The following is a 143,211-nucleotide window of genomic DNA, read 5'->3' on the forward strand; positions in this document are numbered from 1 at the left end:
ATCCGGATAGGCACACTCAAAATAGTGTAAAAGGCAGCTGGCACAAGTCCAACGAAGTAAGGTATTAGGTTTCATAAGGGATCAATACTATTTGACTGAGGTAAGACAAGCAGCATTAACAGGCGTAATCAATATTGGCTATGAGATTCTTATCACACTGAGGTAGTTCTCTTTGGGCGTGCACAGCCAATTGATCAAAGGGTATAAAAGTATTTGCCGTACAGGATCGCTTTGTTACAATATTCCTTCACTTCAGCTTGCCAAGAGACTAGCTTGGTTATAGACAATCTTTTCAACGTTTTAACGACGCACATCAGTGTGCATTCAGGCTATGGCTAAGGCCGCTGTGTTGCTTAAGGAACTTTATGTGCCAAAAAACCAGCAGGTTTCTTGACAGATAAAACAATATATTTGGTATCATATGGTCGTACAGCTCTTGGTATGTAAGCTTCCAAAAGTATTGGAATAGGACTTTTGGTGTTTGGTTTTGCGCAAAAATACTTTGTTGGGCACATATCAACCCTCATATCTCAACAGCACACTAGATTCCTGAGAAAGACGGTCTCTTTTCATGGCTTTCATTAAGCAAAAACTGACACACACACACGCACGCACACACACACACACACACACACACACACACACACACACACACACACACACACACACACACACACACACACACACACACACACACACACACACACACACACACAGGAAAGAGTGCAAGATATCATACAATAAAGCTTTGGCTTTGTGGGAGCTTGGTGTTTGTATGGCCCCCTATAGGTGAGCAGAAGCAGTGCGGTCCGATAAGGCGGTATGGGTCTTGCGGCTGGTATGAGTGGCTTGTTGACAGTTAAGCAGTGTCCAAACCAGGCACACAGGATGGGTCTTGCTCAATATTGACCGGACATTGGCTTGTCGTTCCTCCTACCTGTAAGGCAGAGATTAAGTAAGGAAGTAGAACCAATAATGAATATATGGTTATATGGTAAACATTAAAACAGGTGTGTATGTTGTGAAGGAAACACGTCTGGTTATACCTGATTAATTTCTTACACTATTAAGATACATTACAATACGGCAGCCTAATTTACAACCACACTCATCAAATCAAATAGCACGTGACAAATTAAGCTCTCTCTTATAGGGTTCACATTCTTTAAAGTTGCTAAACAAAGAACAATACATTTTGAAACTGTACCTTAGAACCTTGTCCACTTCTCAGTTGAGATGTGCCATCTTTGGGGGTTACATTATGACCATTATGCTCCCTTGGGACGGACCAGCCTTCATGGGTCTCTTTTCTGCAGAACAGGCTGTGAACCATGGTTAGGTTGTTATGAGTCATCCTACACAACAGCATTTAAAAGTGTCTTGAAGCACTGTGTGAATAACAGGCTTGGAAAGTTATGTTCCCCTAAACGTATATAAGGAATTATATCATTGTATCCATACTTTTTGGGGGATTTGGTAACATTTTCCAATAAGGATACAATAATTAACCATTATTTAACAATAGTTAATGCAGTAATAAGCGGTGACTAACAATTAAATAACAGTAAATTAACAGTTAACCTATGGTCTAGAAATAATTTACTAATGATGTTCATGTTGACATATGGTGTTCATGTTAAAATTGTTACATTACATGAATCAATAGGGGTTTACCCTAACCCCTATTAAATCATTTATAGATGAATACCGTAGTTAACACCATTAATAAAGGACCATAATTTACTATTCGGTAATTTTTAGTTAATTATTGCTATAATGTTAACACAACTTTAATCATTGTTATAATGTTAACACGTGTTAATTATTGTACCCCCATTGTGAAGTATCCCCAGGGGGTTCTCACCTTCGCCGGTATCCAAACATGAGGAAGAGGACACAGAAGATGATGCAGGCCACGGCGATGTGGATGCCCACGATGACGCCGCTCATGGTCCCCTCGCCATCCCTGCACTGACAGGCCAGCTCCCCTCCTGTGGCAGAGGACACAAGGCCCGCAGCGTCAGCCACGGGACACAAACACATCCGAACCCCTGGATGACCTGGATGTCTGGGGACTGAAAGCCTGTGACACACGGCCCTGCTGTGACACTGTTGAGGTCATCAGACAGAGCGTTCCCGTGACTACAAGATGAGAACAAGGTGAATAAGAGGAACACATCTGCCCAAAACAATCACATCAGATCACAACGATGCAACCAATCTGTGAGCAAGCGATGAATGGCAGGGGTTGACGTAATTCATATTCAGGTAGAAGTTACCAGTGCTATGCACGCTCTCTTCTGCCAGCGACACGAGCCTGTTGGAGGAGGCGCTCTCCCCGTTGCCGTTGTAAGCCACGAGTCTCACCTCGTACACGGACCCCGCCTCTAAAAGAGCCAAACAGAGTGGGGGTCAGTTATACATGTTGTTGAACCTCTGAGTTCATCAGTGTTGGGAGATTCCAGGTTAAGAAAGTGTTGCAATGCCATGGAGTGAGTTCACTGAGCCAGCTGATCCCACTCATTGTCCCTCTTAGCGTTACTATTTACAGAATACTCGTAGAGTCCATTTAGCTCTCATATCCCAAACGGTCAAACTTATTTCAGTAATTATTCTATTTATTTTTGCAATGTATCTTTGTCAATATTACCAATGCAGATTAGTTATACTGTGAACCCACACACACACGCACGCACGCACGCACGCACACACACACACACACACACACACACACACATACGCACACACACACGCACACACACACGCACACACACACGCACACGCACACGCACACACGCACGCACACACGAACACGCACGCACCCAACTGCAGGCTTACCGAGGAATGAGATGGTGTGGGTATTGATGTGGAACGGCAGCTGGATTGGCCCCCCAAAACCTTCATGTGGAATCCTGCGGTAGGAAAGCCGGAAGCCCTCTGCCTGACCGGCCCTACTGGGAAGCTCCCAGTGGACCTGAACGGCACTGGAGTTGACCACCTTGGTGAAGAAGTTGGGTGGGGTGGGCACTAGAAATGTGACAAAGCATGTGACAAATTAGAATTTCTAATGGAAACAATAAGGGAAGAATAATAAACAGGGAAACCGTAGGTAGTATCTGGATAAAGCATACAACAATAAAACACAATTCTATTGCATTCATTTTCCACTTCCAAAATCGGCCAATAGTTGGAGAAACCCAAAATGGGTTTCTCAAAATATTGGCCGGAGAAAGGCACCATAGAGCAGGGACTGTTGGGCCACACTCCAGACGGAGCTATATCATATTATTAACTGTTTATACGCACACTGTATGTTTGTTGATAGGTTGACAAATACTATTTGACCTGTTACACCACTGAAGTGGTCGTCAACCAATCACATTGCTCACAATCACTGATTGAAAACCGACACCCACATTATGTTTCATCTTCATAAATGTTCAGTTAAATTGAAGTTGGTTATATATTCAGGGTTATCTACGTAAGGATGAAAATCCTAGTGTGTGCTCCTTACCGCCCCCTAGTGTGGTGGCCACCACTGCTCCAGAGTGCTGGCTCTCCCCCAGAGGGGAGTAGGACTTCAGGGAGATGGAGTAGGTGGTGGAAGGCTCTAGCTTGGTGAAGTCGTGTTGGTAGATGGTCTTGCTGATGGCTTCCTGTAGCTCCTGACTCTCCGTCTCTAATAACATCAGCAGGAGATCAATGTTTAATGCAAATGGCTTTTAGCATTTTGCATTCACCATAATGAAAACTGAAGATATGCGTAGCATGTCATTTGAAGTCCTTCTGCTCGAAGCAAGAATTTAACACAAACTCACCGCCCATCTTACGAATCTGCAGCACATAGCCAATGATGGTGTCGGTGACTTCTGCTGTGGGCTGGCTCCAGGTGATGTGAAGAGCCACGTTGGACACGGCACTCGCCCGGAGACCCTGGGGGGAGACAGGGAGGTCCTGCACGCGGGCCACAGCCAGCCGCGCACTGGCCTGGTTGGTGCCCGCACTGTTCTCTGCGATGCACTGATAGATGGCCTCGTCCTCGAACGTGATGCGAGTCACAGCCAGGGTGCTGGAGGAGAGAAGAACGCGGACGACTTAACAACGATCCGTCCAAACATTTCGAGGCGTAACACATCCCTGCAGCCCTACAATCCACTTCCATTGACTCTCAACCAATACTCAGATAACAGAAGATGACTACTTTGAGATCAAAAGGTTGAGAAACCTGGAGAACCATCGCAAATGCAAAAAGTACAACATTTAATGGTTGCTTTGTTTGTGCTTAACTTATATAGCAGATCATTAATAACAGAATTATGAAGGTTTTTCAAACGATTGAATGAGTTTCTCTGCAGTAAACATACAAAACATTGTTTACATTTTGCTTCAACATCAACCATAGAAAAATGACTTCTGTGTGTTGCCTACCTGTTGTTGTTGGTGAGTTTGAGATTATCTCCAGCGAAGAGCACCTTGCCATTCTTCAGCCATATGATGTGGGGTTCTGGGACGCCTTGAGCCACGCAGGTGAACACAGCACTGCCCCCTACTGGCTTGGAAATGGACTGCGGCCACTGCAGGAACTCAGGGGGGGCTGGGGAGACGAACACAGAGTACCAGCCAACAGAGGGGATGCATTAGTACACAATGTGATCAGGCAGACTGGTTTATCAAAAGCAACTTGCAGTGCATTCAGAAACATGTTGTTTAGAGGCGGTGATGATGCATATTGCACAAGGACACATGTTAGGCTGCAGAGATTTTAATCTTTAATCTTCTTTACATTGTATAAATTTCTTCACCTCACATGGACAGCTCAAATAGACAAGGAATTATAAATAATGAAATAAACCACACCCATTTCATCATGAAGAAAGTTATAAGATTGACACAATCGTATAACTATATTCATGATGAAATGGGTGGATACTAAATCAGAGTATCCAGTTAATACAAATATTTCACATTTCAAAGAGCTATTATTCTCATTCTAATAAACCTCTCACCAACTGTTCAACAATGTTTCCCAGAAAATAAAACCAAACTAATCTTATTAGAGACATAAGAGCTGAAACAGCAAGTTGGTGTGTTCTGTCGCTATGGCAATATTCTGAAGGACACAATCACATTCCTGCTGCGCTAATTCACAGTTTAACATAAAAATAGATCATATAACTACAAACAATCAATATTAATTATATTTAATGTTAGTGTGTACCAGACATAGCTGCAACCATTATTTCAACAGCTTTCCAGCGAGACCAGCCAACTGAGAACTTAAACAATGTGCTCTTCTCTCCCTTATTTGAAAGAATATTCATACTGGCTTGAGCCAAGTCTTTGTCTTGCACATTGTGAAAGGACAGCGTTACGTGTGATTCTGATCTGTCCTCTCTACTCAGTTTAGGTGGAAAATGGCCATATACCATTAACCATAGTTAAAGATATTGGTGTGTCCTTGTAGTTTCTACCTCAGTTGGAAACCAAGTTTTTTATATTCATTCATGAGTTTTTCCTTATCTTTTTTATCATCATAAAATACCATAGATGAATCCCTGCTTGAGGTCTTTGCATTCACATTATGTGATTCCTGAAGTGTTTTTCTCTCTTTACGTCCCCTTTGTGTGGAGGGTCCCCTGTGAGGGGGGGTCTCCCCTCGGCCATCATTCATCTCTCCAATCAAATCTGCCTCCACAGGGTTTCCTCCTTCAGCCCTCCCCCTCCCCCACGTCGGACCGTTCCCAACCCCTTTTCCCTTCTCATTGAATGACCGTTTCCATGGAGACTCCTCCTCCAAAGGCCCAGGTCAATGTCAGAGGTCAGGGGTCAGGGGTCAGCGGGGTCACTGCTTAACCCCAGAAACCTGCCCCACACTTAACATTGAACATCTTGCTCCCCCCCCCCCCCCCCCCCCCCTCGTCCCTCCTCACTGCCCCGCCGGGTCCTGCTGCCCGTCCCCCTGCCCACCCTGACCCTTTGTCTGGCCCTCTTTGTCTCCCCTCCATCAGCCCAGTGGACCGCGGAGAGACAAAGCCTGGTGACAGGTCACGTTCTGGCTGCCCTAGAGCCCATTCCGGAGGAACATGAATAAGCAAGTTCACACGCTCACCCACATCCACACTCACACACACAAACCCACATTTGGATATATATAATATATCATGTTATAAAGCATGTTTACTGAAATAACATTTCAGAGACTTCATGCAACACTGACCTTATCTGGAGAAAAATGCATCAGCACACACACACACAGACACACAGACACACACACACACACACACACACACACACACACACACACACACACACACACACACACACACACACACACACACACAAACACCCATTTTTTTATATATATATATATATATATATATATATATATATATATAACATGTTAAAAAACATGTTGACTGAAATAACATTTCAGAGACTACATGAACAGCTGACCTTATCAGAGCACAAAGAAAGCCGTTCACTAACCACCTTTGGGGAAGATCAATAAATTAATGAATATATTAGAGATCAGTTGCAGAACCCCCCCCCTGTAAGGAGGATTGTCAATCCACTTGTGAAAGACAGATAGGGAGAGCGTATCGATTGTTCTGAAACAGTCTCACACAATATCAGGGACGGATGGACGGATGAATGAATGGATGGATGGATGTAGAGATGAGAGGAGGGAACATAAAGGCCTGGGAGTTGGATAGACATCACATGAACGAGCTTCATGTGGTGTTAATTCTCATTTAAGGTTATTCACTCATTATATCTGTTGACATAAATAACAAGCAGGCCTTTGTGTGCAAACATTCTGTCATCTTCTTCCAAATGACCACATGAATTGCGATTTTAATTGCCCAATTTCAATAAGGAATGAATGAAAATTAGGTGTTCATTCAGCTGTTTGCATCAATGTTTTAATAAAAAAACTCAAATGTAAAACGAAGTCAGTGATATGGAACAAAACGCTTTTGTCCCATGTCAATTATCACAATATAGATGAAGGGATCTCATTCTACCTGTTTGTGTGAATGTAGTGAGCTCATAGAGGCCTTCCAACATGCTTGTGATGATCTAACTCAGGGATCTACAGTATATTATATTGTTTTGGTGATGCCTCTTCTGTTCATTAACATCATTTTTAATCATGATGGCGATTTCGCCATCAGAAAATTCAATGAAAAGTTTGGGGTGATTGTACTGAAAAATTTCCCCCACACACACAGACACACACACACACACACAGACACACACACACACACACACACACACACACACACACACACACACACACACACACACACACACACACACACACACACACACACACACACACACACACACACACACATACATACACACACATACATACACATATGCAATAGTATTGATACCTCATTATCAAGCAAGCAGCTGAGAGGAGGGGAGCATTTGCATTTGCGTGTTTCAGGAGGCAAACCCCCATATCCTCCTCCATCAATATCTCTTTACAAATTTACAAATTTGAGTGTGCAGCTGCAAACTATATCATGAATGGCATTAGTTTCCTCACCCTGGACATGACCATTAAATGAAATTATTTATTAGAATTAGAATAGAATTTCGTTTTTGATATTTTTTTTGACAGCCAATCGAATAAGTCCAAAGGCTGCTCTATAAATAAAGAACAGTCACAAAGGTAAATAGATTGCATTCCTGTATCGCTTGCATCCACAACGTTTTCACAAATTTTAGACAATGAGCAGCATCGCCATGCGCTCGCCTATGATCGGCGGAATCAGTGATAGACAGGTCTAAGTTACCTCTCTTGACAGACAGGTTTGAGTTACCTCTCTAGATACTCAGCTCTACGTTACCTCTCTAGAAACACAGCTCTATGTTACCTCTCTAGAAACACAAATCTACGTTACCTCTCTAGAAACACAGCTCTACGTTACCTCGCTAGAAACACAGCTCTACGTTACCTCTCTAGAAACACAGCTCTACGTTACCTTGCACCACCAGCCTGCCGAGCGCCGTCCTCCTCATGCGGGTGCCGGGCCGGTTGGCGGCACACACGTACACCCCGGAGTGCTGCAGGGACACGTCTGAGATCATCAGGTTCCCCGTCCCCAGCACCTGGATGCCCTCCACGCCGATGGAGCGCCCGTCTGTAGGGGGGGGGGGGGGGGGGGGGGAGGACCAGGGAGAGGAACGCAGGAGATCAATTGTTTTGTTTTAACGAGCACAGAGAACGCGTCACGTAGGCTACATAGTACATCATCCTGTCACATCGTTGTCTGTTCACTCAGAGTGTTTAATAAGGTCTGATGCTGCATGAACATAAAGTGTTGACTTTTATCAGACTTTACTTAACATTTCTTTTTTTTTACATTTTGAATTTTAATATTACAAACATTTAAAATCATATTTTAAGTTATTCATTTTTTCGCTCATTGACTACAAGCTCTTTTATAAATATATATTTTAAACGATGGTACCATTTTGAAGTCAAAATACTCAGACCATTAACTTAAGGAAGTGATACAAGACATGTCATTAGCGGCAACTATTAAAAACTAAATCTAATTTCACTGACGACATTGGAATGTTGCAGAATATTACTTTCCCACTACCCCAACAGGAGCTTCTATGTGTGAAATGCAGAAACCAAAGGGTCCTCCTGTACCTAGCCTGCTCCAGGAGACGATGGGTCTGGGATTGCCAGTAGCAATGCACTCCAGGATAGCGGTCTGGTGGACGGTGATGGTGAGATTCTGAGGTCCAGACAAGATGAATGGTTCCCTGTAAATCCTGGATGCACCACCTAGGGAGAGACAGAGAAGTGTGAATAAAAGGGTCTCTGATCGTCTCCACTCCTGGAACACTGAAACCATAATCTCTGGACGGTTCGTTCTGCTGACATTCTGGATGCAGCCTATTTCTTGACACTCTCTATACCATCAATTAATGAACATCGACAATTGATCTGAGAACATTTTGTATTGAATGGAAGGTTAGAATTGAATTAGTATGGAATTATACTGCATTGTAATGCCGCCGTAAGTACATTGAAGATATCTATCTTGCATTCATGAGTTTGCATTGATGATTCTGAGCGTAGTCCACCGAGTGTGCCTAGTTCAGCGACACCCGGTGACTTTTCTGATATGCAGATGATGGTGTAATACAAACGTATGAGTCACAATCATAAACCAAGCGATAAACCATCAGGAAACACGCACATAGGGCAGGGTACACCTTAAGTTCAGTGTAAGGCCTACTGCTTACCCTGGTAGGCACACAACATTACATTCGGTTGTGATCATTTCCGACATGGATTCCAGCAGATAACCCAAAGTCTGCCTACCTGTAACATTGAGCACAGCCTCGTGGCTGAAGCGCGTGTTGGCGATGTTGGAGGCCACACAGCGATAGACACCCGCGTCCTCCGTGGTCACCCCGGTCACCTGCAGAATCCCCATCGGCAGCAGAGTGTACCTGGGAGCCAACGATAGGATTCATCGTCATTTCATCCTTTACTAACGGTGTTTGTTTTTGTTACAGTATTCATTGATACATTATCTGATAGGGTTAGCGTTAAAGGGTTAACCCCCACCCTAACCCACTACTCCTAACCATATCCCCAATGCTAATGCGTAATACTGCATTAATTAATGTTGATTAATGCTTGATTAATGGTTATGGCTAATTGCTGTTGAGGAACCAAGCCTAATATTTTTTCTCTTGTAATCATGTACAATTATATGTAACAAATGTAATTCTGATTCTGATTCTGATTCTAACTGGGAATCAGAATGTATGTCGCGTCGCATTGCCTTTCGTGGAGCCGTAATGAACGCTTCCACTCCAATCACTGCTACACTGGGCCACTGACGCGTCCCTCTATGAATAAATTGTGTGTTTTCGAAGAAAATACACATGTGTGTGTGTCAATAATTGAGTTAAACGAGCCTAGACTTTGTTCATACAAGGAACATTTAAAGATAGACGCCATTTGAAGGACAATCAGTGCTGTCATTGGAGCTTCAACTGAGTTTGGCTGGACGGACAGATGTTACCTTTTCTCTGAAGTGCTGAGCTGAACATGGTTCCTCTCCCAGGTGATGTTGGCCTCTGGGATACTCTGGATCTGACACTGGAACCGGGCGACCCCCCCCTCGTCCACTGCCATGGACTCGGGATGGGTGTGGAACTTGGGAAGGGCTGAGAAAGATGTTGGCAGTCGATATGTTAGCAATTATCAGAACAAGTTCATTTCAAAGAAATTCCAAAACCAATTCGGGCATCAGGCGGTCGAATCTTAATGAGTGTGAAGACAGTGCTGGAAAATCTGTGAGTTAATCTGAACCATCGTTCAGTATATAGATATACAGAACATGCTGTTTGAGAGAAAGATGAAACTACGTGCTTCTAGTTGTATAGTTGTATTCTTCATCTTTAGAAACATCGAATAGATCATAGCTCTATACCTATTTGAATTACCGAATAATATTGCTGTGTGTATCGTACGGTTCCGCAATATAAATGAAAAACAACAACTGATAAACATGTTCATGTTAAAGTAACCAGGAGCAGCAGCACATTATAAACTGCAGTAACCACCTCAGTGCATTGGGTCTGGTGCATAAAGCAGGTACACTTACAGGCCAGCTGGACCCGGGCCTTGCGGCTGACCAGCATGCCGTAGCGGTTCCGGGCTGCGCAGTCGTACTCGCCCACATCCCCGTCGCTCCGCTCCCGTCTCTTCTGGAAGCTCTGGATGAGCAGCGTTCCGTTGGCCAGGACTTGAACCCGCTGGCTGGCTTCTACCGGGGCCCCGTTCCGCCGCCACGTGATCACGATGGGGCCCTCGCCCTGGACCTGGCAGTCCAGCAGGAGCATCTTGTCTCTGACCGCGTTGACGTCGCTGGGCTCCCGCAGGAAGGAGAGCTCCGTGGCGCTGCCTCCACCTGAGGGAGAGAGAGCAAAGGGACTGAGTACACTGGAGAGAGAGAGGGCAAAGGGACTGAGTACACTGGAGAGAGAGAGAGGGCAAAGGGACTGAGTACACTGGAGAGAGAGAGGGCAAAGGGACTGAGTACACTGGAGAGAGAGAGAGGGCAAAGGGACTGAGTACACTGGAGAGAGAGAGGGCAAAGGGACTGAGTACACTGGGGAGAGAGAGGGCAAAGGGACTGAGTGCACTGGAGAGAGAGAGGGCAAAGGGACTGAGTGCACTGGAGAGTGAGAGGGCAAAGAGACTGAGTACACTGGAGAGAGAGAGGGCAAAGGGACTGAGTACACTGGAGAGAGAGAGGGCAAAGGGACTGAGTACACTGGAGAGAGAGAGGGCAAAGGGACTGAGTACACTGGAGAGAGAGAGGGCAAAGGGACTGAGTACACTGGAGAGAGAGAGAGGGCAAAGGGACTGAGTACACTGGAGAGAGAGAGGGCAAAGGGACTGAGTACACTGGAGAGAGAGAGGGCAAAGGGACTGAGTACACTGGAGAGAGAGAGAGAGGGCAAAGGGACTGAGTACACAGGAGAGAGAGAGGGCAAAGGGACTGAGTACACTGGAGAGAGAGGAGGTGTTACGGTTTGGTGGAAGCATCGTTAGATGCTAGCAAAAAGCTAAAACAGGATCATTTTGAATATTTGCTTTGAATACCATGCTATGCCGATGCTGTGTCATTTGTAATCTCTCAGCAAATTCAGCAGATGGTGGTAAAGTAGCTTAAAAAGTAAGTGAAAATAACCTACTTTTAATTATTGTACAGTGTACCTTAATTGATGCCATCATTTGAACAATATGGTCAATTATCAGGAATCACCATACAGCTGGTAAAACTCAATCAGGTTCATATGATTATAGCCAACCAGGAGACATTGAAATCAGGTACCCCTTGGAATGGCAGATATAGTCCTTGCTTGGCAACTATCTCGCTGCACGTAACAAAATTCAGGAGGAAATAGAAAGATGGATTTGAATTCTTTGCTTTAGTCTAAGCCAACAATTGAATACATTAACATGATTATGTTGCCCAGACTAATATATCTATTTCTGTTTATATCTTTATTATAACTATGATTATTATTTCGCACCACAGATGACTTAAGACATGCAGGTTTAACCATTTGGATAATGCTCAATGGAATAATAATTAATTAAAGAAGAAATACATCCCATTCCCCAACAGGTAATCATAGCTGATAATAACTTATAAAGTCGCACAAATTCTACAACCCCTGGGTGAAATGTACTCTTAAATATGTTAAATTATTATAAAAGAATATCAACTAGAGGTAGATATTGTGCTCTAAAATGGTGCATTTGACTCCAGATTGTCCACCTAATAAAATGGATTCTAGAAGGACTGGACAGTTGAAGGAATAACACTTCTATGCAATTTAAGAAAGATGGAATACTGCTCAGCTTTGAGCAGTGTTTTAATTGGTATCTGCAGATGCAGCATTATGTTAAAATGATGACACAACTGTAAAAGGATAATTACATCTGAAGAGCTCAACTTTAAATACATGGTTGGTGAAGATAGCAGCATCATTTGAACAATTTGCGTCGCATTGGAGAAACTGGGTTTACTCTTTAACGATGAAGTCTCCTATAGACTTGATTTTCACAAATACTGTTATAATACATAGTTGACTAAAATTATATTTGTAATTTATTTTTTTTACTCTTCTGAAACGTAAGATTTTGATGCTTGGGAAATTTTAAGAAATGATTTATATTCTAAAAGCGCTTATTATATTCCCCAACAATAGTAATATTGTTTTCTACAGGACTAGATGTAAATACCATACATTTAAAAAAGTGCACGAGTAAGCTAGTGAGGTCTTCCTGGAAGAGGAGAGTCAGAGGAATCCTCTCTTATTCGTGTGAATCTACTCATTTGTACTTATGACTGTTGATTACCATCTGGTACGCTGACATTACTGACAACAAGGAAAAACTTTAAAGTTTCTTGGCACATCCAAGGGAAAATGAACAACAAATGTTAAAATACAACTAGATTTGACTTGACCACGGACCGAATTGACATCTGGCTGGATTTCAAAATATTCAACAACCCAAAGGATCCTTGGTGCTTCATACACACGGGGTCATATCCTGACACCCTCTATGGAGCCTGCCGTGAAGGATGACAATAGTGTTGGTGCTCTGCTTCCCAGCACCCTGCCCCCAGCAGCGCTACAATGCCCCCCCCCCCCCTCTGAAGAGAGCCATATGCCCTCTCCTTTGCATACGCTTAGCTCCACTTCTTTCAGTCCTATCTCTGAGGTGACTTTCCCATGCCACTGGCGGGCTCTATGCTTAGTTAATCCCTGTTGACATTGACCTCAGTGACACACGCTGGACCTGCTATTATATTGAGGGGTGACGATCACGCGAATGGGGGTTCCCCCCTTCTGATCCGCTGAACCGGCGACTGCGTCTCCGTAACACTAGGGCGGGTAGATAGTGACCTTGATGGTGAAGTTCCCAAGGTTCAACATCAGCGTGTCCAGCTGCTCTCTTGTCTTCTGCTCTTTGGGCTATTTCACATGTGGGCAAGTGTGTATGTGTGTGTGCAAACAGGGAATCCAATTTCACAAGAGATATAATTATTTCCTGTGCGAGCTGGAAGAACTCCCCATGTGGCTGCAGTTTGGTGGGTTTTTCAGCACACAATCTAACAAACATTCTTATTTCAATTTGTAGAAGAAAGATGGTAAATATATGGTCACTTTGAGGCTGTATTATAATATTATGAATCTTCAGCTATTCCCATTTAATTTTTTTTAATCTGCTCTATGTTATTAATATTTTATTTATATGTCTGCGTTGTAATGAATGAGATTCACCCGCCCCTACACAGATACAGCAAGCAGGGATCGCTAGTCTATTGCTGGTCACTCTGTTCCAGTTATATAATCCCACACCTGCCCCCAGTGTTTTACCTTGGGGAGGTGTTAATCCAATTCAGTGGTAACATATATTGGTAATATAAATCTGTAACTTTTAAGGAAAGGTGACTCATGAGGGGCGTGATGTTTGGAGCCATGAGCCCCATCCAGCCTTCTTTCCCTCAGACAATGGATAAGCAGGGCTGGTTCAACATGGTGTTGGCCTACAGAAGCACGCCCTATGGTCCCCACTGTCCAGAATAAGACATGTGTTATCTCATTGGTACCTCTGTCAGCACCTGTGATGCGGGCCCCTAAAACTAATTTTGCTTAGTTGGTCTAGGCCAGTCCATAACAGGGCAATATCATACCATGAACCCATACGTAAGTAATGGTAAGTAAAGTGATACCATAAGTAATGGTATCACTTAAATCCACATTAGTTGGGAACCTGATTGCGATATGGATATGATAGAGCTATCCATGCTGTGGAGAACATAGGTCCAGCTGAAGTGGACATAGGCCCACTATGGATTAAGCCATCCGGGGTTACTATTTGTGTGTGTGTGTGTGTGTGTGTGTGTGTGTGTGTGTGTGTGTGTGTGTGTGTGTGTGTGTGTGTGTGTGTGTGTGTGTGTGTGTGTGTGTGTTTGTGTATGTGTGTATATGTGTGTGTGAGTGTGTGTGTTTGTGCGTATGTATATGTGTGCGTGTTTGTGTGTGTGTTTCTGTATGTATGTATGGATGTGTGTTTCTGTGTGTGTGTGTGTGTTTCTGTGTGTATGTGTGCATGTATACGTGTGTGAGAGACACTGAGAGGGGAAACCAACGAACATGGAAAAAGCCACGGCTTGAAAGAAGGGGGGCTGGGATGCTCTCCCTGGAGAGCCCACATCCACCCACCCACCACACACACACACACACACACACACACACGCACGCACGCACGCACGCACACACACACACACACACACACACACACACACACACACACACAGACACACACACACACACACACACACACACACACACACACACACACACACACACACACACACACACACACACACACACACACACACAGGGTGTGAGGGTCGGGTCACCGAAAAGACGGGTGCAGCAAACATTAACGTTCACCACCCGGGTCTCAATGTGTAGCCACATTGGGGGGGGGGGGGGGGGGGGGTTGGCAATAAGGAATATGGAGATGAGGGTGTGAGGGTCAGGTCACAGACAGAGAGGGGGTACTGCGGACACTATTGACCTGATAGCTTGATCCCTATCCACTGCCAGCTGTGGCAAATACAATGGTGAGGCTGAGATTGTTCCCTCAAAAACACACATCACATCTCAGCCACAAGTTCCCCTTAAAAAGTTCATCCTACAAGCCCTTAACTATGAACTGATTGCTCTGTTTCCTTGACCATATGGAGAAGTCTATCATGTCTCCTTCTCTTCTTATATCCTTAAGCTATTCATCCTTTGACGCAAAGTAGTCCTGCTATTTCCAGAAATCTCCTGAATTATAATAACTAATAGAGATAGCCCTCAGGACTAAAAAATCCCTTTTATTTCCATTAGACATTAAGCCTAGTCTATTTGTTGGGCCTATTCAACCATCTGAATAAAACCCCTCGTGAAACACGTAGTATACCTTAATCAAACTAATCATTCATGCTTATAGTTAATTCGTTAAATTACAATGAATTAAAATCTATTTTTCTCAGTCAAATCTGACAGTTCAATGAATGTGTAGACCTAGACCTTATTAAGTTAAGTAGTTATTAAGTAGCTATTATATAAATAGATAATACTATAATAAGGTTATTATGAGCCGGTTCACTTTTGCCAACAGGCCTATCCTCTGATGAATCAACTTCGCAAAGATGAATGTTCACAGTGTTATTTCTAGGCAACAGATTCGATTATTTCAAACTACTTAAAATCATACTTACACAAGCAGAATATGGCAAAGGAGAGAAGTGCAATTCTTAGTATCATTTTGGACGTCCAAAAATCCTTTTCGTCTTAGGTGTGAAACTTTGTCCCCCAGGTCCAGCAAGCTATTGAAAACAGGCTATATAAATAAGATATATTATTTATAGATTCCTCTTGTTTGAGTTGTTAACAATCCTCTGCTTCGGCAATGCTCGATGCTGGATCTTCATTTAAACGTTGTTATTCGTGATAGTGTCCAGCACGAGTCCGGTAACCTTCAATCTTGACGCCATTTAGTTGTACGATGTCTCACGAGGGATGATGACCGCCTGGGGAGCGCTTGTTAACTGTTCACACTCCTGTCGCCAAGACGATCCGCCCGGTCAGTGCGAGGGTGTGGTCACCGACGCTTAGCTCGGACATTGGCAGCAGGTCTCTTCCGATCAACCAACCACAACCAGGCGGGGAGGGGCGGTGTGGCTTCAATGCCAGATTGGTGTATTGAATTTGCAAATGAACTGTATTTAAATCTCTGATGGCTATCGTATTGGCAATTCTTCTCTCCAAATCTGCCTTGTCAGATAGGCCTATCAGTCACAATATTGCATAGCGGACACAAATATTTTAAACAGCACACTTGAGATAATTTGGATCTTCTGACCCATCTCAGTATATCGTGTCTTCTTGATGATGACAGGCTTTCATCATAGGCTATAGCCTATATGACTCAAACTCTCCAAACTCTATGAACTCTATAGTTCAAATCTGTTCGAATGTTCATATTTCATATTTGTTGGAGTCAAATATTATTGATTTAATATAATGGAATAATAGGATTTAAAAAATGTTATTAAAGAAGCTCAAAATATTCATATTTCAATGTTACATTTATATTATCCGAATAAGACAAGTGTAGTTAAAATAAGTAGTGCATTCATTATTATCAAATGGGGGATTGAAACGTTTGCTTCATTTTCAGAGAGGTGACGTGATCGTGTGATCAGATGTTTACACCTGGTCACCTGCACATTCCCTGATGAAAACACATTAACAGCATATGTCGTTTCTCCACACACTTGTTCACCTTGGGGCCATGCCCTCAGTAAACCTTCAAAACGTATTGAAAGCACTATATAATATACAACAAAGTGATAGCTTTAGAGATTTTATTTTTGACTGCTGTTGCCCATCAATGAAAGGACCAATGATTCAGTAAAGTATACCAGTGACTCAGTTTCCTTGTTGAAATGAGAAAGTAATTATATTTGACATCATACTTCCTAGTAATTTTAATGTGATATGATGAAGGAATGTTGTTTATGAAAACAAATCAAATTCCTTTTAAAGATATCACTCACCATGCATACTATTGCCATTCTTCCATGCCATTCTTCCATATGATATCAAATCACGCTATTTCATCTGCAAAGTATGGCTAGGATCACACAATATAGATGGATCAAAAAAACTCACAAGAATACCCTATCCCATCTGCAATAACACCACTCATGCAATCCACTGATCTCATGGTTATTGAGAGGTACAAACATCAAGAGGTAGACACATCCTAAGATGCTCTGCTCTTTAGGAAAGGACACGAGAAAAGAAGGAACAGTTTTCAGTTTTTGAAGTAAGAATACATTCAATATAAATGTGATCATTGGTGACATAATGCACACACAGACACACACAGACACACACACACACACACACACACACACACACACACACACACACACATACACACACACACCCCCACGCACACTGGGAAGCATGCAGACATAGATAGATGTCTTTGCCAGCCTTGACAAATTCAATCCCAGCATGCCAGGTCTAGAATACTGGTTGCGTTTGCTAAGGTAGCTAGCCAGAGGCGCCTCTATGTTTTAACACTGGTCACAGCAGTGACTGCAAACTGGACCTTAATACTACACCTACAGAGCAATGTGGTGCTGCTCCATACTGTCTCGAGGTGAAAGCCTGCAGGCGAAGGCAGTCGCAAATCTGCAAAAAATCTCATTACTATTTCGTCAACTTCCTCTTCCTCAGAGTGGTGACCGACCTCCCTCTGATATTGAAAAATCGGAAAAGCTCAAAATAGGATTCATAAATATCATATCCATGTATACTAAAGCTCACTTGGTCCAGGATCTAATCGATGAAAATAAGAAAGATACCCTGGGCCAATGTGAAACCTATTCTGTTGAGTTGTTGGGGATTTCAACATTTGGGTGAATAACTTGTCTAATTACAGATACGTTTGGCTTCAAATAGCTTGCCCAGCACCTCACAATGGTGGCAACATGTTGGATTTAGTCTTGAGCCGTGCAATTTGAATGTTTGACCTCATGTCTTAGCTTTATCTGACCGCTTTCTGCTCACTTCTCAGGTAGTGGTATCCCGCTCCCCCCGACGACAACCACAGCGGCCATCATATCCCCCCTGCCACTATCACAGCCATGGCAGGTGAGTTAGCCCTGTCTCTCGCTCCTCTTTGTCTTTCTCTCCACGGACATTCTCACTGATGACCTCAACACGGCCTCAGCTGCATGTGCCGTTGACGGCGCTGCTGCTCCTCTGATACTTGAAAAGCGAAGCAGGGAAGACCCGCGCCATGGTTCACTGAAGACACTTGCAGTGAAGACAAGTCTATCAATGCTTCAATCCTCAGCTGAAACACCTACTTCTCCAGTGTCATTTATTTAAACCAAAAAAAAAACTTGAACGTTTCTCTTCGATGCTGTAAAAAGTCTGAGGATGAATAACATCAGAATGTGGGCTCCTCCCCCTCGGCCTGCAACTTCATGGAATTCTCTGAGAACAAAATGAAATTAATTTGAACGAAACGTGTGCTTCCTCTCTACTCTACATCTTGAACATCCTGCAGCAGAGGCAGCACGTGAACCCTCTGAAACAACCTTCCTGCAGTTCACTATAATCTTCCTTGATGAACTGTCAAAACTAACACAGGCATCGAATCCCAAGACCAGTGTGCTGGATCCTCTCCATACCAAACTTCTGAAAAAAAGAAATTCTCTTCCCATAAACAATTGGATAAATATATTCATTTATGTGTAAATTAGAAGACTACAGAAATAACCCGGCCATAAACAATTAAGATAAATATATAACTAATTTGAGTTCATTTATTTATGCATTTATTTATTCCTTTCCCTTGCAAGTTTGAGAAAGGTTGAGCGGCAGTAAACAATGTCGCCGTAATGACCACATCTCCAAACCACCAGCGGCGCTGTTTTGGCCTTGAAAAACCAATATCTTGATCCCTAGCCAACGACAGCTGTGGCAAACAGAATGGTGAACTGTAGATAGTCCACTCAAAACAACACACAACTAAGTACCGAGGCTAGTACTCCTTATCTATTCATTGTTTTCTCCAGGTTTCCTTAACCAATATGGAGAAGCATTGCAATCGACTAATCGCATTGTGGATATGTATCCTTCTAAGCCAAATTGGCCTACTATATCCTGAATCCCCTTAAATAATAATAAATTATAATATAATAGAGATATCCCTCTGAACAAAAATGGAAGGCCCTTCATTGCCATATGCTTGGATATTACTGACTCTATGGTATTTGTTCATGCACGGTAGGCTATCGCCTATTTGTTGTTGTAGAAAATTAGTCTACCATCTGAATGAAAAAATCTATGGGATATATAGCAGACATAAAAACATCAAACTAAACATTCAAGCCTTTACAAAGTTAAGTCCATTGAATAACGATACAATGAAAATGCCTTAATGTTTTAAAATCCACTCCTTCACTGAATTGTGTACACTTATCTTAACCACTAACTATAATATCTATTATATCGATATTATCAAAAAGTCTGCCGGTGGATGTCTGTGAGTCAAGGGTCTTCACATTGTGGCAATGACAAAGACTAAATTGTCATTGTGGCGTAAGGGCCCATGGACATATTATAAGGGCCCCGTCTCCAGGGCACTGGGGGCGCTGTTTCGGCCTTGGAGACGTTCTGCGTTTTCCACGTCAGCCTAGACAGGGGATGTAGCATTGTACGCATGCGTCGGTTTAGTTCTTCTCAGATTTGACTGAAAGGTAGAGCCTTCGTGAACGGTATGTATATCTAAGAGTGGGGTTGAATATAATGTATTAGTCTGTGGTTGAAATGTTAGCAATGTTCGGCATTGGGTCGAAACAACGAGCAGGAATTTGCGTGGAAGGTTGTTGTGTATTATCTATTTTGGATTAGAATATGAGCAGTCAGTGTAGGCCAGTCTTGTACACGTAAGCGTAGTGACCAAGCTTGAGTGTGATATGGATCAGAAACAAAAACAATCCTTTAATAGTCGTGCTTTTCTTTAAGATGTATTCAGTTTGGAAGTCACGCTGCATTTTATTAAAAGTAAAACTTCAGACCAACTGGTTGACTTTAGTCACTTGGTACGTACCGGTATGTACACGTACTCCTCGGAGTTCACGGGTCTACTCAGATTGAAAAACCTTCCACATGATGGTTAATGTTAAGTGTGGTTAGAGTAAGACAAAGTGAAACTAGAATTTAGATACTTATTTTTTGTCGATTATAATGCGACTCGATTGAATCCCGTCTTTTACAAAACGTGTCATCCATATGTCCTACTACAGATGAAGACACTGTGCATCTTTGCCCTGCTGGCCGTGCTCGGCCTCGGGACCGGGGAGGAGGGAGCCCGGCTCCTGGCGTCCAAGTCGCTGCTGAACCGCTACGCTGTGGAGGGCAGAGACCTGACTCTGCAGTACAACATCTTCAACGTTGGCACAAGGTAACAGCGTTGGCAAATGGGCCGTTGTCCAGCTCCTTAGTTTAGCAATAAACAAAATATATATATTAATCTTGACTTGTAACCAATATTACATTCAGTCATTCATGAGTTGCCAATGATCATTGGCCAATATACGCCCAATACACTTGATCGGCTGATCAATTTGAAATGTAACCAGACGATTGCAGCCAAAGTATTTTAATGTCAACACAGTGAAGCAAAGGCTTTCTTGAAATCAAGACTTTTATAAAAGTGTTTTCTGCTGTTAATAATCCCAGTAAACAATGAATGCAACCAATATGCTACGTTGATGAATGATCCCAAGATGCTAATATGTTGATTAACAGTTGCATGGGCTGGAGTCGTCTAACTGAAAGCCTTTTACCTAAAATCCTAACGCAAGACCTGCAGACTTTAAAGTGATACCCTATGAGCATCCCGTATGTCTGGTTTATATGCCTACGCCACATCACAGGAGGCAAAAAGTACAAATTTCAGCATCTCCCATGCACACATGTATATTGCCGATCGCACCGTTGTCATAAACAGCCCAGACACGCACTGTAAATTAGTTCAACCATTAACACATACGATAATGAACGTGGGACGGTCCAACTCATTATTTGTTGTTCACAGCTTGGTCACCACAAACACTTCCTCCTGGTATAGGACCGAGAAAGGCCTACGGGTCCTTTCCTCCTTTTGTGCTGATTTTTTATCATAGGCAAAACTATTACATTTGATTGATTATTTAAGGAACAACACAATTTCCTTTGGCTCAACAAATTAACAAAATGTACATATATCGATGAAATTACGAACCCTTATATAATCGGCATGCAATGATACTCGAAATTCCACATTAATAAAAATGTCACCTTTTAGAAGAAATCGGTGATGCCTAAGGGCTTATAACAGCCGGATGGTTGCAGCCCTACTTTAATCTTGGTGATTTATGAATACAGATACAGGTCATTGACGTGCAGCTATGGGACATTTGGGGAGCCGACCCAGAACCTTCTGCCCAGAATAATTATTCTATCCAATAGTCCAACCACGCCGCCCTTCTCTGCGGGTGTAAAGTGAGTGTATGTTTAAAGGTTCTCCCAAGGCGTTCGCCTTGGGAGAACCTTTAAACATACACTCACTTTACATCACTCACTCCCATGTCTAGCGATCCAATATGTGTGTCATTTGACTTGGTTTGAACCAATCAGACGTCGGCTGTGTTCTAACTCCGTCCACATGTCTCACCTGTCCTGTGATTGTGTATCTCCAGTGCTGCCCTGGAGGTGGAGCTCTCCGACGACTCTTTCCCCCCTGAGGACTTCGGGATCGTCTCTGGGATGCTGAATGTCAAATGGGACCGGATTGCTCCGTATCCTTAAAATGACTCAAACGGACATCCCTACAATATTAACAGGATTTATTAGACCGTGGCGGCTAGCCAGCGTTGGCTTGTGCCTGGATTTATAGGACTCTTGTTTTAGTGGAATATCATTCATGTTTCTAGTGTTTGCCACTGCTGCTTTGTAGCGGTAACCTGATCAAAAAAATAGAATCCAGAGGTGTAATTAATTACGGTTTTATATTGACACTTGTCAGGTTATCCGTAATGCATGAAAGTTATACTTCTGGGCCTAAAAGTCAAAGTTCTAGTACATTTTATATGGTAATTAATGATTATTCCATTAAGGGTGTGTGATTAAAAATGCAGTATTTTGTTATGTGGCACATTTTACACATTGACAGTGTTGCGACCTTAACTCTTGGATCCCCAGAGCTAGCAATGTCTCTCACACGGTGGTGCTGCGCCCCTTGAAGGCTGGCTATTTCAACTTCACATCTGCAACCGTGAGCTACCTGGCCCAGGAGGGAGGACAAGTTGTGGTAAGCTCAATGTATTTGAGATGAGTTATTCTGTGGGACGGGACCTACCTCTTTGTGGGTCTATTTAGATGGAGACCATCTAACCTCTACTCATCAGGGTATCGCACCGGGTCTGGGGAAACCCCCAGGTCGGTCAATAATGTGTTCAAACAGCGTTCCTGGGATTGTATCTGAACCTTGAATAGGATTGGCTCTCAGCCAATGAGGTTCCTCATGCTTGTTTTGGTGCAGGTTCAGGTGAACTTCAGTAACCTCCCTGCTGTAGCTGCTCCGACAGAAACAAATGGGGACATTCCAGTTCAATATGTTCACTGCTTACAGTTATAGAACGTTTTCTTATTAGGTATTTGAAATTCTCTATGTCGTTAATGCAGCGAGTAGGCTTTTCCTAAGCTCTGAATAACCAAAAGGCCAAATATGCAACACAAGCACGCCTCTCCTCCGCCTCCGGTTCGGGAGCGTTGAGGGGCAACGGGTAAACAGAGAGCTCCTTCTGAGGAGAGGAGATCTTTTGGTCGATGGCAGTGGTGACGGTTAGGGGATTGTGACTGTGGATCACCACCAGTCGGACAATAATTACAAAGCCAGCACAGCCCTACTGCCAAGTTCTGGTGGGCTTCAATTAGAAAATATCAGCGGCACATTAATGAGACTGTTTGATTTTACAGCCACGTTTTCTGTGTTTGCTTTGTCATTTTGGAAGGCTGGAGAAGTTTGTGGGTAGTAGAATTGGCTTTTTGCCATGCGTGGCTGCAAAGAAAACAAGATTCACTTGTTTTCTATTTCTGTCGGGGGAAACATCTGGTATACCGATAGGAAAGATCATCAAAAGCTGATCATTGGTCAGCATGCTCTTTGGCTGTAGCCAGAACAATGCTTCTGCGATTCCTTTTTCATTATGGATATAGCGCTTGCAATGAGCTGTCACAGTCACTGCGGTATTCACGTACATTTTATACAGGCGCACAAAATCACGTTACAACATGCCGACGCAGAAAGGCAAACTGGAATTTGGGGATTTCCTATGAAAAAAAAGCTTCTCGTTTTTAAAACTAAGGGTTAAGTATATTTTTCACTGATTTGAGTACAGTCTGAAAATACAATATTAAAATCATGCATACATTAACAACGTTACGTCCACTTCTCCAAAACGAATGTTCAGAATCTGTGGGCATTTGAAACGCCTTATTGTGACGTGTTGTCTATTTTGTCTCTCCATAGACTGGCCTTGCTTAGTGACAGACACACTAACATGCAAACTTGATGGGCGATGTGAATAGAGTGTTTGAGCACAGCCCCTGCTGTGCCTCATGTTTGGGGGTTGGTCTCTAACCCCGTGTCTCCTGGCCCCCCCCCCCCCCTCTCAGGTGGGCTACACCAGCGCCCCGGGGCAGGGAGGAATCCTGGCTCAGAGGGAGTTCGACCGGCGCTTCTCCCCTCACTATGTAAGTGGTGCACTGTAAACGCGTGGTCGTCGGTGTCGCGGCTCCGTGACCCACCTGTTATCACCTAGCTCGGGGTCTGATTCCGGTGTTTGCTCTCCAGGTGGACTGGGCTGCGTTCGGCGTGATGACCCTTCCCTCCATCGGCATCCCTCTGCTCCTCTGGTACTCCAGCAAGAGGAAGTACGACTCCCCCAAGTCCAAGAAGAACTGAGCGCGCTGCAGGGTCGGGATGGGGGGTGGGGGGGTGGAGGGGGTTGGGATTGGGATACAGATCTTAAGGCTTCAATGTTTGTTTTTTTTCATTTCTAATTTACCCATATTGGGGTTAAAACAAAAAAGTGATTCAACTTTCAGAGGGCATCAGGGTTTTGACTTTATGATAGGGAAGTTGTGTATGAGCTTACAAAAGCACACGGAACAAGCACGTTTTACATCTTCACAAGTAGGAAAATGGTTCACTTTTCCTAACTGTTATTGTGGCGACCTCCCCGGAAACCCATCAACATCCAGAAGCCGGGAACCAGAAGCTATCAGGATATTGGGCTGGCCTTCACCTTTGCAATTCACATTTCAACGCTACATTGACATTAGTATACTTTTTGAACTCTGGTTATTTCTTGTACAGGATTTTCTGTGTGAAATGAAACCTCAAAAGAGAATTAAAGTTGTTTTTTTGGAAGAAAAGGTATTCGACTTGTATGTTTCTTGAACCAAACGATTGGCAGTGAGTTGGTGATGGGTACAGAGAACCACTTTTGTTTCAAGGTCAAAGGGGGATTCGGTCAAGTGGGCTTACATTTGATATGGCATAAAATAAATGCATAGAACCGTAATATAATGGCTAAGTAGTAGTAGTATAAGTAGTAGTCCTTAGTTTATTTTCATGCAGACTTGTGAATGGCATCCTGAAACCTACTTTGGTGGCGTTGTGTCCACTTTAACTTAATCAATCGAAAACCGCATTCCATTAGTTACCACATCGTGATAATTCTGTGGTAGGCGTTGAGTCATGGGTTCACAAACAGGTTTGTTCGTGGAGAACCAGTCTACGTCACTGGAGAAGTTAGATGCTGCCTATGAAGGGGAGGTTCCTTTAGAGAAGCTATTGCAGCATGTTATAAACTGGAAGGCTGTTTTCTCGGACCAAATTCTATCCGCATTCCAACTCAGACTTAACATGTGTATATTTTAAGCAACGACGAATCGACCAGGACCAGATCCGAGGTGCGTGTACTGAAGCGTGACGACTTAGTGAGTGGAAGAGGATCTGACACTATCCAGTGAGGACCGCATCACCTGCAGTCATGCATTCCGGCGAGTCGTGTTGTTGGTGAGTACGATCTCTCCCCGTGGACGGTTCTCAGCTGGGGTCACTTCAGGGCAGGCTGTTGCGTTTGCCTAATCGCATGGCATGGTGATTTTGCGGTTCTTCAGATAGCGTAAGATCTAAGATCTGGATCGTGCGCCTCCCTAATCTTGGGAAATGTTTCAACGGCGGCGACGCTTTGCAAGTCCAGACGAGTCTGGGGACTTCCTGTACCGCTCACACCTACACTTCTTTACCATGTCTACCTACTTTAGTTGTGTTCACATTACCCACTCTGGCACAACAAGGTTTAAGACTGAAGACACGTTGAGATTAGCCCTTTTTCATCAGCACTCCGTCACGTCGCAGCTGATCTCTTTCAAAACAGTCTGGCAATTCAGGATATTTGTGATATTCCCCCGATCTGCCTTGATGCCCTTAGTTTAACCTGTATGTTATCCGGGTAGGGTCCTGCCACCAAAATCCACATGAACACGATTTTTGTACTACATTTTAAACATGTATTTGTACAGTATCTCTTCCTTACGCCGCTGTTACTCATCTTAAGATAGTGTAATGACGCTGTGCGCCGCTGGGGGGCGCATCCACAGGCGCCCATGGCATTTTAGATATCGTTTACCTGAGTTTACTATCATTGTGCACGAGAATCCATTCTCTCCATTGCATCTCAAATATTTTTAATAGATCTTTGCATTTATTGACATATATTGCCACATTTTGTATGTGCTCTCTAAAGTCTTTGTCGGTATACGTGCTAAAGAGGATCGACGTACTGTCAGTGTCGTCACTTGTTGGTACATCATGTGATGTGTTTTAAACGGTCGTGTATACACAAGATGAAAACAAGCTATATTGAGAGTTCCTATAATATATTCATTGTGTAGATTGGCCTTCTGTGTCGTTTTTCTAGCAAGGAGGAGTCACCTCCTGACAATGGCTGGCCTTGCTCCTAAATATGCAAGGCAGTCATGCAAAACAGCTTTAGGGTGTTAGCTCCAATTGTTATTGTTTGTGTTTATATACACCACAGCATAGTAGCAGGAGTCACATCGAGGGACTCTTGGTAGGATCACAGATCATACATTAACTCCAGAGGAATACATACAGGGTACATGAGAGACCCATCTCCATGTGCCATGGATAAGGTCATGTATGGACAGTTTAAATAAGTTAGGGTTAGGGTGTCCTGTAGATTTTGGGCAACAGGACACACCCACTGAAAGGTGGATCAGTACACAAAACGCCCAACGTAGCTCACCACAGAGCCATTGACTTAAGGGCTTAATGGTTTCACAGTCAGCCATGCTCACAACTTTTCATCCTCTACTCTGGTTCTTTGCTTTCCCGGCCTTTCTTCTTTCTTCCTCCCCTCTTTTTTCTCTCCTTTCTAGCTCATCTGAAGGATTGTTTTCAGGAAAAGGATTATAGTTCTGCATACACCCACACACTTCAAACGTGTGTGATATGTTTAAGAACATTTTACCTATTTTAGAATGTACTTTACCTTTTTGATTTAGGACCCCATAACTAAAGGAAAGTGGATAATATTTTTTTTTCTTTCTGGTGCTGGCACACAACAACGAATGTGTCACAATGTGTAACATTTCAACTCATAGCTTAAAATAACCTGGACATATCGGGAGTCAATGCTTATCGGTAGGGATTTAAATATAAAATCACATTCTATAACTAATACATTGTGCTGGCCAGCCCATATCTTTTTTTTCCTTTTGTTTTCAATAATTTTGCCATTCCCGCTCCCTAAAGCCCTCTCTCACGCCCGCCAGCCAGCTGACCTAAGGTCGTTTGCTTTACACATTTATTTTAACTATTTCTAGCTAGGAGGGGCTCCATCTTACTTGTTGTGATTTTGAGGTTTGTTTTAAACTTTCACTTTGGGGTTTAGGATGAGGGGGTTTCATAAGTATATTGCCGGTAAAGTGAAATGAATTAAAATGAACGTGACTTGATCAACAAAAATGATGTGTGGTGTGTGCAGTTTCAGTTTCAGTCACGCAAAGATACAGCATACCGCAAACCATTGTTAAAGGTGATAGCCATGACAACCAACCTGTGTGTGAAGCTCAAACCGAACAACACCATGCAGTTCCTCTTAATATGTTCACGAAGGGGCTTCGTTGAATTCTTGCATACAAAGCCATTCATGCTTTCCTTCATTAGGTGAGGATGAGGATCTCAGTCGCTGGTTAGTGGCTCTTCAGATTATGTATTTTCAGAGGTCCTGGTTGACATTATGTTTGCTAAAAAAGTTATCAAAAGTCCCTGCCATTGGTTATATTGTATATACCTTATTGAAATAGGAGCATCTCCATAAGCATCAGGGCATAGTATAAACCCTCTAGTTTTAAAAACATCGACGTTTTCTCTCATCTGTAAATGTTAGGGAGGCAAAAATCAAATGCTGGATGTGCGTAGACAGGGATGAGCTGAATTTATGCATGGATATTTTTTGTGTGAAATCTCCACACCTTTCACTGCCAAATGTTTACTGGTCAGATTCAATTTGAATCAGCAGCGCCGGCCACGGCTTGACACTGACGTAGTACTGACATACACAGTCCCAAAACAAAAATAAAATGGAAATACATTAAAGATAGGAAGTGATTAAAAGGATGTGGCTTAGGGTCCACATGGGGTCAGACGCTGCCCTGGCTGAACACTCACTGTAGGAACCATGTGGATATGCACTCGCCAGTGCATATCCACTCGTCAGTCTAATAAGAAAGGAGTGGTTATGTCAATAGTGGCCGACTAGGAAGATGTGGACATAGTTTCTGTTACTTCACACAACCATTTCAGTGTTTCCCCCAGAAGATGTCTTAGTCAAGATGGTCAAGGAGCGGGGGGGGGGGGGGGGGGGGTCTCCGTTTCAATTCCATTCAAAAAGCCTTATGGCACGACCATTGTTGTAACAGTATTACTGATGCATTATTGATCTTTATTTTTTTACGCCTGATGGAAGTATGTTTTCTTTCCCTATTAGAGTTTTCAACTTTGTTAATGCATCATAATTAAAAAATATTAATAAATAAAAAAAAAAGTATACATATATGTATTATTTTTTTTAATATAGATTGGTCGTCAAGGTGGGTCCCTATTCTTGTTAAGACGGCCGCCTTAACAACACAGTACTGGGGGAAACACTGCATTTTAATGGTCTACTTTAGCCTTCAACAGAGCTACACCATTGATTGAGGTTTCAGCGCAGTCAAACGCAATTTTGCACATTGAGGATGGGACTTCTACTTCTACTGGGACGTCCATCGCTAGCTATTGCTAAAAAATGTCAGAGTCAATACGATGAAGTTAAATACACATCAATAGGATAGATACAGGTGTCAGGCAGGAAGGAAGATTAATAAAAGAATGAGGGTGAATACACATAATAATGCATTGAATTTATATAGCGCTTTTTCCTAGACACTCAAAGACGCTTTTACATTGAAGGGGGGGACCTCACTCACCACCACCAGTGTGTAGCACCCACTAGGGGTGATGCACGGCAGCCAATCTGCGCCAGAACGCTCACCACACACCAGCTCGAGGTGGAGGGTGAGGGAATTAAGGAGTCAGCCAATTATACAATTATACAGGGGGATGATTAGGGGGCCAGATTGAATGAGCCTGGTTGGGCCAGGACACCGGGGGAACCCCTACTCTTTGCGATAAGTGCCCTCGGATCTTTTATGACCTCAGTGAGTCAGGACCTCGGTTTTACGTCTCCTCCGAAGGACGGAACATAACATAACATAACATAACTTAACATAGATCCACTGAAAGTGGGGGACAGAGACGGGGACTGGCAGGGAGGGGCGGGAGGTCAGGGAAGAGCTGTCCTCAACTTACAGTGGGGCGGAGCCCAGGCCTGTGGCTCTCTGGGGGACATGTTGGGCTGTGAGGGAAGGGCGGCGGGCCATATGATGCTAATACCAAGCCCTCAGTGGTCTGTGAGTGGTTGGTATTGGCATCATATGGCCCTTGCCTTGCCCCACAGCTTTCATCCCAGTTGGAAGTTGGAAGAAGGCCTACTCTCATCCTTTGGAATCTGTGCGTGTTCGGAAACCTTTAGGATGCATGAAGCTCTGCCGTAACCAAGTCGATCTCGGAATGATGAGTGGATCCAAATGCCACTGATGTGTTGTTTAGCAATTTTTTTTTTTTTTTTATTTGTTTTACCAATTTAACCAATTTACAAAAGGATCAGTTGATGAAAACAAAAATTTGCAGCAGTGGTCGCCTGCCACGTTCAAAGGCAGTGAAAGATATCCACTATTGATTGAGCTATATACAGTATACATACTATATGTGTTATTTTTTTCCCAATTGGTGTAAAACATGGACCAAGGCATTGCTAAATCCAAGAATCCAAGCTCTATCCGACCATAATATGACCGTTTTTTTTACATATTTTGTGAACCTTGACATCACAATGACAATCATTTTGGGGTTACTGTCGATGTCGAAATGAAACACTCTTTATATCAGAGAAACAATGTGTCTTCTCAGTCAACACCTTTTTATTTAATTCCAAATGATAGCTTTGAAATTGATGAGTAGTCCAAATCTGGACTACTTATTTTTCATGTGCTACCTGATCGAATCAAATATGGTAGATATGGTTCTGATATCGGGAGCAAATCTTTGAGCGATGATGATACATATGGCTGTTTGACAAAAACGTGTGCAACAATGTTTAATCATGGAGCATTACCATTTCTAAGCTACTGTTGAGTTTACTCATGCAGTATAAGCGGAACCAAACCAAATGTTCACAAAGATGCTACTACAATGACCTGGCATTCATAGAACACTAAGATTAAAACTTTTAAGGAAGCTACTAAATGGTAGTGCCTCGCCGCCGCCGGTGATAAGAAGTGTCTGCAAACCAACAGTCTGTATCTTTAGCATTATCTTGCGCTATCTCTGTTATGTTTGAGAGTGCACTTGCACTATCTGTTCTTACTTGTATACGCCATAAATTCACACACATGGAAAGTCCTTCTATTTTAAACAATCTATGTGTCTAACACCCATAGCAACGCAAACAGGGCCCAAATACCAAGCCTCAGACAAATTGGACTACAATTTCTGTCGAACAATCACTTATTTGCATTTTAGAAAAAAAAAAAAGCAGGATATAGGGACTTAAATTGGCGATCTGTACGATTTTCCTTTTAATTAATGTTTGTTAAAGGTGTACTAAGACATATCTGTAAATTGCCATTTGTCTGTCTTACCCAGAATCAGACGAGACGTTTTCTTTCCATTAGCCTCTTCCATTGACTAGCAGGGAGAGTAGCCTAGCTCGTGTTCGTGTGAGGGGAATACACTGTTCATTTGATTTCCAATGTATTCCGAATACTTGCTTTTTCAAAATGAGTGCCAGTAACTACACAAGATTGTAGTTTCTCTACAAACAAAGATATTGCATCCCTATGTATATCTATAGGTTTCCATCCGCAAGGACTACCCAGCAAGAAGCAGCGGATAATATAATTTTGCCTGTGATGCAAGTAATGAAAACTGTATCACCCTTACATGAACAGGAGCTAGCGGCTACTAGCCGTCACTCTGAAGTCAATGGAAGCGGCTAACGGAAGCAAATGCTAACCAAGCAAATTCCCCTTCTGGACTCCAAATGATGAATTGTTCCCCTTTTTATCGGTTATTATAGTGCAAAAAAGTTGTTTGACAGAGAATTTGAGTCGATTTTATGGTACAACTGTAGTAGCTGTCTTGCTTCTGTTGATTTACGTATTATTCTCTCTCTTGCAGAGGTTGGATGTTAGCTGGAATTCAAGAAACCGTAGAGACTACTTCATCAACACTTATAGCAGAAAAAGTGTGAACTCAAGGTAAAACCAAGTCATCTGCATCTCCATTAGGTTGGCAAGTAAGGCGATAGACAGTATGATATTGTATTGATCTGGTTGGTTAATTACCACATTTGTCCTCCCTGTTAAAATAAAAGCTAAGATATGAGAATTATTATTATAACAAATTAACAAATATATAAGAAAATTAGTCAATTACGGAAAGGAATTGACTAATGGACCAGTTGCTTGTGGTACATTTCTGAAGTTCAAGGCAAGGCCTCTATAATTACAATTACAATTAGGGCATTTGGCAGACGCTTTTATCCAAAGCGACTTACATCGGTTAATACACACATTGACAGACCGACGGCAGAGTCAACCACATCGACACTTAGCAAGGAAGAGCTGGGGATTGAACTAGCAACCTTTCGGTTACAAGACATCTGCTCTACCTCCTGAGCTAAGCTGACCTATATGGGATAAAATGATGACCTTGTCATTCAATTTGTAGGAATTTATTTTTCATTACAAAAAAGGAGGAAGCAGAGCAGCATTCTCCTGTAGCGTGCATTTAGGATGCAGCGATTAACCGGTTTCATTATTAACCGGTTTCACTATTAACAGTGCTATGTAAACGTCATGGTTTGTAACCGTTGGAACAAGTTCTGCATTACATCCTGGGACACTCAATCTAATGCTTTAGGAAAAGCTAGATAGCCTACATTTAATCTCTGAACAGGAACATTTCCAAAATTACAGTAACAGTCTGATTTCATTTACCTTACTAGCAATATCCTTTAAAACAGCAACAGAAAGTAAGTAAGTCTAGCTAACATTGAGGATGCCGATGCACCATAAAAAAAGTGGAAGCGCAACTTCAAGAAATTGGCAAAGCAATTGCCTTTAAGTGCTACGACATAAAAACGCAAGAAAACAAGAGATGGAGATAGAGAGAGATAAGATTTATTTTCATTCACTAAGATGCAGTCTAACAAGATGAGTTTTAAGCCTGCGTGGAAGATGGGGTAGGGTAGGCATTGAGCCGTCCAGGGGTCAGCGGCGAGCTCGTCCCATCATTGTGGCTCAAGGGCCGCATGCTATGGAGATCCAGTGGAGCGTCTGCTGGGGTTCTCGCGTGTTGAGGGAGTAGCGAGCCGTGGGGCAGGCGTGCAGTTCAAACCAGCCAGAAGGGAGTTGCAGCAGCAGTCAAGGTGTGAGAGGAGCAGAGCCTGCACCGTACCCTGAGCTGCCTTCTGGGCGAGCAACATCCTCCTGATGTTGAACAGCTTGTAACTTTCGGAACGGGGGGTCGCTGTGAGGTTGGCAGCAAAGGACAGCTGGTCTTCCAGAGTTATCAATAATGATTAAGCGCTTGTGGAAGGGAGATGCCTTTCCTTGAGCAGCTCAGTGTGGTCCATATGGAGCTTTAGATATCCATAGATGTCCGCCAGACACACACAGAGATATGTGCTTCTACCTGGGTTTAAGACCATGTGAAAGACAGTTAGTTGTGTGTCATCTGCAGAGCTTCAGTAGGAGGGGCGACCTGAGGTCCGTGAGGTAGGATAGAGCACTGCAGCCAGAAGGCTGCAGTGCTCAGCTCCTGGGGTGGCCTCCCAGCAAAAATCCAGGGGAACCACAAACTACAGGTGGTGCCATAGATATATATATATAATGTAATCAGTATATAATTAAATATTAATATTAACAATTACATACTCGCACACGCGCACACACAGTCTTCATGGTCCATTTCCTGTTTTCCAGGGCTTTGGCATGCATTTCCAGATGCTCTGCATATGTCGAAAATGTTTTCTAGGACAATAAAACAATAAAACAATAGAGACTCAACTGTGTCAGTTGAGTCCCTTAACAACATGCCTTATAAGGTAATAATAATCTTTGCAATACGAAAAAGCTAACCTGATATTCTTGCTAGTTGCCAAGCAATCTCCATGCGCAATGTTTTATTTTTATTTAGTATTTATCCACATTTTTGCTGACATTCAGTCCTCCCCCTGTTAGAAATAGCTCTGCAAACTACAGAATATAGTCCAATCCGTACAGGGCCGTAGCTGTCACACAAAGTCAGAGTCAAGGGATCCATTGCACATATACCTTGCAAACAAGTGGCCCACAGGATGTAGAGTCTTGCTGGCAGAATGGTGCCACAGGTCTGTCTGGATATATGGCTGATTCTGTTCCTGAGAGCTCTCTAAAATGGAGAAAGAAGTTTAAGTGATAATTAGCTGTTGTTGCATTTTCCTCATTGCTATAGAATATTTGAGTAACATCCCTGCATTTTTTTAAATCTTATCTGGTGTCGCACCAAAAAAGGTTCCCTCTATATTGCCCTTGTTTCTTGAAAATAAATAACATTCTGTGATTATTATTATGCTAAGGAAAAACATGTATTCAATTGTGTTATGATTTGCTACAATATCTCTCAACAAGCGTTCTGTGAGGTTTGTCAGATGAGAACATCATAATCCATCGGATCAAACACAAAGAGAAGTCAGTTTAGACAAAGATGATCTTCACTGGGATTCAATATGCAGCACTTTACTCAATCCCCTGAATGATGCATTCCACACTGCTGTCATTAGGAAGTCCAACAGATAAAAAGGTGTTCTGATGCCCTGCTGAGCTTGCCAATCTCCAAGTAGATGCTAGAGGCATTTAAGACCCGCACGCACAAATGATTGTGTTACTTTGGCCAAACGGAAACACTTTAAAATGCACACCCACCTCACTCTCTCCCTCCCTAAAGAGCTTGTATGGCCCCGCCTTGCTCAATAGCACACCCTGTCCCCTCCCCGACCAGATGGCAGCCATTACTGAAATTAGGAAGCCACAGAAGTCCTTTGTTAGGGTCCATTGTAACTGAAGACAAATAGCAAATAATTTATCATAATAATTCTAAAGATATTTTACTCTTTTTTTCACCAGGTTTTTACAAGCTCTTTTCTCAAAATTTCATATTGATGGATATTTGGTCTTCTGAGATGACACAGGCCTTGAAGAGGCCCATTGGGGTGGCCCATGGGCTGGGGGAGCGAAGGGAGGGGTTTGGTGGGAGCAGGACGACAGGAGGAGGGAGATGGGACGTGGCCTTTCTTCCAGTGTTTGGGATATTTTTTTATGGTTTTCACTTTGGCAAGTATTTCTTTGGCCACAATGACCAGGCCATGTAGCATGATCAACAAAGCTTTACAATAAACCGTATCCAACATCACCACCCTGTGTCCTTTGTCTGGAAGAGCCCAATATAATTCACCCGGGCTGAGTGTGGGGATGTTGAATCCGGTTTGCTGATGATGTGATGGTGAATCCGGTCTTGATTGATTTGATTGGCCAGATGTTCTATGTTGCCATCTCGGAAAACTCTTCCTGAGTGCTTGTGGAGAGGGCCCACTGATTACTCAGTTTGCAACAGGTGTGGAGCCTTACCCAGCCCCAGAGTCCAATCAGACTCTGAAATCGAACTATGGTTGTGGAACGCCTTCCTCAACTGGGCGGCGATGATGTTGGATCGATCCCATCCAGCGCATGGCCTTATTGTTTATGTTCACTATCTGTGATGTAGAGGTTTTTAATGTGGATTTCAACAAAATAAATAAAAAATCTTTACAAGTTATAGCATTGGAGCGAGGAGTGGGTGTTTCAGGCTGTGATGCAGAACTCGATCAAAGCGGGATGTTTTGACCATGTGGCCAATATGTTAGACTTTCAAGGCCAAATTGGGTTGGCAAATACGAAGGTAACCAGTTGTCTTCAACCAGCCGTAATCTAAATGATCTCCGGAGAGTGAAGAAATGGATTAGGTATTCATTCACGGTTGTTACATTGTTAGTGTGCCACGGGTGGCGTGGGGTATGTGTATCAGAAAGCGTGATCAAATCCAATTATTTTGATGAGTAAGGAGACGTGGATTTAAGAGATCATTGCTAGGGCTGGATGTTTCTTTATTGTGGTACTCTGCAGGACATGCCTATTTACAACAGGAAAAACAATGACATGCTTTCATGAGAGCGGCATTAATGTTTGAGGGGGTCTATGCTACATCAGCTGAACAATGGTTGAGCTAAACAAACATCAAAAAACTAAAATAGGAAGGATTTTCTCCTGCCAGATGTAAAAAATGATCAATCAAATTAAAAATATATATGAAAAAATATAAATGTTGGTGTGAACACAATAAAACCTATAATTAAAGAATGCACATGTGATTTAATACATCCATAGTGTTGTGAAATAAATGAATGCATAATGCTGGTCAAACCCTCAAAGCGTGGTTATTTTTCAAACTGTTATCGTACCATCAGAATCTATAATCGTTGCATCCCTAGCATGGACCCTTGAGGTTCTTAATACACTGTGAGTGAGTGGACAGAGTGCAACCTGAGTAGGATGTTGGTGTTGGACATTATGGCAGGAAACCTGTGACTTCATTAGTGATTGCATTGGTATGCATGAGTTAGTGGCTTTACATGCTCTTTCCACTTTCACTTTGCTAGGGCGTGAAGAAAGCCTAGAGGGATCCATTGAACCACCTAAGATGTTTTGAAGGTATGGACTCACTTTACCTTTGCAAGCTAAAGCACGTAGCTCCTTGATAGTGTGGGATTTGAAATCACAGCCTTGATCGATATCAATGCTGTACAACTGAGATTTGGCCACTGGGCTGGTATTTTGATCTCTCATTTGCATGACAAATTTAGTATGTAACGCGGTCCGTGATAACCAGGATGTCTTTGTGCTGTGACTGTCCAGTCTCACAGAAAGTTCTCCAGAATTGTAGTTCCATAGGATGGTTTGGATGATTCCCAAAGCAGGGTATATGTATATGAATAAGGCTTATTGTTGATACTTATGGATCAGTACTGGATCTGCTCTGTCACTGTTCTTGACAATGGCAAGGGAATGCCTTGAAGGCTCAACCAAGCGAGCAGTGGATAGGCCTCCAGTCACTGTGTGACAGGAATCAGGATGCTTCCTTTGAGTGGTATTGACAGTTTCTACAGAAATGGAGGACTGTAGCCAGATGGGGAGATGAGGATGAATGGTTTCTAGAGCTCTCTGCTTGGAGTTAGTGTCTCATCTCTCCAGTTGGCCCTCGTGATATACCATCTGCATCTTGATTCTGTATGCCAGTTTGAAAGGTTCATAGCTGCTATCCTACATGTAATTATAAAATGTCATCTTATTGCCGTTTATAAAGGCTTTATTTAAATGGTAATGAGAAAGCAGCTCTGGTTTGTCATTTAAGGAAAAGACAAGGTATAAATAATAATAAGTAGCAATGTTTATTAGATGTCTTCACCTCTGACTCCTCAGATACCATGCTTAAAACAGAAATAAAATGATTGTTGTGGCAAAGCTGCTCTCAGAGGATCTGACACTTCCTACCTCATCAACTGTCAAAATCCAAACGTTATAAACGGCAGCAGGAGTTATTAAATCCGGATAGGATAGAAGAAAGTTTGAGAAAAGGAACCAACCTTTCAAATTCATGTCCATTTAAAATTATGAAACCAGAATAAACCCAAGCCATGCGATTCAAACATGAATAATGTCAGGTCTTCAATTTGTTACTAGACTATCACGATAGGTCAAATGAGTAGTAATAGGTCAAATGAGTAGTCTTGGACAAATCATCTAGACTCGTATGACCATCTAGATATTTAATTTTGGGTTTTGAATATAACAGTCTGATTGTGCTTTTTGAGCAATTGATTTCAAAATATGCATTGTTCAAAAATCTAAAGTCAGTCAGATTAAAAAAAACTGCCGTGCAAATTTCTGTTAATCTTTTTGTTTCATAAAGATGGTTACGGTTTTTCCTTCTATTGCTACGCTCTCTGTGCTAACTCTACATTCATATTATTGAAGTTATTGTTGCATAACTTGTTTCATGTTGTTGTTGTTTTGTTGTGTACGTACTCACATATTTCCCTTGAAGATAGGTATTTTGGATGCATCTCTTGACTTATAAAAATGCCTTCGGTTTTTATAGGTTCAAGATTGATGGGTGCTAAGTTTGGAGATCTTTAAAGTCTACCAAAGAGTCGGAACAAGCGGCGTCAGCATGGCGTTCAAACATGAGAATGTTGCAGACCTTTATGATATCGGCGTTGTTCTTGGCAGGTAACCTGAATGTTGGCGTGCATGAAAATATGTTCCTCCAACAACATTCTTTAGAAAAACGTTTCCTTATTGGGAACTATGGCTCATGGATGACCAACAAACCCTTCTATAATATTATCAAATATAAAGAAAAAGAGTAAAAAATGCTTATTTTGTCTCGTTGAACAAAAATATGCCCTTGCAACACATCAATATCAGCATCACTATTATACAGATAGTTTTTTCCCCTCATAACTTCTGAATTAACTACTTAATCATTGTGTCACACATAACAGATACTGATCTTCTCTCATGTTCCCCAAGAACGCTACAATCTGACAGTCATGGACAAACAGTCTTGTATCAATGGACACATGTGATGTGCGTACAGTAACCGTGCTGATCCACTCTGCCTGTGCCCCACACAGCGGACACTTTGGGCAGGTGCGACAGGTGACCGAGCGGTCCACAGGAGCCCAGTGGGCCGGGAAGTTCATCAAGACCCGCAAGAGCGCGGGCAGCCGGCTGGGCGTGGAGCGGAGTGCGGTGGAGCGCGAGGTGGAGCTGCTGCAGGCCCTGACGCACCCCAGCATCATGGCCCTCAAGGACGTGTTCGAGTGCCGCGCGGAGATGGTGCTCATTGTGGAGCTGTGAGTCTGTGGGATTGTACGAAATGGGGATATTTGACGAGCGCTGTTATTTTCATCCTTTTTCAACGTTATTATTACAATTTTGCTTATCAACTCTTTCATTCGATACGTAACCATAAGATTGAGGCGTCACAAGCGGCTACATTCTCACACTCTGTTATTTGAATGGGAAAAAAAGGACATGGTCAGACAAAAGGTGACGTCACCACGTCGTCTGTTGCTGTGTCTACACATCTGTCACTGCTGTCATGCATCAAAGCCTTTGAAAATATTAGATCTGTAATGAAAAACGCACGTTTGTTTTGGATCATCTGTTGTGTCCTTCAAGCAGCAGCTCCACTCTGAGGGTGCTGGAGAGAGAGCACACTGATTACAGATTACACTGATTACTTATTGCACTACACTGTATGAACTGTATTTGACATATATATGTGGGTGGCTGAAAGAAAAAGGTATATTCTAATAAACTAATATTAACAATTGCATTTAACTTTTTTTTCTGTAGTCTGCTACTGTAGTTTGTCAATGTCATGTTTAATGCTATAACTTGTTAAGTATTATGCTTCTAATCTTCTTAATGATGCTTTTTGTTAGGACGCTTTGCAGTGTATCAATGAATAGCTATGAAATAATACACATGCTTTCAGAGCAAAGTGAAGAACTCCATCACAACAATTGTCTTTGGTGGTTTAAAACCAAAAGTTTTTGTCTATCGTTGATTTTGCCACTCAGCACATTCTTTCCTTTCCTGTAAGATTCCTGTATTCTGTCATATATGATTGAAACCTAACATGTATATTATTCCATCTCTTCTGTTGTGCCTTCAGTGACACAAGGACAACACGTTTTCAATGATGGATCAATTTCTTCTATTCCATCTCTTCAGCATCAGTGGCGGGGAGCTTTTCGACTTCATCGCCGCCAAGGACAACGTGACGGAGAGCGAGGCCATTGCCTTCCTGAAGCAGATTCTGGAGGGGGTGGGCTTCATGCACAGCAAACACATCGCTCACTTTGACCTCAAGGTGAGCCAATGGAAATGTCCAGCTGGTTTTGCACGCAATGAGCTCCGAACATCGTGGTGATTCACGTTTAATTTGTTGACGTTGGTATATTCACATCCAGGTGTCTCTATTCTGAGAGGTTAGTTATTAGTGACTCAGAGAAGGGACTACCTAATATCTATTCGATTTTTCCCCCTGAAGATGTATTGTTCTGTCCACACAGCCGGAGAACATTATGCTGTCAGACAAAGATGTTGCAAACCCAACTATCAAGCTCATTGATTTTGGATTGGCCCACCAGTTCAAGCAAGGAGAGGAGTACAAGAGTATGTGTGGAACCCCACAATACATTCGTAAGTGTCAATACTGTTTTGGTGGGACTGGTATGATTGACTTTACATGTTCACTAAAAACTGCAAATAACTAGTGAACAATTAACAATTAAATCAATCATTTTCAATTTCAATCTCAAGTCAGTTTGATTCCAAATGTGGACTATGCTTTTAAAACATTGGGCGTTGAGTTTTTAGGATCAGGATCAATCAATATCACTGCTTTGTAGCCAAATACTTAACTTTCCATCTAAAATAAGTTGTTTAGGGTTTGGCTTTACTTGAACTTGAGGAAGGCTGGCACAGGCATTCAAGCCTAGTCAAGATTGTATTCTTGTAGCGAGAGGGCTGAAGAGATGGTTACGACCAGAAAGTATTCCACACATCCACACACACACCTTGCTGTGTGTGAAAAAGGCATTTTGACGTTGCAAAACAATGCCTCCTCCGTTTGGAGCAGAGTGGAACGTTAGAAAACTGTCTGGCAGACAAGTTTGGCAAACTTAGGAGTTTACTTTTCTAGTTCTTTCTCTATTTGAGTAACTGATAAAGTGGCATGGATTACTATGTTGTTGATCATATAAGACCACGTTTAAAACGAAACAAAACTGATTTTGGGTTACCTGCTTTAGGGCACAACTTGACCTCCAGAAAAAAACTCTAGAATGTAGAAATGTCAGGTAGTGCAGCTTAAACATAGTAAGAAGATTTATGTTTATCAGGTTGAATAACTGACTCGTTTGGAAATAAGTCAAGAAATTGCTTCAGAAGACATATAAATGTATCGGTCCCTTTCTAAAGCCCCTGTTGTATTCTCTTCACAGCGCCCGAGGTGATAAACTACAGTCCTCTGAGCACAGCGACGGACATGTGGTAAAATAATTATCCTACCATGTAATACTTCGGCAGTTAAGTGCATGATATCACTTCCCTAACCCTTTCTATTTCAGCAGCAGTCCTTCCACTGCCTAACAATGTTATTTGTCATTCTCAGTACATTTCTAATCATTTCTGATATCATTTTATCAAGCTCACAAAAAAAAGTGTGGGTGTGCCCAAACATATATTCTTAGTACTATTATTTTTCAGCAGTTTTGTTGCCAATAGAGCCAATATATGTTCTTTCTTTATTTCACAGTGAAGGCGAAATTGCTCATGAACATTTGTCTCTTTTCTTGTAGGAGCATTGGCGTGATTACTTACATACTGTAAGTTGTTACTTCGCGCACTAACACATTCATTCTAGTACCATTGAAGTCATACATAACGGTGAGTCAGATAGGTCATGATACGTGGTGTTGCTCTTAAATTGGTATTGTTCAACTAGCAGATTTTGTTGAGTAATTGGGAAAATGTTGAAAGTCCGCCTGCATTTCCTTTTGTAGTTGGTGTCGAGCAGCGGATATTTCTGTTCAACTCAAACTCAACCGAAATGTAGTGACTGAAGAAACTATTCAAAATAGTTTTTCTAGGCAGTTTCACACGTTCATTCATTCTTGGTTTCTCTTCTTGCTCACTAGATTAAGTGGTCTGTCACCATTTCAAGATAACACAGATGAGGAGACTCTGAAGAACATCATCGCCATGAAGTTTGAGTTTCCCGAGCACGTTTTCAGCATGACGAGTGAATCGGCCAAAGATTTCATCAAGAAACTTTTGGTAATGGATCCAATGTAAGTCACATTTACCATATGTAGAGTGGACACAACGTGAGGCTTGAAACAAACTTTTATGAGTCTGCTGTCAATGTTAAACTCACTTCAGACGTAACGGATCGTGGGCCGAGTTGCACTGATGCTGGCAAACTACAGAGGTCACCACCATGGGACTCAAACTCTGGTCCTGGTATTTTTTGGTGCTACTTGAGTTCCTTGCAACCATGTCCCACATTGATGTTGTATTTTCCCTAACCTTTGGCCATTCGTAGAACTTGACAATTAGTGCCTCAAAGTCACACATTCATACACCGATTCATACCCCAGTGAGAGAACGCATAAGGGTAAGGTGTATTGCTCAGGGACAACCTGGCACTTAGCTAGGTGGAACAAGGGAACTACCCAGCAGACTTCCAGTAGCAGAACAGCACTCCGGATTCAACAACCCCATTAATAGGGGTTACTGTTGATAGGTCTGGGCATTTTGTCATTAATTCCATTGTTCATGTCTCCGCCGGACACATTTGGGTGTTAGCGGTAACTACTGAAAACACTTTTGAAGATACCTGGTTATCAGTAAAACATCAGGATTTATTTCCAGCACCTTAGCTCCTTTAATGTGATAAAACTGTAGTAGAATAAATGTATCTTTTCACTTGTTAAATAAAATAAATAGTACAATAATCATTATAAAAGCACATTCATTCATCATTATGAAACATCATCAAAGTTCATGTGCTATCTATCATACCTAAGCCTAACCCTATCTATTGTGTAACTATGACACATTGTTTTACTTTTTTTTTGTCTTTTTCTGATGGTTCATTGCAGTGAAAGAATGACAGCTGAAGAATGTCTAATTCATCAGTGGATTAAGGTAAAAATTGACCTCATTTATTCCTATGGGGTTAAATGAATTAATACAAACAAACAAATTGTATTGAATGCATGCAGGGTTTTGGTATTGACTGCTTGATCTTTAATGTCATAACAATGTCATTTACATGTAAGCCGACATGAACCACAAACATAACTCTCTTTTCCAGCCTATGACCCGAAAGCAGATGGCTAATAGAAATCGCTCCTCGATAAACATGAAGAACTTCAAGAAGTTCAACGCCAAGAGGAAATGGAAAGTGAGTGGTATGACGTGTAGAACTATTCTCGCCAGTGCAATCATAATTAATTTCTTAACTATTAAAACATGTTGAAATATTGACCTGACCTTTAAACATTGATACTATAATGGTCAGTGTTTCTCATTACAAGCAAGAACTCCTCATAGTGATTTGTGAAATGATTGCATTCAAACATTTGTTTGCTTCCTGATAAATGTCATATCTGGCTTCAATGCTGTTTAATATCTTTTTCGCTTCCCCAGGCGCCAGTTGGTACAACATGGTGGGACCAAAGTACAACCCTCTTCTACTCTCAATAAACTCTTTGATTTTTTCTCTTTATATCACTCTCACTATTTCTCTAGATGTCGTTCAACATGGTGTGGATGTGCAACCGTTTTATGCGCTTGCAACTTCTAAGTTCAGCGGCAAATGCAGAACTGGTGAGCATTTTATGCTATTTGTAATTGATCAGATCAGATGATTAATGATCCCTTAATGGATTTTTTATCGAGGAATTATGAAGTTAATACTAATAGATTTGTATGACCATGAATACCAGAAATTGTGCGAGACCATATGTCGTTGTCTGATAGTTTTTTGTCGTAATGTTTGCAACATCAAAAAGTATTTCTGTACCTTCCGGGTCCATGCTTGTGTATCAAACTGGATAGTAGGTGTCTTATGTGGTAATGTTTTGTTGAACGCGCCATACTGAGAATGCCTTATCGCCTTTTCCACAGAGGGACTGTGAGAGTGACTCTGAAGACACAGAGAGCAAGCCAGCCTCTCTCATGCGTCGCAGGCTCAGTAGCAGTTCATAATGCTTATGAGAACCACTTGGAGTTGCCCATGTATAGCGATGGTTACACTGCAGTGAGAAAATACAGCATTTCTTCCATGTGCTCACAATGCTTTGAAAGATGCTAAATTCAACAATGAGTCAAATATTGAGTTCTGGCAACTGCTGGAACTTGTATTTTTATGGACTTTTTTTATTTCTTGGATTATGCCATTAATTGTATTAACACAGACAAACCTTGATGATGGTTGGCATAATGCAATTGTGGGTTTATAGGTATGGACGTTGAGTGGGTATGCTGCAAATAAAGGCCAGGGTTTGGAATTAGTTTGGTAACATCGTTACTCAAATGTAGTAGACTTGGAGTGTGGCCAGGGGACGATATCCACCCAGAGTTTACAAAAGCTCCCATCAGCAGAGCACAACTGAAGATAGTGAAACAGTTAACTGGGTCTGGGGTGGGCTCATCAGAAGGTTTAGTGACTGAAGAACAACAAATGTTTACAAGGTGCAAGCAAAATTATTTTACTTGAATGGGATGTGAACTGATCAATCAGCATCAATGTTCAGATAACGGTTACCTTGCTACATTTTTATATAAAATTATATAAAATGCATGATTTACTGTGACATCACCTTGCCATTTGGTCGAATAAGCAGGATAAAGTTGAGCTCCAGATGAGGAATCATATTTGTTTTATCCCAGTTTGTAATAAAAAATAAGAAAATGGTAACCAAAAAAACAATAAAAAATATATTCACCATGCACTCAACTCCGGTTTTAACTTCTAGCTTTCAGAACACAAGCTTCAGTATACTGTCCGTCCCTGACCTGTTGGCATATCGTTCGGCAAAACCAAATGCCCAACAACAATTCATATTTAGTGTCCTTTTCTACGCGTCTACCAATGGTCCTGAGTCTATTGGTGTCCCACAGGTGAGTCAAACAAAATCACCTATGCACAGGCAACCCCCAAAGAACTCAACAGGGCAGTCTGGGGATAGTATCGGCTAGTCTTTACCTCACAAATCCCCAACATACTGTCTTTCTTGAATTTGTTGTTATTGCACAAGTGCACTCCGTGCAGTGGGGAGTGTACCAAGAACAGCTCCAGTCTACCCCTAGTGCATTGGTCGAGGGCCCTGGTAGGATGATTATCCTAACATCGAGGTCTTTGGGTGTGGGAGGAAAGCCTCGTGAACACAGGGAGAACATACCAGCCCACACTGGGTACCTTCAGCATAGTCACAAACTACATGAAGATATGTTTGCCTTGCGCTACTTCTTTCCAGAGAGTCATCTCCATGCTATTTGTATAAAGTGGTGTACATTATCGGCATGCTGAAGAAGCTCTGTCTCCCTCTCTACATGGGGCGGTGGACAGGACCTACAATATTGCAAAGTGTCTGCATACTGTTGAGGCCATTTAAACGTACGGATCATTTTGGGGAAGGTTGTTGCCCTTAATGACCTGCCCAGGCTACAGAATGGGTTAAATAAAGGACTGTGGCTTTCACAATGGGGACCTGGCAGTTAGATGAAACAATGGCTCCCTCTTCATTACAAACCTTTCCTGGCCCCTAACTTCTTCTATCTTTGCCTAGAGACACCTAAAGCCGACATGCTTAAGGGATCTATCCTGATTCTGAAGCCCTACAAAATTGCTTGGGACAATGAATAGCTTGGTTGCCTTTTGGTTCTGGTTTAAAAACAGAAACAGAAAACATAAAAACCTAGTTCCTCCTACCATGTCTTTCTTCCCCTACCTTATACCCTTCCTTATATCTGACTCCGGCTTCAATAATGAGTCGGTGAACCCAAAACCTTTCGCTTTTGTTTTAAACATGGTCATTTCTGTTATATAATCGTGAACAGTTATCTATGCTATTTTTTCACTGTTATTGAAATAAATACACAATTTAGGGAAATCAAGGGTTGAATCCTTATATTTTGCCCTTCTCCCCAAAACACTAGGTGATTGTTCCACTCTGCAGAACGCAGTTGGCGTTCTGTTCGTGACGTCAGACCTTGTCCGAGGTAGTCTGACGTCACGACCGAGCGGAGGCGCGGTTTGTGTTGACGTGTGGAGCTCTGTCTGGCACGTGTGTGTAGACCTGTGGACCTCTGTCTGGGCGGTGTGTGTAGACCTGTGGAGCTCTGTCTGGGCGGTGTGTGTAGACCTGTGGAGCTCTGTCTGGGCGGTGTGTGTAGACCTGTGGAGCTCTGTCTAGGCGGTGTGTGTAGACCTGTGGAGATCCGTCTGGGCAGCGTTGGACAGCAGTGTCCTCGAGAAAGTTGGGCTTTTTTGACACCTACAGTATAACGCCATAAATGGTGTGTGTGTATGGTGAAGCTCCGTCTGCGCAGCGGTTTATGAACCAGTCCAGGTGAGGCTTAGGCTTGCTAATAGGGGTGTGGCGGATTTTCTATGCAACATCGCTCATCATAAAACAACGGTACTAAAAAAGTATCATAAAGTTGGTACGGGTCGTTACCATGGGGATAACACGCCCCGAGGGGGCCTGGGTACTCTCATGTGGGCCGTGCTGTGACGACGCTGTCATTCCAGCTGGATGTTGTGGGGCTATCCTCCAAGACCCAGGTGCATAGCTCAGGGTTCATGACTCTCAGAAACGTCCATCACATGACATCTCCCACCTCTTCTTTGGTTTTCGTGGTGATGAAGGCTAACCATGCTTTCCCAGTGAGGAGAGGGATGAGATAAAGTCCCCATTCCCTCTGTGGCCAGTGACATGCCCATGCTATTCGCTCAAGTATTGTAAAATAGTGATCAATAGTGATCAAAGCTGCAACCCGCTCCATGGCTTGATTGCTGCTCTGAATGGGTCCTTGCTGGCCAAGCAGTATCTGCTTGATCCCTCCTGAAATCCTTCTTGGGTTGCTCTGCTGCGAGGGGTCAAGGGTCATTCACTTCACCTTCCAATGGCTGTGGGTAGACACGCCCATCCTGCCAAACTTCCTGCTGAAGCTGGTTGAAATGGTGCTGTACTCTTCTCCAGGATTCTTCCTAGCGTTTCATCCCCTTTACCAGTCTGGTTTCCTGTCAGACTGCCACGCAATACATCAGCAATAGATCATGGCTCCCTCAGCCTTCTGGAGGTTGACCTACTGCTGCCCCCTGCTGGTCAGTACTGCCGCGGCGGTTTCTTTTTCTTCCTCTGGTAATTATTCATTGATTACTTTATGCAGGCCAACAGCTACTAATACTACCAATTGTGAGATCGTTTCGCCTTGTGTTGGGAATAAGAAGTATATAATGCCCCTTTGGTTAACATGTGCAACCCGAGTCCAGCCAAACCAAATCCTATATGCTCAACCACAATGATGTTGTCAATCTACATGTCCACCAATGCTCCAAACAGCTGAGTCAAACTTCTTCACCAATGCACAAGTAAGTATAAATTAATTATTAAATTGAAGAAAATGCAATTATAGAAACAATATGATATAATTTATTGCCAGAAGCAAATTTGCAGAACTATCGGGAATCACTTTCCACACAGTTCTTTAGTGAACCGAAAGCCCATTCGATGTTGGTAAGTAATTGTGAATATATAATGTGTAACCAGGATTTCTGTAAAGCGAAAATACAATTTTTGTATCGTTATTATGCAGCTGGAAGCATGGTCATGAAAGTCCTGCCCTTTCTCGCAAATAGTGCAGTTTATAAGCACTTCACTCATGTCGTTCCGTAGTAGTAGACATTATGGATATCCTACGTCAGATATAGACTTTTTTAATATTTATATAGATGCGAATAGTATAGATTTATTATCAAGTAGCTAATAGTCAGACCCTTCTGTTCTGTTTCAGTACCTCGCCGGTTTGAATATGAAAGAGCAGAAGGGCCTTGATCGAGTGTAGGGCCTATGTCTTCATCCCCATCTTAGTAACTAGTTCCATCACATCTTAGTAACTATATCACCAGTCATATATATAGGCCAGAATAACACTAATACAGACCATGAGAATAAGGAACAAATATAAAGGTTTGTATTTGTTTAGATCTGATGATAGCATTTGTATATATTTAAACCTGCCTACAAGATTCACACATGCATAAGCGTAACCACACACACACACACACACACACACACACACACACACACACACACACACACACACACACACACACACACACACACACACACACACACACACACACACACACACACACATTCTTTCACTGGAGCAGTAACCAATGGCAACGCTGCAATGACTCTGCTTTTGCAGAATAACACCATCACATAACACAAGCAAACGACAGCCTGTGGCTCATTGGTGATTCCCCTAAAATATAAGCTCATGGTAGTCCTACGATTCATATGCATGCAGCTTTTATTGTTAAGGTTTAATAGTTCGAAGTATGATGCTTAACAAAACTCAACATGTTCTCAGCTCTAAATAAATCCAAACCTTTATACTTTTTATTCTCATAGATTGCTGTGTCTTTGTTGTGTCTTCTGTCTGTATTAGTGATATTCTGATCTAGATCTATGACTGGTGATATAGAGTAAATATATACTATTTGCTTCTAGATAAATCTTTTAAAAAGTGTATGTGTGACGTGGGATGTCTAGTGTACAAATACTACATTATGTTTCAAAATGTTTTCAGACATGATTTTTCACATGTGTGGCATTGTAAAATCAAATGTAATAATGCAGCACTTTTAGAAACAACTAGCCTTTACCAAAGTGCTATTAAAGTTCACAGTTAAGATAGCAACAAACAAACAAAACCAGAAAATATTTTTGAAGATGTTCATACGTACAACAGACATATACAAGCAGATCAAACAGTGTAAAATGCTATTGAAGAGAAATGCGTTTTGAGCGGAGTTTTCAAATATGAATGGTAGTGACGGATGTGATGGAGGAGGGGATAGAGTCCAGGAGCTGCTAATCCAGAATCCCTTCAGCTTCAATCTAGACTGCGCAACAGACGTTAGTGTTTGATCAGATAATCTGAGGTATCTACAGCTGGACAGAGGGCATGAGAGCTCAGCTAGGGACAAGGCGGGCAGACCAGTCCAGGCCTCATGACACAAGAGTCCCATAACATCATTCAGGAGTTTATCACGAGACATTGAAGAGCGACCAGCACAGGGGGAAATGTGGTCTCTCTTTTTTGTGCCAGTCAATAGTAGGGATGGGTCATAATTTTCAAATTTTCGTTGTTGAATTATAAAATGTTTAATAAATTATGAGACTACCATCTTGTCTTGAAAAGTACATTCCCTTGTTTTTACAGGCGCTAGTCGGGGCGGGACCACTAAAGCATTTGCTACAGCGCAGTGGTGTGGGCTAGCTAAATGCTATTATAAAAACAGCAAAAACATGCCTTGACTTCTACATCCACCACAAGGTTCTGTTCTTATTACCAAGATCTTTTTATGTCGCTCTTTCTTTTAAACAGCACTGCCGGTTACAGTTTATTCTTCTCCACCTCCTCGATTATCCTCTTCAAGGCTAAGATATGGACTACAATGGTTTCTCTCTCCTGAAAGACATTTTGGTACCATCTCAGATGGGGGTTAATTGCCCGCTGTGGTTGCATCGTGTGGTTGTTCCTCTTTACCATCATACATTGCAGACTGATTCCGTGGTAGTTGTCCAGTTTCTCCATATTTGGTCATTAGGATATATTTTTAGATTATGTTTGGCTTGTTGCAACATCACAAAGATTTTGCAGATCTCCAGGGAGATCTAAAGATGGCTGTTCTTATACAAATCTGGTCTGGCCCTTTATGTGGCAATATTCTTGAAATGGATAAAAACTCCTCTATATTACAGTTAGCCTTGGGCCACAAGGTCTGGGTTTTCCTGCCTGGCCACGAGTAGATACCCAGGGAGTCTTGGGGGTATAGTCCTTTGTTTCAATGGCGGCTCCTCATCTGGCCACTTGGTGGTGCTAGGGAGCAGATTTATGCTAGCATTCATTGTGTTGGAGCATAACCGTTACCAAAAAGAAGACCGTCATTTTGAGCCTTTTCCCTAAGCACTTTGATGTGGGACATCGGTGGTGAGGTGTGTGTGAGAGGGACAAGCTTCTTGGACACTTACGGAGCTCCACACATCCACACACACCACGCATAGTACAATGCTACGTTGTGTGGCACATTACCATCACTCATTATAGCGCCATTACACAACAATGGTCATAGCTTGGACAGAAGTGTAGTTGGTGTAAGTCCTACCTATGACACGCCCCATCCATCTAAGTTAGCCTCATGCTGGAGGTGATGCTGGGCCTGCTTGCCTCTTCTAGAATGCTGTTGTTGGTGCGTCTGTTCCATCCTCTGGATCCTCGGTAAGGCTCTATGGGGGTGTTGTTCCAGGTTCTCTCCGGGGATGGCTGTAGATGTTCTATGTTTCAGCTCCATACAGCAAGGTGGAGAAGACAATGCTATGCCTGTGCAGGTGGAGATGGCTGGTTCAACCTGGGCACATTGATTGCTCAATGTACAACAGGTGTGCAACTTCACCCAGCCCCAGAGGCCCCAGTGTTACCCGCCAACCCACCCTCCCCCTCGATCCTGGAGCCTCCTATCCTGGGCTGCTACCCTGACTGGCGGAAGTGGCAGCGGAGCTGGCAGTTTGAAGGCTGTCTATACGGGGCTGGTGGAGGCATGACGGCTGGGCTGGGGTGGTAGCTCCTCATGGAGCCGGGTGACAGGGCCTTTCCCCGTCCCCTCCGTGGAGCCGGGGCCTTTGGCTGACAAGGTGGCTGGCAGGGGTGTGGCTCGGCCTGGCCCTCTGCGGGCCGACTCCATGGGCTCCTGGCCGCAGACGGTTGCCTGTGGCGGTTGCTGGGCTGCCTCCCCCGTCCTCCGCCGGGCTCCACCGCGCTGTAGAGGAGTAAGGGCTGGGGCTGGGAGCCGACTCTCCATCGTGTGTGTCCTCGGACTGCCCTTCTTTGTCCTTCACTCTTTGGAGAGGCCCCCCATTGGGCTCCACCGTCGCAATGATGACCATTATACACGCCACCTAGGGTGCAGCCATGCGGCCTTACTTCACCTAGCGGGCTGCCATACTGCACTAGGGGGCCGCCGACTCCACCTTGGAGGCTGCCATACTCCACTATGGGGCTGCTATACTCCCCCTAGCGGGCTGCCATACTATAGGATGGAAGGGGTTGATGTTGAAAGCCATTTTTGGAAGTGATGCATGAAGATGGTGATCCATGCTGCCAGTGTGGAGAACTGAGTGTGTGTGTTGAGGGCTACATTGATTGCATGATCGACATGATCGAACATAAACGGATGGGCTTAGCACAGGAGGTACAATGGATTGCAACAATAGCATCAATATATTAGGTTAGAAAGGAAGGATTAAGGGTTTAAGCTGTGGACATATTTTATCTTGGAGGTAGACTAATAATGTAGTAGTGTGTTAACATTACATATAAATTATACATTCTTAGTTCCTTTTATTCACGCCTGGTCTCTCAAGAGAATATATATGGTTATGTTAACTAACACGTTGGTTTAATTACCATGTTAACGGCAAAGTGCCTGATCAAATTATAGTGTTCGTTTTAATATTAGACATGAAACCTGGCTACATATTGTAGATGGGGAGACCTTTTGGAATGGAGCGAGCTCTACTCCCACTCGACTCACAGAGAGAGAGAGAGAGAGAGAGAGAGAGAGAGAGAGAGAGAGAGAGAGAGAGAGAGAGAGAGAGAGAGAGAGAGAGAGAGAGAGAGAGAGAGAGAGAGAGAGAGAGAGAGAGAGAGAGAGAGAGAGAGAGAGAGAGAGAGAGAGAGAGAGAGAGAGAGAGAGAGAGAGAGAGAGAGAGAGAGAGAGAGAGAGAGAGAGAGAGAGAGAGAGAGAGAGAGAGAGAGAGAGAGAGAGAGAGAGAGAGAGAGAGAGAGAGAGAGAGAGATATCTGAGTAGGAGGGTCAATATTCTAAGCGAACGTCCTCCCGTGGGCGCGGTGATAAATTCAACCGCTTCTCATTCACGTTATACGAATCACTGCCACCTATGTAGACGTAGCTTACTTTTATGACAGGAAATCTTAAATTGTCGGGATCCGTTTGTTCTTTTCTTTAACAAATTTGAATTCAGTGGTTTAACTACCACGGAAAGGTGTTTGGTTTATTTATAACGGAATCTGACAGTTCACCGACATGTCTAGAGTTGCTGATGTTTCCAAAATCCGGCAGGAGAGAATGAGGGAGATCAGTTTGCGGGTGAGTTGCTCTCTGATAAACCAAACATTCGGGCTTAAATGCGTGATAGTTATTATCAAGGTAGACTATTAATTGGCGAACTTCGGGGCAGGGGAGCAGGTAGGCCTGTGCGCATGTTAGGCTGCGTGCGGATGTGTCAGGGCTGCTGGAGCGCGTGTGTACAACACTCCCTTCGAGCTTATTCCTTTTTCAAACGTTTTCTTTCCATTTTGGGGCTCTGAGTCACACTGAAACTTTCCAGTGTGCGTTCGTGAGTGCGCGCGCGCGTGCGTGAGTTCGCGCGCGTATGTGCGCGCCACACACTTATTTATTTAAAGTTGTGCTTGTGCTTAGGATGTCCGTTTTATTGTGGAAGAAAGATGTATATGCATTTCTTGTCTATACTTCAGAAAAAGAACACAATACTAAAAAGTATTCAGATGGAAATGCAAAGCCAGCTGTATTTCGTGTTGCTGATAACTCTGGATTTGATCTACTGCTATGTAATATTCTGATGTGTGTGTGTGTGTGTGTGTGTGTGTGTGTGTGTGTGTGTGTGTGTGTGTGTGTGTGTGTGTGTGTGTGTGTGTGTGTGTGTGTGTGGTTGTGGTGTTTGTGTGTGTGTGTTTGTGTGTGGGTGTTTATGTGTGTGCGTGTTTTTGTGGGGTGTGTCTGGTGGTGGTGTTTGTGTGTGTGTGTGTGTGTGTGTGTGTGTGTGTGTGTGTGTGTGTGTGTGTGTGTGTGTGTGTGTGTGTGTGTGTGTGTGTGTGTGTGTGTGTGTGTGTGTGTGTGTGTGTGTGCGTGCGTGTGTGTGTGTGTGTGTGTGTGTGTGTGAATGTGGCGTGATGGTGAGGTATGTGTGTGTATGTGTACATCTTGCTATATGATCAAAATAGTCCCATGTTGCATTACATAACTTTATATATATATATATATATATATATATATATATATATATATATATATATAATATTGCCCAGCTGTCGAAACTGCAGAATATTAAACTATCCAAGCGTTGCCATAGAAATGTGTGTGGGCTGGTGTTACCTCGCAGTTGTTATATTGTCCCGAATAGAGTGGAAGATTTAGAATTCAACCTCAGAAAAGTCCTGCAGACCATCCATTCCATCTGTCCCTTTCTCCCTTCTCCCTCTGTCAGACCACAATGTATTGTCCTATTACGGTCGTTTACAATATAGTAACAGCCAAAACGTTTTGATTCACATTTTTATTTCATTCCCATTTTACATTTCACATTAAATGACTACAGCTAGCAGTGATACTTTACGCATGCATCTAGCTGTGATGCTTTACACATACATCTAGCAGTGATGCTTTACACATGCATCTAGCTGTGATGCTTTACACATACATCTAGCAGTGATGCTTTACACATGCATCTAGCTGTGATGCTTTACACATACATCTAGCAGTGATGCTTTACACATACACCTAGCGGTGTTACACATGCATCTAGCAGTGATACTTTACACATACATCTAGCAGTGATGCTTTACACATACATCTAGCAGTGATGCTTTGCACATACATCTAGCAGTGATGCTTTACACATACATCTAGCAGTGTTACACATGCATCTAGCAGTGATACTTTACACATGCATCTAGCAGTAATGCTTTACACATGCATCTAGCAGTGATGCTTTACGCATGCACATAGCTTTAATGCTTTACACATGCATCTAGCAGTAATACTTCATGCATGTATCTAGCAGTGATACTTTACACATTCATCTTGCAGCGATCATGTACACATATAGAAACTCAGTGATAATCTGGGCCAATAGCACAGGGCCTGCATACAGCCCACGTGCGTAACACCCACACTGGAGCTTGGCTGGTCACAACGTTTTTCCCCTGGTTTTTTTACTGTTGTGGAGCAGAAAGGAACATTTGATACAGCAGTTTTACTACCAACACCAAACCAACATTTCAAATGCTCCTATGCTTCATATCGATGGGACCAGGCGATGTACGTTCTCTTGTTGAGGGTAGGGTAGTGTACTTATGTATTTTGACCAGGGTATAAATATTGACCAAAGATGGCTGTACAGGGAGGATGGCTGCTGCCTGGAAGCCCTGTCTCTGGTGCAGGCCTACACATAACACCGAAAGCAGTCGTGAATGGCTTTAATGTGTGCTATTCGCCCAGTAGCCACCATGTTTAGCCAGGAATGATTTGTGTTTAAAGAGCCAATGATTACTACGGCCCACATTTCTTAGCCAGCCTAACTTCTCCTTTTATAATAGTTCATGTGATGATCACAAGACTCAGGGCCAGACGGCTGAATGGTAGCCTTCATTCCTGAAGAAAAACAGAAAAACATCTATTGTGGAAGGAGAGTCGAAATTGTTATGCACATTATCTTCTGTTGACAGGGGGTGGGTTAAGTCATTTGGAGATGTATTTTTATGATTCGCAAACTTTTTGAGTCAGATACACTATTATCTAGTCATCTATAGTCGAGGCATTTTAAACATGTTTGCTGTTGCTGATGAATTTATCAAGCCATTTCAGATTGTGCAACAGCCCATTGTGTGTACATTTGTCTGCTTGTGGTACACCCCTCCCTTTTTGTGTTGCCTTGGTAACAACTTCCTTTCCCTACTGCCGCTTTGAAAAGAGGAAGTCTTAGCTTCCTCTGCAGGATACAAACAAAGAGTCAGCTGTCAATGCTATATCATTTACTGAGTGTGTGTGGATGTGTGTGTGTATATATATATATATATATATATATATATATGAAATCATTTTAACTTTCAAAATGCCTCAATCGTTGCCATATAATTACGATTATTGATCATAGATGTGAACATTTTTTGTACCAAAAACATTATGGCTGATAAAATGTAATCTTATCTTATCTAATATATCATCTACCAGTAAGGACACGATGGGCAGGTCCGACTTGGGACCATAAGGAGGTAATGGAGCCTTATGGACTGACTACGGCTAGCTGCTGTCAGGGTCATGTCCAGAAACATTAAGCCACAGTCAGGAACAGGAGGCCCGATCCAGAAACATTAAGTCAGGAACAGGAGGCCCGATCCAGAAACATTAAGCCAAAGTCAGGAACAGGAGGCCCGATCCAGAAACATTAAGTCAGGAACAGGAGGCCCGATCCAGAAACATTAAGCCACAGTCAGGAACAGGAGGCCCGATCCAGAAACATTAAGTCAGGAACAGGAGGCCCGATCCAGAAATATTAAGCCACAGTCAGGAACAGGAGGCCCGATCCAGAAAAAGGCCAGCGTCCACGGATTCAGCATCTCAATAGACAAGACAGGGACCCAAACAACACATTGAAACACAGATGAGAGAAGGGAAACAAATGAGTTTCTGAAATATATATATTTACATTTGTGTACGTGCTACACCATGTATAGCTTAAAAGAATGATTGGGAGCCAATGATGTAAAGGAGAATGTACTTGCATTATCCAGGCTGGACAATGGACCATCAGAGTAATGTGTCCTACACTAAACAAATACATGTTTTAATAATGAGATGTTGATAGCAGTAGTTGAAAAGGCCACCCGATGCAAACGGATGACTCACTATTCCTTTGTATGTAATTAAGGGCTATACATTTTTTAATCATATGTGAATAGCTGTGTGTGTCACCTGCTATAACAATAGATCGATTCCATAATGAGACCAGAAGGATTTAAATGCATACTGGTTTCTAAAATGGCTTGGTTATTTGTCGTCTATATACCTCCTCATGCTTATCATTCCAGTGACAGAGAGCTGAAAACCTTTTGCATCCTTGTAGAATAAGGAGAAGGAGCGCATGAGGGAGCGAGAGATCGAGGCCCGCGAGCGAGAGTCCCGCTACAGCAACGGCCACCTGTTCACCTCGCTCATGGTCTCAGGCACCACCCTGTGCTCCGCCTGCAATAAAAGTATAACGGCCAAGGAGGCCCTGAGCTGCCCGAGTGAGTAACACCGGTTCCTCGTTACTGTGTGTCTTGTGCAACGCATGTTCATGTTTTACCCTGAACCATGGAATGGCATTGCGATGCACCAACTAAGCTGAGTGTCTAAAGGATGAGCTGATGTATCAGTCTGAGGTCAATCTGAAGGTGGTTTTGGATCTCCAACCTAAACCGTAGAAAAGGGATGTTGGTCAATGTGACCCAAAACGACCCATATGAGCATTTTTCTTGTCCAGCACCCCTATCTGCTGGTCGAATAAACCAGCAATACTTCAAGTTTCTGGTTTCTGCAAAAGCAAAATGGATGACATTGACTTCTACCTCGGTGAAAAATGTTAATGTAAAGATAGCTTTTGGCATTAAAAACCTGGGGTCTGTTTTATATGACTGAAGGCTGCAATGACATTTAGGATTATCAAGTTGATCGCTATATTACTACAGGAAGTTATCATCATTTATGGTGGCCTAAATTGACTTGGGAGTAAGCTAGCTCACTCTTGGCTGTACTTGACCATTAGGTTATCTGCTAATTAGATCACTTTCTGTAGGGCTACACCCCCGGTGTTGATCATTTAGGTAGTCTTCAATGCCCTCTTTCATACAAATGAGGTCTCTAGCTTTCGTCAAAAACCCTTCTGTCACTAATTGCATCTCTTTCTGTAGGGCTACGACCCCCATGCTGATAATTTTAGGAGTCTTTGAAAATCCCTTTGTCCACCTTTTACTATTGATTCCATTCATGATTAAAAAAGATGAATGTTCAAAAGAGTGCAGAGCAACAGTAAGAATAGTTTTTACTACGCTAAAACTTGTATGAAATATGTTTAGATTTTGAAATGGCTTTGTTAGCTTCTCTTTCTTGAGAAATGTTGGGAAAGATATTTCTCAAAGACACAAAAACAAAGCAAAGAAAGCTTCACGCTTGTCGTTCCTGTGTTCCTTTTTCTTTTCTTTCCAAGCATGCAACGTCACCATCCACAACCGTTGTCGAGACTCCCTGCTCAACTGTGTCAAAATGAAACAGCGGGTATGAGACAATGCAAATGATCAACCTTGAGCTCGACTGCTTCTCTTCCACCAGTAAACTCGTCTCACTTTTGACTTCATCATCTTGCTTATGTTCTATGAAAGTTAATAATCTCTGTCAACACGCAGTCTGTGTTGCATAACACTTCCTGTGATCTGTCTGTTAACACCTTGCAGCAGCAGAAGATGGTACAGACGCGAAATAACTCATCCATGCAGAACGTCAACCTACGCACTAAAAGTGAGTCCTTTTTGACACATAGCATTCACCTGCCTGACATTTAAAAGGGACGCCATATTGCCCAGTTCCTTTAAACTGTCACCATAGCCGATTCCACATCAGCGGCGACCAACTTTACGGTCATCGTATCACGCCCTGTCTCGTCGGCTCACTGTTAGTAGACATTATTACTGTCTCATGATAAGACACTGATAAAGTGGGACAGAACTACAGCAAGTTATAGATAATAAAATAGAATAATATTTTATTCTATATTAGACCAGGCGTCAGACCCCCTGACGGCCTGGTCTCGGGCCCCCGGGCAGTCAGGGGGCCCAAGATTGTCCAGGAAAGGGAAGTCTTGGGGCCCCTGCTGGAGCTACTGGCCCCGCGCCCCGACCCTGGATAAGCGGTTTGAAGATGAGGATGATGAGGAGGAAAATACAGTAGAAGCAACACGGAAAGTAACTCCCCTCTGTGTTCCTCCGCAGCCACGGTGAGGCGGGAGCGGCCCAGCTCAGCCATCTACCACTCCGACAGCATCCGCCAGTCGCTGCTGGGCTCGCGGAGGGGCCGCTCTACCCTCTCTCTGGCTAAGAGCGTGTCCAGCAACAACATCGCCGGGTGAGTCCTGCTTTGGGATCGTCTTGTCTTCTAGCTTAAGGGGGGCAGCTCAAGTGGCCCAATCTACCCCTTCCCCCTTCCCCTTCCCCTCCCCTTCCCCTTCCCCTTCCCCTCCCCTTCCCCTTCCCCTTCCCCTTCCCCTCCCCTTCCCCTTCCCCTCCCCTTCCCCTCCCCTTCCCCTTCCCCTTCCCCTTCCCCTTACCCCTTCCCCGTCCCCTTACCCCTCCCCCTTGTTTTGGAGGGGTAAGGGGTAGAAATGGGATTGGGCCTTAATGTTACTCCTCATACTGATGCTTTAAGGAAATAGAGCATAGCATAGAATCAAATAATTGTCTTGGGCACATGACGGTATCGATCTGAAGGTTGATTTCAGGCATCTCTGAATGTTGTGTGTGTATGTGTGCGCTTTGGCTGTAGGAATCTGAATGAGGACTCTCCGATGGGCTTCCGCAGGATACTGTCCCAGTCCACCGACTCGCTGAACTTCAGGAACAGGGCCGTCTCTATGGAGTCACTGAATGACGAGGGTAGGTGATAAGACCGCTGCCACCTTTACCAACGACTACACATGAGAAACCCATGAAACGGTCCAAAGAACAGACAGCGGACCCAGTGTATACTGTACCTGCGGGCCACAAACAATGGTATGTAATGCAGGGTTAGGATGCCTATCCTTCATCGGTATCCCATCAACACACAGCCAGAGGGCAGAGTCACGGTCAGTTCCCAAACCGCCACCAAGCAACGGCCATTCTAGAGGGTGGGGAGAGTGGAGCAGATCTGATTGGTCGATGTTCTGTGCATGGAGGCAATATTTCATGTTTTTCCGATTTTTTATGATTTATTTCGATTTTTAATGTGATTTGTAATATATTAAAGAAACAATCAATAAATGCAGACTTCAAAGGGATCCCTGGGGAGCTTACATGCATAAAGTATATCGCTAGTATATCGAGGAAGGCGAGATACAAGAAAGGACGTTCTCTCCAAGTCATTAACATGGGGGTACTCACACATAGCAAGGTGTGAATAGTGACTCATACAATTTTTTATTGCAATCCAATGCGCCTGGCTAGAAGTTACATCACTCAGCATTGGACGAAACCACCAACGTTTCGAAAGAAAAAACATGGTTGATCTTTTGCTATTAGTCAACCTGGCAGAAGTGCAGCTATAATATACAATATACATAGTTAAATAAAAACATAAATATACAGCAGAATACAAAAATAAATATTAACAACAGCAATGTGCAAAATGGCCATACAGTCAGGGTTTCCTGAGCTTGTCTTTTTCATATTGTCCCCGTATGTTACACCGATCCAGTGTACTGACATGGTAGGGGCCCGAACCCCTCCACGATGTCCAGGGGCCCGAACCCCTCTACGATGTCCAGGGGCCCGAACCCCTCCACGATGTCCAGGGGCCCTCGCAGTGGAAGACATGTGCTCTGCTGGTCCTCAGGACGTGGGAGTCCAGACCCACCATGATAGTTAACGGGGTTCCTGTCTGATGGCGGATCCCCAGTGATGAAGTCAAGGACATGTTGGCCCCTTCAGGGAATGGCCGATGCTTGTGGGAGACCCTGAGGGCTGTGACAAGTGTCCATACTTTGCAAAGTAGGATCCCCACGCGATGCAGGCTATAGTACATCCCAGCACAACTAAAATACACTTAGAGCGTTAAGCCTTATCTTACTGTAAATAAGTAAAAAAAAAAAAAAAAGACCTAAATATGGCTACAAAATAAGTGCTTACCCCTGTGAAACGTCCTGTTCCATTCTCAGTTGTGATGGTGTTTCTGGTTCATCGGAATCCAACACATGACTCAGTATCCGTCTCAGGCTCAAGTAGATACTGCTGACCCATGACATTTTTACAGACGATGTTTGAAGTGGCATGGGACTCATGGGCTTGAGATGTCCAACATTCATTGAGCAGTTGACCAGTCACAACAGAGTGGGCCTTCTGACCGATCAGAGAAGACTGCGCTTTTCGTAAGGCGGGCCTTAAAGAGACTTAGTGTCTCTGACAAAGTATGAAATAGTTTGCTGCAGCAATGTACAGTGGGAGAATAATAAGGTGTATTTTTAACATAACATTTTATTAAAAATCATATTGCAAAACATGACCCCTTCAATATACATCTCCGACCCGGCTGATCAACTTGGTCTTGAAAGACTGAGGGTAGGGGTTTGGTTTGATTCCCTTCCCCCGTGTTGTGTTGGATACTGCATACTTCCTCAAAGTCTTGAACAGTCACAGTTGCTATCATTTGTGTGGCCTGGCTGTCACGTAAGTGTACGGTTATCAGAGGCCAGCTAGAAGCGAAAAGAGACAACCTATTGAATCTGCTCGAAGGAGTCGAAGATAATCGATTATGTGAGATTCATATAAATTCATATATAACTCATAATAACATAATTATGAGTAAATCAAGAATTTCTTGATTTAAAAACAAGCCCTGGTTTTGCAGTGTAACACATGGTTTCCAGCGACGTGTTTCCATGACAGTACTCCTGTTCTTCAGGAGAGGCCTACTACGTGTCCATGCTGGAGGAGCTGGACATCGAGGAGCGAGACTTCGAGGCCGACTCCTGGAGCATGGCGGTGGACACCAGCTACCTGCAGGCCCACCGCAAAGACGTGATCAAGAGGCAGGATGTGATCTACGGTGAGAGCCACGCTTCCCCCTCTGCTTCTCGTCGTTTCTTTGAATGCGTGTGACGCATCCGGTGATGATTACAAATGGAGGGGAGCTCATGTCTTGGATCTCCTCAGAGCTCATCCAGACGGAGCTGCACCACATGCGCACTCTGCGCATCATGGACCACGTGTTCCGCCAGGGCATGCTGGAGGACGTGGGGCTGGACCCGGGCACCGTGCACGTCCTCTTCCCCTGCCTGGACCAGCTGCTGCTGCTGCACTCTCGCTTCCTGGCACAGCTCATCCTGCGTCGCAACTACAGCCTTCAAGCCGGCTCCACCTACAACTTCACCATCCTGCAGCTGGGCGACGTGCTGCTGGAGCAGGTGAGGGTCCAGGGGCCACGATAAGGACAAGGAGTTTGCTTCTTCAGCGGTTATGGATGGATGGATGGAAGATCTTTTGAGCTTTATTGGAGCGCTACTACGCTAAATCCAACCTCATGTGAAATGTGTGCGCGTGTTTGTGTACGTGTGTGTGTGTGTGTGTGTGTGTGTGTGTGTGTGTGTGTGTGTGTGTGTGTGTGTGTGTGTGTGTGTATTTGTGTGTGTGTGTGTGTGTGTTCGTTTGTATGTGTGTGTATACGTTTTTGTGTGGGTATATGTGTGTGTGTGTGTGTGTGTGTTTGTGGGTTTGTTTGTGTGTGTTTGTTTGTGTGTGTGGGTTTGTGTGTGTGCGTGCGTGTGAGTTTCTGTGTGTGTGTGTCTGTGTGTGTGTGTGTGTGTGTGCCTTTGTCCACCAGTTCTCAGGCCACTGTGCAGATGAGATGAGGAAGACGTATGCCGAGTTCTGCAGTCGCCACCTGAAGGCTGTCAAACTATACAAGGAGCTGCTCGCCAAAGACAAGAAGTTCCAGTACTTTATACGGGTTAGTATCGAGGCAACCATTTTGAATACATATAATTATGTTACATGTACACCAACACGTATGGGTTTCTGTCATCCTCAAGGTGTGATGTTTTAAACGATAGCTCCAGATTGCTTTAGGGATACTCTCCCCGATCATGCTGTGTTTTTCCCTCTCTTGGTTCGGTGTAGCGGGTATGTCGAGGGAACCTCTTACGTCGGCATGGTGTCCAAGAATGTATCCTGCTGGTCACCCAGAGAATCACTAAGTATCCCGTCCTCCTCCAGCGCATCCTGGACAACACTAACGGTAAGGCTGCACTCTGACGCCCGGCCAGAAAACACACACATGGTGTCCAAGAATGTAGGGTGTCCATGTATGGTGTCCATCTATGGTGTCCATGAGTGCACTCGGGTTCCCGTGTCCACCCTGTTTAGATTAACATTCATGCCAAGAATGGTATGGTGGGACTTATTTCGCATGATATAGGATGTTAAAGACAATGAAAACACGGTATGTTTTGCTTTGAAACAAACCTTTTTCCCTATTCTCTCTGATGAGTGCACAGCGATGAATTAATCAGGAGGACAAAATGAGCTTCATCATCACTTTGGATGGGGAAGCTTTGAGCAATGTTTAAAGTCCTGTCTGCCCGCTACCCTCCCCTGGCCTGCAGACAGTGAAGAAGCGTTGGTGCTGGCCCAGGCGCTCTCCTCCATCAAAGAGCTGCTCAGCTCCATTGACAACCAGGTACGCTGATTCACAAGGATTATTATCAAATGTATCAAGGTTTTTGTAAAAACATATGTTGACAAAAAGAAGAAACTAGAAAAGATATATACACCATATGTCAACATCATTGATCGTTCAGGTGGACGTGATTGAAGGTCTATTTAGAAAATCATGTCAGTGTCAGTCTGTATCCTCACTAATAACTCTTAAGGCATTGGAAAGGTGTGGAAAGGTGTACTCAATTAAAGGAAATCCCCAATCCAACCTCATCTGTCTGTGTGTGTGTGTGTGCGTGCGTGCGTGCGTGCGTGCGTGCGTGCGTGCGTGCGTGTGTGTGTGCGTGTATGAGTGACCCCAGTCCGTTAACCCGGACTGAGGTCACTGCAGACCTCTCCATCCCCTTTAGAGTTATTAGTGTGAGTGCCGACATATGATCCACACCAGTGACCCCGTTCCTCCACCCCGTGCGCCCCCAGGTGGTGGAGCTAGAGCGGACCCACAGGCTGCAGGAGATCCAGGCCAAGCTGGACCCGCGGGCCGAGGCCAAGGTCCGGGACGGGGGTGTGTTCCGGGCCAGCGAGCTGCTCCGCCGCAGGCTGGTCCACGAGGGGGCGCTGCTCTGGAAGAACCCGGGGTCCCGGCTCAAAGGTACGGACCCCCACACCTGGGGAATCAGCCAGGATGTGAAGCAGCGTCCTAAGATTTGTAAATGTCGATTAAATACGCCTAACGCTGTGTGTGTGTGTGTGTGTGTGTGTGTGTGTGTGTGTGTGTGTGTGTGTGTGTGTGTGTGTGTGTGTGTGTGTGTGTGTGTGTGTGTGTGTGTGTGTGTGTGTGTGTGTGTGTGTGTGTGTGCGTGTGTGTGTGTGCGTGCGTGTGTGTATGTTTTTTTGTGTGTGTGTGTGTGTGTGTGTGTGTGTGTGTGTGTGTGTGTGTGTGTGTGTGGAAACACAGATGTGCAGGTTCTACTAATGGCAGATGTCCTGGTTTTCCTGCAGGAGAAAGACCAGCGGTACATATTCCCAATTCTGGTAAGAAACACATCTTGATCTCTGTTGCCTTTGAACATAACGATACCAGAAAGGATCCGCAAAACTGTCGCAAGCAAACTAGAAGTAAGACCAATTTATCCATCCCTAATTAATAAGTCTCAAATCAATGACTAGTGAAGACTTTTGGGTGAAAGTAGCTCAGGAGGGAGAGCGGGTTATCTGCTAACAGAAAGGTTGCTAGTTCGATCCCCGGCTCCTCCTAGCTAGAGTGTCGAAGTGTCCCTGAGCAAAACGCCTCACCCTAACTGCTCCTGACGGGCTGGCTGTCTCCCAGCGTGGCTGACTCCGCCGTCGGTGTGTGAATGTGTGCATGAATGCTTGTAAGTCGCTTTGGATAAAAGCATCAGCAAAATCCCCTAAATGTTAAATGACAAGGGCTTGCTCACTTCTGCCTTCTTATTTTCTCTCTCGCCTCCTTTCCTTCTCCCTCTCCTTTGATTCCTGCCCCCCCCCCACTCTCTCTCTCTGGCTGTTCAGGATAAGGACAAGTCTACCGTGCTCTGCCTTCACGGGCTCATCATACGAGACATCGCCAACCAGGAGAGGGGCATGTTCCTGATCAGTGGCTCTTCCCCCGCGGAGATGTACGAGCTGCACTGCGCCTCCAGGGAAGATAAACACATCTGGAAGCGGGAGATCCACCACGCGGTCACCAAGTGGGTACATTCTCCCTCTGTGTTAGGCTTTAAGGGTTATAGGGGTCACGTTGGAGAGAGAGCAGATAAGAGTGGAAGAGCGCCACATTTTCAAAATAAAACCCAAAAACATCCCCTCGCTCTCCATTGATAACTGTTGGTTTCACACACCTTGGATTGACAGGTGGTTTCCATTCAGTGTTATTCTCACACACTATGGCGTTTCTAACCAATTACACAAAATTCCGGTCTTGCTTACGGCTAATTCAAATGCATTGCATCACCATGAAAGTCCCGAAACTAAAAAAATCAAAATAAAATCAACTTCTTTAAAAAAAACAACATGGGGATTCCAGGGGCATCTCAAAGTAGCCTAGTCCTTCTAGATAGTCATTCTGGCAAGAGAATAAACTATTTAAAAACATAACCAGACAGTTTACCACCACAAGCGAATTAACCTATCCTATCTCCAGTCATACATATGTATGACTAATATATATATATATATATATATATATATATATATATATATATATATATATATATATATATATATATATATATATATATATATATATATAAATATACATATATATATATATATATATATATATATATATATATTAGGGCTGTCAAGCGATTAAAATATTTAATCACGATTAATCGGAAAAAAAAAAAAAAACTTTTTTTTTTTTTTTTTCTTTGGCTCAAAACAAAGAAGCAGTAGCCTGACTGCTATGTTCAAATGACATTTGTTCAAAGCAGTCGTTTAATTGCACTATAGGCTCTTTTTTTGTATCGTCCTGTTTTGATCAGTGTATATGCCAATGTTGTTATCATTAAAAATCATTTGCACAAGGCAAGCCGATGCACTTCACCATGTTGATAAGAGAATTAAAATGAGAAGAATTATGGGACAAAAAAATCAAGGGATATTTAGCATAGAAAAATAATTTGTGATTAATCGCGATTAATTAGAGTTAACTATGACATTAATGCGATTAATCACGATTAAATATTTTAATCGCTTGACAGCTCTAGCTTATACTGATCAAAATATTTGTACCATCAGGATGGTACAAAAAAAAAAGCCTATAATGCAATTAAACAATGAACATCCAAAGATATGCCTTGAACATAGCAGTCAGGCTACTGCTTCTTTGTTTTGAGCCCAAAAAAAAAAAAAAAAAAAATAATAATAATTTTTAAAAAATAATTTGTGTTAATCGCGCGTTAAAAAAATTAACGCCGTTAAAATTGGTTTGCGTTAACGCCGTTAATAACGCGTTTAACTGACAGCTCTAATATATATATATATGTATGAAATAACTTGAATGGAACTTTAGATGTCTGGGGATAATAAACTGCGTATTTCTGTATATTAATGTGAAGCATTATGAAAAAATTTGCATGCGCTATAAAGCATATAAAAAAATGTGTCACGGGTTATGCACGCATTTTCCCTTACCCTCTGGCCTAAGCCTCGGATATTTCATAAATCTAGAAACGCCCCTGCTCACCACCTGGAACTTATACCTGTCTCATCTCGGATTGCTTTGCATTGTGTGCAGGCAGGCGGTGTTTCTGTCTGACTCTCGATTTCTGGTATCGATTTCTTTATCGTGTGTTTGTTGATCACTTTGAGGTGAAATGGCCTAGGCCTCATAACAATGAAGAAGACTGTCTATGAATAAGCACCCTTCCGTATGTGTTCCTTCACAGCTGCCCTTCGCGAGAGGAGTTTCCACTCATTGAGACTGAGGACAAGGCTCTTCTGAGAAGAATCAAAGGTCAGAAATCACAACCTAAAAATGTATCATACATACTGTATATGTAAAACATGTAATATATGCAATGTCTTTGATTTAACTCACAAAATACAGTTTAATTCATCTACATCCAAAGTCAAATCTTTTTAATCAAATTGGCTTTAAAGTTGCAATGGTGAATGTTGATACATCACCCCTATAAATAGGTCACCAAGATTTCTAGAAACAAGTTTGTCGTTATGCGACACACTGCCAGTAGATGGCAGGATCTCCCTATATTAACAAATGAGTGTTTGCATAACCACATGTGTCATGAAAAGGCTTTGGTACATGTTAATACGAGTCGGTGTTCCCTGTCTCCTGTCCATGTCTCTGGTTGGAACCCTCTCAGCCGACATCCAGCAGAAGGATCGGGAGGTGGTGGAGCTGCTCCAGGAGCGGGTCACCCTGTTCTCCGACCTGGCCGAGGTGACGGGGGCGTGCGAGGTCCCGCTGCCCATCAACACGCGCAACCTGTTCAGGGCCAACACGGCGCAGGCACCGCGCGCTGAGAAGCTGCTGCTGGACTCCATCGCAGAGGGTACGCAGTACGCACACAGGGACGGGGACTCCACTGCTCCAGGGGTCTGGGCCAGGGCTCCAAAACCCTTACTGGTCCAAGGACCGGCATGTTCGTGGAGAAATTGGATGACCGGTAGTCAATTGTATTCCCCTAATTCTAGAGCAAGTCTCAGGCTCCCTTCACCACTGCAAAAATATTGAATCATACAATTAAGAGAGAAACACAAGAAAAGTCACATGAGACTTAAATAAACCCTCAGAACAATTCACAAAATGTTTCCCTTTTTCTTCACTACAAAATAGTGCATGGAGTCTATGTGTTGGAGGAACTTACATGACTCATATAGCCTAAGTTATAAAATATGACATAATCATTTATTTTCGGGTCCACGACCGGCTCCGGGGGGGTTTGGGTATCGCTGGTCTAGGAGGGACACAGGCTCTTCTGTTATCTTCTGTTGTCTCACCTCTGGTGTCACATCGCCCCCTAGTGGACATGCTGAGCGAGCTGCTGCTGGGGGTGAGTCTGGACATCCCCCTCTCCTACGTGACCGACTGCCCTCACCATCACATCGGAGCCCACGTCATCAGTACGTTCATGTGATGTGCTCCCGTCTGATGACGTAAAGAATGAGATGTGGAGCAGCCTAATCCACGCCACACTTTAGTGGTTAGGAGAACAAAGGGCTCTAAGTGACTGAAGTCTTTCCCCATGTTCAGATGGTCAGGAGATGATGGCCAATGGGGAGAATGATTCCTCCGCCGTGAAGGTCGGTACATGGCTGTTCAGCTTTCTGTCCTGCAATCCTTTGCTTTCCTTTTTATTTATTTATTTGTATTTATTATGTTTACTTTTGAACTTAAAGTAATGCATTAAAGGTTTATTACATGGTGTTTTACCCGTGGCATTGAATCCTAAACTGTGCTTGAAATCCTCAATTTTAGTTGAAGCTACATTCATATTTTTTGTTTCTTTTGAAGGATCCTAAGCAGAATCGAGACAAGCCACGGAGTGAGGTAAAGTGGTCAAGGCTTTAAAGAAGTGATTTAAAGACAGACGTTGTGCAGAGAGTTATCTGGAGGGTTGAGTGTGGTGCGTTCAAAGCCTCCCCTGTTCCTCTCTTCCAGGATATCTGCCATCGGCTCATGAACCTCAGTGCCTATCTTCACGCTCTTCAGGTGGGTTCTCTGGGATCTCGGGGGGGGGGGGGGGTAACAAATCCAAGCGTGAATCGTTTTCTACAGTTTGTGGATTTTCTTTAAAAGAGAAAGAGAGAGAGATGACAGGTCTTAACTCCATCACTAAACCGTTCCCTTGCCCCTCTCCGTACCCCAGGGGGCCGTCATCAAACAAGACTCCATTCTGGAGCTGTGTCTGTGGCAGGAGGGCCCGGGGGCGGGCTCCCACGCCGGCCGGCTGTGGCGCTCCCTGTCGCGGGAGGCGGGCGCGGGGGACGGCGGGGCGGGCTCGGCCCTGGGGGAGCTGGCCCTGCTGCAGAGGCAGCACAGCCTGCTGCAGGAGGAGCTGGGCCGCCTGCGGGGGGCCGAGGGCCGGCTGAGGGACAGCGAGAAGGCCCGGGCCCAGCTGGAGAGGCAGGTCCGCGGCCTGGGGGGCCCCCAGGAGGGCCCCGGGTCCACCCAGCAGGTGGGGACGATGGATGGTTCTCCAAAGGCTGGACGATGATAGTCCATTATTGGGTTACAATGGGAATTTTTGCCCTATCAGTATGGAGTGTATACGTTTAAATAGGGTTGGGGTTGAAAAGCATTGGCTTTAGAAGTGTACAGTTTTAGCTCGTCAGCAGTATGAATGGAGACGAGGGTTTCCTGGATTTCCACTGGACCCATCCCGGCCGTTCTGGTTTGAAGTATTGAAGGCTTCCCCTGAAATTTGACATAAAACAAACATTGCGTAGTAAAAACATATGAAGTAAAATTGACGCTTGCAATTGACGCTGCTTAAAAATCACCTAATTTTTTATATAATCCTCACTCCAGCTAGTGCCCCCAGAACACTGGAGTGGGTGATATGTTCTGACTAGGATCACTCCTAAGACTGCTCCGGGAGCAGACAGTCACTGAGTCCACAGCGGTCTGGAATGAGTGCTTGAAGACCAGTTGATCCTTTCCACAGCGCTGCAGACGTTTACTGCACTGCAAGGTCCTAGTCCCAATTCCCTTATGTCAAACCCCTACTTAATAATGATCTATTAGTTATTACGACCCAACAATGTCATGAAGGTTCGTTATAGTTGACAAAGGATTAGAATCCTTCATAACCAAACAATAAAGGTAAATGTTTTACCTTAATTGTTGAGAATTTGTACTTTATGATTGAACCAACTAGTCACAAGAGCGTACAATGAACGTTTGCCAGTTTGCAACGCCAAACGTAAGTCAGCAACAGTGCTACTTGGGAGAGTATTCCAAAGCCCTTTTAGTAGATGCATTTTTAAGTGCATTTTTAGTGGCGGCTGGCCGATAGAGAACACTACGTTGCAGCCCTCTCTGGAGAAAGTGTATTTAGATTTTTCTTTTATAAATGTATAAAGAAAAAATAATTACTTATTTTAAGTATGTGTGCATATAAAATGCACAAAAACGTGTAACACATATAATATAAATCATTAGTTATGGGGGGGGGGAATTAACAATCTGGTTATTGGTATAACAGAAAAGCCTGGCCTACGACCCACGCAAACTTTGGCAAGAAATTCATAATAAGAGAGGTGAAATGTCTCAACATATTCAGGGTGCACCCACCCATTTGTTATGACATTAGATACAACCTTAAGTGTAAAACTACTCCCAATTAATTATAACCTCTATCTTACCAACAGTTGACGATGCATACATTCAAGCTAGTAAGTAAGTGACTTAAGTAAATTGAGTATTAATTAATTATTAATTTAGTATAGCACCTTTAGCAGAACATGATTTGCAGAGGGGTTCACTAAAGTGATTTTGTCTTTTAATTAGACCATAACACACTGCCTGGGACATGAGCCCAGTCAGAGGCCTTCAGCGTTGCAGTCAGGGCAGTGTGGTTGAAATGTGATGCTTCGGGGAGTTCACAGGTTCTTCCCTTCCGTGTTCCTCCCTACTTGAGACGATGGTTGTCGGGTTAGTTCTGTTAGGAATCCCCTTCCCCCCCCTGAATCCCTGATCAGATGACGAGGCCTGGTGTGCGATGCTCTTCGCCCTCGCCTTCACCACCAGCCAGCGTGGCCGCCCCTTTGAGGATGTCAGTGCATCCTGAACCCTCCTTCACGCCCTCCTTTGTCCAAACAATGTATGATGAAGCCTTCCTGGAGGGTGCGTGTGTACCAGAGCCTGTCCTCATGGTAGCCACAGACCAGCTCCCTTCCATCCTCTCCGTCCATCGGAGCATTGAGCTAAGTGATAGGACAGCCAGGGCTGCACGGTCTAGGCCTTGACTTGAGGTGCGTTCAGGATGCTGTTCAGCTCCCTTTGGACAGGCATGGGCACCCTATCTGGTCTGCAGGGCCTGGAGAGCAGCAGAAAACGGTGTTGGAGAGTGCATGGAGGTAGCTAGTGGGTGCTGGGGAGTCGCACATGATCCATCAAGACCTGGTGCTTTTGTTTGATAGATAGTTGTGGATCCCCAGTAAGATGTCATTGCCCTCTCCCTCTTACATGTGGCAAAGTAAGGGAGCTTGGGTCAGGGCACTTCTTCAGCTGTGCCCACGGGAAGCTCCATACATTCACCCGCTTGTTGTTGGGTGAGGGTACTACCAGGAACGGTTGATAATGTGGGTAAAAGAACAACAACTTAGCATAAAGTATAAAATGACCGGCTGTCTTGCGCATGCAACGCTTTTGACTGCAGATATTTCCCAGACGAGACACGTTTCATTCTTTATTAAATTCTAGAATATTCTGGAAAATAGGTTTCCTAGTCAGGGGTTTGGACACTAGAGAAATAAAACTGTGTATTTTATTATTCAGCATTGACTAGAGTTAGAATATCAACTATATTTTTGTAACATATGGGACATTAAAATAATATTTGAGTGTAACTTCTTCCTTCTATGTTGACTGAATTAGTTCCACTCGAAGCAAACCTCAAGAACGGACGAGCTGGACTCCTGCCGGGACCCCCACGGCGCATTCGACGAGCTGCAGGACTGTAGTGATGCGGAGGAGGAGGTGCTCTCCGACGACGACGAGAGGAGATCGTCTGGCCGCTCGGAGAGCCCCAGGGGTCAGAGTTCACACACACTGTTCACACACACTGTTCACACACACTGTTCACACACACTGTTCACACACACTGTCCCAGCTCACACATGGTCCATCTCATCGTTATTATTACTGAATTAATCAATCATCAATGAGGATGTACTTACACTTTTCTCACGGTAATTGTAATACTACTCTATCAGCAGTGATCGCCTGCCCCACTTTGTTTGATTAAAATGTGCTGTGGTTGAGTCTCATGGTTCTCATCTATTTGTTTGACTGCTGGCCAATGCTATGGATCAGAATGCATGAGAACCATCAGTCAAATCATAGTATGGTGTTTTACTGAATTATGCTATTTGACATACTTAATGCTCTACAAAGCACACCTGCACACTTCTTTTTCTTTGTTCTTCTTTTTCTTTGAGAACACATATACACGCACACACACACACACACACACACACACACACACACACACACACACACACACACACACACACACACACACACACACACACCACACACACACACACACACACACACACACACACACACACACACACACACACACACACACACTTGCAGAACAAGTACCTGCAGTACCATTCAATCAATGCCTTATGTAAGGCATTGATTTTTGTGGAGGAAGGCACTGGCTCTTAACAGTTGCACTGGAGACACGGCACTGTGTACCATGTCTCCTGAAGTCACATGGTACACATTGAATATTTACCCATTGTGCATTCGTGTTGCTTCGTATTCTTTCCTGGGATTCCACGCATCAAACGTCCTTCAGTCTTTCTTGATCTTTCTTTCCCTCTTTCTTTTTCTGTATCTCTCCAGAAACAATTGCGTCTTCAGGGTAGTATTATATAATCAGCTGTGTTATGCTAATAATAACAATCAGATTTGGCTGCTTTACATCCAAGCTATGAGCTACAGACACTAGAAGTGTGCTATGAATCAACAATAAATGAACAAAGATTAACGTTACACCGATGAAATACCACCAATAATAAAATGAGTTGATGTGTTTTTCAGATCTTCAGGATATTCCAGAAGAGGCTGAAATTGGTGTAGAAATTCGCTTGCCCAAAATGTCTGCCTGTTAAAAAGCCCTTCCAGACGGCTGAAATCCCCTATTCTTAATCCTGTCCTCTGCACATTAGATGGGTTCCAAAGAAACGCAGCCCTGAAGGAGCTCCTCTTCTGACTGAAGTATGAGGTTTCATGATCTGCACAGGTAGAGTTATTTGTGCAGTATTTTCTAGGTTGTGTAATGTGTATGTGTCTTCATTTTGGGTTGATACTTCCAGGCGTCTCTGGTCTGATGAGTATGTGTGGTTACAAGGGAGGAATTGCTAGTAAAGCTTTTTATGCTGTTGCTAATGCTTTGTAATTTTTTGTGCATCTAATCAATGAAAGGATGAATAAGGGGAACACTTTTGGTGCATATCTGAAACATACTTAAAGGTCCAGTGTGTAAAAGAGAGGTGGCATCTAGTGGTGAGGTTGCAGATTGTAACCAACTGAATCCCCCCCCCCCCCATCCTTCCCTTTCCAATAACTTTGGTGTCCTGTACTGGCCTGTATTGTGGAAGATGTCCTTTACTGGCCTGTATTGTGAAATGTGTCCTATACTGGCCTGTATAAGGTGTCTTTTTCTGCCCTGTATTAGGTGTCCTGTACTGGCCTGTATTGTGTAATGCGCCAGTAGTTACTACTTAAATTATGTAATTAGCTACGACTGCATCGGGTAGGCAAATGTCAGTGAAGAGGATCTTTGGTAGATGTACAACTCTTAGCAAGACATTTCTTCGGAACATGTTCTCTCTAGAGCAGTTTGTCCTTATCGGGCTGCTGTAGGACCATGGCGGTCCAACATGGCGCTCTCTTTGGAAGAGGACCTGCTCCCCACGTAGATATAAAGGGCTGAACCTAAGGTAACGACAGCACAACGTTGCTCATTTTATTGGGATTATACACTAATAAAACCATACTTAGGAATGGTGTGTTACCTATTCTGCCATGTCCTTTCAGCTAGATGCCACTAAATTCTACAGACTGGACCTTTAAGATAAACCAAATATTCTGTATGATTTTGCAACGAAAACTATAGTACTTTGCACAAACATAAACAGCTGAGTTCCGTCTTTAAGAAATAATTCGCCCAACAATGTAATATTCTAAAATCCCCTTACCTGCTCTTGAACCGTTCAAAGTATTCTACATTTAGGAAATATTATCAATTTTTTAGCACAAATGTGTGCGATTTGTAGATATCTATGATTTCCACTGACCTGAAACCCCAAACGCCCTGCGTGAGAGAGCAGTGGCCCCAGGTCCAACCCCGCGTGGCCCGGAGGCGGGCTCTAGGTCTTCTGCATTGACCAACTGAAAAGGGAAAAGGGTTTCCATTTTGATTCCCATTCCGACATCTGGAAACGTAGCTCTGTGATGTCATGGTTGAAGCCATAATTTATACACATTTATATTAGGGTGAATTATTCCTATTTTATTGAGGTCATGACATTTTACTGTTATGTATGCATCCTCAAAACGTGAATGTAAACCAATAGCGTTACAGTTTAGAAATCATCAAATCTGAAACATTGATGCCAGTAAAACGCTTAGCTCCTGACTAACTTTATTAACTGGCTGGCCTTCAAGCTCTTCTAATCACAAAGAAAGGTGTTGGTGTCGGCTGAAACCTCTTTTCTTTGTAACTAAACAATATACGTGATGCTTATCAGTGTGCAGAGTATCCTTATGTAACGATGAGGGCTCATAAGAAAACAAAATGAAAATATATTTTTTATATAAGTAGTCATGTAGAAGTTTTGCATGAATTTGCATGTTATTTAGTATATTTTAGCTCATATACATTCAAGTTGCTGAAGCTAATACTTGCGAGCTATATTTGAATTGAATAAGGATGCAGTGAGGGGACATTTTGGGGGAATCTCTTTACACATCTCCCATCGTACTTACTTTAGCTTTAATACAAATAATGGTAAAAACATTTAAAATACATTGATTGAAGAATGCTGTTTTGTTTTAGTTGAACATGTGGGAAATTAATTTAATGCCAAATGCCCAACATGTAGATTTGGAAGTATTTTTAATCAAGTATTTTAATCAAGAGGATAGGCGACTTTCCCAGACGACCAGCTCAATATTGATAGTGCAGGCTAATTCAATGTGAATATGGGTGCTGTCGATCAATAGGGATTAAATGACCACAACCGGACAAGCAATTTAAATGTGAAACATACTTTGCAATACAAGTGAGCCATTAAACACACATACTAATGAAGTGGGAGTTTCATTTATTTAAAGTTTCTGTAGATTTTCATGCAGATGTTTTAAAGACCTACGTAGTGCCTACTGCTATTGTTGCTGCTATATATGCCACATAGTTCATTCCGATAAGAAATATATTTATTGTGTTCTCTATCAAGTACAACTTTTTTGATTTATGGATGACATAATCATGCTTTCAAATGTGTGTTCTTATATAGGCTATGATATTGGACAGTTTTGTTTTGGATAAACCTAGAAACTCTAGCACAAACACAAGTTATGCTTTATATGTATATTTATATGCTCCTTTTCATTCAGTGATAGCTTATGCTGTTGCATGCTGTTACACACTGTTAAAGGATGTTACAGGCTGCTACATGCTGTTACATGGGGTTACACGCTGTTGCATGGGGTTACACGCTGTACCCTGCTACACTGAGCCAACAGCGTAGCGTTGGCCGTGGCAGGGATGGTTTTCGTGTCATCGTGGCCATAAGGAATTTAAAAAAATGTATCCAAACATTCAAAAAAAACAAATGATTAGCCGAAGCTTGAAATGATGTATAATGGGCAGCCGTAGTAGATTAGCAACAAGCTAAATGTAGGCTACTACGCAAGCACATGCCTCCCCCTCTCGCTTTGGACTGGTGACTGCATCGTGTAAACACAGAGCTCTTAATCTGATTTAAGGAGTGAGGAGATGGACGCAGACATTTGGGTTGACTGGGATGACTTCAAGTTATTTTATTCTGTTTGCGGTGCCAGCCGATCACTGCCGCTGAGGCTAGTATTAAAATGGTGGCACCTCCCTTGCTAACCCTGCAAATGTGTTAATAAAAATCATACAATTGATATTGATGCATAGTTTAATTAAGGTTTTTTTCAGTGGCGTAAATATCGACCGTACAACCGGTGCCCCCCCCCCCGCTTGGAAGTCCTGTCCAGGGGCACAAAAAAATGATTTGCACCGGCTTTGTCTGTTATATAACATAATCAAAAAGGTCTAATAATGACAGTGAACACCCGTTTTGCTCCTTTTGCCCCAGACGCGCCACTAATGATCAAAAAGCTCCGCCACGCTTAGCTTTTGTGCTCAGTGTAGCTCCGCTTCTGACAATAAAAGGGTTTCCTTCGATTATTTTCTTTTGCAATAATATACATGTTAACTAAGTGAAAAAATGTGATCACTGATGCAAAATAAAGAGTCAAATTTTGTAAAATCCCATGTATCTATCTTTGTGTCTGTGTGAGATGTGGATGTTTGCCGATAAACTTCCTTTGTTTCTTGGGAATTACAAAAACCTTGTGAGGTCATCACTACCTGGCTTGTTATGGTGCTGCATCACCAGAATCTACTAATAGTCATAATTTGCCATAATGGTTACCGCACTGAACTTGTACATCAGCGATAACTTTTGTAAAAAAAAAATTGTCAATGCTGCCGGCTGGCCAATGAGATCAGAAAAGCGCTTTTATTATGACTGCCTGGCTATACTTTGGCCACCGCTTGGCATACTTTATCACCCTGCATTATATATTTACTGTATATCTTTAATACGATCAGAGGTCAGGTTACTATTTAGGGGCAGAACTCAAAAATGAAATTCACACACGGGCACGCAAGAGACAACACAAATACACTAACACTTGGACTTACATGCTCTCTCTTATTCTAATCCTCAGGACAATGTCAGCCAAGTGATGTCTATTAATATCCCAGCGGGGGCTTAGTGGGGAGCCATAACTGCCATCGCCACCCGCCCGGCCCTCCAGGGATTGCCCTAGGTGATACTAAAGCCTCAGTCCATCACTAGGTTAGCTCAGTAATAGGCAGGGCCACTTCTGGCGGGCCAGGTGATGGAGGCTTGGTGGAGTGGTGAAAGGGGTAGGGTTACAGCGCCAGGCATTCCTCTCTCGTCATATTGTTATGTGAGCATGCCCAGTTGTCCTTCCCCTGTTGATTCAGAGGCAGGGGCCCGGCAGTCTGTTCAGAGCACACGCTACTGAACGAAACATAAGGACTTATTTGAACTCAAAATACAAGTGAAACATCAACAAAAATCAAAAAGCAATCATGAACTTGAAACAAAGAACCATCAAATCTGATGAACTCCCAGTACAATCGCTGTTCCTGACTAGAGGGATTATGGCCCCTTTCACACATTCATGTTGAAGATATTCCACCTTTGGTACGTTCCTGTGACCCTCACATTCTAAGATGGTACATTTAGAAAACCACTAAATATCCCACATCCACTTGCGTTTGGTTTTCACCTGTGACATTAAAACAGACAGTCAGACTATTAAAGCCCCAGGCAACACGCTCAATCCAAATTATAAGTACATACTTAACCATGTGATTAGGTTTGACCTCCCGGTCATCACCCACTTAAAACCCAACCCATGTCCCCGAGTTTTTCAACTATTTGACCAATCACACACTGCACACTCACTTCCTCTTCCTGTTTGAAATGAGGGACCCTTGAGCCTGACGGTATGCTTCTTGAGTAATGTGATATATACATGTGATATATATACTTGTATGTGTATATATGTATGAGATACACATACACATATTAAAAGCACAAAGTTCTTTCTTTTGGATTATGTGGAGCAAACTCAGGAAATAATGCTTGGCCTCTTAACAATAATGCGTTTCAAACAGCTCTCCCAGTAAACCTGTGGTCTATGTTGTTTATCTCTTAGTGCTGTGTGTCTCTCTGGCTCTCACCTGTTAATCGACCATTTAATAACAAGCAGTACCATTGCATTTTTTCCAAAATGCTTGATTTAGAAATTGCCAAACTTTTTTATTAATTGTTTAAGACTGCAGTCGATGTGTTGCCCTTTCCCTCATAGGGCACCTCTTTAATTTAGGCCTGATGTAATCTGAGCCCTTTATTCCTTGTGTTGGACAGAAATAGAAAGGCAGAGCATTGTTTTATAGAGCCTTTTGTCACTGTCTGCGTCTCTCTCCTCCTCTGTCATCTGCAGAACTATTTGTACCCTCACCCTATATTCGTTAATAGGTCAATTCAGACGATAAGTGATCAATAGTCTAATCTCTGCTCAATGTAATAGGGGTAAAACACAACGTGCTGATATATTGTGCCGTGTTATCCGTCTCCTTGGTGCTAGCGGGGGTTGAGGTTGTGTTGGTGTCAGCCAGCAACAGGGTATGTGTGCTGGGGCGAGGGCGGGTTAGGTTAGAGTTACAGGATTAGGAGGCTGTCGTTGATTTGGGAGGAGAGTTTATTGTGGCCAACATTGCCATGGGCGGGGTATAAGATGCATGATGGGGTGGCTGGAGCCTGGCATATAAATGCTCTTCTCCATCTTCTCCGTTCCCCTCATTGCCTCTTCTGGTGCTCCCGTGTGCTAGTGATCCACCAGACCCAACCCCCTCCATCCCCTGGACTCACAAGCCCAGTGTTAGCTTCACGTTAGCCAGCCCCAAAAGCCCCTACACTCCCGATCACCATGGAGGCCATCAAGAAGAAAATGCTTATGCTGAAGCTGGACAAGGAGAATGCACTTGACCAGGCTGAGCAGGCGGAGACGGACAAGAAGGCAGCGGAGGACAGAAGCAAACAGGTAGGGCCATAGTGCTCCAGTTCCATCCCTGAGGTTCTGACCTCCTCCCAACAGCGGCTGGTCACTGCATGCACTACATTATGTTACACCAATGTGTTGTCTGAGCAGCCATTCAACAATATTTGTACTTTGTTGAGTCTTTATTCAACATTTTGCTCTTTACTTAAGATTTTGACGTTGGGGTGAGAAACATTCATTTCATTAGCATTTAAGTGAATAAATGTATTGAGTGGAAAAAGGATTGAATGTGTAAGAATACACATGTTTAAAATGAGGTTCTTAGGATTTAACGTTATGCATTAATTAAAGAGATTTGATTGTAACAACGGATGGAGCCTGTTCAAGAATAGGTTGATACTGTCATCCATCTGAAGCAACTGTGTCCAGCTGAGTGAGGGCTGGTGGGGCGTGCGACAAGAAAACATTCTGTCAATGCGACAGCCAGTGCTAGCTGCTAGAAACTCGATCTGGTATTTATGACACCAGAGCCGGAACCGGCTAATGGCTGAGGATAGAATGATGGAGAAGCAATCTGGGGGGTGAAGGGATATAAATGGAGAGAGATGAAGGATCAAAAAGGGTATTCATATCAGTGCACATCAAGGGACAAAGACAAGTGTCTATTGGGGCTATTTATAGCCTCCCAGGCTACGACCAATTTACCAATGGAAATAATGACAGGGAATATGGTCCCAGAAAAAATAACAGGATGAAAGATTAATCGATTCTGCTGTAAGAACATCAATATATGCGTACATATATGTTTGTATATAAACCATTAATCGTTAATAATTAATTATTATTAATAATGAACCTCACTCATAAATGTTGCAGTTCTCACAAGTTCTCCTTGACATGTGTCAAACTCTCTAATTCTAACTTTGACCCTCACTCTAACCGTCGCTTGAAGCATGAAGATGAGCTGATTCAGATGCAGAAGAAGCTGAAGGGCACTGAGGATGAGCTGGACAAGTACTCCGAGGCCCTGAAGGACGCCCAGGAGAAGCTGGAGGTGGCGGACAAGAAGGCCGCTGACGTGAGTACCGATCTGGGGGCAGACGCTGAGCACAAGGTTGGGCCGGCCATGGGGCTCACATTCATCTTCTTTTTTCATTACTATTATTAAAACAACATCAAACCAAGTAGAGTGGGATCCCTACCCCGTCTCCTCTACATCATTCCCCTAGATTCTAGAGCAGACGGACAGCGCTATTGCGTGTGGAAAAAAAACAATGCTCCGCTCTCCGCTTTCCCCCCTCCCCTCTCCTCGATACCTCCCATGTTCTCCATGTACCCGACGGCAGCTGCTGGGGGATTCAGGGCTTAATGTGGTAGTGATGTCAGCCATTCCGGCCTTGACAGTTATGTTAACCATGGACCCAGGCCATTTATGGGGACAAAGTCCACTTCAGATTGCTTATGATATGCAGGGGGCTCTTTCTGCGCCTAGCCACACTTTTAATTTAATTTTAATTAGCTGCGCTGTAGGCTGAGGGTCTCGCCGTAGAAACACCTTGCATTGTTAACGTAGGCCTACTCATACGAAACTGTTTGTTGTCAAACTGGAGTGGCATTTTCAGAACCCAAATGTATTGAATTGTTGAAGGATAAACTGAGTGAATAACAAGTATGGATCCAAGTTACCCCTCTCACGCAGACACCCCTTTTGTTTCTGCTATTTATTACCTTAGACTAAACGCTCCATTTAACGATGGTTACACATCACTCATTATGTGGCCTATAATTAAGGTTTATTTTGAGGCATCTCCTTCTTGGAACATTTTCCTGTTCCTGCGTTTGATAGGTTAACTATAAATAGGGCTATGATGCCACCAAGTGGCAGACAGCTGAAAAGACATGCCAATGTCCCATTGTCCTCATTTAAATAAAGGCCTCAGAGACTTTCCGAAAGGCAATGACTCAAATTGGTCAAGGGAAATTCTCGATCTACTTTCATTATTTTAAATGGCAATGAAGTGGGTTTTAAAAGTCTAACCCAGGCCAGCCAATGCATTAGGCATATTTTAAATATTTGAAAATCCTTCATGAAACCGGACGGAGTTAACTTCTTATTCGCTATAATAAACATAAACGCATCACAGCAAAGAACATCCTCGGCTGCATATTTTTCAATATTATCAGATTTAGAAGGTGGCATATTTATTTGACCTACTGTAGTAGGTAACTTGGCATGCTTAAAACATGCACCGTCATTCCAAAACACTCCCAAACCAGCTATTGCAGTAAGTTTTAAAATGATTTTGTACAAGTTGTGGTAGGCTATAAGTTTTTAGAAAATGTTTTAGTTCAGTTCAGTAGCCTACTTGTATGTCCCGAAAGGTAAACTTGGTTTAAAGCGGTGGAAACGACACAAATAGGCCTACAACATATAAAAAGACATGAGGCAAAACAACCTAACCAAATACAACCGATAAAATAAAACACCAGTGTTCGTTAATAAAAGTCTATTCCATTTTAATTATTTAAAAAAAAATTTAGTCCACACTCTTCTTCGTGTCTTTTTATTTAGTTTTGAAGACTTATTCATTTTTGCAAAGGCATAGGCCTAGCCGTGCGATGGAGGTCGACATAGTGTTATTCTGACCCAGGGTCAGTCTGGTGTATCGCTGCACAGGGCGGAGTCTGGAGGCTGCTGGAGCGAGCAGGGACTTCACTCGTCCGCTCCTCCACAGGCTCATGTGGACGTCATCGTTCTTAGTGCAGAGAGAAGCTCTTTCTTTGGTAACACGCAGAGATGATGTCTGATAGTGTCGACGCTGTGAAGCGAAAGATCAGAGTGTTACAGCAGCAGGCTGACGAGGCGGGAGAGCGAGCAGAGTTTCTCCAGCGACAGGTGGAAGAAGATCAGACCTCCAGAGGTCAGGTAGGCCTCGTCCAGGGGGCCCGAGCGACCACCAACCCGCCAGGTTATGTTACTGTCCGAGTTGGCTACAGCTGTCCTAAGGGGTTGTTGGTCTATGTTTTTTCTGCGTTAAAAAGGCTTATCGAAACTGTTCCGAGAGCCATCCTGGAGCAGGGCTATCAAATCTGACCCAACAGAAGAATGGTCCTGCTACAGTCACAGTATTCCACTTTATTTGCATCACAGTGTGTTATAATGCGGCATTATTAGCGCAAGATACATGAGGGTCAGCGTAAGTTGACTGCCCAAATAAGGGTTCCTGGATCCACCGGCCTCAGCCTGGGGCCAAACGTCCCATTCATTCTGCCCTAGTTTGTGTTACCGTTACCAAGGCAACGGAATGCAAACAGTGTGTGAGTGGTGTGTGTGTGTGTGTGTGTGTGTGTGTGTGTGTGTGTGTGTGTGTGTGTGGGGGTCTCGTTTGACAACTTTGACCCACATAAAGATACTAGTAGATCGATTACTTCATTCATGCATTAATATTGATAGTAGTTTCTTATTCCAAAATAAACTCTGCGTCTGTGGCTGTGTGTCTGTGTGTGCATGCGTGTGTATTTGTGTGTGTGTGTCTGGATGGTATCGTGTTAACGGCCTCTTGGTTCTGCAGGCAGAGGCGGAAGTGGCCTCCCTGAACCGCCGCATCCAGCTGGTGGAGGAGGAGCTGGACCGTGCCCAGGAGAGGCTGGCCACCGCGCTGCAGAAGCTGGAGGAGGCCGAGAAGGCCGCGGACGAGAGTGAGAGGTCGGTACATAGTCCCATCGGCCTGAGGGGCATAATGAATATTCAAATTAAGCAAATAAAGGGTTAATCAAAATATATATTTTGTTTAATATCCAAATTTAAAGAATCCAATCACCAATCGCACACGTGTTGAGACTTTGGGAGATTAGTTCCATTGATTGAATATAAATAGTCATTATAAAAATGAAAAGGGGGGTCCTTTAATCAGAAGACATCAAAGTCACAGAGTTGGTAAATGGTCACCACCTGTCACAAACAAAAACGCCCGGGTACAATAGAATAGAAGCATCTTTTGTCATTGGGTTAAATACAGTCTATTTACACAACGAAATTAAGGTGCCGATCTTGTTCAGTGCTTTTTAAAATAAAAACATTAAATAGTATACAGTACGAAATATTAATAAATATATAACACCAATACACCTTTCCCCTGCCTTCCACTTAAGGCACATTTAAGTGTCCGACACCCTCCCTTCCCTCCCAGACAACAACCCTCCCGGCTCCCGCCCACATATGTCTAAATAGCACCAGGTCCAGGAAGGTAAGCCTTATGAAGATTGTCCAGAGGTAGTGGTCAGAGTACCACAGCTTTAGATCTCAGAGTACCGCAGCTTGCTATGCAGTAGGTTAGACTTGAGTTTACTTTCAACCTCCAAACTGAATTTACTCCAATTTACTCGTTACACGTAAGGAACAGTCCTCCACATTCTTCCCACTTTGAAGTCCCAGACTCTGGAACTGGTCCCAGTAGTACATGACGTGTTTGTTTTAGGGCGATGAAGGTGATTGAAAACAGGGCCCAGAAAGATGAGGAGAAGATGGAGCTGCAGGAGATCCAGCTGAAGGAAGCCAAGCACATCGCTGAGGAGGCAGATCGGAAATATGAAGAGGTGAGATAAGGCTGCGGTCGGTCTGTTAGCAGGAGGGCTCTCCACCTCTCCCTCCTCACCGTTCCACACTCCTGACATTTGGATTCTACTTGCCATTTACTCTAGTATATATATATGTATATATATATACATATATATATTTATATATATAATGCAGCATTTAAGCTGTGGATATTCTCAGGCTTATCTCAGAGGCTGAGGCTAGCTCTATTGGGTCCTGGCCCTCAAACTACAGGCTGCTGGCTCTGGTTCTTTTAGGTTAATAGCTCTAGCCGTTCAATGCTTGGAATCTAAGTTCTGATGGAAACCTCTCATGACCTCCATGCAGGTGGCTCGTAAGCTGGTCATCGTTGAGGGAGAGCTGGAGCGGACGGAAGAGAGGGCGGAGCTGGCTGAGGCGTGAGTACTCACCGTTGAAACACTTGATGAGTTTTGAATGGCAGTGGTGTATTTGCTGTGTGAGTTATCATGCTTGCTTGACACTTTTGGATAGTTTTACCAGTGACCTATCAGCATTCCACTCATGTGTGTAGGTTAGTTAAGTCTTACTCTTCAACTTTTGTTTAGTTATTTAGTTTAATTCAAACTGCCAGGAAGATCCAACCAAACAGCAATAACTGCTCCCATTTATCAGGTGGGAGTATTTCAGAAAAAAGGAAAGCTAAATAACAGTTTCCTGTAAATAACAGTTCCTGTAAATAACAGTGTTCTGTCGTGTGAGGGGGCAACCCGGTATCACACGATTTTGTGCTCATGCTCACAAATTAAATTAATCAGCGGACAGGTGGCGCATGGTCAGAGTCTACTGGCTACCTTTTTAGGATGGGATTTTATTGATAACATTATTGACATCACTATCGATCAACATTGACTACAGACATGTCCTGGTGACTTTAGGCGACCAACTGGTAACACATATTCAGACTTTGAATACCAATTATCAAAGTAATGTATTTTCCCCAGAGCAAACAGGTTTAATTCTTTGCTTTTGCCGTGTAAGCCTTTCACTGGTTGTTGCAACACATTTTGTACGTTAAATAGTTCTCACAGAGATTATTATAGATCATCATGACTGTTCATGATCCCATCCATGTTTATGGAATGTTACCGGGTAAATATTGAGAAAATCTGGTTCAAAATAATTCCTTTAAAACTATAATTTAGCATCATGTCAAAGCTTATCGGTAGTTGCCATTTTTACATTTACAGATACATTGGTACTATTATCCCGAGAGGAGATTTGTACATTCCCCTTTCCCATATCAAGGGTTGCAGCCTAACCATAAGATGCATGTCTGGTTTCCTTTGATGTGTCAACGTATGGCTGTCGCTTCCCAACCACCCCTGCCTTCCAACTCCCACCAACCACGCGCTGCTCTCTCATTCCTGCACGTTGTGGTGGTCTGTGACCGCCCGCTATCAGCCAAGCTAGGGCGCTGGAGCATGAGCAAAGGGGCTTTGACCAATCATTGGAGACCCTCCATGCCTCTGAGGACCAGGTAGACTCATTTCAGATTTACAGCAGCCAGGTCAACCGTTCTCGCTCTACGCCCATGGTTGTTGCATGCGCTTTCCTGTGCCCTCCCTCATTGCGTGTTCCAGATCTTTGCAGGTTATAGGTCTAGAACAAGCACCTGACCACAGCTCGTTAGAAAGTATGATTCTTCCAATTTTGGCTGGTGAAGCAGTAGGGTTAAAAATGGGAAATGATTGTTAGTCTCTCCATATTGCAGCTCAAGCTGTGGCTTGCTCCAGGCTCATGCTGTTGTATCGACAAAAAACACTAGAAACTAACAACCTGGGAAACTCTCCTGCACATCTTTTCTTTCTCTCTCCGACATTTCTTTTCTCATTCAAACTTTGATGTTTCGACTGATCAAATCCTTTTTGTCTGTTCCACCGGTTATCCAACTGTGTTTTCCTGCTCATGTCTCCCCTGACCGCCCTCTCTTCTGTTTCACCATCCTGTGGCCCTGCCCGGCTGGGTGCTGTCTCTTCCTCTGTCCCCCCTTGACACGTACCACCCCCTTCCTATGCTCCAGTAAATGTGCTGAACTGGAGGAGGAACTGAAAAACGTCACAAATAACCTTAAGTCTCTAGAGGCGCAGGCGGAGAAGGTAGGGCGGCAGGCTAATCCCGTGTGTTGTCAGGGTTTCTGTGTGAGAAAGAGAGTAGACGAATGATCTAGTTCAACCTTTAACGTTGGACTTGCAGTAAATATTTTTTTTTTGCAAATGACAAATAATTTTTGTCATTTAGTATATTTAAGTCTCTATACTTTTTTTTTTATAAATATACATTTATAAGAAAATAATCGATATTCGAGCTACAATAAAAGCAACACATCGATACATAAACACTATAATGATGATAATGAAATGATGATGAAACAGATATATATATAATAATTTTATATTCATCAGTTTGTATTCATTAAAAGGGCAAATATGACAAATATAATAAATATAATAAATTATTCTTAACTTTTGTAGAGGTCACACCTCTGGATATTATGAGTTAGGTAGGCTTTTGTAGTTGGCTGTTTTTAATCACTCATTGAACAAGAACTTTGGGAACAATTCCTTCTGGCGACTGCCTTTTGGATAGACCTTGAAAGGTCAACCAGTGAATTCTTACCCTGGTGGCTTTGGATTTCTGACTGCCTGCAGTAGATGTAGGGAGGCTGAGGAAAGGTTTATGTTAATCACCACATTGGTCATATTGAAATTACGTAAATCAATAATTATTTCTTTAGCTGTGCACAATTGCCAAACTAACTGTGCATTTTTGTCCCCAAAGTACTCTCAAAAAGAGGACAAATATGAGGAAGAGATCAAAATCCTGACGGACAAGCTGAAAGAGGCAAGTTTATTGGCTTCAAAAAGCCAATTGATCCTAATGCCCATTGATCACATTCTTTACATTGTGTCATGTTAGGATTGTTGTATTGTTTTACTCACAATGAAAGGATCCTAAAAACATTGGTCCCTATACAAATAAACCAACTCATTGAAATGCTGATATTGAACCTGTGCATTTTTAACTCTGCAGGCTGAAACCCGTGCAGAGTTTGCAGAAAGGTCCGTCGCAAAGCTGGAGAAGACAATCGACGATCTAGAAGGTAAACTGGTGGTGTTGTCTGTTTCTCTGAGACAACGTACTGAAAATATGTCTGTAGAATTTGTGATGAAATGTTACTCATGTAGCATCAAGCGAGATGATAGGGAAAATTAAACGCATTTTCCTTGTCATGCTTATGAAGACTTCGCGCCTTCAAAAAAATGCACATTGCATGAGAACTTCCTTCCTTTCAAATCCCTTTTATCCAAGTCTTTCTTTCTGCTCTCACCTTGTTTTTCTCCTCTGTCCGTCTGTGGATACGCCAACAGACGAGCTTTATGCACAGAAACTCAAGTACAAGGCTATCAGTGAGGAGCTGGATCACGCCCTGAATGACATGACCTCTATGTAAATATGCTCTGAGTGGTTTTCAACTAGCATGCGGTCGATTGATTTTAAATAATTCACAATTTAACCAATTTCTAAATGAGAGTTAGCGCCATTGGCCAAATGTGGTCAGTACATAACTAAATTAAGTCCTGCTTATTTCGTAATTGCGATTTAGTTTCTACACACCCTTTTTGAATTGCATGTACTAAGCTGTAAAACCTTTTGACCGACTTTCTTGTTTAGAAATGTCATTGAATCAAGGGATTGGCCAAATTAATCATGCATGAAGGTGCAACATCTACCATTTGCACGATGCAAATAAGGGACTTTTCATAAGCAATATGTGATAGTGACCTAAAAACGCTTTATGCTGGATAACATATTTCCTTTAATGCTATGTCTTAATAAGAACATCCAACATAAATACAATGAATACACTGGTTATTCTTCATTGTGTCCTATTTTCAGATAAAATGTCTTGGATTCGGCTGTACTTTCAAATTCTGGTTGCAAGACTCTTCTCCAAAGCCTTCTCTGCTGGGTCTCATCACCTTCTTCGGATACTAACTTCCTCTGTTTCCTTTTCTCTTTTCATGGTCTTTCTTTTTCTTTTCAATTTGTATACTTTAATGTACAATCTCCAATATGCCTCCTACCTATGATGCTCTTTCTGAACCCTGATTGTTTCTTCCTCTGCTCTACTTAGTATCTGTGTTTTCATCTCATTGTTCAACATTCTAAACTTTTTTTTGAATTCTCTATAAATATTGAATCCAGCTGTCTGTTTATTTTCAAATCTAATTTCACTTTATTTAGGTGTTGCTTTTCCCATTTCTAAACATTGATCTTAATTTAATGAGATTGTCAGTCCCACCATTTCCTTCCCAGTGAAGTCAGGTAATATCAGTAAATTACTAGCGAGAGTCTGTCAAGGAGTGCAATAGTCATGATGGGGGGACATAAGATGGGAAGTAAAATTAAATAACTCTTGTTTGAGTGATTTATGAAAGCTATTAAATGAGCAAAAAATATGAATCAGATAATAACAGTTCATTAATTTGTAGCAAATGTAGCTCTTGGCTAGATTGTAGCTTTTCACAACTTTAGATTTGGTAGACGTCAGTATTTCATCAGTGTATTGACGAAATTGGGGCACAATAAAAACGAGCATACCGACTTTGTTCCCTTTAAAAACGACTGGATTTAATATATTGATTAATACTTATATATATTTATTTTTGCGAATCTAATGATACTGTTGTCAAATACCTGTGAATATAACAGAACTTTATCATTAAGAAGAGGCTTTATCCAAAACTACAAGTGAGGTTGAGTACAATTCAAAGCACACAATGAAATTGTAAATGTTGCAAGAGCAAGACCCTAAAACCAATTAGCATAGTCATATTATGATGAATGGCCCTTGGTGCATCAGTACGCGTCATTTGATGAGATGCTTTTCTAAGATGGGAAGATTTACTACAAAGGCTAGGTAGCTTGTTCTACCATCAAGCTATCACACATAACAAGAGGTGTGACCTTTAAATGTAATGCAACAATGGCAATGCATTTCATTTCCCTGAGAGAAATCTTCTTGTAACAGCTTTGTAAAATGACAGTCATAGGATAAATCTCAATACTGAATCCTACAGAAAAGCATAGAGATTAAATTAGACATTTTCAGGATTAAAAATAAATTAATTTGAGGATAAAGTCAGAAATACGGTCTGGTGAAAACGTAATTTATAATTTGATGTGACAACGAAATACTCTCTGTGGCACATCGGGATCGTTTTCTTACCTTTATTTTACCGTTCAATTACTTTATTCACAGGATTCTGAGGCTTATCTTTGATACTGTATTATATTATTTTCCAGCAATACTGTACTGGGATGAGACTTCCATCCTCTTTTCCAGTCATCACGATCCTCCATGCATGCCCATGAATATCAAAACAAAAAATAACATAAAATAAGTTAGGATAAGGGTTCTCCACAGGTGCTCAGATCAAGCCAATGATTTGAATCGTCAGGGAAGGTTAAAGGTGTATGTATCAACGAAGTGAGATAAAAAAAGATATTTGAGATTGAGGGTCTTAAACCAGACTTGCTTTTCGACTTTCGAAAGCTCCTCAAAAAACATCATTCAGGTAATTGTCTCTTGCTACCCACCAAGGAGTCTGCCACACTCCATCCAGGTGGCCTTACTGGGCTCTTCTAACACCGTGAAACGGTGATGATGCTCTTTTGCAGAGTTTGGAGGATAAAAGGCTGACAGAGCAGGTGCCATGTCCCCGATCTCCCGAGTGTGTTTGGTGATGGCTGGTTTAACCTGGGCCCATGGATGGCGCAGGTGTTCAGCCTTAACCAGCCCTGGATTACCATCACTCTGATTTAGGCCCAGTCCAGCTGCTTAAACCAGCCGTCAACAACACACACTCTACAGTCATATTTCACCTGTGATTAATTAACAATTCGAAAATAATTGGGGGATGCAAACTACGCTACAAAACCGTGAGCTTAATCCAACAAAGAAAGTTCAGCTATAAGAACTTCACCGAAGGGATAATTTTCTCAATGCTTTTGAACATGTTTAAATGCATGTGGATGCATTCAAATTACTCAACTTTTTATTTTTCCCTCTCCAGACATGCTGTTGTTGGCCAGGTCTGAGCACATGGAACTGCATTGTACCCTTGACCAGACCCTGGCTGAACTCAATAACCTCTGAACATCTTGAGCAGAATAAAACACATTTCTAACTTTTCCCTTGGATTAAATTGTATTCTGGTCATAAAAACTAGTAAGATGTACACACGGCAACAATACAAATGAGAATCAATTATCTAATTGATAAAGTTTTCACGTATATTGATTTTGAAAGTGGAGGACTTCCTTTGATTATACTTTCCGTGGCTGTTCTGTTTCCTTCTATAACCCGAAAGGGCGGTTTAAAGCTGTCCCAGGATGCCATGGGTTGGGGAATAATCTATATTTGCTCAATTTTGCAGGTTTTAAAATGTGTTGTAAAAACTACAGGAAATAATTTGTACTAATTTAAGCAAAACTCAGTCAATTAAATATCTGTGTTTCGTTCTATATGCTTTTGAATTTGAAAGTTTAATCCATCTTGAATCCATCTATGTAATTCAATTACTCTAATTGAATCAGTGAATATCATAGCTGGGCGCACAGTATAAACCAGACCAATAGCAATTTATTCTATGTATAGTTTGTGTTAATCTAGCATCGAAACATGCCTGCAATATTGATGAACAAATAACGTTTCTATTTATCTTCGCGTAGTTGCAAGTCGTTTTTTTATCTGCCCTTCAGACCTTTTTTTTTTTTACAAACAGGCCGAGGTGTTTACATTAACTAATTTGGTTCAAAGTATATGAGACATTAACATTAGTTGAAGTATTTACCAACTGTAAAAAGTAAAATCTAGTATTTGGACATATGGTGTTCATGTTACTGTTCAAATTAATTTCCTAATTGAATAATGTAGAAATGAATTCCTAAGTCAACAGTAAATTATAGGACAATAAGTTAACTCTTCAAACAACTTTTATAGTAAAGTGCTACAGAGCTCTGATTATACTGCTTTAAAGTTTCATTGCGTGAAAAATCAATTTTTTGCTAGAAATTAGATCGATTTCTCAACGCAAAGAGAAAGTATGTAGATTTACTTCATGGCTTGCAGATTTGTCCCAAGACAATGCTGAAGGGCAAATTGCATGAGGAGAAGACTTATCAACTAACATTTCCAATGGCTCTGCGGGCTGCGGCATTTCGTATTGTTGTCCCGTCGTCCAGTTCAGCAGTGGATTGGACACCAAGAGGAAGGTAGGCAATGGGTCTACAGTGCTACAAGTTAACGGATGGGCAATGATAGGGGAAAGAGGCACCGTTTGGTCCGAAATGAGCCAGGAGTGGTCTAAAAATGCAATCTTTCTATACAGAGGCATGCCCAGTCAGGTATAGATATGCGTAGTGCAATTCAAACCTAATGACTAGAAGTCAGTCATTATCAAATGAAATGCAAATCAGTCTTACCATCACAGCACCTCAATAGAAAAAAAAAAAAAAAGCGTAGTACACCCTGTCAATTTCACTTATTTGAGTAACAAGGATCCCCAACTGAAAAACTACACATGGCACAATAGTATATTGGTTTTATTCAAACATACAAAAAAATCTAGACACTCAAAGTAAATGTTGAGGCAGTCACCTGGGCCGTGGACCCAGCCGTCGAAGCAGAGGATCCAGTCGTCGAGGGAGTCAACAACAATGTCCCAGTCATAGAACCAGTCGTCGAGGAAGTCGAGGCAGGGGACCCAGTCGTCGAGGCAGGGGACCCAGTCGTCGAGGGAGAGGGCTCGGGAGTCGAGGCAGAGGAGGCAGTGGTCCCAGTCGTCGAGGCAGAAGACCCAGTCGTCGAGGGAGTGGAGGCCGGGGACCCAGTCGTCGAGACCATGGACCTGGGAGTTGAGGCAGAAGACCCGGGAGTTGAGGCAGAAGACCCGGGAGTTGAGGCAGAAGACCCGGGAGTCGAGGCAGAAGACCCGGGAGTCGAGGCAGAAGACCCGGGAGTCGAGGCAGAAGACCCGGGAGTCGAGGCAGAAGACCCGGGAGTCGAGGCAGAAGACCCGGGAGTCGAGGCAGAAGACCCGGGAGTCGAGATAGTGGAGGCAGTGGTCCCAGTCGTCGAGGGCATCGAGGCAGTGGTCCCAGTCGTCGAGGGCATCGAGGCAGTGGTCCCAGTCGTCGAGGGCATCGAGGCAGTGGTCCCAGTCGTCGAGGGCATCGAGGCAGTGGTCCCAGTCGTCGAGGGCATCGAGGCAGTGGTCCCAGTCGTCGAGGGAATAGAGACGCTCGTCGTGGCAGAGGACCCGGGGATCGAGGTAGTGGAGTCAGTGGTCCCAGCTGTCGTCGAGGGAGACGTCAGTGCCATCGAGGCCGTAGACCCAGTCAGTGAGGCCGTGGACCCAGTCGTCGAGGACGTCCAGACAGTGGAGTCAGTCGTCAAGTCAGTAGAGTCAGTGGATGCAGTCATTGAGGGAGTGGAGGCAGAGGACCCAGTCGAGGGAGTGGACCCAGTCGATGAGTGGGTCAGGGCAGAGGAATCAGTAATCACGGTCATCCCCTATACCTGGAGCTGACCATCTGGGACCCCAGCCTCTGCGGAGGAACCTCCTGCGGCCCTACCATGGCCAACACCTGGGGGGAGAGCGGAGGGTGTTCAACTTCCGGCTGTCACATGCACGGAGGATGGTGGAGTGCGCCTTTGGCATCCTCGCCAACCAGTGGAGGCTCTACAGGAGGGTTTCGGCCCCATGAGTGATTGTTTCATACAATGTATATATGTAATTACATTTTTTCGTGCCAAAAACAACAAATTTCAAACTCATGTACCTAATGTCCCTTAAGGAGCTCCGTAGGCTAATTTATTGTTTATTTTTCTCATTTGTTTCAAGATTTTTTCAACGCAATCGCAGAAAAATTGTCTATGTATAACTAACAATATGAAAGCTCTTGGCCACCCGTTTCTACTTTCTTTGATTCTGATAAATTGTTACAATTCACGGATATATTTAATGCAGGTGCGCTGCTCTGTAGGCAAACCGCGACGGAAAGAAAAAATAGCTGCTTCATCTCTTCTTTTTAGAATTCTTGGCCTATGTCTTAATGTTTATTTTATCTAGCCATCTATTGTCTTGTTTATTTGTAGGCTATGTGAATGAAAGTCTGCGTCGATGCCTCAGTGTCGTGAGCGGACGTTGCCATTAAATTTGTGCTTTTTGGCACGAAAAAAATGAAATGACGTCCCAGAACACGAAGGAATAGATTAAATGACGGGACAGCGTCACATATTTCCGTGAGACTGGGTTGAAAGATCAAGGTGAAGGTGGTACGGTCAGAGACTGTCAGATGGCTGACTATACAGGGAAAAAAGGGTGGTTCTGTGAGGAATAAATCGGGCAGGTGGCACAGCGGGTCCTACCACCTCCCTCATCACATGCCTGGAAGAGATCCGGAGCTGGTTGAGCAGGAACTTCCTGAAACTCAATGGAAACAAGACCGAGGCCCTGCTCATCGGATCCAAATCCACCCTCACTAAATCACAACACACCCCAGCTCCACTCATAATTATCGATGGATTCCCAGTACCCTTCTCCTCCAAAGTCAAGAGCCTCGGTGTCATCCTGGACAACACCCTCTCATTCGCACCCCATATTCACAACATCACCCGGACTGCATTCTTCCACCTCCGCAACATCGCCAGACTCCGCCCATCACTGACCCAATCCAGCACTGAAATCCTAGTTCACTCACGCATAGACTACTGCAACGCCCTCCTCACCGGACTCCCCACCAAACTCATCAACAGACTGCAGATCATTCAGAACTCAGCCGCCCGGATCATCACCCGCAACAAATCATCTGACCACATCACCCCTGTCCTCATTCAACTTCACTGGCTCCCAGTACACTACCGTATCCAATACAAAACCCTACTCCTCACCTACAAAGCTCTCCACAACCTAGCCCCCAGTTATCTCTGTGACCTCCTCCAAGAATACACTCCCTCCCGCTCCCTCCGCTCAACCTCTGCTGGACTACTATGTATCCCCACATCACGACTCACTACAATGGGTGCCCGGTCATTCAGCTGTTCAGCACCCAGGCTCTGGAACTCCCTCCCCCCACACATAAAACAATCAGACACCATTACAACCTTCAAGTCACAACTCAAAACTCACCTGTTCAAACTCGCACACAATGTCTAACTGATCACTGTTTTGATTGTTTTTTTGTTTTCTTTTGTCTTGTTTTTGTTTTATTTATTTCTTATTGCTTATGTTTATTTATTTTTACACAATGTCTTGTTTTTTTAAATAATGTATGATGACTATATGCTCTGTAAGGTGACCTTGGGTGTCTTGAAAGGCGCCTCTAAATTAAATGTATTATTATTATTATTATTATTATTATTACTTCCTGACGGACCTCTCAGTCGGCGATCAGGGAGGGTTCGCACTGACGACAACAAAGACCACCACCATCTGAGTTTCGGAGGAGAAGGTTGTTGTCCCGGAAGCTTTCGCTGGGCAGCGGATGGAGGTGGAGCATGAAGGTGCTAGCGATGGTGCGGGGCCCAGTCAGTGGGGTCCATTTGACTGACCAACCACCGACAGTGCGGCAGCCGCCAGAAAAGAAAACTGCGGTCATGCCAGCCGACTCATTGAGATCGGCGGTCAAGCCAGCCGACCCAGTTTTTTGCCGTACCTGTATATACTAGCCATTACGGTAATAGCGTCTCAGAACTAGTTTAAAGTAAAAGCATTCGTCGGGTACATACTAAAAGACAGTCAATAAAAGCAAACACTATCAAAGGAAGTGTACGGCCGTTGTGGTATTTACTTTCAAAATAAAAGCCCACCAAACATTCCAATCTGAGACATATTACATATGATTTTGGATTCAATTTAAAAGACAATGCCCTGTTATTTCAGGCTAATTTCACTTCATGGTTATAGTTCAAGACCCCATGGGGTCACCCAAGACGTTTCAGAACATTCTGATGTGGAGTTTCAAAGTAAAAGCCAACCCAAATGTCCAATATGAGACATATTACATATGATTTTGGATTCAATTTAAAAGAAAATGCCCTGTTATTTCAGGCTCATTTCTCTTCAGGGTTATAGTTCAAGACCCCATGGGGTCACGCAATAAGCTTCAGAACATTCTGATGTGGAGTTTCAAAATAAAAGCCAACCAAAGTTTCCAATATGAGACATATTAAATATGAATTTGGATAAAATTTAAAAGAAAATGCCCTGTTATTCCAGGCTCATTTCACTTCATGGTTATAGTTCACGACCCCATGGGGTCACGCAAAAGGTTTCAGAACATTCTGATGTGGAGTTTCAAAATAAAAGCCAACCAAAATGCCCAATATGAGACATATTACGTATGATTTTGGATTCAATTTAAAAGAAAATGCCCTGTTATTCCAGGCTCATTTCACTTCATGGTTATAGGTCACGACCCCATAGGGTCACGCAAGAAGTTTCAGAACATTCTGACATGGAGTTTCAAAATAAAAGCCAACCAAAATTTCCAATATGAGACATATTACATATGATTTTGGATTCAATTTAAAAGAAAATGCCCTATTATTTCAGGCTCATTTCACTTCATGGTTATAGTTAACAACCCCATGGGGTCACGCAAGGAGTTTCAGAACATTCTGATGTGGAGTTTCAAAATAAAAGCCAACCAAGAATTCCAATATGAGACATATTAAATATGAATTTGGATTCAATTTAAAAGAAAATGCCCTGTTATTTCAGGCTCATTTCACTTCATGGTTATAGTTCACAACCCCATGGGGTCAGGCGAGAAGTTTCAGAACATTCTGATGTGGAGTTTCAAAATAAAAGCCAACCAAAGTGTCCAATATGAGACATATTACATATGATTTTGGATTCAATTTAAAAGAAAATGCCCTGTTATTTCAGGCTCATTTCACTTCATGGTTATAGTTCAAAACACCATGGGGTCACGCAAGGAGTTTCAGAAGATTCAGATGTGGAGTTTCAAAATAAAAGCCAACCAAAATGTCCAATATGAGACATATTAAATATGAATTTGGATAAAATTTAAAAGAAAATGCCCTGTTATTCCAGGCTCATTTCACTTCATGGTTATAGTTCACGACCCCATGGGGTCACGCAAAAGGTTTCAGAACATTCTGATGTGGAGTTTCAAAATAAAAGCCAACCAAAATGCCCAATATGAGACATATTACGTATGATTTTGGATTCAATTTAAAAGAAAATGCCCTGTTATTCCAGGCTCATTTCACTTCATGGTTATAGGTCACGACCCCATAGGGTCACGCAAGAAGTTTCAGAACATTCTGACATGGAGTTTCAAAATAAAAGCCAACCAAAATTTCCAATATGAGACATATTACATATGATTTTGGATTCAATTTAAAAGAAAATGCCCTATTATTTCAGGCTCATTTCACTTCATGGTTATAGTTAACAACCCCATGGGGTCACGCAAGGAGTTTCAGAACATTCTGATGTGGAGTTTCAAAATAAAAGCCAACCAAGAATTCCAATATGAGACATATTAAATATGAATTTGGATTCAATTTAAAAGAAAATGCCCTGTTATTTCAGGCTCATTTCACTTCATGGTTATAGTTCACAACCCCATGGGGTCAGGCGAGAAGTTTCAGAACATTCTGATGTGGAGTTTCAAAATAAAAGCCAACCAAAGTGTCCAATATGAGACATATTACATATGATTTTGGATTCAATTTAAAAGAAAATGCCCTGTTATTTCAGGCTCATTTCACTTCATGGTTATAGTTCAAAACACCATGGGGTCACGCAAGGAGTTTCAGAAGATTCAGATGTGGAGTTTCAAAATAAAAGCCAACCAAAATGTCCAATATGAGACATATTACGTATGAATTTGGATTCAATTTAAAAGAAAATGCCCTAATATTTCAGGCTCATTTCACTTCAGGGTTATAGTTCAAGACCCCGTGGGGTCACACAAGAAGTTTCAGAACATTCTGATGTGGAGTTTCAAAGTAAACGCCAACCAAAATCTCCAATATGAGACATATTACATATGATTTTGGATTCAATTTAAAAGAAAATGCCCTGTTATTTCAGGCTCATTTCACTTCATGGTTATAGTTCACAACCCCATGGGGTCGGGCGAGAAGTTTCAGAACATTCTGATGCGGAGTTTCAAAATAAAAGCCAACCAAGAATTCCAATATGAGACATATTAAATATGAATTTGGATTCAATTTAAAAGAAAATGCCCCGTTATTTCAGGGTCATTTCTCTTCAGGGTCATAGTTCACGACCCGATGGGATCACGCAAAAGGTTTCAGAACATCAGAATGTTCTGAAACCTTTTGCGTGGATAGTTCAAGAACCCCCATGGGGTCTTGAACTATAACCCTGAACTGAAATGAGCCTGAAATAACAGGGCATTTTCTTTTAAATTGAATCCAAAATCATATGTAATATGTCTCATATTGGAAACTTTGGTTGGCTTTTATTTTGAAACTCCACATCAGAATGTTCTGAAACTTTTTGCGTGACCCCATGGGGTTTTGCACTATGACCCTGAAGTTAAATGAGCCTGAAATAACAGGGCATTTTCTTTTAAATTGAATCCAAAATCATATGTAATATGTCTCATATTGGAATGTTTGGTGGGCTTTTATTTTGAAACTCTACATCAGAATGTTCTGAAACTTCTTTCCTGACCCCATGGGGTCGTGCACTATAACCCTGAAGTGAAATGAGCCTGAAATAACAGGGCATTTTCTTTTAAATTGAATCCAAATTCATATGTAATATGTCTCATATTGGAAACTTTGGTTGGCTTTTATTTTGAAACTCCACCTCAGAATGTTCTGAAACCTTTTGCGTGACCCCATGGAGTCGTGATCTATAACCCTGAAGTGAAATGAGCCTGAAATAACAGGGCATTTTATCTTTTAAATTGAATCCAAAATCATATGTAATATGTCTCATATTGGAGATTTTGGTTGGCTTTTACTTTGAAACTCCACATCAGAATGTTCTGAAACTTCTTGTGTGACCCCATCGGGTCTTGAACTATAACCCTGAAGTGAAATGAGCCTGAAATAACTGGGCATTTTCTTTTAAATTGAATCCAAAATCATATGTAATATGTCTCATATTGGAAACTTTGGTTGGCTTTTATTTTGAAACTCCACATCAGAATGTTCTGAAACTTTTTGCGTGACCCCATGGGGTCTTGAACTATAACCCTGAAGTTAAATGAGCCTGAAATAACAGGGCATTTTCTTTTAAATTGAATCCAAAATCATATGTAATATGTCTCATATTGGAATGTTTGGTGGGCTTTTATTTTGAAACTCCACATCAGAATGTTCTGAAACTTCTTGCCTGACCCCATGGGGTCGTGCACTATAACCCTGAAGTGAAATGAGCCTGGAATAACTGGGCATTTTCTTTTAAATCGAATCCAAAATCTTATGTAATATGTCTCATATTTGGTGGGCTTTTATTTTGAAACTACGCATCAGAATGTCCTGAAACTTCTTGGGTGACCCTGTGGGGTCTTGAACTATCGCCCTGCAGTGAAATGAGCCTGGAATAACAGGGCATTTTCTTTTAAATCATATCCAAAATCGTATGTAATATGTCTCATATTGGAATGTTTGGTGGGCTTTTATTTTGAAAGTAAATACCACAACGGCCGTACAGTTCCTTTGATAGTATTTGCTTTTATTGACTGTCTTTTTGTATGTACCCGACGAATGCTTTTATTTGAAACTAGATCTGAGACGCTATTACCGTAGTGGCTAGTATATACAGGTACGGCAAAAAAGCCGATCTTGATGAGTCGGCTGGCTTGACCGCAGTAAAAGAAAGCTGGCCTTCAACCGAACATAGGCCTACCTGAACCACTGCTGCTTGGTCTGTGTCCTCATGCAGAGGGCTTGTGCATATACACGAGCTGTCTGCAAAACAGTCAAGGCCACCCAGGGGGATGGAAGAGTGAGGTTAACATTGACCATGTCTGTCATGATGAAATTCCTCCAACAAAACAACCTCCAGGAGCTGCTTTCCAATGTGGAGTTGGTGGAGGAGTACCTTTTGTACTGGGGTGTGTTCACGTTAGAGTACAGTAGTGGGTGCGTGGTGGTTTTATAGTTATGTTTTCAATTTTTTTTCAGTGTTTGTGTGCCTAATTGTTTTAATTCCATGTTTATAGATGTGTGAAAAAAGATATTATGTTGCCCCGTTTCTCGTCTGCGTACAATTCAATTGTGTTCAAGCTGGGTTTGAAGACACTATGGTGAAAGGCATGTGATGGAATTTGAGAACTTGCTAAAAACTTGTTGAATGTCATGCAATAGATTTCTCACTGATGTCATACTAATAAGCAAACCACTGGCACTTCTTGGCTGAATTATAGTGTATTGAAAATAACATGCTGACATCAGCACTTTCTACAACTTCATTTGCCAACATACCATTTTGTTAATAAGTTAAATAATCAATGATGCTGACGTAAGTGAGTGACGGTATAATTACTTCGACATCAGTGGCCTTCTTGGTGGAGGTAAGACTTCTTGACTACTTCGGGTTGATTGTGTATTTAAGTTTAATGTGAGCAAAAAGTGTTGTTTTGAATAATTTGCCTTGGAATAAAAAGCTATGGTGTAATCTTTTGGAGGATAGTAGTTGGCAGTACAGGTGTTACACTGTGACCCCAGGGTGCGCTGTTGCACATTTTCTGCAAAATGCACGAGTTAGATGGCATGAAGTCGTTCATGTGCGGAAAGATGCACGAGCTTAAAACGTGATATTTGCATTGATCACGCCGATTGGGTGCATTCGTTTTGTGACACCGGGCAATAGCACGTTTAGTGGCTGCGGCAAAATTGTCGATTTGTCTTTACCTAGGCCGTGTGTGTGTGTGTGTGTGTGTGTGTGTGTGTGTGTGTGTGTGTGTGTGTGTGTGTGTGTGTGTGTGTGTGTGTGTGTGTGTGTGTGTGTGTGTGTGTGTGTGTGTGTGTGTGTGTGAGAGAGAGAGAGAGAGAGAGAGAGAGAGAGAGAGAGAGAGAGAGAGAGAGAGAGAGAGAGAGAGAGAGAGAGAGAGAGACAATACATAGGGAATAACATGAAAAGGGTTTAAACAAAAATATTTTCTTGTTTGATAATTTTACCAGTAAGTACACTCCCAATGGCTTTTGTAAGTTAAAGAGTATTTTTCCACTGTTTGAAAAGAGGAGGGGGGCCGCAGTGCAGGGCCCTCTAAAGGCATGAGGTCATCAAGGAGTAGGGGAAAGGATATCAAATGGTTCTGGAGCACTCTGTTGTGTCATGTAATACCTAATGTGTCTGAGGCACTACCCGATGTTGTTCAAGGATTGTGTGTGTTGCGATGAGGTAAACCAAGTATCCCCCAAATATGTGTCGGTTTTGCCAAACTGCTCTGCTTTGCAAGTAATTATTCACTTGACACATTGAGAAGGACATCCCAAAGGACGACTGGAAAAGGACAAATTTGTCTTTATTTACACATTTTGAAGTCCTCATCAGTTTTACACGAACGGTTCATAAATCTGTGACATGCCTAGGCTTTTCTGGCCAATTATTTTCTATTGGCCTGCATCCACGTGGCAGGACTTTTCTGTCTGCGAAATCAAAAGAAGATGGCTGACATTATTTTCATTCTCATTAGAAAATTCTGTATTCAATAGTTTAAACTCAGTTGTTGGAAGTGTTTCACAGATGCTGGGTCTCCTGGTGTAAAAATGCTAAGAAATGTGGAGGCCATGTCTGTGAATGAGGTTTGACTCCCCAGCCGTGCTGCTCTCGCATGGGGAGACATACGGCCACAGTCCAACACAGGGGCGTAGCCAGGACAGTATTACTGTGGTACCCAGCTCGGGCCATATATTTCAGCTTTCTTTAGACCGTTTCCGTTCAGATTTATTAATTTTATCTTTTCAGTCTGTAATCAATCAGACCCAACATGTCTGGCTGGCATTTCCAAGATGCACCAAAATCACAATCAAAGACATAAGGCACAAAGGAGGAAGTGGGTTCATTTGCGGTTAAAGATTCCAAAGCTGAACGTTTTTGGAATGGCAAAGTAATATTTATCATGAAGAATATGTTTCATCAGGATGATAAGGTCTGCAGTGGCCTAACTTGAGAATTAGATTGTATGTGAGTTGAGCATATTGCCTTGAAGGAATTTGCCTTATATCTGCCTTATATTCATGACATTTTTTTCAAGTTGATTGAATGCATTTCAATCAATATTATGAAATGATCAACATGGGGTTTGTAGCAGTACAGGTGTGGTAGGGCTAGGGCCACCTGCAATGAGCAGGTGACCTGCAATGAGCAGGTGACCCTAGGGGTCCCGCACACTTGGGAGTGAGCTAAAGAACTGGGGTCTCTTTTATATGAAACAGGGCCTCAGGACAGGTTCATCACTTTGGGGGTTCTGGCCCTAAATCATCAAATTCTCGCAACGTCTCACCCTGCACCCCCCTACTTCTAACAACACATATATCCGAGAATGGAATGATAACAATTAAGAAATAATATGAGCAACATGCTCATTCACTCATTTTCATTTCTTAATGGCTTTGGCAAAGGATTCTTAAACTTTTTGACTCCAAACTTTGTAAAAGTGTCCTCATGCCATTTGTTTTTCCAGGCCCTAAGGCACACGTTTCTACCTCGATAGCACCTGAAATGGGGCACTGGAAACCAGCTGCTGTTCAATGGCCATTTACTCTGATGGTGGATGTCTCGTTAGAAAAGTAATAAAGGAGCCCAAAGAAGCTTTAAGCCTTTCAAATGTGTTGCCCTTGAATCCTAGTCCATCCGAATGTCATTGCAAGGCCTTTTTGAAGACTCACGGTACTACCGCAGTAGGACTTTGGGACTGAAAGTTTTTATATGAATTTGTGTGTTTATGTGTGTGTGTGTGTGTGTGTGTGTGTGTGTGTGTGTGTGTGTGTGTGTGTGTGTGTGTGTGTGTGTGTGTGTGTGTGTGTGTTTGTGTGTGTGTTTATCCATCAATGTAGGCAATTTATATTATCAGCTTTTGAAATTATTGATTACGTTTAGTTTTATGCTAAAAATAAAAGCTTTTAAATTGACTTTTTTTGCGAAGCAACGGCAAACATATAATCGGTTTTCCCAACAACACTACGTCAGCTTAGAGGGTGGCGCATTCGCCTAGTCTGTCAGAAATGTTAGCTTCCTTAGCCCTCGCAATAGCAACGAAATAAAAAATACCTTATACACATAAAAAATAAATTACATTGATGAAGGAATCACATTAAAAAGGATTCAAGAACGTAGCTTGATAATTATCCCCCTCTCCCTCTTAATACAATTATTAACTTTATACACGGCCTGAAGGAATATTCATAATTTCTAACAAACACTGAGAGAATTTAAGACTTCCGTCTTTTTAGAACAATTAATATTTATAAATTAACTTAGAGTGGGATTATTAGGAATTTCTAGCTTTTCTGCTTGATTACAATTTAAGGGGGAGCGTCATGCTTGCTATTATCTCAAACACTTTCTTATATTATAAAATAGCATTAATGTTATTTTTGGATAACCGAGGTAAGCCATTGATAACCATGGCTGTTTTCCGTTAACCATTGGCATATTCTTTTTCATAAGGCTATGTTTGGTCAACTTCCATCTTACCTACGGATCCACATCCCTTCAATAAATACAAAGCATCATAAGATCATGTGTGTGAGCAGGACCAAATCTGCCTGGCTTTGATCCATTCACTGTTGGCAACAACAATACCATAGCTTAAAGGCCTGCCAGGTCCTTTCAGGGAAAAATGTGCTTTAACAATTACTTCACGAGTCACCAGTAGGTCTAAATGTTTCATGACAGAGAGCGGTTAACCGACTCCAGATAATGCGCACCTCTATAGTGTCATCCTTATCCTCATCATCATGTAAAGAGCCAAATGGGCCAAAAACACCCTTTATCAAGCGTTGCTTCATTACACTGTCTCTGTTCCTTTCTCCCTTTGTCCAAAGAGTTGCTGCATTGTCCATGCATGGGTCCTTGAATTCATATCATTTGTGGACTTCCAGACACTCATGTGTACCTTCTAAAACCACACACTCTTTTTCTTTGCGATTTCAGCTTTTGTCTCATTCCTGACTTCCTTCTCTGTATTTCCTGTGGGAAATGTGTTGCTTTGATGTGGCAGAGCTACCCCCAATTGGAGTTGCTATCTCATATATAGCACAATAACCTGAATAGGTGGATTAACACCAAAGGGTCTTTCAAAACTTTTCTTTGTCATGAATCTGTTTCCGACAGTGTAATAAATTGTGATTAATTGCCCCTTTTATTTAAGGGATTGTTGCCATAATGGTTGTACCTGGTAAGTACTCTGCTGGTTAGCGTAGCCTGCTGTAACCCTCCAGCCCACTGACCCACTGACCCTTTAAATGATCTCTTCTGGATGCCCTTGATGCTGTCCTAATCCCTTACAGTGATAGAGAAGCAGCCTATTCCACCCTGATCATTCTGTGTTCAATTAGAATCACAACGGAAACACATCACTGTTCCCTCAGAGCAATATTCTTTTGACGCACATTAACCCTCTTATTGTGTAAGGGTCCAATTTGACTTGTTTCAAGGGGAAATATTTCATAAATATTATACATTTGGTTTATTTTGGAACAAGGCTTTAACTTAGACTTTTCAGATCTAAATGTGGCCATTCTATTGTAGTTAGATCACTGCATTGGTGTTCAAAGTTTCAGCAGGCTCAGTCAAGGCTAAATAAAACAAAGGTGTTCAAAATCAACTATAGATGAATGCAGGAAAATATTACTTTGAGGCAAAAACTAACTTCACATATTTTTTGATATGTGAAGTGTGAGAATAACATTGAACAAGATGGATACCTTAGGATGCATGCATTTTAGTAGGGTGGACCTCCATTCTTCATGAGGCGGATGGGGGTGCAAATAAACAACATAATTGCTTAACTTCAAACAGCTAGTTATACATAACGTTATAAAACGTATTTTTGTGGGTGTGGGGCTTACTAGCAATAGTCACAACAAATTAGCCATCAATGAGACACAAATATATCACAAAATATATGATAAAAAGTCAGTGGACGATGGGTCTGGCTGGATGAATCTGATTAAACTGTGCAACATCTTAGTCAATGCCCCCCCTTACATTTGACCAATAATTGATAGAAATTTACTTTAGAGTGAATTATTCCTTTAAGTTGATACCTTTCTAGCCGTCACTGTCTGCCATTCACTGTGAAGCTCAGTGTGGTTTGACAACAGGGCCGACAGAAGATGAAAGATGAACAGGACTTAAAGCTCCACTAAAGAAAACCTATTTTTAGCAGTCCCATTCTGCAGGTCATCTCAAAGATAGTCGACTTTGGAACTACAATCGAGACCAACCCTGTTCCAACAGTAAATTAAGGATTTTAAATAGCTCCCTTTATTCCCAACTGGAAATCACTTGTCATTTACAGTATTTATGCTTGTTTGGCTCTCCAACTACCGGAAATTATGTACAAAGAAGGCTCACCGCATACCTAATCCCACAGTACCATTCTCCGCAGGCAGAGATCGGTCAAACATCCTGCTTCCATTAAAAGGGCAGGTGACTCCATTCAGTGGACGCCATAGTTAAGGGCTTTCACTGTGCTCCAATGAAAGGATATATGATACAAAAAGCTGTCTTAACATGTTACCGCCGCTGCTGGAACAAGCCCACTAGCCCTGAGGCCAAGGGTATCCCGTCTCAATATAAACAGAGTAGGGTGTCCCATGAAAAGAACATTTCATCACTGACTAATGCCTCTGTTGTTAGCCAGTTCCTGTTTGCCAGAAGAACAGTCTGCTCTCGTGTGTGTGTGTGTGTGTGTGTGTGTGTGTGTGTGTGCGCGCGTGTTTGCGTGTGTGTGTGTGTGTGTGTGTGTGTGTGTGTGTGTGTAGAGAAGAGATTCTTATACAGTAAACAGATGGACCCAAAGTGTATTTGATTTTTTATTGTTTCAGCAACTTCATAGCAATCAGGTCGAGACAGCTAATAGAAATATCACAAATAAAAAAACTTCAGATTTACCATATACATATAAAAAATAAATTACATTGATGAAGGAATGACATTCAAAAAGATTCACAAAAGTAGCATGATAATTATCCCCCTCTCCCTCTTAATACAATTATTTACTTTATACGTGTACTACGCATGTAACTAATGTGACAAACATTTGAAAACTTTACAAACATAAACTGGGTACATTTCTGGTTAATGGTTACATTTTGAATAAGATGTATCATATATTTCGCTCCTAAATCCCACCCCTGGCATTCTGCGTAGGGGGGCAGTGTCCAACCCAGGCACTGAGGAACCGGTCAGGGTGGTCCTGTAAGTCCACTGAAGTCGTTTTCAGTGAAGTAACATCGAGAGACTTATTACAGCACAGTACAGTACTTTTCCATCGGTCGATGTGTGCGTAACAATGGGAGCGTCCAGGTGGGGGGGAAAGTGGTGGCTGTAGGAGCCTCAGTCACTCTGCCTCCGAGCCCGGTTTTCCAGGGGTCCTATCGTGGTTTCCTGCTCCCTCCTCCGTTTAGCGTTGTGGGCCGCGGGGTCCAGAACCTCCGAGTGGGCCGCCTGCTCCAGGGGCCGGTGGGGCTCCGACAGGTTCTGCAGCCGGGTGTAGCGCTTGCACTTGCAAGACGTCACCACCGTGATCCGGTAAGTCCTGGAGCTGCCGTCCTGGCACTGCAAGCGGATCCGCTGGGTCCGGGTGCGGTCGATGACGCAGCGCCACTCCTGGACCTCTCTGCGGCTCGAGGAGCGGCCGTTGTGGCTGCCGCCGATCCAGTTGGGCAACAGGTGGGTAGGGAGGCATTCCCCCGCGCAGACCAGCTCCTTCACGGGGTTGAGGCTGGTGCACTGGCCGTCCGAGATGTACTTGGTGGAGCGCAGCTCCCGACAGCCCACCTGGTTCTGCTCCAGACCTGAAGCACATGACTCAACGTTACACACCACATCTCCTACATGCGTCACTGTCTTCGAATGACGAACTTTTACTTTTGCCAATGCATTGACCGATCAAGGTTTCTGTTTGCATTATTTATCAAAAATAGTAACATAAATTGTTATTGAATGGATATCATCCACATTGTTATCGTATTGTACTACACGTTATGATGATGTGAAATTATTGTATATGTAAACAAATATAATTGTTTTATAAAGTATTATAGCCCAGGCTATATCTTGTTGTAATGTATCCTCTTGTAGCATACATTATTTTGCACTACAATAGGCCTACTTACAAGACATCTTCAATATAATCGACATCACTGTAATATCATTGTGGTATCCTTGGCAGCCTAGGTTTATTTCAATGTATTGAATAATTTCGGAATATATATTCTGTTGATCTAGAGGACCTCCATGCATTTCCTTCAGACACGTCATGGTTTTAAAGCGATCCTATAGTGAATCGTATGAATTAAACGATATTAATTAATTTATTTATTCATGAACTCACCTTCGCGCGGAGACTCCATCTGTCTCCCGCCGTTCTGCGCGCGGTTTAACGACTCGTTGCTCGGGACGTCCGGGACGACATCCAGCGCTGCACCGTCCTGCAGCTCGGTGGCATCGTTCTTCACACTTTGCCCTTTCCCAAAAAGTACGATGAAAAAGAACAGATGGTGCCATTCGCACCTGGGATGTTGCATCGCTGCTCCTTGTTCAGTCTACCTGGAGCGTGTTTGTGTAAGAGATAACAGGTGGGCCTTTATACACAACTGAGGTGGTGCAGAGTCGTCCTTACTACATATGTGTCTCAGCTGCTTATATACCGCCTGCTAGGGTTCACAACAATGCACCTAGTTTTATGAATGAAAAAGGCGGGTTTTTTTCGACTTGAATGCCCACCTCCGTCACACCACGCGCGTCGTCTCTTCCCAGTCCCTGCCCATCTCTTCCCAGTCCCTTCCCATCTCTTCCCAGTCCCTTCCCATCTCTTCCGAATCCCTTCCCATCTCTCCCCAGTCACTTCCCATCTCTTCCTAGTCCATTCCCAGCTCTTCCCATTCCCTTCCAAACTCTTCCCAGTCCCTTCCGAGCTCCCAGTCCCTTTCCAACTCTTCCCAGCTCTTCCCAGTCTCTTCCTAGCTCTTCCCAGTCCCTTTCCATCTCTTCCAAGTCCCCTCTCATCTCTCCCCGGTCCATTCCAATCTCTTCCCAGTCCCTTCCTCTCCTCTGAACCTCTTGTCCCAGGAAATCCTGGCCTGCAACACAATCACTCAACATATAGGACCCAATGTTGAGGGGGAGAGAAGTGGACTATATTGTAGATATCTGAATCTGTACAGTATGTCACATTTCAGACAGAGAAATTGGCTTTTTTCTACACTGTTTTTCTACACAAAGCAAAATCGTGTAGTTCTAATGTTAGATTTAAGGAATGACCAAATAAATGCTTTTTATTTGGAACAAACGTCCTACTGCAACGTTTATGACCCAGATGGACATCTCTTGGGGCGCAATTATACAAGTCAAACAATACAAAAATACATTAAAGGGTCATCAGTGTCAGCCTATCGATATATTATTTGTTGGGTTTCCTATTTAATTGTAAGCCTATTGTAGGCAACCACAGTTGACTTTACAATGGATCTCCACCCGATGGTAATTAAATCAACATCGTAGTTCCTCAACAACCACGTTACAGTCTTGGCTCCATTCATGAGATCACCATCCTTAACCACAGCCTTACACTGGCGAAACAAAGACCACTAACCACTTCATCCTACCGAAACTATGCCCCCAGAGCAGGTGTCCGCTTACAGGCCGTTCCCATGCGGTGCTCTGACAAAGAGCGTGATCCACCTGCCTCCTCTTTGATACCAGAGGAATGAACCCCAACCCTAGACCGTCTGGCACACGCCATTACTACTATTAAAGACAAGGCGGCTTCTTCCTTCACTTTCTTTGTTATTCTTCCAGAACAAACCGTCTTCTCTAAAGGACCTTGTGTCCTGTCCCGGGGAGGCTCTAGGGTCATATAATATGAGGTGGGGTCTCACCTACAGTAGATCAGATCCGTCTTTTACAAGCTGCCCTTACACCTCATATGATACCATCAAAGCCACTGGATCCGACGCGCTATTTGCTCATTTCTACATCTCCAGAATTGGGAACTTGAACCTCAGCCTTTTGTCCAGGTCTATAGTGAGTGTTGGGTGGCGGAGGTGCGTGTTGGTTGGGGGTTGATACACTCCACCACAGGATGTGGCGGTGAGTTATGGCTCTATTGACATGTAACGTGACAGCGTCCTTGCTTATGCCTCCCAGCGGTATCCTTGGGACGGGACGGTGTCTCCCGTGGGACGGCACGGAACGTGCATGCGGGACAATGCGCCCCCTCAGAAAGGCTCTCATGTGGACCCCTGCACCGCCGCGGGATGTCAGCAAGTGTGCGTGAGAAATTGCGCTCAAAGATGATGTTCAGAACGATGCATCCCTGAGAGGGTGGGCTGTGCGCTCCGGAGTCAGTGTGTATGTGTGTGTGTGTGTGTGTGTGTGTGTGTGTGTGTGTGTGTGTGTGTGTGTGTGTGTGTGTGTGTGTGTGTGTGTGTGTGTGTGTGTGTGTGTGTGTGTGTGTGTGTGCGTGCGTGCGTGTGTGTGTGTGTGTGTGGCGATCTGGGTGGCTTTCTGTTATAGCCTACTGCTACTAGCTGCCCTGCCAGTCCTTCTTATGGAGTCGAACTGTACATTCTTACTCTGACCAGAAGAATCAAATGACCTTCTACCTTTAACATAATATCTAAGCACAACCAATTCTCTCTTCAAACCTAAAAGTAACCACCTAGAACGAAATGTCTCAATCTAAACAATCTTTAAATTATAACTAAATATGTTCCCCTTTTGCATTTAACCTTCTTTTATGCTTTTTTAGGTATCCAAACATATGCGCCAACAATGCCATCTAGGGGCAACGATTATATCACACAATATGTGAAGCCATCCGCTATCGGGTAAAACAAAAGGACTTGTCCCGCTTTCCCATGAGGCATCAAGTATTTCTGTTTTAGTAAGGGTTCGGTGGGGGTCTGCAGTGTATCCATTCAAAGCAAAAACATCAGATACCATTCGTCTGAAGAGTCCTGGCCAATAATAATGAAGCTGTTCAATCTGCAAGACCAGGAATATTGTTTTGGCATCTTCATTTACTGTCAGCAATCAGCAACCACATTTTCGATATGTGATTGACAAAAAACATAAAGATGTTGTTACACTTCTTTTCAGTATACATCACATCGCACCTCGCACCCGAGTCCTCTCTCTCTCTTCTCTCCCTCTCCCCTTTCTATATTCTACTATATACTTTACTGTATCTACATCTATGTCTACAACAGTCCAAGCCCAGAGTGCAATGCTTGTACATGTAGCTGCTTCCTTATTTTAAGAATGCTTAAATCAATTAATCTAATTATAGACATTTAATAATACAACTTTATCAACAGCTGAAGCAAAGGAGCCCTGATGGTTAAATAGGAAAAACAGAGGTCCAATTATTATCTGCTTTAATACAAAAGCACTTAAAACTACAAACTATTCTTTCATTTGAATATGTATGATTATATGTTACATTTCAGATTAATTTCCCACAACAAATGATCCGTAGAGCGACAATCTGAAGCAACGACGGTGGGGACCGCTGCACCGAAATCACAAAGAAAGGAGAGAAACCATGATCAGAGAAACCAATGAAATCAGTTGTTCTTTCCACCCTGCAGTTGTTCTTTCAACCCTCCTCGCTATCCTGCATCCGGCGACCGATGGGATGAGACCGCAGCCAGCCCACCGCCCGGGTGGTGGGGGTGGTCTACGGCTGCTGGTCCTCCCTCTCACACACGGGTCCCTGGGCCGAGGTCGAGGGGCAGCCCAGGAGCTCCGCGGTGCAGCCCCCCGCGGCGGCCACCTGCTCCTCCGCCCGCACGCACAACGCCTGCAGGAAGTTAGCCGTCTCTCGGACCAGGTCGCTCTCGTCGTCTGCAGGGGCACAGAGATGAGTTAAAGAGGCGCAGCGTTGAGCCTTCATGGTTTCCATGACAAAATGGTAACAACAACAACAACAACCGCTAGTGCACAGCTGGAGGGTTCACATGCGGCTGTGGAAGGTGCACACACTGCTATAGAGGCACATGACGTCCAATGGCTGTTTACATCGGCTCCAGGCTGCGTTCACAATCAAACTAGTTCAATCACAATCCATTTCACACTAGCATCAGAAAACAATCGACTTAAGAAGACTGATGTCTGATTTATGGGTGAAAGTGGCGAGTTGACCACTGAACACGGGCAGCTGAGGACCATGGATAGATTATTATGACGTTTCCCATTCCCAGTCAAATGCAAAAGCGTATGGAGCGGTGAGTTCCATTGATCTTTGAGCGGAGAGCAGCCTGTCAGGAGACCCTACCATCCCCGGCAGAACGGTCCATCCCCGTTGCTTCTTTTCCCATAAAAAGCTGCAGGCAGTGATGAATTAGTTGATACACCTTTAAGCATCTCCGATTATAGGCTACTGTGTAAAACGCTGTTTAGAATTAACGTTTGTATCATATATGCAGATATATCTAAACAGAACAGAAAGGACCCATCTGAAACCTGAACCTTTGAGTTCTTTGATCCTGGGAGTGTCGTGGTTGGCTTCCGGCGCCTGCAAGGCCAAGCACATCTTCTTATGGGAGAACCAGTGGAGCCTCTGGCACGCCACACTGCAGTAGGTCACCTGGGAGACACGCCGCAAACCTTAAACACTCCTCTGAGACTGGGAGAATCAGCACTACTGGAATAGAGTGTTGATGTTTCATTGAAGCCTTTAGCAGACGCTTTGCTCCAAGTAGCTTTACAAGTGAGCGTGATAACAATCAAAGCACACAATGTTACAAAGTGAGTAAGAGTGCTGCATGACCTAGTTGTAACCTGATCTCTTACAAAATAAATCATGCCAATATGAGGTAAAAGGTGTCCAAGGAGTTCAAACGTGGGCTTACTGATTTGCAATAGGAACATCTCTTCTTTGCTCCCCTCTCTCCACACGTGAAGCAGAAGTCTGCGTCCACCAGGGCCATCTGCCCCATCAGAGCTTGGGTCAGCACAGAGAAGGCTGTTGGGTCATCTCCCTGGAAACAGAACCACCGTAGACATGGTTTAGAGAGAGATCAAGGTCTGGCTAGTGAGGGAGACCACCTACACCCATCTGAACTGGATCCAGTTTAGAATTGAGCACAACAATTATAATCCATGCAAATGTTTTATGTATTATTCTTCTGTTGTAATTTGATACAGATCAAAAACAAAACCATTCACACCAATTAATATTATCAGTGTGCGTCCAGAAGGGGAGAACACTGATGTATTTGGAATTAAAAAACTCCTGATCTGGGTAAGATGGGCAGATTTAAATACCCATAAAAGAGTGATGATAAGATCATAAGCATGTCTAAGAAGGAATCCCTATGCAACACATCTTGAAACCTACTTCAGGCTTATTAGTCTGTCTGTTCTGAAATACAACTGCATGGTGTTGGAGTATGGGGTTGACTCACGATCTCTACCGGAGCGATGCTCTTCACCAGCTGCTGGAGGAGAGCGGCCTCACAGTGGGGGAACTTCCTGATGCATTCGCGGATAAATTTCTCCTGGTTCTGCAGGAAGCCGTCGCTGTCTCTGCCCTCCAGCAGACTGAGCAGCAGCAGGTGTGAAGGTAAATACCACACACGCACACGCACACACACACACACACACACACACACACACACACACACACACACACACACACACACACACACACACACACACACACACGCACGCACACAAAAAAAGTCTACGTTAGAAGAGCCACGCTTGGGTGTGTTAGGGGTGTTTTTGTGTGAGTGTAGGAGCGGTCCTTTTTATTTTTATCATTATTAATATTTATTTTTTGTTCTTCTGGTTGTTCATTATTTCCATTAATTCTTGCTTTCGTTATTCATTCCTAAACTGTAAAAAAAACCCTTTACTTTAATCGCTGGGCCATTTTGTTCCTGTGTTTTGTTCAACAAAAAGACCAATTTGATTCAGAGTCCAGAGGAAGTCCCAGGAGGAGGAGAGCCCACCTCATGACCAGCGCGTCCAGGTGGTCGTCGCAACCGCGGAGGTGCGTCAGGCAGCGCTGCAGCACGCAGCTGATGTAGTGCATCTTCATTGCCAACACCTCGTTCATGTCCTGCTGCCGCAAGCACTGCTCACACAGCAGGTCCATCACGCCGTAGCACTGCTCCAGAGCCTCCGCCGCCAACAGCAGGGGGCTCCCCTGGACCAGCAGCACCATCTGGTGGCCAGATACAATACTTTATTCATTAGAGCTCCTATTATACTACTTTTCTGGTCTTAATTGTATTATTAGTGACTCATATAGAGGAACCTGACAAGAATCACAGCACAAAAAACTATGTCAATTTTCGGGAAACTCATCTGGGCGCTTTCAGCATTCTGTCAACACACTCGGCTCGCCCCCCTCCTGCCAACCCCACTCCGTTGTGATTGGTTACCTTCCGAAAATGCATGTTGCAGCATTACCGTACATGGAAAATCCGGATTGTTCTACGTAGATAAATCCCGGAAATTTGAACAAGTGAATCGCGACCGGCGTCCCTAGTGTTTAGCGCTCTGCACAGCCACCCCGGACGGTCAGCACCCCGGACGAGTATGGTGGAACATGACTATAAATCATTAAAACAACGTTTATAGGTCATAGAAGTCGAAGAAGCATAATAGGTGCTCTTTTAAGGTGACATATTATACCACCGGTTGTGAGTGTTAAGCCGTTAGAAGCCATTTTGAAAACATGCATTCTTCTGACATCAAAAGATGGCTTGTTCACCTAGATAACACTTAATCTTTTCAAGCAACAGGTTTTTAAACTAAGACTGCTCTATGTTAATCTCATAACCTTTTAACCTTTATTTAATGGTCATACTGGAACTATGATGTAAACGTAAACAGTTGCGTTTTCACTTTCAACAAATAGATACTCTAACAAGCATCAACATCATTTACTTTAACAACATTTGCACATCACTTTCTCTTTTTTTTTTTTTTCTCTTACGAACAGTCATAGTCTTTTGGGTACACTGGAGGTACTCTCACTCTGGAAGGGACAGGTCCTTCTTTTACTGGTGTCTGATGCCCCGAGTCACAGGGATTTGCAGGTGTGACAGGTGTGTTCACCGCAGTGGGTGCACCATCCTCAGGTAAGTCGGTGCGTGTTGCTGGTGCAATAGGGGTGGGCGAGAGATGGTACCTGTTTCTTCGCAGCGTGCCCCTAGGCGTCTCCACAATGTAGGATCTCGGAGTGCCTGCATTTGACACCATTGTGCCTCTCTCAAGGATGTCCTTGACCCACACATAGTCACCCTGTCGGAGGAGTGGCATGTTTCGAGCTCTGTGACGACGGACGTAGTTCAGTTTGTGCTTTTGTCTGTATGCCTGTTCAGTTCTTTTTAGACTGTTCATGTCTGTCCAGCCCGGGTTAAGCTGAGATGGGATGACAGGGACAGGTGTTCTAATGTTCCTGCCCATGAGGAGCTCTGCTGGACTGTGTCCGTTGGCCAGAGGAGCGGCGCAGTAGGCCATGGGGCCAAGGTAAGGCTCACTGGATGTCTTCAGGATACCCTTGATGGTCCCAACGGCCCGCTCTGCTTCACCGTTGCTTTGTGGGTAGTGGGGGCTGGATGTGACATGGCTGAAACCCCCACTCTCGTGCAAACTTGCTGAAGTACTCAGATGCAAATTGTGGCCTTGTCTGAGCGCACCACATCTGGTATGCCATGACGTGCAAGTATGGATTTGAAGTGCTCCACAACCGCCTCAGATGTTGTATAAGTGAGTTTGGCTACTTCAAAGAATCTGGAAAAGTAGTCAACAATGACCAGATAGTGCTTATTATTTTCTGTCTGAAATAGATCTGCCCCCACAGTGGACCATGGTCTTGCTGGGAACTCAGTGGGTTGCAGTTTTTCTCTAAAATTGGTTCTCCTCCGACTGCATACATCACAGTTCTCTATCCGTTGTGTCAGGTCTTTGCTATGGCCTGGCCACCACACAGATTGCTTGGCCCTCTCTCTGCATTTAGTGAGTCCCAGGTGGCCTTCATGCAGTTTGTTCAACATTTCTGCTCTAAGTGACACTGGAATTACTATTCTACAGCCGTAAAGTAGCAAACCCTCATTAAAGGGAACGCATGAAGAATTCTCCATACAAAGAGCAATCCGTCCCTACCTGCCGTTCTCAGGTGAGCTAACAGTTAAAGGGGACATATTATACCACCAGGTGTGAGCATGATTAGCATTACAAGCCGTTTCGAAAATCTGCCCCATATGACATCACTAGTGGGCGTGTCCACCTAGATCTGTGCTGGATAGATCAGTCTACCAGCCTACCCTGTGGACTGAAGTAAACAATGCTCATCTATCCAGCACAGATCTAGCTGGACACGCCCACTACTGATGTCATATGGGGCAGATTTTCGAAACGGCTTGTAAGGCTAATCACACTCGCACCTGGTGGTATAATATGTCCCCTTTAACTGTTAGCTCACCTGAGAACGGCAGGTAGGGACGGAATGCTCTTTGTATGGAGAATTCTTCATGTGTTTCGATTTCCTTAAGTCTTTTTTCTGTAGCTGGCAGGTTTGCCAACACAGTGTCCAAGTACAGGCTCACCTCTTCTTCCTGTAAGCCCTCCGCTGTGTCCTCGATTGGCGCTCTGGAGAGCACGTCAGCAGTGGTGATGTCGTTGCCTGGCACATGTTAGATGGTGTAAGAGAACCTCATCAGCCGCATACGTAGACGCTGTATGCGAGGTGGCGGTTCATCCAGACTCTTTGAGCCTAGCAGGGGAACCAAATGGCCCATGATCTGTCTCTACATGGAAATCCTTTCCCATAAGGAACTCTGCAAATCTCTCACAGGCCCATGTTGTGGCTAAAGCTTCTTTTTCGATTTGAGCATACCGCTGTTCGGTGTTGCTCAGGGCTCTCGAAGCATATGCCACCGGCTTCTAGTCTTTTTCATTTCGTAGCTGGAGGAGAACAGCACCCATGCCGTATGAAGATGAATCTGCTGAGACAAGTGTGTCTGCATTTGGGTCATACAAGGCAAGACGCGGCGGTGCTCTAAGCTCAGCCTTAATCTGTTCAAAGGCTTGCTGCTGTTGTGGACCCCAGGCCCACATGTTTGACTTCCTCAATAGATCTCTGAGGGGGGGGCGTTTTCTCCGCCAGGTGAGGCAGGAATTGTCCCAGATGATTGGTCATTCCCAAGAAGCGCCTCACCTCACTGACGTTACTGGGCTCTGCCCTGGCTTTCACAGCGCCAACCTTGTCAGGGTCTGCACTGACTCGTGGCGTCGATAAGTTGTCCCAGGAACTTTATCCTGCTCTTTGAGGAGTCACATTTGTCATTGAGTGTCACCCCTGCCTCCTGCAGACGTGTCAATGTCTTCCTGAGCCTCTCATCATGCTCACCCTGTGTGGCACCCCATATGAGCACATCGTCCATCTGACATACAACACCTTCCAGGTCCTCCAGGATACGAGACATGCGTTTCTGGAAGTGCTCCGGAGTAGCAGTACCGCGCTGTTGTAGCAGTACCGCCCAAATGGCGTTATGAAGGTGGTGCGGAGAGAGGATTCTTCGGATAGCGGAATCTGCCAGAATCCAGCATTGGCGTCGAGGTTAGAAAAGTCTCTTTAGCATCCAGGCTTATGTTATTCACGCGAGCAACCAGTTGAGGTGTCATGGCGGCTACTACTACACTACTACTACACACACACACACACACACACACACACACACACACACACACACACACACACACACACACACACACACACACACACACACACACACACATAAACAAATACACACAAACAGATACACACACATACACACACACATATGTACTCACACAAACATCCCTATACACATACACACGTACACACACAGACACACACACACACACACTCACTTACTCACTTACTTCCCTGTTCTTACTATGTCATTCCATGTTGTGGGCTTCTACCCGTTTCCTATGCTACTGCGGTGGATAGTGCGCTGTGTGCTGCAGCCCTGGAGGACGAGGGGAGGAAGAGCCAATCACCTTCACAGGGTTGAGGTTGGTTGTCATGACGATCTTGTGGAGGGGTCCCGCCAGCTTGGGGGGCAGCTTGGGTTCCTTGTCCTGGCCCTGCGGTGTGGTGAAATAGTCCAGCCTCGCCCGGGGAAAGAAGTTATTGATCACACTCACACAGTCGTGCTGGCCTGCAATGAGAATGGCAATGGATTAAGTCAGGGGGTTTACATCAACCTCACAAGGATTTGTATCATTTGATTTGCTATTATTCACAACAAATTTAGATGACTTTATTAATGATGGTTGGAAATGGCCAACACTTCATACTCAGGCTGTATAACAACGCATCAAATTGCATTGAAATGATTCCTGCTTGAATACAGCCTGGATGCAACAGAGTTAAAACAGGGGGAGCCCCATACATTGGGGGCCCAACCACGCCTGTGGCTCACCGACGAAGGCGGCCATCTGAGCAGCTGTCCGGCCCACAGAGTTAACCACGTCAACCTCCGCGCCCGCGTCCAGCATCATAGTGGTGATGTCACTTTTTCCTGGGAACCACGCACAATGTAGGAGTCGATCAGTGATCCGTCATCAGTAGCTTGTTTATTTATTTTCATGAACATCATTTTATTTAAACACATTCATGTTTTACAGAAGTGTACAAGATCTGGGAAGTATTTCGGAATAAGATATGGATTAACAGAGGGGTTGCACACATCCTGAAAAAAGAGGTGCCAAGACCTACCAGACAGGCCGGCGAACATGAGGGCGGTGTAGCCGTATTCATGCTGGTTGCAGTTGACGTCGGCCCCGTGTCGAAGCAGCAACTGACACATATGGGCCTTCCCCTTGTACGCAGCATGCATTAACGGGGTCATGCCAAACTGGATGAATGAAGAGAGAAACAGGTCTGTTGTATTGGTTCCGCCATAAAATGAATTATCAGAATCTATAACCACTGCTGTGCCTTTTGTTTTCAGGCTAATGAGAGAATTGTCTGAGCTGACGAACGTTCTGTAGTGTACCATCTACACTAGTCAATTACACCTCACTTCTCCTTCTGTGAAGGTATCCGGTATGGCAGGCCTCTAGGCCTCAACGGCTTTGTAAGTAGTAGTAAAACAAATCAAATATAATCGACTGGATATTTTACCTTAAATCAAATTTAAACTTGTGTATTATCAGCTAAAGTTGTGTCATTGTATTGAAGCTGAGGCGATGTAAGGCAGCGATGGCTGTTGGTTCTGTTTGGCACATCAGTTCTTGAAGGACAGGAAGCCCTTGAGAGACAAAGGCCTCCAAAGGGGCTGTGAGTTACATTGAGTGGCGTGGCACCATTATCTAATACTGCTCCCGGCCCTCCAGTCTCCTCCATATGTCTTTCCACAACAATAAGAAGCATATGTTGTCTCCCACAATGGTTACAGACCACATCACTCATGATGTCGATACGTGAGGTCTAGAGTTTTTTTAGCGGGTCCCTTTTTCTAAGCAGTGTTGTCAATCTCAGACAATTATTAAACGAAATTAGTTTAACAGAGTAAATCTTCCTAATTATACTCCTGCTGTTGTTCCTCCGCTAATCAGGGGAGAGGAGAGTATCATGTTTTTCCAGTAAGGAAAATAATTTGTATATGAATGCAGAATGAATAAATAAATACTACAATAAATGCACATAAAATAGGATACCTCATCCAAGCAGTTGACTCGCATATCTTGGTTGGCTAGTAGCTTTTCAGCCTCCGAGACGTCACCTGAAGAAAGGATTGAGATTTAAGGTGCAAGACGAATAGCTAATTATATATATATATATATATATATATATATATATATATATATATATATATATATATATATATAAAGGGAGGGGGCAGAAGTGCTTCGGGTTTGGAATGTAATGTATTAATATTCATAGTATGAAAGAAGGCTTTAAGGGCAAATAAGATTACTCATTTGATGGCTCTGACCCGTGAGATAGTTATGAAATTCCACACTGAGAAAATATCAGAAGATAAAAATACCACCATTCATGGGTTTACATAATGACTAAGGACAACTAGAATTATACTTTTCAAGTCATTGCCATCAAGCTATGGCAATGACTTATTGGGGCCAGAGGCTTTACCTGAGGGTCTATATATATATATATATATATATATATATATTGAAGCAACTTTTCAATGCAGGTATTATTTAAGCAATAGATCCCGCCAGGCTGTGGTATGTGCTCATTATACCACTGTTAAGGGGCGTTGTCCGGCCCCGACGCGCAGCGGAGGGCGGCGACCCCCTTCACAGTGGTATAATGAGCACATGCCACTGACTGAAGTGATCTATTGCTTTTATACAACGGTTACTGTTATGGCGAAACGAAAGTCATAGACACACTACATTTAAAAAGAAACCAAGAAAGTCAAAGTAGCCGTTTTATTAAAGAATACAAAAAAGTAGTCCCTCCTGGCTGCCGCTATGCATCGACGGTCGCTATGCAACACACTTTAGCGTCCCTCCGAGAGAAGGCTCCGATAGAGCGGATCGCCGGCAATTTATCCTATGGAGCAGTTCACTCGCCGTGTGCCTACGCTTTCGTTAGTCTCTCCATCGCCTTGCTCACTCCCGGAGTAACAACATTTACACCCTCTCCATCATCCAACATATGTTTTACTTTGTAACTGTTTCTACTTCCAGGCGCGGAGTGATATGCAAACTTTCACAAAATGATCGGGCGTCATAGCAGTTATGTATACGCTCATTATACAACAGTTGGGAACCAATCAGATCGCTGGATTCAGGTCCCCCGTTGTATAAATATATATAATTTTTATAATAGAACTAATGATACCCAACAGACGTGTTGGGTTTTTTATAGTGTTTCGTTATTATCACGTTAAAAAACAATAACTAATGCAGTAACAGCTGAAAACATTGTTATCCAAAAGCCCAAAAATTGTATACAAGATAGATAGTACTCACCAGCAGAGATAAGTTCTAATATCGCCCTCTCGGACGCTGAAAGATCCCCCTTTTGAGGCGCAGCCATGGTTTGCTTGAGGTAGGTGTTGAGGTAGGCTGAATTGCAAAACCTTTGCCTAGGCCTATTTGCCTTGTCTTTGAGCTTCTCTCACATGGCAAAGGTGTTTTTATACAGGAGGCAGGAGAGGTCTTTCTCTTGCAGAGATTGGCCCACATTGGAATATACCATCATACAAAGGGGGGAGGTGAGGTAAATTGTATTTATGCATGAGGCTTGACCACTAGGGACAGAGTGCTAGACAGTGTAGAACGCATGGGTGTGAATTGATCTAAATTTTATGAAATGAGAATATCTATTTCAAATGCAGCAGTAGCCATATTTGGTATCACAGATCGAAGACATCCTATAGTAAGGAAAAGTTATAAAAACATATTGGCCTTTGTGACTACTTGCACGCAGAAGAATATTATTACACTGGAAATCAAAAAACCTTTTTTCCTTTTTATTTTCTTTTCTTTTCTTTTTTTTCTTTTGACTTAATTACTGATTTTATCACTTCTAGGCCAATCCAACTGTAAAACAGTTTTTCGGGTACAGTTTGTGAGTATATGTGAACGAATACATGGTGACATTTGGCACGGCTAAGTATGGTGACCTTGCTTACTATATATTATTTTTATTGTATTTATTTATCCATTTCCTTCTTTTTGATATTTTAGGTGTGTGAACTACATGTTCAAGTGGGTGGGGTGGGTTTGATATTGTTATTTGTATGTGTATAGAAACAAAAAACAACAAAAACCATGGATATGGCTGCTAAAATGTATGCTCAGTATATTCTGTGTTCATAAACATTTCCAAATAAAAAAACTATGCAAAAAAAAAAAAGTAAATGTATCGTGTTAACTCTGGGGATGATTAACAGATTGGTCACAGAAGATCTTAGTGGTCTAGATAGAACCTTTATGTCGTGTAGTGCAAGCCTATCAGTTACATACGTTGGCCCTCAACCATAGAGGGATTTATAGGTGAGCAGCACGATTTTTCAATCAGTTCTGTTACATACAGGGAGCCAATTGAACGGTTTAAGAAATGAAAATAAATTTAAATCTCTAGCAGCAGCATACTGAACAAGCTGGTGTTGAACTCTAGCAGCAGCATTCTGAAAAAAGACCTGTAATGAGACAATTGCAGTAATCAAGCTTGCTAGTGATAAAGGCATGTACAAGTTTTTGTAAGTCTTGAGTGAACATAAGCCTTTAAGTCTTGCTACGTTTTTAAGGTGATAATAGGCAGATTTTGTAACTGATTTGATGTGACTGTCGAAATGTAAATCTGAAGCCTTCCAGTTTTAGCACCAAATAAAACTCGGTTTTGTCCTCATTTAGTTGAAGGAAATGTTGGCACATCCTTTATCTTGCTCAATACACAACAGCTCTATGGGCCGATAGTCATCTGGTTATAGCGCTACATAGATTTGCGTGTCATCGGCATAGCAATGATGGTCAATGTTATTATTTTGCAGGATTTTTTTATTCTTTTTATAACCTTTATTTTTCCAGATAATACCAGTTTCTTATTTACAATATTGATCTGGTCCAAGGGGCCCCACCAGGAATAAAGGTACAAATAACAAATACACAGGCATGACTCATTTATGCAAACATAAAACTGATATACAAATACACAGCCTATGTACAGAAAGATAATGGAAAACACAAATGCACTAAAACTGGTCAGGGGACGGGCGTAAAGGTCTGGACAGGGTATAATAAATAAGAGACAACAAAAATGAAAGGGTTGTAAGGGTGTGTGTGTGTGTGTGTGTGCGTGTGTGTGCATGTGCGTGCTGTAACAGGCGGCGTTTAGCAGGACCCAGGTGCACAGACTGACGACGAGCGTGGAACAGTGTCAATAGTTTATTCGGATACAGGATCGGCAGGCAGGATAGTCCGATGGGCAGGGATCAGGAACCGGCAGAATAGTCAGACAGGCGGGGATCAGGAACCGGCAGAATAGTCAGACAGGCGGGGATCAGGAACCGGGAGAATAGTCAGACAGGCAGGGATCAGGAACCGGGAGAATAGTCAGACAGGCAGGGATCAGGAACCGGGAGAATAGTCAGACAGGCGGGGATCAGGAACCGGGAGAATAGTCAGACAGGCAGGGATCAGAGAGCAGGCAGGATCGGTGGTAGGTCAGGATTTGAATCGCGGGAAAGCACTGTGAAACACAAGAGACAATCTGGCAGGGAATGTTTGGGAGGAAAGGACTGATATAGGGGAAACACAGGTGAAGGTGGTTGGGTTAATTGGGAGTGATCAGGAAGGCAAGCAGGTGAATGAGAAAACCAGAGGCGGATCATGACACGAGCGTGTGCGAGCATGCGTGCGTGCGTGCGTGCGTGTGTGTGTGTATGCGAGCAGATGCGTGCGTCTGGGTGAAAAAATATATATAATAATTAAGATGTGTCAAGGTTATATTGTGTGTGAAGGATGTATTCAAGTGAGAAACGGTAGAATCAACAGGAGCAGGGGGGATCTACTAAGACATACTTAAGTTTCTGCTTGAGGATGTCTTGAATGTAATCCAATCAAAAGCTGCTGCAAAATGAAAGGACTTTCATGTCGGAGTCTGCGGGTTTGGAGGGAGGGCCAGTCAACCGGTTTGAGAAGTTCACATTGGTGTTTATTAAAGGGCGCATTGGTGGCAAAGCGGATAGCTGAATGATGAAGAACTTCCAGTTTGTGTAGCGCTGTTTTTGAAGCCATTTTACGGATTGTATCACCATAGTAAAAGATGGGCAGGATGGTCCTTTTTACAAGTGTAAGTTTAGCAGAGCGTGTGAAGGATGCTTTGTTACGGAGGAGAAAGTCCAATCTGGCTTTCACTTTAATCTGAATATTAATAATATCGGTGGAGAATGAAAGGGAAGAGTCCAGCCAAAGCCTTCGATAATTATAGGACTTGACAAACTCCAGTTCGGACCACAAAGGATCTGGGGGGGGCTGGAGGTGTTGGTTTTGCGATCGAAAAGTATGCATTTTGTCTTTTTAGAGTTGAGCCATAGGTGGAGGTTGTGGAAAGAGTGCTCAATAGAAGTGAGGCTGCTTTGAAGAGTGGAGGCTGCGGTGCAGAGAGAAGGGCCAGAGGCGTACAGGATAGTGTCATCCGCATAAAGGTGAATCCGGGAGCTGCCTGCAGCCTTGGCCACATCATTAATATAGATGGAAAATAGGGTAGGAACCAAGATTGAGCCCTGAGGCACCCATTTAGTAATGGCTAGTGGCTCCGACATTTTTCGGTGTATTGGCGTCTCTTGTATTTCCACAACGAGACTGTAGTTGGGGTTATCTCAGCCATGGTTGAGTAGGAATTAGGGGAAAATAACTTTGGCTTTGACTCCCTGCGGTACATGAACTGCGACATGCTGCCTGCTGCCGGTTGCCGCGAGGCACCACCCCCGCGAAGCACCACCACCCGGCAGCGTGCAGCCGGCAGCAGGCAGATGTCGTTTACAAGTTTAATAAGGGCGATCTCGGTGCTGTGAAGAGCCAGGAAGTGAAGTTGCTGGAGGACAACTTTCTCAATGCTTTTACTTATGAAAGGTAGATTTGATATTGGTCTGTAGTTGTTAATAATAGAGGCATCTAGGCTCTGCTTTTTTATATAATATGTATAAACTATAACATCAATAGTAAGGTTCCTTCCTCACCATCCCTCCCTCTCTCCCTAACAATAAAAACCCCGTACTTGACATCATCATTTCCTTTTTGATTTTAAGTTTGATTACATTTAATGATGTGACGTGCTAGCAATGTTAACCATTTTTCTAACGTACACACACACACAAACACACACACACACACAAACACACACGCTGCCTGTGCATGGAGACAGCCACAGAAAATGTATGTTAAGTACATGAGCTAAAATAAAACAAGCCTCAAAATATTCATAGAAAGAAAAAATGATCTTACATTTATGTAGAACTTCAACTTGAAATATACTTACATGAATTTGAAGAAATAAACTAGACAACTATGTACAGTCAACGCAGCTCGACTAATACATCATGAACCAAATATCCTTACAACTGACGCAAGTTTGAGTGACAGGACTGATGTCCCTCCCTCGCCCCTAATTACTATTGGACACGTGCCCATCTCCCGCCCCTTAATACTAATGTTATTGGGTCAAATCGAAACGTAAATGAAATTTGGTGGTGGTTGAGAGCACTTGTCAAATTACCAATCTAGCTAGGACCAACATTGAATGGCCAAACCTGCTGTTCCCACGTCCCAACGTCATTACATTTCTAATTGCTTCAGCTTTTATTTTGTAGCGAGAAACAAAGATGCAAAGGAAAAAATGTATGTAAGTAAAAGTATACATTTTATTGAGGAAATGTAACTGAGTAAAAGGGGAAGTTGCTAGAAATATAAATACTCAAGTGAAGTACAAATCCCGAAAAAACCTACAGTAACAAAGTATTTCTACTACGTTACTATAAACTACTGTATACATGTGTAATCATGACATTTGATACATCGATATGATTAAGGTGTAAAAGTATAGTGCAGTGTAACAGTGATATAGAAAAAAATATCTTCTGTGAACAAGAATTGTATTTATAATACAATTAATATTGAAGAAAACAGCAGTTTCAGAATCATCTTTTAAATTTGATTAATATTGAACATGCAAAAAAATTCACACTGCAAATGATCTTTTAGTTATTAATTATCCACCATAAAACTTGATTCTTATGGCAAGCATTTGATTATTATAAACTTTTATCAATGGTGCTATGTACATGGCAGCCCTCTAGGCAGGGCCGGCACTGACCATTTTGGTTCCCCAGGCGACTCGACATTAAATCGCGCCCTGGACAGGGCATCCGAGCGGGGGTGGGGGACGACAATGTGTACGCAGTACACATTGTCCTGCGTACTACGCAGAGGGTTTCAGTGCGCCTTGGTCGCCTATGCCGAGCGCCGGCCCTGCCTCTAGGGGTCACTACACAGCAATGTGCATGGGCAAAGTCAGGCTTAGAAATTCTAATAACATTGTTTGGTACACAGACACAAGTGTCACAGACATTTTTTGCACACCTGATCTGGAACATATCTTGAAATGCAGGCCTTTCCATACACTTAGGGAACTTCACTCTTGTTATAGGTCTACATACCTTTGCATGCTAATGATTGGTTAGCATTTGAGCTAATAAACTCAGCTATTGGCAAAGAACAGAACTCCCACCCTGAAGGAGTCTTCATTGTCGAAGACAAACCTCAGGTCAGTTCTCCCCAGATTTCATCAGAAGTAGAAACGCCCAACCGCACAAATTGGAAAACATTAGACAATGTTTACACCGATGTCGCAATGAATAAAAATACAAATCCACACCAAATGTACCCATTAACTAGATTAAGAAGGGGTTTTACAATACACAAAAAAAAAAAAAGCTGTCAAGTGGAACAGTTTCACTTTCCCCCCATAGAGACAGACCTCGGGTGTCTGTAGTATAATCCCTCACCCCGCCCCAAGCATTTCTTAGCCTTTTACTGGTCTGGTCTCTCTCCAGGGGGGCCGTCCTCCACGGTGAGCAGTATATGCTCCCCCATTGGGTGCTCCTGGGTCTCCAGGGCCTGCCGGAGCTTCTCCCAGAACAGGTTTGGGTGTGCGTCTGCGCGGGACCAGCTCAGGTAGGTTTGTCTCTTCAGGAGCCTCCTCATGCGGTAGTACGGAGAAAGCTGCTGCATGGGAATGTCCTCCAGGAACACCAGGATCAGCACGTCCTTCTGCTCGTCAAACAGACGGAAGCTGGGGAAATGGAACAGGGAGAGTTGTTTTTCTTTTAATATATGTGAGCTCTTTAACCTTTAGGGGAAGGTTGGCCTGGGCTCATGCCCATATGAAGACATCATTGTACCTGGGCACCCACCCCCACCCAGCAGCACACAAACCATACCTATCTACAGAGTTGCATTGGTCCTATAGTAGAAATACTTTCTGACTGTACTCAAGTACTTTACTTGATTATGTTTTTTGACACATTTCCAACTTGCTACAATTTCTATTTCCAGTTTCCCATTGTCGGTTATGAGAAAATAACCAGGTGGCAATGTGGTGTTTTAATCGTTCAGCCCCCTAAAGTGTGGTTCTTTTTCATTACAGACGTGTTGTGGACAATTGGGTGACCTGCTCAAACAGGGTAAATGCAGGATTCTTTCCACAGACGCCTCATGCACCATGTGCAGTCACTGAGACACGTTGCAAGAAAATAAGTTACAGAATTATTGTTTTGGTTACTTGTCCCATCCTTATGCACTGTATTATTGCCGTGCCATATTATCCCTTTAAAATCTTTGTGCACGCCCAAAATCTAAATTGGGTCATGCAGAGGCTGGTGCGAAACAAGATTGGATTTCACTCACTAATAGCTGCGCATTCCTAACAAATGACACCCCAATAAAAGCTCTTAATTCTTACCTATAGCAGCTATTATTAAAGAAGTTTATATACACCAACTGGGTTTGCCGGTTGCAAACTTTTGGCTCAGTGGTAATAGCGTTATACCACGTCTGCAAGATGTACCGACACAAATGTGTAAATTAGGCTTTGGTCCGTTGCACTTTACAGTTTGAGGGAAGATGTATGAGGGTTGTACAATATGACCACAAGTACACATGTGAACCAGATTTAAAGAACAACCATATTCTGGTGATGCATGTAAACTCTGGGATCTTACCTGGCAACCTGGATCTCTCTGGAGCACCATTCACTCTCCAGGTAATCGCGACTGACCACACAGATGGTCTTCCGGCTGCCATAGATGGCGTCTGTAATGTTTTCCATGATCGGTTTACCTGAAAAGCATCGGTCAGTGAAAATAAATTTGAATAATATTTTAAGTACACTTCTCTGTGCTTTCTCTGTGTCAACTCTCTCACTAGACAAACTGATCCTAGTTGTTTATAATAAAACCAGATTGCATTCATGTTATGAGGGAGTTTTAATTGATTTTGCATATCTGAGAGTTTTCTTGTCTGTTTAATTTGTGTGGCCCTTCCTCTGTTTTTTAGCTTGTCAGTTGTGCCTCTCATGCAGTCGCCTCTGTATGACGCCATTCCATGGTGAGTCTCAAACACAACATCAACTGTTGTGTAAAACAGCCATTTCCATTTATTCGATATTATAAGTATTTCTTTGACATGTTTGGTAGTCTTAATGCTAAACTCTTTGAAATGTTCTTGCATTAACATTGAGCTAAAGATATACCTATATTATTGTTTTTCATGTAAATAAGGCAAAATGTGCTATTTATAATATTTATCTGTACAATTCATAATATTCTGTATATCAAAGATTTATTTTTGATTTACTGAATATTATCTTATTTTGCAACTTACCATTGCTTATAGCTTTCTAGTTTTATATTGCAGGGATGTATGTTCTTGCCTAATTACCTGTTACAAGTTTAAGAGACTGACAAAAACCATTGATTCACAAAATATAAAACCCACTAAGAAACTAAGCTAATGCAGAAACTGGTGCTGTTAATGCAAAAAAAAAAAAAAGGATTCTCTGTATTGTGACTCTAGTCACTATGTGACTCTATATGATTATTAGGGGTCAGAGCAGCAAAGCTGCTTGGTCCCCTTGTTTCTGTAGCGTTTTTTTTTTTTCTCAAATTCTGTAAAAGTCATGATGCAGTCTATCACCTAAGTCAAAAACTCTTGTAATTTTCAGGTATGGTTACCAATAACCCCCAATACCCATACACCCAAATGTGTGGGTACTGCACCCAAAGATGGCGCTATTGTAAAAAATCATGGATTAGGTTTATTTCTCCTCACAAGATTGACCTGGACTCAAAATTCTTTCAGAATATTAATCTCTAGAATCAGATGCATTTATAGAACCCCGGTTGCTATGCCCTAAAACGGTTTACTTTTCCCACAATTGCATATTAAAGCTAAACATGATAAATAGATTTACAGGATACCAAAAAAAATCGAAAATCGCCACATCTTAAGACCAAGCCTCACAAAAATCGTCGAACCGAATTGTTTTATTCAGTTCCATTTGAGAAATATTGGCCAATAAAGTTGGAGCAGTTAGCCCATTTTTCTTATATGACCATTTTGTTATTGTATAAAAAACATACGGCTGTTATTAGGTGGATACCAATACCCCCCACTACCCATTAACCCAAATTGTGGTACTGCACCCAAAGGTAAGGCTATTTAAAAAAAAATATGAACTAGCCTTATTTCTCCTTACCAGATTGACCTGGACTCAAAATGTCATCATATTAATCTCTCAAATCAGAAGCATCTTTTCACCCTGGTCTTCTGCTAAAAAAAAATGTTTTTCTCCCACATTTCATAGAAAATTCAAACATCCACAGTCAACCCATTTTGCCCATATGACCGTTTTGTTATTGTCTAACTACCATACGGCTATTATTAGCAGGATACCATTAACAGTGCAAATTTTCGGATCTGTGCTCTTTTAAGAAAGCCCTTAATTATCTTGTGAATTGTGTGCTTGGAGTTTTCTTGATGTGTGCTTATCAATAGACATTTTCAGCATGTGAATGAGGCTTCATGCAGTTCAGGATTGTCAGTGGCTCAACAGGATAAGGCCTTGTACTGGTGATGAGAGTTTGAATCCTGATTAGAGCATTCTGAACAAGCTGAACATGACATTCTCTCATTGCCACTCAAACACAACATCGAACAGCACCTGAAATTCGTCAGGCAATCAACATTCTGACTCATTCGTTTCCAAGAATCGGTCTGCCAAGACACAGTATGGCATTAGGGGAACTTCTTCGTTAAAGGGGACCTATTATGCTTTTTCGACTTTTATGACCTATAAACGTTGTTATAATGATTGATAGTGATGTTTAACCATACACAAAAAACGATGTAGATTTTCGGGAAACTCCTCTCTCATTCCTTGAAGCGTGCGCGCGGGCAGATTTGACCAGGCATATGGGGGCGCGGCAGGAGTGCCTCAACGTAGATGATTTCCCGGAAATGTGAACAAATTATTCACAAACGTTGTTCCGAGTGTTTAGCGCTCTGCACAGCCACCCCAGACTGTCAGCAGGGAATACGTCGAAATGCATGTACGTCATTATTTGACGCTCTAGTATGGTTAAACATGACTATCAATCATTATAACAACGTTTATAGGTCATAAAAGTCGAAAAAGCATAATAGGTCCCCTTTAACCATTTTTCCTTCATAATTAACTAAGTCATAATTATATTTCTGCCGATAATTTCAAAGATTTTTCAGGTATTCTTTTTCAGGCTTTTAAGAAAGCCCTTAATTTACTTGAGAAATGTGTGCTTGGAGGTATCTGGATGTTGTATGCTTATTAATATACACTTTGAATATGTGAATGAGGCTGCAGTTCAGGTTTATCAGTGGTTCAATAGGATAATGCCTTGCACGGCCGGTGATCCTTAGGTTGAGTGTTCGAATCCCGATTATAGCATAATGAACAAGCTGAACATGACATTTGGGCATTGCTTTGCAGCTCACCTGAAAGCCGAGGCACAGTATTGCATTCAGTGGAACATCTTCATCAACATCTTTCCTCCATAATTATTTGTCATATTTATATACCTTCTATTAGTGTGTTCTTGACTTTTAATTTTGCTTGGATCCCGTAAAACACCGCTTGCGGTTATATTTTCTTTTGAAACTGCTCCTGCAAGGAGCTTTACCAATTATACAAATAGTTAAAACCAAGGGGGTAGGAACCGGGGGGGACAGAGGGGAAGTGTCCCCTCCAATATTGGAGAAAATTATACCGGGGGGAGAAAAATATTTTATTTTGAAAGCGCAACACAGCGTCTTGTCACCGCTTCTCATTCTAAAAAACTGGATGATTGAGCCTGCAATTAAAGAATTGATTTGATATTTATCAGTTCATTACTGACATTCAAAATGTGTTCTCCTTTACATTTGCAAATGTATCTTTCAAACCATTAAAGGATCTGTCAGGTTTCCGATATGTGTTAAACTCATTCCTACGCCCCTGGTTCAAATACACCATGTCGGAAACGCTCAAACTTAATTCAATAATCTGTGCGTTGTGCACATTCAAACTAAATCTGTTGGAATGTAACGCTCTGTTGAGCGCCACATTAGATTATTTATATACATGCAGAACAGGAAGGATATAATCAGTGGGCAATAGACAAGAGTCAAAGCCAAGATTTATTGATTCAAAGCCAAGATTGAAAAATATATATTTTTAAATGTATGCATGAGATGCAGAAAGGCAAGCATTTAAGGATGAAGAACTGGAGGAAAAGAGAGTGGAAGTAGGGTTGGGTAGGGTTTGGTTAGGGTTAATTTGTGTTTAGAGTTATCTTTTTATTTGAAGGACCAGTCAATTTCCTAGTCAACCACCAATGCAATTCCCTGGTCCTTCCTATGTTGTAATTTCATTTTTTAATTTGATCAGTTTTGTTGATGTGGTTTCATTTACTCAAGCATAATACACATTTTTCATGTCGAATGGTCATAAACAAAGTTAATTTTTTTGTTTTCTGTTACATAACGTATCGCAGACTCTGATTGCCTTTACTGTACACGGACCATTCCGTGTACAGTAAAGGCACCAACCGAAGGCTCATTTTGAGTCAGGAAAAAATCTCCTACCATGTTTATGATCATCTAATAACATATCCACTGGCAAGTACGATGTATGAAAAAGTGTAGGCTAGCATGTATGCTAATGGAGGTGCAGAGGATGTTCAGGGTAGGGCTCCTCACCTGGCTGGAAGTCTCGGTGGTGCAGACACAGTCTCCAGCCCTGCTCGTCCTCCAGCTTGGGCAGCAGCTCCCCCAGCACCCAGCCTTCATCGTTTGTGTTGTAGGAGACGAAGGCGTCGTACTGATGAGCACGCTTGTCCTTGTTCTTTGAGTTGTAAAGGAAGGCCAGCATGAGGTAGTACGCGTAGACCAGATGCCATTGTAGAAAATGGTGGGTGAAGGAGACTGCTAAGGTCATGATGACCGCGCATGCCGTTGAAATATAACAGATGAAGTCTGTGTCTACTGTACAAGAACTGAAGTCAATCTGCAACATTTCTCTACCTTTAAGGTTTGGAGGGTAGCTGCATTCAAAGTTGTATGCATCAAACACTTGTGTTTGCTTGTTGGTGATTACCCATTGGTGGAACCACGCGTTGTCACAGTTACAGGTGAAGCTATTACCCTGCATATTCAGGTAAGTAAGTGCCGACAGAGACAGCATCACTGGCTCTCTAATCACAGAAAAGGTATTATACGCCACATGCAAAACCTCCAGCTCTGTGAGATTAGCATGGAGCAGAAAATCTAGAGACCTCAGCCATGTCTTTGACATTTCAAGACTTTTTAGTTTTTGAATTGAGCAAAACAAATTGTTGGGAATGTCTGTTAAAAAATTGTCAGACAAATAAAGCACATTCAAATTAGGAGTATAGTTGAAGGTGTGTGGGTGCACAAATTTAATATTGTTAGTTTGCATATAGAGTATTGACAGATTTGTCAGGCCTTGCAGAAAGTTTTGAGGGAAATTGGTCCGCTTATGAGATCTGATCTGATCTGAAATGTACAATGTATCTAGTTTTGAAAGCTCAGCAAATGGTGGATTCAGAATGGGCTCTACCGATGCATATTGAATGCAATTTCTACGCAAATTCAATGTCTTTAAAGCTTTCAGTTCAACAAAAGTACAGTTTGAAATTTCATTTATTTTATTTGATTCGAGATCAAGATGTGTAAGACTGGACAGTCCAAAAAAGGTCCCATCTTTAAGTTGTTGTAATTGATTCCCTTTTAATGACAAATACTGGAGGGAATTCAGAGCTCTAAATCCTCCATGAACTAGATCAGTGAGTTCATTGTTTATCAAAGAAAGAGTTTTAAGATTTGGCGTGTTTTTTTTGAAGGCGCCGTTTAATTCAATGCTGCTGTTTTGGAAAATTAATTCATTTAAATTGACCAAATCTTTGAAAACACAATCCTGGAGGGCTACAAGAGGATTATTGTCTAGATGGAGAACTCTGAGACGTGTCATATTGGAAAAATCATCACAGCCAAGAACATTGATGTTATTGTGGCTGAGATCCAGTTTTGTGATTTGAGTTTTCCTTACAGCATTGGGGACCGATTTGAGACAGTTATTCTTTATGTTTAAAGTGTCAAGCTGCCTAAGAGATTGAAAAGAATTTTCAGAGATGTTTGTTATCTCATTCATCCCCAAGTCCAATATTTTCAGATAACTACACAAGTGCAGCATGTCTGATCTAATAACTTTGATGCCGTTATTTCGGATTTCAAAAGTGCTCAGCTTTAGGATTTTGCAGGAAACATCGATTAGGGCCTGCAGACTGTTACTTATATTGTTTAACTGCAGATAAATCAGTGAGGAGGAGGAGTTAAATGTCTCTATTACTTCCTGCAGTCCATGTAATGAGGAGCGAACCCCACTGATATCTAGTTTATGCACGCTTCTAAGGTATGATGTGTCATTCACCTCCCAGACGATACCATTCTTTATACCATCCCTAAGGTTCAACGTTTTGAGTTTGGGAAAGATACCTGCAGTGAGCCTAAAGAACCTAAGCTCATTCTGAGACAAATCAAGTATAACAAGTTCTGTAGACTTATTTGACAGCTCCCAAGAATGAAAAGTGGAAATCTTGTTTGCTGGAATGTACAGGGTTTGTAAATGTGGTGTATGTTGTAAGATGTTTGTTAAGTGGCGCAGTTTGTTATAGCCTAGGTCCAAAATCCTAAGCTTGCTCAGAGTCTTGAAAGAGGCTGGTGCTACAGTTTGGATCTGATTGGAAGTCAGATACAATTCTTTGAGATTGACCAAGCCATCAAACATACCCTCCTGTAGCTTATAAAGGCTATTGTTCTTTAAAATTAACACCTCAAGAGAGAGTTGAACGACAAAAGTGCCAGATTCAATCTTGGAGATCCTGTTGCTTGTCAGGTCTAAGCGCAACAGATTTGGCATATTTTCCAGATCTGTTTTATTGAGTGTAGAAATGGTGTTTCCAGACAGTTCTATACTTGTGACTCTTGCTGGAATGTCCTTTGGAAATACTTTAAAACTGTTCTTCCGACAGATGACCTGTGTGTTCTGTTTGACCATGCAGTCCTTCAGCGCGTAACTAGCCGTTGGAACAACAAAACTGTTCAAAAAGAGATATAATATTCCAAATGAACAAAAACGAATTCCCCTTAACGGCATCTCAATTTTCGTTTCATTCGAACACACAAAGAAGATTGTAGATGTTAGTAATTTCCAAGACAATGGATCTCCACTCCTAGCAAGTGGATCTTTGGTTTTGTTCCTTCATTTATTTCAGTCCGAGGAATCCCTCAGGTTAAAACCGCCAATCCTAAAAGACTGTCAAACAGAGACACAAAGATACACAGACAGCGGTCATTAAAATCTGCTATCAAAATACTGGAATTGAAGCATAGCATCCTCAGGCCTACATGATGTAAACATCCTCAGTTAAACATAATCACATGGTATAAATCTTTTGTAGGAATATAATGAATTTGAATCATAGCCATATTCCTCCATAATAAAACCATAACAAAAAATATATATAAAAAATCAAAGGAGAAATCCTTTTTATTTCAGGCTAAGCAGTGCTGGCCTTAAACCAATTTGAACATGAGCAGGTGATGTACCTGTTGCTCCTGTAGGGTTGCTTACATTAAGTCCTAGTTATTGTTATAGTTAGCGCCGACAGGGCAAATCGGACACCGACGCGCAGCGGAGGTGTCTTGCTTCGCCCTGAAGGGGCTTATTTTCGATAATGACCGGTGACATTCTATACATTGTCCCTTACTTATTACATGGCTACTTGCCAAAACGAAAAAATAACTTCACACGCTGTGTCTTTTTACAATTTATTACCAGAATCTGTAGTGTTGATCAGCAGAGAAATACTGTGCCATAGACGTTAACGTCGCTTAGCAACCGAGTACGCTGGGGTTGACAAGTTACCGGACTACTTGCGGAGTGATACGAAAGACGTCATTAGAGGCAAAAAGTCCCTTATTCTCCTTGGCAGCGGTCAAATACACTTAGCAACGGTGAATTATCAAATATAATTCACCGCCGGAAGTTGTGAAGGGCCCATGCAAGTGAACGGAGCGTTCCACGGTATTGAGAAGACCCGTGTAATATCTTTCAGAGTAGAACATTCTCTACTTCTGTAACCAACATTCCAGCTAGTTTAGTATCGGCTGTAAATGACCGCCAGCCAATCGGAATGAAGATGTCTCTCGCCGTCGTTGTTCCCAGGAAACACGCATGAGAAAGTTCCTATTTCCTACCAAACAATTTTGTTCCTTCAACATGGTGCGCGAAAGAATAATTGCTGGTGTTGCAGGCCATCGTATATTGAACGACGCAAGCATGTTCATTTACAGGGACATGAATAAAAAGGCAAAGGCGTGCAATGTTATGGCCAAAGAAGTTGAGTTGTTAAAATGTCCCGGTTTCCACCAACCACTATGAAATGTCCCCTTTTGTCCGCGATTACATGGCCAACATGACTCTTATTATATAGAATATCTATATTTTTAGAAATTAATTTGAGTGCCAGAATGCTCATTTCACAGCGGGAACGCACGCTTCATATAGCGGGAATTCAATTAATTTTCTCTCCATACTACTGATCTAAGCAATTGCAGGTAGGCTACATCGGGTGAACAGATGTCTCGATTTTCAACCCGGTATCACGCCAAGGCGTGAAATAGATACGTTGGTCCACATCGCAAGGCGTGTTCAGGGTCATGCTTTGCCTGACCAAAGCGTGAGGAGTACACGCTTTCTTCTCCATTCTAAATTAATGGAGGAATAGCACCAACAGGGGGCGAGACTTTCTCATAGCATTTGGTGAAATTGTTACGTAGCCTATATTCATCTTTATTATCTGAATGGGAAATGCAATATTTTAGGACAGATACACCATGATTAAACGTGTTTCTAATAACATTTCTAGCGAGAAATATACCTTTGCCTTGCATAATCTCCAGTAGCCTAAGTGAATGTGTATGATCTTTATTAATCGTTATTATCTGAATGGGAAATGCAATATTTTAGGACCGATTCACCGTTAAACGTGTTTCTAATAACATTTCTAGTGAGAAATATACTTATTACTTGCATAATCTTCAGTCAGTGATTGTGTCTGATCTTTAGTTTTATAGTTAATAGGAAGATCTTGTCGGCTCTCTCGCATGTTTCAACGACGTCAGGTTGCTAGGGAGGCTGCTTTCGCTAAACTAGCAGCACACGTGTTTCCTGCGTTTGTGTTATTAAACCAGGCCCGGTTCTACGGGGGTGCATAAGCATGCATTGCACCCCCCAAAAAAATTGTTGCACCCTCAATTGAAAAAATAAAAATAATAAAAAAGATTTTTTTTTTTATAAATATGATAAAAATAATGAAATACTTGCTCACAAAACAAATAATTAAGCAATGAAACTTGTGACAATTTCCATTAAATACCGTTGAGATATGAGCATCCAACATCTCTCTGACTGTTCACCAAACTGACAAAATCACTCCGCATTTATGTATGGTGTTTTGTTTATATGTTGCTTGGCAACAGTCCGCTCAGTGGGGATCTATTTTTGCTGCCGGAAGCAATTTCATTTGTTTATATGATTAAATAAACAAACAAATCACAATCTATTGTCAATTCTTATTATTAACAGTACATTTTACTAGTATGTCCGATGTTGTATAAAGCAATATCACACTCGAGGTTGCAATGTTGTCGCTCTATATCAGCGCTGCTGTGATTGGCCGCCGGCCGGCATCGTGTGTCATGCCGGCGTCGTGTGCAAAATGCACGCACCCATATCTATGGTGCGCACGGTAGTGACGTTGAACTTCTTCGGCAGCAACAGTTATATATACGTTGGATATCCGTTGGATATCCAATACATGTATTAAATGTATTATGTTCATAAGAACCCATATTTCTTTTTATTGTATTTATTTACAATCGTGTTAACTTTAAGAGTATTATACTGATTCGTTTTTGTTCAAAGTTCAAGTGTTCTTTCCTTGTTCAGCTAAAATCTGTTTTATTTTTAAGTGGCAATGTACAATTATTTGTTATGTCAAATATCCTGCCACAATTTATAAAAAAATAAACGTTATTTTTGAATTGCAGTCACATGTTTTTTTTTAGTGTAGAATTCTGTTATTTTTTACACCTCACACATCACACATATCAAAAACCTATCTCATACTCAAAGCTATCTAAGATATCAATAAGCTAATGTTGCAGCTGAAATGTTCTCCACATCACAAGACATGATATGATACCATCTTTTAAGCACAGTAATTGTTTGTTGTCCCAACATGTCAGTAGAACTACGCAGAAGTGCGTCTATGGTAGGAAAGGCCTATGTGTAAAAAAGCGAAGTCTGAACTGAAGCTGGGTAGCTGGTTTTAGTATAGTACTGGTGCACCCCCTGTAATCTCAGATGCACCCCAAGGCATTCTGTCCTGGAACCGGGCCTGTATTAAACCGTTACTTTATGTAACTTTTAATGATATCATCTTGTTAGAAACACGTATATCTGAGAGCCAACCCAGTTTATGCACGTTTTATGCACCCACCCACACACACACACACACACACACACACACACACACACACACACACACACACACACACACACACACACACACACACACACACACACACACACACACACACACACACACACACACACACAAACAATGCATTTCACTGCTAAAACAACAAAAAAAATATTCCCTCAAATATTATTACTTTGAAAACATTGGCCAAAAATGGAATATCTTTTTTATTTGGGCTGCCTCTAGGACATTTTGGGTGGATTTTGTAGGACCGTTTTTTGCAGGACCTGGCAACCCTGCGCTGTTGCCCGAGGTGCTGAAATGCTCCGGAACAGATCTGGATCCACCATGGCCAAAAGACTTGTATGAATTCATGCATTATCATTCCACTTGAACATGTGTTTTTACAGAGTGGTGGAGGGATGACATGTTTGCCAACCCGGAAGTGAGCGTCGCCCTGGGTTAGAGCTTAGATCGGGCCCAGAAAATCAAGCCCGACCCGGCCCGAGCCGACACATTAACTGTAATTATGAGCCCGAGCCCAATTTCAACCCGACAATACATATGTAACTTTGTACACATTTGTTACTAGGCCAACTCTGCTAAATATATATGCAAGGGATAATGTATAGAACGCCGGTCTTTGTCGGGAAAACAAGCCCCGACAGGGCGAACAGTACACCGACGCGCAGCGAAGGTGTCGCCATGAAGGGGCTTATTTTCGATAATGACCGGCAACGTTCTATACATTATCCCGCTTATTACACGGCTACTTGCCAAAACTTCACATGGTGTGTCTTTTTACAATTTATTCGTTATCAGCATTCGTAGTGTTGATCAGCAGTGAAATAATTTGTCCGCAAAGACGGTGTCGTCGCTTAGCAACGGAAGACGCTGGGGTTGACAAGTTACCGGACTACTACTCATGCAAGTGAACGGAGCGTTCCACGGAATTAAGAAGACCCGTGTAATAAAGGCCTTTAATATTTCTGTTTATGGCATAGATTTCTCCTCAGATTAGGCCAATAAACCAATGATAAAAAAATAAATAAAAAAAAACGTTGATCAAAGGCCCGGCCCGAGGATAGTGGTGGGAAATATCGGCCCGACCTGGCCCACGGGTCGGGTCGGGTCTGGTTCGGGCTTGGGCAGAGAATCTAAACTCTACCCTGGGTTCCCTTGATAAAAAGCCAACGGGTTTTTCCGTTGGATTTTGGATTATTGCAGAAAAAATAGCATCTTTGAAGCACCTCCTCAAAAACTGAAAATAAATAAATAAATAAAAATAACTGTGCTCCAAAGAACGAAATGTAAACCAATGCATTCTGAATGGGAGTGTTTCTCCGTTTTTTCCATGCTTAACAGAACGAAATTTAAACCCATGCAAATAAAGACTTGCATTCCTAACTATCTCGAAAAGACCGGAAAAGGGGCGTGACCTCCAACAGTACAGTCAATGTACATAACACAGAGGTTAGTTTCTAGTCCCCATTTTTTGTGGGATGGAGGTGTACATTTGTGGCTTAAGGCGTGTAGACACAGCTGGCCTGTGGCCACGTTTTTGAAGCCTGGGGTCAGGCTTCCTTGCATAAGGTCAACTGGAGATTATGCAAGGAAAAAGTATATTTCTCGCTAGAAATGTTATTAGAAACACGTTTAATGGTGTATCTGTTCTAAAATATTGCATTTCCCATTCAGATAATAAAGATTAATATAGGCTTCGTAACAATTTCACCAAATGCTAGGAGAACGTTTTGCCCCCTGTTGGTGCTATTCCTCCATTCATTTAGAATGGAGAAGAAAGCGTGTACTCCTCCCGCTTTGGTCAGGCAAAGCTTGACACTGAACACGCCTCGCGATGTGGACCAACGTATCTATTTCAGTCCCGATTTTTGATTTGCGTGTCCCGAGCTCAAATGTCCCGGTTTCCACCAACCACTATGAAACTTCCCCTTTTTGTCTCCGATTACATAGCCAACCTGGTCTTATAATAGCCAGATAACTCAAAAACACATAGAAAGAATAAAGCATCCAGCATATGATTTCAACAATGTATGAAACAGGAATGGTCGCACAGAGGAATGCTGATGGAAACCAGCGGACGAGCGCTGGGCGGAGACGTTCACGCATTTCAGAAACAGGGAGATACCGCACAAAAATCTATTTCTAATTTGTCAGTTTGTCGTGTGTCTGCCTGGCACAAATGCTCCCGTTGAGCAGATATTTTCCATAATAAACAATACTACACACACACACACATACACACACACACACACACATACATACACATAAGCACACACACACACACACACACACACACACACACACACACATACACCCCCCCCCCCCCCCCCCCCCCCCCCCCCCCACACACACACACACACACAATTAGACATATGATAGCAATCAAATAATCTAGCACGTAAGCAATCATTCCTTATTCAGTGTTTCATGTATTTATGCTTATTACTCATTTTCTATTGACCAAAGATGTGACTATCTTGTGTTTTTGTGGCTCGGAATCAGCAGCAGCACTTGCCTCAACTACTACGAGTATGTAGCAGGAAAAAAGAGAGAGCGATATGAACGATATGAGCTGTAAATATTTTTGACAGCGATGCGTTTTGAGCTAATCAGCGATTTTGCATCTGTTACAGCTTTTGGAGTGAGCGTACGGTTAGAGAACAACAAAATTCTACTTTCTATGATTTTGATTTAATTTCAGAAAATATAGCTCCTACATAATCGTTAACTGGTTTGCTCTCTCTTCTCCAACGGTTTCTTATAAAGATGATTATAATGATGAAAATAAAATGCATTTTCCTCACAAACTAACCTAAAAGGCAAAAATGAACACATGCTTGAAATAGTAATATGTTACTTTCCTTCTTGCAGAAAGATAATGTAGGCCTACTTTAGTTTAGCTGTACTGTAGTGAAAGAAGTGGGTTCAATTGAGTTCAATACTTACTGTACATAATTCTATTACTAAAAAATAATAATATCCAAATTCCACTGTAGCCCTGTACAAAAACCACAAGTTACAGAGCATAAAAAATAATTAACTGTATAATAAAATGCTGTGTTTAATGTTCATAAATAAATAGAGTTCATAATAATAAAATGGGTTAAAATGTGTGCGGATTAAAAGCATAAATATAATACGTTTAATAAAACTATTTACAGTTAAAAGATAAATTAATATAAAGGTCTTTAAGTTTATCAAGGCTAAAATATTTGTGAATTCAGGATATAAAAGAGGAAGAAGCCGTGTTTATGTTTAACTTAACCATTGACCTGTCACACGTAAATCATTTAATTTGTTTTGTCTTTGGTTGTATTAAAACTTCACAAGCCAATCCGAATAAAGTCTCAACGTGTAAAGGGCGGGACTAGTGCAGCAGGTTAGCGTGGGGAGTAGTGAGCACATGTAGAGAAAGAAACCTGACCGGACTGAGAGCTAAGAGGAGGCATCGTAGTGTGGGAAGCAGTTAAGTTTTATCGTGAGGTCGACTACTCGTGGTCCTGATTTAAACTTCTTTGTGACCTGCAAAAAGGAGCTGGACGTTGGAGAGAGGGGTTTCCAGCAGATGGCCCTGCTGTTTTCTGTGTTTTCTTCCTTGTGACTTCGCCACCGCCATTGCCCACGTGTGTGTTTGGATTGCCACCGCCATTGCCATTATCTTCGTGAGAATATCATCCCCCAATCCCTTTCTGCCCCTACTAATTACACCCTGGATTCGTGAGTACTGATTTACACATTGCACGTGCTTTTATTTTGAGCTCAAGCTGAGTGAAGCGGCCAATACAGTTTTTAGGCCCCACCGCACACAAGCTTCAACTAACAGGCCTGCAACGGGTTAACCTAATTTAAAGTGTGTTGTTAATTTGATTGTGTGTGGTACATTGAGTTTGCATTGTTGTAAATTGGAGAATCCCGTGCATCTGATTTTATTTATTTTATTTGTTTATTTGTTTTCTTTTCCTAAAATACATTCGACTAGTATTTCATTTTGTGAATAAATATGTGATTGAATACTTTTACATTTAAAATACAGTTGGGGTGGTCATTTATTAAAATTATCCAACAGTAACATATGAATCAAAGTTGTAGTTTCCTACAACGAGCCCAGGCCCAGTCTTATTGTATTAACCACTCTAGATTTATTATTTAACTACATGGGACAAGGGTTACATAAATGGAGGCCCCGCTGGGATAATATTAAACTAAAATGAATTAGACAAGCAAAAGTAACATGACCCCACAACTTTAAGAGCATTTATTTAAAGTAATGTGCTAACAGTAACTAGAAGTAATTAAAGTAAAGTACAACAATGGCAGTCCTAGCAAACAGTCCATCACAACGTGAGCTAATTAACTGGTGCAAAGGAGAATCAATAGATTTAAAGCATGCCTTCCTGTTACATGGAGTGCCTGAAGGTGTTTCAAGAGAAGACATTGAAGAAACAGCAGGGACCATCAAAGCTTGGGGAAGAGTTAGAGTTAAGGGAAAAATGTTTCACCATCAACAGCAATCGCTGATGGTGTTATGTGAGTGTCGTGAAGAGATCGACCCCTCTAAAATCCCACCTGAGATAATGCCTATAAGTGGAGGAAGTAGTTGGAAAACTGTCTGCTACACAGAGCCTCAGCTTGATAACTTTGAAGAGAAGCTACTTACCTTTTTGCAGAGTGAAGGGAGAACCTTGGAGGACATCCAAGGTCTATGTTCCCCCACCAAAGAAAGTAAAAGCAACCCTGAAGACATCATCCGTGCAGTCGGTGATGTTATGAGCAGAACAAACAAACAACCTGACAGTCACCCATACAGACGTCTGCGGACATTCTCCGGGATCAGTCCCACTCCCACTGGAGAAGAGACCTTAGACAACTGGTTGGAGCAAGCAACACTCTTAGTAGAGGAAGTTGAGTGCTCGGACAAAGAGAAACGACGTCGGATACTGGAAAGTCTCAAAGGGCCCGCCTTTGAGATCATTCAAGCTGTGCGCATGACTCAACCTGATGCTAGCCCACGTGAGTACATAGAGGCTATAGAGAGCATTTTTGGTACAGTAGAGTCCTCAGAAGAACTATATCTGTCGTTCAGAGCCCTCCACCAACAGCCTGGTGAGCGTCTGTCTGAGTTCCTACGAAGAGTAGAGAGATCTCTTGTCAAAGTAGTACAAGGAGGTGGCTTACCTGTTAGCGCTGCCAACAGCACTCGTTTAGAGCAGCTTCTTAGAGGGTCCACCTCTGAACTCATGTTGTTACAGTTGAAAATTAGGGAGCGGAGTAGTAATCCCCCTACATTCTTGAACCTGTTAAGAGAAGTGATGGAAGAGGAAGGTCGCCAGTCAGCCAGACAAAGCCAAGTGTCACACCTGCGTCCTCAGCGTGTACGCACCGTCCAAGCTGAAAAGGAGAAAGAACCTGAATCAGTCTCTAGGAGTGAACTGCAAGCTCGGATTCAAGAATTGAGAGCGCAGTTAGAGCAGAGAAGCAACCCACAACCTCAGCCACCATCTGATGAGTCCTTTAACGGTCTTACAGAGAAACAAAAACAGAGAAATGAGTCACAGAGTGAACTGCAATCACTAAAGAAACAAGTGAAAGCACTAGAAAGTAAAATGAGTGTAATGGCAGTGAATTACACATCAGAACAAACACCCCAGCCACACCGATACAAAGCAGCTACGGGTTACAAGCCCGCTCATTCCAGAGTCTCCTCTCCCCGACAAGACAATGATGAGTTTTTCTGTTATCGGTGTGGGGAAAATGGCCACATAGCCACCAGATGTACTGCCCCTGAGAATCTTCAGAAAGTCATTAGAAAGCTCATACGCTTGGCGCGTGTTTCCCCTCTTTCCCACAAAGAGAACCCGCAGCCTGCAGCTGAAGAACACTTTGTAGCTAGAACCAATAAGGTTGAAGTCCCAGAGAACAACACTGACTTACCTGAAGGTCTTGTAGGTCCATCATTTATTCACACCATCAAAGTAAATGATGTAGTCTGCGATGCTCTCATCGACAGTGGGTCCAATGTGACTATCATCTTTGAAAGCTGGTATAACAAACACTTACTTGATGTCCCGATAAAACCCCTCTCTGGCCTTGGACTCTGGGGCCTTGCTGACACTGAGTATCCTTACAAAGGATATGTTGTTGTTGAGATGGAGTTTTCAGAAGAGATCACTGGTGTGACGGGACGAGTAGAAGTGCTCGCCTTGATTTGTCCTGAGCCAAGAAACCAACAACAAACCCCTGTGCTGGTTGGAACCAACACATCTCTGTTCCGCCGCCTATGGGAACTGGCGAAGACAAAAGGTGACGAGAACACTGTGTACTCAATGAGAATACAGTCTGTTTATGCCCCTGTTAAAGCACAAGAGCAGTCAACAAAAAATGAAGTTTTGGGACAGATAAAGTGGGAAGGACCCGGTTCACTCTCCATTGCTCCAGGTGCAAAGTACTATGCAACGTGCAAAGTGGAAAGACAAAGTGCCCCGTCCAAGGATCTTGTACTGATCGATGCACCCACTGACCAGTTGCTCCCCAACAGTTTGCTGGTACAGCCTGGTGTGCTCTCAGACGCCAACATAGACAACAACAGTTTCACTGTCCTCATTCAAAATGAGTCCAAAAAGACAACTTCAATCCCAGTTGGGACCGTTGTTGCTGAGATGTATGCTGTGGACACAGCTACCCCAGTCAGGCCTTCCGACCTCACAGCTGAAACCATAGACCCAAGTCTCTTTAATTTCGGAGACTCTCCCATTCCCAAAGAGTGGAAGAGTCAGCTTCAGCAGAAGTTAGCTGAGAGGCGGAATGTTTTCTCACTCCATGAGTGGGAGGTTGGTCGTGCAAAGGGTGTTGAACACCACATACGCCTGCATGACCCCAGACCCTTCAGGGAAAGGTCAAGGAGACTAGCCCCTGCAGACATAGACGATGTGCGGCGGCACATACAACAACTGCTGGCAGCTGGAATTATCACAGAGTCCCGTAGCCCATACGCCTCACCGATCGTTGTAGTGCGCAAAAAGAATGGGAGTATAAGAATCTGTATTGACTACAGAACACTCAACAACCGCACCACACCAGACCAGTACACAATGCCACGCATTGACGACGCCTTGGATTCTCTCTCCGGCAGCCAATGGTTCTCAGTCTTAGATCTGCGCAGTGGCTATTACCAGATAGAGATGGCTCCGGAGGACAAAGAGAAGACAGCGTTCATTTGCCCTCTTGGTTTCTATCAATTTGAGCGCATGCCACAAGGAATCACAGGAGCGCCGGCAACGTTTCAGCGCTTAATGGAAAAAGCTGTTGGTGATATGCATCTTCTGGAAGCTCTCGTGTACTTGGATGATATCATCATTTTCGGCAAGACACTTGAAGAGCATGAGCAACGTCTTTTCAAGGTACTGGATCGACTAGAGGAGGTCGGATTGAAGGTTTCTATTGACAAATGTCAATTCTGCCAGCCTGAGGTTAGGTATGTGGGTCACATCGTTTCTGCTAATGGAATAGCTACTGATCCAGACAAAGTGGAAGTAGTCAAGCATTGGAAAGAGCCCACTCACCTGAAACCTCTGAAGTCCTTCCTCGGATTTTGCAGTTACTATCGAAGGTTCATTGCAAATTACTCTGCCATTGTCCGTCCTCTTTCTGAGCTCACCAAGGGTTATGCCCCCACTTGGAAAGACCCCAATTTCAAAAAGAGTGTCGACCCAAGCAAAGTCTATTTCAAGCCATCAGAGCTTTTCGGAGAACGGTGGACTCAGGCCTGCCAGGCCGCTTTTGAGCGTATCCGTGACTGTTTGATCAATGCCCCAGTGTTAGCATTCGCTGACCCCACTAAGACGTACATCTTACATGTGGACGCCAGTATGAATGGCCTAGGCGCTGTCCTGAACCAGGAATATCCTGAGGGCCTCCGACCAGTAGCTTTCGCCAGTCGGAAGCTTAAAGACTCAGAGCACAACTATCCAGTCCATCAATTGGAATTTCTGGCATTAAAATGGGCTGTCGTGGACAAGTTTCACGATTACTTGTATGGAGCTAAGTTTACTGTAAGAACTGACAACAACCCATTAACATATGTGTTGACCTCTGCCAAACTCAGTGCAGTCGGACATCGTTGGCTTGCTGCCCTTGCCACCTACGAGTTCACCATCCAATACCGACCTGGGAGGCAAAATATCGATGCTGACTTGTTGTCTCGACAATACTCTCCAGAGGAGGCTAAAGAGTGGACTAGTGTCCCACCTGCTGGCATCAAAGCCCTCTGCAAGCGAGCCTGCATCAGTGGAGAGGCTGATGTGCCCGACAGATTGGTGGACCAGTTGGGAGCTCCTGCTGCAGCTGTACCAGAAGCTTATGTGTTCCCAGTGAACCTTAGCATGAACGTGCTGGATCAGCTAAGTCCGAAAGATATCCAGGCATCACAAGACATGGACCCAACAATTGGGCCATTAAAGAAGGCACTGGAAAAGAATAAAGGGCTGACACGCTCAAAAAATGATTCACCTGAGACTGTGTTGCTCTTACGCGAAAGCCGAAAGTTGGAATTAAAGGATGGATTACTCTACAGAGTAAAAGAAAAAACATGCGGAAAACAGATCAAACAACTTGTCTTACCAGCCAGATACCGCCCAATGGTGTTAAGGTCTCTACATGATGAGTGCGGACACATGGGAATGGAACGCACTACCGAACTGATCAAAGACAGATTTTATTGGCCGCGAATGACAGCTGAGGTTGAGCAGTACATTCGAACCTGTGGTAGATGTATCTCCAGGAAGACACTCCCTCAGCATGCCTCGCCCTTGAATCAAATAACAAGTAATGGCCCTCTAGATTTAGTCTGCATTGACTTTTTGCAGATAGAGCCTGACTCTAGAGGTGTTGCTAATGTGTTAGTAGTGACAGACCATTATACACGTTACGCACAAGCATTTGCTACAAAAGATCAAAAGGCTATCACCGTTGCAAGAGTATTGTGGGAGAAGTATTTTGTGCACTACGGCCTACCTGCACGGATACACTCGGATCAAGGACGAGATTTTGAAAGTCGCCTGATCAAAGAACTCTTGTCCATGCTTGGGGTTCGGAAGTCAAGAACATCCCCCTATCACCCACAAGGGGACGCACAACCAGAAAGGTTCAATAGAACACTTTTAGCAATGCTTGGTACCCTGGACACTGTAAAGAAACAAAGTTGGAGTCAACATATCACCCACCTGGTACATGCATACAATTGCACCAAGAATGATTCCACAGGATACTCCCCTTATCATCTCATGTTTGGAAGGGAGGCAAGGTTACCCATTGACATCTGTTTTGGGATCTCGCCAAATGGTGAAAGTGAAACCTCTTACCAACAGTACGTCGCCAGGATGAGGAAAGAGTTACAAAAAGCCTACCAACTGGCATCTGACGCTGCTACAAAGAGTCATCTGCAAAACAAAGCTCGCTATGACCAGCGTGTGAGAGATTCACCTTTGGAGAAAGGTGACAGAATTCTCATTCAGAATTTGGGTCTAAAAGGCAAGCATAAACTCCAAGATCGATGGAAATCAACACCATATGTTGTTGTGGAGAAGTTGCCTAATCTGCCTGTTTACAAGGTCAAACCAGAGCATGGTACAGGTGTGGTAAAAACTCTTCATCGAGACCACCTGTTGCCCATCGGGTACATGGTTAGGTTGTCTAACCAATCAGATGATACAAACTCTGCTCGGAGACCTGTAACAAGAGCTCAACTTACCCGGAAACATCTATCAACCAAGTCTGAAGAAAGTGACACAGAGTCCTCAGGCTCAGAGTTTGAAACTGTCCACAATCCTCCAGATTTTGATGTGGATGAGGTCAGGAAACGATTAAACATGATAGATCAACCTGTGGAGGATGAACAGAGTCAGAGTTCTGAAGAAAGTGAAAACTCTGAAGAGGAAAACTGTGAAGCTGCAGAAAATCAACAACTTACAGAAACGGAGTATGAGGAACCGCCTGAAGGTGCGGCACGTCCTCTGTCACACTCTTATGTCCAAGAGACATATACTGAATCTGCGGAAGATTTGCAAGATTCAGAAGAGGGAGCAAGCTCACCTCTGTTAAACAGAGCCAGACGTGATAAAGCTGCCAAAAGCGCTAGAAGTGAAAGTGAAAGGTTTTCTACAATCCGGAAATCCCTGAGAAAACCAAAGCCATCTATGAGATTCACTTATGAGAGACCTGGTCATCCATCTTGTGAACCAGTTACCATCATGCACCATGGCATGGTCATCCAACTCAAGTTAAACCCTCCAAACCAAGACAACAAATCAAGGAAAAAGTCCAAAACATCCAAAAGGTACATGGAGGAGGAGAACAAAAAACACCCTTCCAAGTTGAAGAGAGACAAAAGGTGTGATGAGGACATCTACACGTTCAGAAGAGGGAGGGTGTAGCTCTGTACAAAAATCTTCCAAGTTAAAGAGAGACAAAAGGTGTGATGAGGACATCTACACGT

At 42.9% G+C, this 143,211-nt stretch overlaps 9 protein-coding genes across 21 annotated transcripts in view; 5 read left to right on the forward strand and 4 right to left on the reverse strand.

Moving 5' to 3' along the window:
* Positions 1-668: 668 nt before the first annotated feature.
* Positions 669-10,968, reverse strand: LOC115536080 (immunoglobulin superfamily DCC subclass member 3; the record flags this gene model as incomplete). The annotated part of the gene is made up of 13 exons (XM_030347732.1): positions 669-937; positions 1,208-1,322; positions 1,865-1,991; positions 2,280-2,387; positions 2,839-3,027; positions 3,515-3,679; positions 3,819-4,069; positions 4,429-4,594; positions 7,998-8,156; positions 8,675-8,812; positions 9,356-9,486; positions 10,068-10,212; positions 10,653-10,968. Coding segments are annotated over 13 exons (2,088 nt in total), but the record flags the coding sequence as incomplete, so codon positions are not given.
* An 8,853-nt stretch (positions 10,969-19,821) lies between these two features.
* ssr2 (signal sequence receptor, beta) lies at positions 19,822-24,643 on the forward strand. The gene is made up of 6 exons (XM_030347727.1): positions 19,822-19,931; positions 20,463-20,620; positions 21,900-21,998; positions 22,402-22,510; positions 23,878-23,955; positions 24,056-24,643. Exons 2-6 carry the CDS (start codon positions 20,463-20,465, stop codon positions 24,164-24,166), a joined length of 555 nt encoding a protein of 184 aa, XP_030203587.1. The 5' UTR covers positions 19,822-19,931; the 3' UTR covers positions 24,167-24,643.
* A 356-nt stretch (positions 24,644-24,999) lies between these two features.
* Positions 25,000-43,574, forward strand: si:dkey-240h12.4 (death-associated protein kinase 2). 4 transcript variants are annotated; one of them, XM_030347399.1, is made up of 14 exons: positions 25,000-25,285; positions 31,079-31,158; positions 35,637-35,688; positions 37,136-37,266; positions 37,674-37,895; positions 38,782-38,920; positions 39,123-39,252; positions 40,056-40,104; positions 40,413-40,439; positions 40,752-40,904; positions 41,718-41,763; positions 41,933-42,022; positions 42,370-42,447; positions 42,748-43,574. In XM_030347399.1, the coding sequence occupies exons 4-14, from the start codon at positions 37,208-37,210 to the stop codon at positions 42,826-42,828; spliced, it is 1,074 nt and encodes a 357-aa protein (XP_030203259.1). In that variant the 5' UTR covers positions 25,000-25,285; positions 31,079-31,158; positions 35,637-35,688; positions 37,136-37,207; the 3' UTR covers positions 42,829-43,574. The 4 variants fall into 4 exon arrangements, with proteins under 4 accessions (XP_030203259.1, XP_030203258.1, XP_030203260.1 ...); XM_030347398.1 differs by lacking the exon at positions 35,637-35,688 and having other exon boundaries at positions 42,748-43,133; XM_030347400.1 differs by lacking the exon at positions 31,079-31,158 and having other exon boundaries at positions 25,026-25,285; positions 42,748-43,133.
* A 7,175-nt stretch (positions 43,575-50,749) lies between these two features.
* arhgef2a (Rho guanine nucleotide exchange factor (GEF) 2a) lies at positions 50,750-73,867 on the forward strand. Of its 2 annotated transcripts, XM_030346827.1 has the most exons (23): positions 50,750-51,027; positions 54,803-54,965; positions 55,925-55,992; positions 56,169-56,232; positions 56,703-56,835; positions 57,253-57,362; positions 59,365-59,508; positions 59,616-59,866; positions 60,283-60,408; positions 60,579-60,696; positions 61,064-61,137; positions 61,596-61,767; positions 62,074-62,150; positions 62,649-62,827; positions 64,529-64,596; positions 64,967-65,155; positions 65,628-65,726; positions 65,857-65,906; positions 66,118-66,153; positions 66,265-66,315; positions 66,473-66,781; positions 69,205-69,361; positions 70,384-73,867. In XM_030346827.1, exons 1-23 carry the CDS (start codon positions 50,965-50,967, stop codon positions 70,452-70,454), a joined length of 2,772 nt encoding a protein of 923 aa, XP_030202687.1. In that variant the 5' UTR covers positions 50,750-50,964; the 3' UTR covers positions 70,455-73,867. The 2 variants fall into 2 exon arrangements, with proteins under 2 accessions (XP_030202687.1, XP_030202688.1); XM_030346828.1 differs by lacking the exon at positions 66,473-66,781 and having other exon boundaries at positions 50,751-51,027.
* Positions 73,868-75,956: 2,089 nt separating this feature from the next.
* On the forward strand, positions 75,957-87,011 carry tpm3 (tropomyosin 3). Of its 9 annotated transcripts, none has more exons than XM_030347635.1 (10): positions 75,957-76,239; positions 77,150-77,275; positions 79,770-79,903; positions 80,676-80,793; positions 81,122-81,192; positions 82,217-82,292; positions 83,594-83,656; positions 83,846-83,915; positions 84,184-84,262; positions 84,713-85,032. In XM_030347635.1, the coding sequence occupies exons 1-10, from the start codon at positions 76,126-76,128 to the stop codon at positions 84,714-84,716; spliced, it is 855 nt and encodes a 284-aa protein (XP_030203495.1). In that variant the 5' UTR covers positions 75,957-76,125; the 3' UTR covers positions 84,717-85,032. The 9 variants fall into 9 exon arrangements, with proteins under 9 accessions (XP_030203495.1, XP_030203493.1, XP_030203497.1 ...); XM_030347633.1 differs by lacking the exon at positions 82,217-82,292 and adding an exon at positions 82,836-82,911; XM_030347637.1 differs by lacking the exons at positions 84,184-84,262; positions 84,713-85,032 and adding an exon at positions 86,893-87,011.
* A 14,892-nt stretch (positions 87,012-101,903) lies between these two features.
* On the reverse strand, positions 101,904-103,708 carry sostdc1b (sclerostin domain containing 1b). The gene is made up of 2 exons (XM_030347625.1): positions 103,406-103,708; positions 101,904-102,866 (listed from the first exon to the last, which is right to left on the reverse strand). The coding sequence occupies exons 1-2, from the start codon at positions 103,596-103,598 to the stop codon at positions 102,406-102,408; spliced, it is 654 nt and encodes a 217-aa protein (XP_030203485.1). The 5' UTR covers positions 103,599-103,708; the 3' UTR covers positions 101,904-102,405.
* A 2,385-nt stretch (positions 103,709-106,093) lies between these two features.
* LOC115535880 (ankyrin repeat and MYND domain-containing protein 2) lies at positions 106,094-116,198 on the reverse strand. Its single transcript, XM_030347434.1, has 10 exons — positions 116,026-116,198; positions 114,742-114,806; positions 113,798-113,936; positions 113,502-113,600; positions 113,077-113,237; positions 109,032-109,246; positions 108,483-108,618; positions 107,928-108,056; positions 107,545-107,662; positions 106,094-106,920 (listed from the first exon to the last, which is right to left on the reverse strand). The coding sequence occupies exons 1-10, from the start codon at positions 116,090-116,092 to the stop codon at positions 106,754-106,756; spliced, it is 1,296 nt and encodes a 431-aa protein (XP_030203294.1). The 5' UTR covers positions 116,093-116,198; the 3' UTR covers positions 106,094-106,753.
* A 4,438-nt stretch (positions 116,199-120,636) lies between these two features.
* LOC115535261 (toll-like receptor 13) overlaps positions 120,637-143,211 on the reverse strand; it is a 23,925-nt gene continuing 1,350 nt past the window's right edge. Inside the window, exons 2-4 of the mRNA XM_030346316.1 lie at positions 126,832-129,466; positions 122,781-122,898; positions 120,637-121,852 (exon numbers count right to left, since the gene is read on the reverse strand). Of these exons, the coding sequence (XP_030202176.1) occupies positions 121,591-121,852; positions 122,781-122,898; positions 126,832-129,307 (2,856 nt within the window). The 5' untranslated portion in view covers positions 129,308-129,466 and the 3' untranslated portion in view covers positions 120,637-121,590. The remainder of the gene's footprint in view (positions 121,853-122,780; positions 122,899-126,831; positions 129,467-143,211) is intronic.
* LOC115536081 (paraneoplastic antigen Ma3 homolog) lies at positions 135,751-141,092 on the forward strand. Its single transcript, XM_030347733.1, has 2 exons — positions 135,751-139,264; positions 140,937-141,092. The coding sequence occupies exons 1-2, from the start codon at positions 137,033-137,035 to the stop codon at positions 141,090-141,092; spliced, it is 2,388 nt and encodes a 795-aa protein (XP_030203593.1). The 5' UTR covers positions 135,751-137,032.

This window comes from Gadus morhua, chromosome 22, assembly GCF_902167405.1.
Source record: "Gadus morhua chromosome 22, gadMor3.0, whole genome shotgun sequence".
NCBI lineage: Eukaryota > Metazoa > Chordata > Actinopteri > Gadiformes > Gadidae > Gadus > Gadus morhua.

Excerpts from the sequence above, each read along its gene's own strand:
- sostdc1b (XM_030347625.1), bottom strand. The coding sequence starts at position 103,598 with ATGCAACATCCCAGGTGCGAATGGCACCATCTGTTCTTTTTCATCGTA. Across the intron at positions 102,867-103,405 it reads GATGGAGTCTCCGCGCGAAG|GTCTGGAGCAGAACCAGGTG; the intron begins GTGAGTTCATGA and ends CATGTGCTTCAG.
- tpm3 (XM_030347637.1), top strand. The coding sequence starts at position 76,126 with ATGGAGGCCATCAAGAAGAAAATGCTTATGCTGAAGCTGGACAAGGAG. Across the intron at positions 81,193-82,216 it reads AGGGCGGAGCTGGCTGAGGC|CCAAGCTAGGGCGCTGGAGC; the intron begins GTGAGTACTCAC and ends GCCCGCTATCAG. Across the intron at positions 83,916-86,892 it reads GACAATCGACGATCTAGAAG|ACATGCTGTTGTTGGCCAGG; the intron begins GTAAACTGGTGG and ends TTCCCTCTCCAG.
- ssr2 (XM_030347727.1), top strand. The coding sequence starts at position 20,463 with ATGAAGACACTGTGCATCTTTGCCCTGCTGGCCGTGCTCGGCCTCGGG. Across the intron at positions 20,621-21,899 it reads ATCTTCAACGTTGGCACAAG|TGCTGCCCTGGAGGTGGAGC; the intron begins GTAACAGCGTTG and ends GTGTATCTCCAG. Across the intron at positions 21,999-22,401 it reads AAATGGGACCGGATTGCTCC|AGCTAGCAATGTCTCTCACA; the intron begins GTATCCTTAAAA and ends TTGGATCCCCAG.
- si:dkey-240h12.4 (XM_030347399.1), top strand. The coding sequence starts at position 37,208 with ATGGCGTTCAAACATGAGAATGTTGCAGACCTTTATGATATCGGCGTT. Across the intron at positions 37,267-37,673 it reads ATCGGCGTTGTTCTTGGCAG|CGGACACTTTGGGCAGGTGC; the intron begins GTAACCTGAATG and ends TGCCCCACACAG. Across the intron at positions 40,905-41,717 it reads CTTTTGGTAATGGATCCAAT|TGAAAGAATGACAGCTGAAG; the intron begins GTAAGTCACATT and ends GGTTCATTGCAG.
- arhgef2a (XM_030346827.1), top strand. The coding sequence starts at position 50,965 with ATGTCTAGAGTTGCTGATGTTTCCAAAATCCGGCAGGAGAGAATGAGG. Across the intron at positions 59,867-60,282 it reads GCGACGTGCTGCTGGAGCAG|TTCTCAGGCCACTGTGCAGA; the intron begins GTGAGGGTCCAG and ends TTTGTCCACCAG. Across the intron at positions 66,154-66,264 it reads GAGACAAGCCACGGAGTGAG|GATATCTGCCATCGGCTCAT; the intron begins GTAAAGTGGTCA and ends CCTCTCTTCCAG.
- LOC115536081 (XM_030347733.1), top strand. The coding sequence starts at position 137,033 with ATGGCAGTCCTAGCAAACAGTCCATCACAACGTGAGCTAATTAACTGG. Across the intron at positions 139,265-140,936 it reads TGCTCCCCAACAGTTTGCTG|AGGAGGCTAAAGAGTGGACT; the intron begins GTACAGCCTGGT and ends AATACTCTCCAG.
- LOC115535880 (XM_030347434.1), bottom strand. The coding sequence starts at position 116,092 with ATGGCTGCGCCTCAAAAGGGGGATCTTTCAGCGTCCGAGAGGGCGATA. Across the intron at positions 108,057-108,482 it reads GCATCGCTCCGGTAGAGATC|GGAGATGACCCAACAGCCTT; the intron begins GTGAGTCAACCC and ends TTCTGTTTCCAG. Across the intron at positions 106,921-107,544 it reads CAGGATCAAAGAACTCAAAG|ACGACGAGAGCGACCTGGTC; the intron begins GTTCAGGTTTCA and ends GTGCCCCTGCAG.